Source organism: Eriocheir sinensis, chromosome 51 (genome assembly GCF_024679095.1).
Source record: "Eriocheir sinensis breed Jianghai 21 chromosome 51, ASM2467909v1, whole genome shotgun sequence".
NCBI lineage: Eukaryota > Metazoa > Arthropoda > Malacostraca > Decapoda > Varunidae > Eriocheir > Eriocheir sinensis.
The window spans coordinates 3600354-3742565 of NC_066559.1; the positions used below are offsets into that span (position 1 = coordinate 3600354).

Sequence of the window (142212 nt, forward strand, 5' to 3'; positions counted from 1 at the left end):
GACAAGCACTTATCTTTTTTTTTTTCATCTTTGACTTCCCGATGTTCACTTTGCTCTCTTTTATCATTCATCCTCTCTTTCTCCTTCTATTTTCCTTTCTTCCCCTTCCTCCTTCTCCTCATCATCATCATCATTATCAGTACCGTATACCCACCACCATCAACATTGTCTTAAGTCTCCACACTGGTATTACGGTTAACCTTTTTCTCTCTCCTTTTTCACACCCTCGGGGGCATCGGCGTTTAATTAAGGGGGGACTATCTCACCGCCCACGGCCTTCCTTCCCTCCCTCGGGCGGTTCCTCCCCTACGCCCTTGTACGCCCTAGTATCCATCGTTGTTCTCCTGCAGGCTTCCCACGCTGCCGCAAACCTTCCTTCCCTGTTTTTTGTATTATTCCAATTTTGTTGTTTTAATTAGTACATGACCTTATCTGGTGTTATTGTTCCTTCCCTACCCCCCCCCCCTTCCACCCATACACCCTTTTTTGTCCTCTCATTTTTCTCCTCCTTTGTCTTCCTGTTTTGTTCTATTCGTTAATCTATTTCCCTTCTTTTTTGTCCTCTCATTTTTCTCCTCCTTGTCTTTCTTCCTGTTTTGTTCTTTTCGTTAATCTATTTCCCTTCTTTTTTGTCATCTCATTTTTCCCCTTCTCTTTTTTCCTGTTTTGTTCTATTCGTTAATCTATTTCCCTTCTTTTTTGTCCTCTCATTTTTCTCCTCCTTGTCTTTCTTCCTGTTTTGTTCTATTCGTTAATCTATTTCCCTTCTTTTTTGTCTTCTCATTTTTCTCCTTCTTCTCTTTTTTCCTGTTTTGTTCTATTCGTTAATCTATTTCCCTTCTTTTTTGTCTTCTCATTTTTCTCCTCCTTTGTCTTCCTGTTTTGTTCTTTTCGTTAATCTATTTCCCTTCTTTTTTGTCCTCTCATTTTTCTCCTCCTTGTCTTTCTTCCTGTTTTGTTCTTTTCGTTAATCTATTTCCCTTCTTTTTTGTCTTCTCATTTTTCTCCTCCTTGTCTTTCTTCCTGTTTTGTTCTTTTCGTTAATCTATTTCCCTTCTTTTTTGTCTTCTCATTTTTCCCCTCCTCTTTTTTCCTCTTTTGTTCTATTCGTTAATCTATTTCCTTTCTTTTTTTCTTCTTCCTCCTTCGTCTAATTATGTTTTTTTTTTCATTCATCTTTTTTGGAGTTACCGTCTACCTCCCTTTTTTTCCCCTATTCATCTTTCTCTTCCTTCTTTTTGTTTTTACTTTATTTTTATTTATCTTATTTAGTGCTTCCATTCCCCCCTTTTCCTTCCTCACCTTTGTCTTTCTTTCCTTCATCCTTATTTTCATGTTTTTTTTTCTCTTTTAATTAATCAAGGTTCCATAATATTACGTGACCTTGTTAATTTTGATGTTACCCTTCACCATTTCCTTCCTCAACATTTGTCTTCCATTTCTTTTTCTCCTTTTTCATCAGGTTTGATAACGGCTTCATTATGCAGTCTTATTTAGTGTATATCTCCTCCTTTCTCCCTCTCTACACTTTTTCCTCACATTTTTTTCCTCTTCCTTCATCTGTCTTCCTTTCTTCCTCCTCCTTTCTCCCTCTCTACACTTTTCCCTCACATTTTTTTCCTCTTCCTTCATCTGTCTTCCTTTCTTCCTCCTCCTTTCTCCCTCTCTACACTTTTTCCTCACATTGTTTTCCTCTTGCTTCATTTGTTTTCGTTTCTTCCTCCTCCTTTCTCCCTCTACACTTTTTCCTCACATTATTTTTCCTCCTCCTTCATCTGTCTTCGTTTCTTCCTCCTCCTTTCTCCCTCTCTACACTTTTTACTCACATTGTTTTCCTGTTCCTTCATCTGTCTTCGTTTCTTCCTCCTCTTTTCTCCCTCTCTACACTTTTTCCTCATATTATTTTTCCTCTTCCTTCATCTATCTTCGTTTCTTCCTCCTCCCTCTCCTGACTTCTCTAGTTGTGACCTTGAATTGCCCCCACGGAGTGACGGGTGTTGAGGCCATTCGTCTGCCTTCAACTTGGCTTTGTTCTTTAATCATAATATAATCCTCTCGCGTCAGTCTCGCCCCGCATCTGTCCTACGCACACACACAACAACCGTGTAGAAGGTTAAATGGAGATCTGGTTCTTTTTTCCACTGTCGAACATCTCGGTTTTTTTTTCAATTTCACAGTTGAACGAGAAAATTGTTGTACGCTAAGTTTTTTTTTTTATTTCACCCACAGAGTGATACCCAATGTTACCCCAATGATACGGCAGTGATATCGTAATGAGTAATATGAGTTATACTTCTTTACATATTCACCTACCGACATGTCCTCACTAAACCAAGCAAAATTTATCTAAGTAATCATGAATACTTTATAAATCCGTTCCTTTTTTTATATTTTGCTCATTTATTTATTCTCATTCACCCATTATTTATTTCGTACACAGTTCCTTGTGCTTATTGGCGCCAACAGCCTAACGCACGGCAGGGAGCCCACAGGAAGCCACACTGCCTTGTACGGGGCCATAATTAAGCTGAGCCATTATCCCTACTCGCAACACTTCATTTTTTTCCCCTTTACCGACTACATAACTGCACCCCATAAAATTAAACCTATAAAAAGCCTCGTGCAAATCACCTGCGCTTCATCCGCTTCACCTTCGCTATAAATCATCCTTGCCTTGAGAGAGGAAAAATAAAACTTGCACTGATACGAACGCAATCTCGCACTAATTTCATTTTTACTGCCCGGGAGGAAGGCAGCTCAGGGCCAAAAAAAACGTAAAAACAACAAAATCCGCTAAGCACTTCTCCAGCAAAAGAAAAGGGAACGAGAGGCCGGATGCGAGGTCAATATCGGAAGAGGAGCGGCTAATTTTGGTTGGATAATAACACAAAATACTAATAAAACATAGTATCGATACGTGGAGAGAGATAAAGCTACCTTCCCCACAAGCACATTCCCCCACAACATCGCCAAGTGTACGGAACGAAGCTCAATGAGAGGAAATGGCCAATCTCACAGGAACCTGCCAGCTGGGGTGCGAGATTGGACTGGCTGTATACATCGTTAGCTTCTATAGATCAGCCAGTCCTTGCATGGCTCTCGAAATAGGAATGCAATTGAAACTACTTTTCTACTATTTTATATACGTGTTCTCTTTATCTATCTGCCTGTCTACGTATAGTTCACCGCCAAGGCCTGGTCACGAATAGGACTCGCAATCGCCACCAAGTACCCTCCCGAGAAGAGCAAGATCATTATAATCGGTCTCTGGGTATTGCCACGACCTTCACACACCACGACACTAACCAAGACTTACCAGCGGAAAAATCCCGGCCTGCGCGGGGCTCGAACCTCGGCCTGCCAGTTCGTGAAGCCTGGCAGCGCATTGTTATTAAACCACTGAGCTACGGAGCTGTGTGCATATATATGGGAGGGGGAATGTGTGTGTGTGTGTGTGTGTGTGTGTGTAGACAGAGATACAGATAGGTAGGTAGATAGATGAACAGATACATAAGATGACAAATAGAGATATTGGTAAATAGATAGATAGAGATAGATAGAGATAGATGCTGTCCAGATCTTCAATACTTAACTTCAGCGACTTCGGTCAAGAGCACTGTGGGGCAGCATTGGCCAAGCAAGTCATAATCACGGTAGCCACTACAAATAAAACTAGCCTGCGCCATTAACGGGCTGGAGCCGCCCAAAAGGCCTACTGGCGCTATACAGGCAGCACTTTAAGAAAAAAAAGATGGATAGATAGATCTCTACACACAGACAAAGAAACGGATCGAACGATAGATGAATAGACAGACTGACAGACAAAGATATGGAGAGACAGATAGATATAGATAAATAGATAGATGGATAGATAGATATACAGTTTTAGATAGGCAGATAGATAGATAGATAAAAAGATAGATAGATAAACCTACGTAGATAGATAGATTCAAAGATATACGGGCAGTTATAGATAGATAAATAGACAGATAAATAGATAGATAGATAGACAGATTGACAGATAAATAGATAAAGAGATAGAAAGATTGATAGATAAATAAATAGATATATGAATAAATAAATAAACAGGTAAATAGATAGACAGGCAAATATATAGATAGATAGATAGATCAATGGATAGAGATAGAAATATTGATAGATAAATAAATAGATATATGAATAAATAAATAAACAGGTAAATAGATAGACAGGCAAATAGACAAACAGATAGACACATAGCTGGATAGATAACAATGAACATTCCCATCATACAACCTTTGCCCTATTAATTACAGCCATGAAGGGCAAAGAGGGGACTAATAAGATCTCCCCTTGAAGACTACCGGATCCCCCTATCACCTTTAACCTTGTACTTATTACCAGTGCTTCTCAGTTCTTAAGCCCCACACCAGTAGCCTTGCATTCATGAGTATCTATCTGTCTGTCTATCTATATCTATCAGTCTGTCCGAAATTGATCTCTGTTCTGGCCACTCCTTCTGTTTGCTTTAGCGGGAATAGCGATCAGCTGCTGGGGGGTTTGTTGTTGTTGTTTTCTTTGTTTAATGCCCACGAGTTGTTTGCTTTCCCATAATCAACCAAGCAAACCAAAGGAAGCTATTGATCCTCCTCCCCTCTAACTCTACGTCATTCTCTCGCCCCAAAAAACAAGGAAAGCAAAAACTCTATCATACGTAAAGCTGAGAATATTGTGAACTATTTGGTGATTTGGTTTGAAGTTTGGATGATAGCTTTCTGATTAATATGTATTTTGGGTTTGTGTGTGAGGGGGTGGGGGGATTGAAGAGGGGGTTAGTGTGTGTGTGTGTGTGTGCGTGCGCGTGTGTGTGTGTTTGTCCAGATGTTAAATGACCGCCCGCTTAATCTGAAACGTTGGTCACGAATAATTACCACAACGTTTTTTTTATTTTATTTATCATTGTTTACCTTTATCATTATTATTAGAGAGAGAGAGAGAGAGAGAGAGAGAGAGAGCGCGCTAAACAGACACAGCAAAAGATAGAAAAATAGATTAATAGATAGACAAGCAGTTACTGATGTATAGATAGATAGATAGATAGAAATAAACAGGCAAATAAATAGATATAAATATAGATAGGCAGACAGATAGATAGAAAGCTAGGTAAAGAAATAGAGACAGGAAGATAGATAGATAGATAGATAGACAGGCAAACAAACCGATAGAGATAGACAGAGATAGCATAGATTTTACCCTGACGACCACAGAACCCTTCACCCTTTGCTAAGCCACAAAGGGCAAAGACCGGAACACAAGAAGCCTTCCCCTTGAAAATATACCCTCCACCCCTCTCACCCTTAACATATACCAATATTTATCAACTCTAAAAGTCCGTATCAGCAGTCTCGCATCCATTTCATACCCTACAGATCCTCTCACCAAACTTAAACGTCTTTCTCTAGTTCAAGGGGAAAAAACAGAGGGAAAAAGACTATGCGGTACGTACCTAATATATCAACCTTTTAGTGATATTGTTAAAGCTTGGATGATATCTTTCTGATTGATATGTATTTTTGGTTGGTGGGTGTGGGGAGGTGTGTGTGTGTGTGTGTGTGTGTGTGTGTGTGTTTTGAGCCCACCAGTACGACGAAAATATCTTTGTGTGTGTGTGTGTGTGTGTGTGTGTGTGTGTGTGTGTGTGTGTGTGTGTGTGTGTGTGTGTGTGTGTGTGTGTGTAAGTGTATATGTGTGTCAGTTAATGAGTACACAGGTGTGGTCCAACTCTCGCAGGTGTCTGAAAAGGCCCAGAACTAAACACACACACACACACACACACACACACACACATAACCCCTTCCCCCCACCCCCACACACTCCCTTTACCCCCACACTACCCACCTGCACCATAGACGCGACGATAATTCCCACGGCGAAGGAGATCTGGACGATGGTCGGCGGCTGAGTCTTGTCCCAGGTGATGCAGGAGCCACAGACGATCAGGGTGAGCAGCATCGTCCCTATCAACTCCGCCACCACGGCCTTCCAAGTCGACACCTTCGCCAGTTCCCCTGTGCCCATGTAGTCACGCATATCCTTAATCTTGCCCATGGTGCCTCTCTTTCAGTGCTAACGATGCGCTTTCTTCTCGTTCCAGGCGCCGGCAGGACTCGTGGCCGCGCGGGTAAGTTGGTCCTTTCGTCTCCGGAGCGTGATAAGGAGTGAGGGGCGGGGTGGTATGGGCGCTACGACTACTACTACTAAGGTTGCTGCAGTTGTTAACCTCGCCGGCACTGCTCCATACTGCTCCACTTTGCCCCGGCCGCTTCTTATATAGCCCTCTCATCTCATTCTCCCCCCTCCCCACTACCTTCGTCCGCCCTCTTTCAAGAATTTGGCCCCCTTACCCCGCCTCCCCTCACCACTACCCCTGCCCGATGCCCCAGCTCTATCTACCCCCCCACCTGCCCCCTTCTCCATTCTCTCCTCTCCTCCCCCCAGAACGCTCTCATCTCACGCCTCTCTCGGGTTATCTAGGTTATGCTTCCTTAAAGAAGAAGAGTCCATATCCTTGTCTCCACGCACACGCCCACGCCCTACTTTACCTAGGTTATGCATTGTTTGTCCCGTCACTCGCTTCTAACTCTCATTATACCTCCATTATATCTCATTGTTATACCTCCACTTCATGCCCGGTTACAGTAATCACATTTTTATTTATTTATTTAGTTCCCCCTCTCAAACGTTCGTTATTTCTTCGCTCCACATTTTCTTCGCCACGACTCTTCAACCTATGGTCACGCCTCTGTACTGTCACATCTTTTACTTAGTTCTCCCACATGCGCTAGATGATAGGCTACCCAGGCCTCTCCCACGTGTTATTTGCCACGGCTCTTTAAACTATATGGTCTCGCCTCTGTTTTTTTTTTTTTTTTTTTTTTTACGTCGTTGCCTGTTGCGCCGGTAGGCATCTTCCTGCTGGGGCCTGATGGTCGGCCCAAGGCTTCTTCCAGGTGGGGCCTGATGGTCGGCCCAGCCCGTTCTGGCGCAGGCGAGTGTTTATAGTGGCGCCATCTTCCATTGGCTCATGCTGCCCCTCGGAACTCGTTCTTGATTCGCTTGGACGGCTTCCTCTAGAGTCCGGGTTGATGGGTGGTCTTCAGGACAGCATGTGGGTAGTTTTAAGCCACTCGGCGGTGACTGAAAAATCTGAGTGGTAGCGTGGGGATTCGAACCCGCGTCGTCCATCACGCGGTGAATGTGGGCCCAGTACGCTACCAGTTCGGCCACCGCCTACCCACCGCTGTCACATATCCAGTTCTTCACAGCTAGAGAAGTAAGTAAAGACAGGTTGCACGCTCTTATAGTATCGCCAAATGGGTTCTGAATAGGTCGTAACGAGGAATGCTTGAAAATGAAACTCGAGTCCCATTATTAAGAGTTTGGTGGACCATTTTTACCCTATTTACATCATCACATTTTTTGACACGGGCCTTCAAACTTTGGTCACATCTCGGTGCTGTCACATTCACAACTAAAGACGTATCAAATGGCAAGATCCACGCTCTGCTCAGTATCTTCAAGTGGGATCTAAATAGGTCGCAACGGGAAATGCTTAAAACGAAAGTCGAGTCGCATTAGCAAGAGTTTGGGATAGGCTTTTGTTTATCTCCCATACCGTCACGCTAACCTTACATAGTTAATCACCACATCTTACTTATAGCTGTTCATTGACACTCCTGACATGACCTTTTGCACTTATTTATCCCCGTGTTGCTAAATGTTAACGTCATTTTCATCCGCACAGCGTCAGTTTGTCTAATTTCCCGATTAATGAGGATCCCTTGCGTAAGAATTTCAACACGTAATAAATTGTCAAGCACTGAAAGAAAAGATGAGACTGACGTATATATGTTGTCTTAGGCGTTATCTAAATTCAGGACATGATGTTTTTTTAAGATTTTTTTTTTTTTTTTTTTTTTGCATTACTCAGTTGTTGTTTTTGCGCACTATATGAAAATCAGTCTACTATAAAAAAAAATAGTCTGTTCACTTAAACTAGATTCGTGGCGCCTAGGCAGGTTGGTAAGCTTGCAGTTGATTGGCCGTTCCGCTCTCCCGCTAACACTCATGTCGAACCACGTCTTGCATGCTCAAGTGAGACATCTAAGACGTGGTCCCACATAAGAGTTAGCGGGAGGGCAGAGTAGCCAATCAGATGCAAGCTTACCAACCTGCCTAGGCGCCAAGAATCAAGCTTAAGTGAACAGACTATAGTTAATATACTAATGACTATCCATCCAGGTAGAGGGGAGTGTGTTGAGACAGGCTTAGGGGTTGGGTAGAAAAAACAGAGCGAGTACAATGGAATAACTTGCATTTTTGTCAACTATACGTAATCTAGAAAAAAAAATACCAGAATAAATTTATCAGATAAGCTTACATTCTCATTGTGTAGATTTGTGCTTGACGTGTTGGCCAAATTTCAAGGTCATATTTATTCGCTAAATGTATCTAAATGTTTTATGAAGCCATCTAATCCTTTCCTCTTATTTTGCAATTCCTCTTTCATTGCCAAGGAAATGATGGATCAGTGAACAGACAGACATGAAGGGAAACTTAATTGAGATATACTTTGTAATTGGTTCGAATTGACGGATTGAGTCCAAGAACCAAGAAGTTTGACTTAAAACACACAAATCCAACTTGAACGTGGAACAAAAGCGCTGGCACTTGGAGGGCTGTCCGCAGACTTTTATTTCCAAGGGATTGGGGCAAAGACGATATGATGTAGGTCCTAATGTTTTTTTTTGTTTTTTTTACGTCGCGGCCTATTGTGCCATTAGGCTTTTTCACTGGTGGGGGCCTGATGGTCGGCGCTGCCCGTTCTGGCACAGGCAAGTGTTTATAGTGGCGCCATCTTTGAGGCTCTCTTTGGAGTGGTAATCTAGATTCCGGATTGGTAGGTGATCTTCAGGGCAGCATGTGGGTAGTCTTAGGCCACTCGGCGGTGACTGAAAAACCCCAGGTGGCAGCGGGCGGATTCGAACCCGCGTCCCTCCTGGATCTCCCGGACGCGGCGCCGGCACGCTAACCCCTCGCCCACCGCCTCCCCTGAATGAGGGGAATAGGAAAATTAAATAAATGGAAGGAAGAATAAAGAGAGGAAATGGTAATAAAATGGAGGAAAAAAGAAGAAAGAGGGAAGAAGGAATAAAGGGAGGAAAAGGGAAGGTGACCAAGCGGGAGATGAAAAGTGCCAAGGAGGGATGGTCCGCTATCCCCCAGACCCATTACCAATCCTTCCCCTATCCACCAGTCCCATTACCAACCCTTCCCCTATCCCCCAGACCCATTACCAACCCTTCCCCTATCCCCCAGACCCATTACCAACCCTTCCCCTATCCACCAGACCCATTACCAACCCTTCCCCTATCCACCAGACCCATTACCAACCCTTCCCCTATCCACCAGTCCCATTACCAACCCTTCCCCTATCCCCCAGACCCATTACCAACCCTTCCCCTATCCCCCAGACCCATTACCAACCCTTCCCCTATCCACCAGACCCATTACCAACCCTTCCCCTATCCACCAGTCCCATTACCAACCCTTCCCCTATCCACCAGTCCCATTACCAACCCTTCCCCTATCCCCCAGGCCCATTACCAATCCTTCCCCTATCCACCAGTCCCATTACCAATCCTTCCCCTATCCACCAGTCCCATTAACAACCCTTCCCCTATCCACCAGTCCCATTACCAATCCTTCCCCTATCCACCAGTCCCATTACCAATCCTTCCCCTATCCACCAGTCCCATTAACAACCCTTCCCCTATCCACCAGTCCCATTACCAATCCTTCCCCTATCCACCAGTCCCATTACCAATCCTTCCCGTATCCCCAGTCCCATTACCAACCCTTCCCATATCCCCCAGTCCCATTACCAATCCTTCCCCTATCCACCAGTCCCATTACCAACCCTTCCCCTATCCACCAGTCCCATTACCAACCCTTCCCCTATCCACCAGTCCCTTTAACAACCCTTCCCCTATCCACCAGTCCCATTACCAACCCTTCCCCTATCCACCAGTCCCATTACCAATCCTTCCCCTTTCCACCCCCATGGTAACTGATAGGTCTCGAACCCACGCCCCAGCAACCCGCCGAAGCGCAAGGCAGACTACCACGGGACCACGGGAGCCCCCCTAGTAAAAAAAAAATATATATATATATATATATATATATATATATATATATATATATATATATATATATATATATATATATATATATATATATATATATATATATATATATATATATATATATATATATATATATATATATATATATATATATATATATATATATATATATATATATATATATATATATATATATATATATATAATCACTTAAATCATTTTAAATAGTATATTTAATTTTGATTTAAATCATGATTTTTTTAGTCAGATTAAATCACCTGATTTAAGTCATTTTATTTAAATCAAGCCAACCCTGCCTCCTGAGGTTTTGAAAATGTTAATTCCATAACTTGCAAATGAGTGGGAACAAGAATATAACATTTCCAAGAAAGGGGAACTACCCCTTCTTGTCCCCCCTTCAGACTCCCATGGGCTCTTGAACCATTTTTGCAATCTTGGTTCTGGCAAGTGCTATGATCCATACCCCTCCTCCACAGTCCCAGTCAAACTCATTTTATGTTTGTTGCTTCATTGTTCCGCATCACTCCATCAGTCCACTCCAGTCCACTTTCAGTCCCATTTGTCTTGACCCCTCACACCTGAGCAGCCCTACCATACTTGAACATCAGTCCCATGACTCCATACATTCATGGACGCAGTGAGCAGCACATGGCTCATTCCTATGGCTAGATCAAGGGCACCAAGGTCTGGGTTGATGCCAGGTGATACTGCATACCTTATCACCACCTCTTGCCACTGCTACAAGGACGGGAAAGTTATACATATATAGGAATAAAAGGCGGAAAAAGACAGGCTGAGGGAATGGGTAATGAAGAGGGCATATGGGAAGACATGGTGAAACGGAAGAGGAATACGGAAGAGATGTAAAAAAAGGGCGCTAATAGGGCATAAAGGGGAGTCAAGGGTAGAATAAATGATAATAAGAGGGACAAGGACAAGGGTGATAGGAAGGAAGATATGAGGGAGGTGAGAAGAGGGTGTGATAATGGAGGTCAGCTGAGGGAGAATATAGTAGTGAATGGGGAGAGGATGGAGAACAATGCAGGGAAGGGAAGTAGAGAGGGTGCTAAAGGGGGTCACTGAGGGGTGGAGGGACCAAGGACAGAGCCAGGGGTAAGAAGGGCGCAGTCTTGACCTGGACACGCCTTAAGAATGTTAAGAGCAAGTTAAGGAGGATGACTTAAATACTTGACATTTTTCCACATTCTTTCCTTGGGGCCATTTATTTTTATGAGATCATTCTTAAATAGTTGGTTATAAACATTCTTCACTGATAAAACTTTCACTTAGCCATTGAATACTGATTTTTTATGAGGTAGATTTCATACGTCATCAATTACTCAAAACCAATTAATGTTGATGGGACTAAATATGAATGTTCCTTCCTTGTGTCTGTACCTCGACTCCTGTTTTGAAGCCCTAGGGAAATCATATACAATAAATTAGGTATGGCGTGATTTATTCAGAGATGATACAAAATGTGATGGCAATGCTAATTCAGCGGATGTGTTATGTAGGGCCAGACTTATCTCCTCCATCTGAAACAAAGCAGGATAAAAAATCAGAACATATTTTAATTTTACTTATGATCAAGATTATGAAGTAATTTCTTAAACCCTAAATGCATTACTATTGCATGAAATTACTACTATTACCTAACCATTATCTAGTTATTATGTAATTACTGAGAAGGCCATTCACTTCCCACCACACACCTAATGTTTCTTAATGAACTTTTATGATATTGATGTACAGACAGAGGTTTAGCACTTCAACACCTTATATGATCAAATACACAGACTGTCCCTCAACACTTACATCTTGAGCACTTTGTCCTTCCCTCCGCTCACCACCCGCTGGCCGTCTGGTGACCAGTCGACAGTAAACACTTCATCTGCATGGCCAGGAAGGTCTATCTCCATCTTCTTAGTGGCCACTGACCACACTGGAGATACAAACAGGCCAAGGTGAAGACAGTGACCATGACAGCACATACATAATACACTAATATAATAATATGACTATATGATGTTGCATAATATACTCATGTTGCCAAAAATCCTATATCAAATAATAGATTTCCTATATTCCATGAGCCTCTGTATTTGTAAAACTTGATTTCAATGAATTTTGGCCATATTCAACCTTATAAGCTTTACATTTATACCACAATTCAAAAAATAAGAAAGCATAAACTCAATTCAGTTGTTGACAATACAACTCATAATTTCACATGAATTTTCCTCATGCAACTCCATGAGTGCAAATAACTTCTAAATGAAGAAAAGCCATGAACTGACCAAGAGCCGACTGCCCACTCAGAGGTTGGTATCAATTAAAGAAGAGCAATAGAAGGGCTGTGAGCCAACTCTTGATGCACAAATCAGTTCAAAGTGACGACTATGAAATGTTAATGAGCTGCCTGCCTGCCTCTTAACCCACACTCACCCTTCAAAGTAGAGTCCTTGCTGCCACTGACGAGGAGGCGTGAGTCTGCTGACCACGCCACCTGGTACACCCCCACCACGTGCCCGCGCAGCACCGCAAGGAACCTGGAATGGCACCACAACAAACAAGAAGCATTTATTCAAGACACGCATGGAGCTATTAAGACATTTCCTGAGATAGAAGAAGGTACAGAAGAAACTCATTACTAACTTGTCTTCATTAGAAATTTTCTTATATATACTCAGACAGATTATTCTGGTGCAATATCTTTGTCAAAAGTCAATTCTCAAAATTAATACTCAGTATACACTCAGGCAGAACTGTGACAAACTAAAAGGAAATTATATAGATCCAACTTTTTCACACACACACACCACTCACTCACTTTCCATTTAGTCCACTCCACAGGCGAATACTCTTGTCAAAGGAGGCGGAGGCAATGATGCGTGTGTCTGGGGAGAACTTGACATCGTTGACAAGCTGCTGATGGCCGGTGAGGCGGGCTGAGGGGAGGGAGGAAGGGGGGAGGGAAAGGTGTTCAGCTTGACTTGCTTCTTTGCTTCACGAGCCAAAGTGCTTATTTGTTCGTCTGGCATTCCTTTTTTTTTTTTTTTATACGTGTTTGTCTATAGCGCCAGTAGGCTTCCTTCAAGGGCCTGGTGGTCGGCCCAAGCCCATCATGGCGCTGGCAATTTTTATAGTAGCGCCATTTTATTCTTTAAATATATATAATGAATCACAGGTTCCCTCATTTATAATTAATAACAATGAAGTGCTGATTGAGACACCTCTTTTGCCATCCATTCTAGAGATACTCAGTTTGGTTATAACATTTCACTATAAATGACTAGCAATACTGAGTTGCTGATGATGACACTTATGACATCTTACTGAAACTCACCTACAGGCTTCTTGTCCCTGGATGGTTCCCAGAGGAATATGGTGAAGTCATCTGAGCCTGAGGCCAGCCTCTCCACACCTCCCGCAAAGCTCAGTACCTTCTTGTACTGTGCGAGAGCACGCTCCTGTCTCTCCTCAGCTGTTGAAAATAAACGTAAAATTTATAAAATACATATACAGCAGACTGGACAAAAGCCAGTTTATAAGGGAAAGGGCAGGAGAGGGGAGTGTGGGAACTATAGAGGTATAAGTCTGCTGAGTATACCAGGAAAGGTATATGGAAAAGTCATAATAGAGAAGGTGCAAAGACTTGCAGAAGAGAAAATCAGTGAAGAACGAGGAGGCTTAGGAGCAGGCGTCAATGAGATGATGATGATGATATACAGTAAGGTCTCAATGTTGGTGGTCCGTTCCAGGAATTCCCAGCTATTCAACAGGGTTGCATTGCAGAGGAAATGGTCAAACAGCGAATTGTCGAACAACGAAACTGTTTTTTTCCAGTAGATTTCTTTTTCCACCCCTGTACCCACTGTTCTGAATTCTGATGCCTAATCCTCCAAGTCTGCTGCCCAGTTACTCACTTCAAAGTTCAAACCATAAACTACTCACGTGATGGCAGCTCTGGCCTGGCCTTCATGAGTGCCTCTGGACTGCAGGCTCCTGTCCGCAGAACATAGTCAGTGTTGAGAGCCAGTGTGTTGACCCAATGTCCGTGGCCCTGCAGTGTGCGGCACATCACACCCTAGAAAGCATCAGATAAAGGTAAATTTCATATCCCATCCAGACATAAAATGAAAAACAAATACTGAAACAATGGATCAATGACTCAACCAATGCTTGAAAGGTAATAGTGATGTACTTCATGTAACTACATTCTAATCTTAAAGTATATACATCAGTCTTACTGTTTTATTTCAATGTCAAATATTTACATGTTATAATTGCATGAATTTTACATGCTGCTGAGAAAGCTGTTCAGCAGTGCACGAGCCACAACACATAACTGGCAGGTCCTCACATCACTTGCTCTCCACACTTTGATGGTCCTGTCCTGAGAGGCTGAGTAGAGGAGTCCCTCGCCACTCCACCGCAGGGCTGTCACACTTTGCAGGTGGTTGGTCAATACCTGGGGATGAACATCTTTGTAGAGGCAATGCAGGAGTGTTGCTTATATCTTTTTGCTTTCTTTTATGAAGTAGGGATCAAACTCTATCTTATTCCCTGAAAAATTATCCAATTATGGAAAAAATCAGAAAATCTAGATTATCAAAATTTATTATTTGATCCAATACTTAAGAAATACCCCAATATAAATAATACATCAAAATTCTAAATATTTAGGAAGTGTTTCTGTGTGAAATAACCTGCCACATATTTCTGTGGAATCTCCACTCAAAAAAGAGCATCCATTAATCGAAATAACTTGGCGACAATTCATACACTTCACCTTAACAGTTGACCTGCCGCTCCTCACCTTTTCACAAGAGCCCAAGCTGGTGTTCCAAATCCTTACGTCACCATCTTTGCCGGCAGAGGCCAGCCGCATGCACTTCCCACCTGCGGCAAGATGGAGCGGCTCCCAGCACAGTGAGGTGATCCACTGTTTGTGGCCTGTCAGTGCTCGCCCCATCTGAGGGAACCATAAATGAGATATAAGACAAATTTCAGACAACATTAAGGGATCTTTTAAACTAATAATTATCAGAGCTTTAAGCACCCAAACATGTGACCAACAGAAGAGCACAAGGCCACAACCTCACCTGCTTTCCAGTTTTAGGATCCCAAATAAAAATCTGTCCGGCCTTACATGCTGAGGCCAAGCGCTCCCCATCCGTTGACCACGCGGTAACCAGCACCCAATGTTTGTGGCCTAAAGGATCATAAGTACAACGATATGACAAATGCTGAATTTGTTACTAGGTATTCTCCCTCCTGTGAAAAGTACATGCCAGTTTTTACCTCTCCAATGAATAGCATTTGTGTATTATGTGTAGTGGTAAATTTAGTTAGGGAAAGTTGCATATTTCTGAACCAGTACGTTCTCTCAATCACAAACAACTCTGATCGTGGTATTGAGTTCCACTGCTTCCCAAAGTGACTAGTTTGATAAAAAGTATAATCAGTGTAGTTTTTAGTTAAAACAGACTTTGAAATCAGGCAGTATCATCGTCATCAGGGGTGTGGAATCGGAGCTAGAGTCGGAGTTGCCAGAGTCGGCTACTTTTGGACAGAGTCGATAAAAATATCTCCAACTCCAACTCCTTTATGAGAAATTTCAACAAGTTTGTGTGGAAGCTCTTGTGGGAAGACATTTCAGAAAATTCATTTAATATGGATTTTTTGGGTGGAAATGTGGATTATTAATCTGTAAAATAATGAGATAAATTACCAGATGATCTCATAGAAAACAAGTACCATACCGGGTGAATCTGATTCCAGTAATATAATCATATGCATCTCCACTCTCGTCTCAGCACTGAATCTGTACAGGGCTGCTCAGAACTCTGCATTGGGTTGCCAGGTCTGTCCTTTTGAGAAACAACCTGTCCTTTATGAGAGCCTGATGTCCTATTCATGCTAAACAAAGAAGGGCAGGCTGAATCTGTGGTCATAGTGTGAATCATAGTGTAGTGTGAACTTCCCGAGTGTAGCCAGTGTAGTGCATTGTGTGGACGGGTGTTATGCTGTATGCTGGCTGGGTAGTGTGTGGCTGGGTGTGATGTGTGGTGTGGTATGGTGTGTGGTGTGACTGGGTGTGATATGTGGTGTGGTGTGGCTGGGTATGGTGTGGTGTGGTGTGGCTGGATATGGTGTGGGGTGGTATGGCTGAGTGTGGTATGTTGTGTGATGTGATGTGTGGTGTGGCTGGGTGTGATGTGTTGTATGTTGTGAGTGGGTGTGATGTTGTGTGGTGTGGCTGGGCATGGTGTGAAGTGTAGTGTGAATGGATGTGATGTGTGGTGTGGTAGGAGGCATGATGTGGCTGGGTATGGTGAGGTATGGAGTGACTGGGTGTGATGTGGTGTGGCTATGTGTGGCATGTAATATGATGTGGCTGGCTGTGATGTGTGATGTGGTGAGGTTGGATTTTGTGTGAGGTATGGCATGGTGTGGTATTGCTTGGTGTGATGTGTGGTGTAGTGTGGCTGGGTGTGATGTGTAGTGGTAGGGATGTGTGGCTGGGAGTAATGTAAGGTTTGGTGTGACTGGGTGTGGTATGGTGTGGTGTGATTTGATGTGATGTGTGGTGTATTATGGCTGGGTGTGGTAAGAGGTGCAGTATGGCTGGATGTAATGTGTGGTGTGGTTCAACTGGATGTGATATGTGGTGTGGCGGGCTGTGATGCATTTCAGTCTGTTCATCACCTCTTAGGTGTGTCTCAGTCAAGCCTATCACATCAAACTTCCATTTATTTAATTCCTCACATAAGTTCTCTAATTTTAGCACACCCTAACCTCTTACATTCAAGCACCCAGTCTTCATGCATTCACCTGCCTCAATGGTGTCTTCACTCTTCCTTGCCAATTCATTCATGCCCATTCACACTGTGTCGACTGGACACAAGGACTTCATTTTCACCCACTCCCACAGGCACTGTCGGATGTGTTTGGCCCCGTGGTCACTCAGGTGCACGCCACACTGCATCATTGTCCAGGAATTCATCCATGTTGGATGGTCAGTTGTCCACCTTTCATTCTGGCAGCTCCTTATTCCATTTTTTCCTGATACTGGTGATCTGCACACCACTCATGCTGGTGCAGGCACTGCCCTTCATGCTGCACTTAACAGCCAGGTGGGCATTCTTCACCATGCTGTCTCCCGATGATGGTTAAGAACGGAGACAGCATGGTGAAGAATCCACACCTGTTGTTGTTTGGATGTTCATCTTGGTCTTGGTCTTACAGCAGCCACTGTCTTCACTCTTCTGGTGTTGATGCTGGTCTTGGTGTGGAGGTTACCATCTTCAAGGTGTCATTTGTTGATGTTGTGATGTTTGTTTTTTCATGATCATGGTGATGTGTAGTGTGGTGTGGCTGGGAGTAATGTGTGGTGTGGTCTAAGGTTTGGTGTGGCTGGGTGTGGTATAGTGTGGTGTGCCTTGATGTGATGTGTGGTGTAGTGTGGCTAGGTGTGGTGTGAGATGAAGTGTGGCTGGATGTGATGCATAGTGTGGTTCAGCTGGATGTCATATGTGGTGCAGCTGTTATTGTAGTGCGGTGTGGCGGGGTGTGATGCGGTATAGTGTGGCTAGATGTGATGTGTGGGTTGATGTGGTGTGGTGTGTCTGAGGGTGATAAAAGGTTTGGGGCTGATGGTTATGAAGTATGGAGTAGTGTGGCTAGGTGTGGTGTGATGTGGTGGATAGTGTGGCTGGGTGTGGTGTGTGTTGCTGGATATGATGTGTGGTATGGTGTGGTTAATTAAGCATGATTTGTGTTTTTTTGTGTGGGAACTGTAGTGTGGCTTTGTGTGGTGTAGTTGGGTGTGATGTTTGACATGGTGTGACTTGTTGTAATGTGTATGGTGTGGCTCGGTATGATGTGGAGAGTGGTGTGGTGTGTGATGGGGTGTGGCTGGGTGTCATGTGTGATGTGGTGTGACAGGTGTGGTATATATTGTGGTTTGATTTACCTTCCACAGTACTGCAGAAGAAGGAGAGGAGGAGGGGGGTGGAGTCAGAGTCGCAACCTTAAAATTTCCTGGAATCGGAGTCGGTGTCAGGATTTTTGATAACCGACTCCACGCCTCTGACTGTCATCATGAACTGCACCCCATTTCTGCAGATACTGTAATAAGCCAATATAGGCTCATTAACACAGTCTCCCCTAGTCACCCATCAAATACCTCCCCTATTCCAAGATGAAGCTGCAGTGATGGGCTTGGGACAGGACTAAAGACAGCAGGGTGGGGACCTTGGGATCACCTCCTCCCTCTCAGGCCACTGCTCCTGATTCAACATATATTGCTTGGACTTTCCCTTTTTGTATTTTTCCCCCTCTTTCCATTTGTCTCTCCTCCTTTGCCTTCCACTACCCCTCTTTTCTCCTGAGGCTTGAGAAGTGCTGAGGATGTAAGGTTATCCATGTGTTCAGCCATGAGTGGCCTGAGGGTGTCACTTCCATTCCCCTTATTACTCTTGTGGATCCTGAGGAGCAGACTGGTTACTTCCTCCACTTTCTCAAAGCATGACCATGGCCAACAATGACTTTAATCCCACAACTACTAAGGTGTTGGGGACAGCCCCTTCAATAAAATATTTATCCCCAGGAAGCTCAAGCCAAAGTGATGCTTTTGACCTCAGTGGGAAACCCTTCTATACATCACCTCATACTCATCTAAACACGCGTACTGGAACTGTCCTTATACCTATAGAAATATGCCTAATTGTGTTGTATCAATCATCTCTTCAAACTTTCAGCTCTTCTCCCCAATTCTGTATCATCCTTCCAAACACTGGCATGTCTCTGTCCTTTACCTTACCACTTACTTCCTCCTGACCAGAGCCAAATGATCTCTGATGTCTGCCGCATTTCATTTTCCCCTCACTCAACAATCATATATAAATCCTACTAGCCACTAATCAACAGAAAAAAATTAAGGGACTTTGCTTATCCCAGTAGAGAATGATGGATATTAGAAGGGAAAAAGGGAGAGGAATGAGAAATGTTAAGCCAGATTGTTATATTTTCTTATGAAACAAGTATGCGGATGAACCTGACATTCTTACCTTTACAAGTAAAATGTGGTGTCTCTGTGCTGACGTCCCAGAAGCGCACGGTGGTGTCGCCAGACCCTGAGGCCAGGTGCTGACCATCAGGACTGAAAGACGCTGAGAGGACAGCCTCAGCATGGCCAGGGAGGGTTGAGGTGCACCTGCAACCATTAAACAAAATAAAATATAGAGCATAGAGTGAAGATATATCATCATCATCATCAACAGTGACCTGAATTTGAACATGCTAACAAATGTTCTGAGCAAAAACAGTTGACTTAGGACCTAGTCTCTGACCCCAAACTTCTGCACCATAGAAGTTTAGAAGTTTAATCGCTTGTATGAAATTCAATAATACATCATGTGGGCAATTGTGCTTAATCTCCATGTCTTATGGATACAAATGAAATAATGAATAAATACAGGCAGTCATTACTAGACGACTGGTAAATGCAAGATTGATCTCTTTGCACTAGTAAGAAAAAAGCAATGTTTGGGGCAAATTTGAGTTAAGAATTGGATCTGGTGTGTAAAAATCTATATTAATGTTGCATTTGAAAATCACCTAGAAGTATTATACCTTGGATCAATAAATATAAAATTGTGTATATGATTTTTTGCCAATGTATATGAATAGTTATTGCAAATAAATGTTTTCAAATTAATTGGAGTGCTCTTTTATTCATTATTTATTATTATTCAATATTTTATTTATTATTTTTGATGGGTTAGGAATGTATTCCTATTAAACCCATGTTAGGATGTGATCAGTATACAGTCCATCACTTTATCATCCATGTTGAGGAACGTAACCCAATCCTATAGCGAGAAATACACATTTATACAAATTCAAAATGAAATTAAGAGTGACCCACAAGCTTAACTGAGGCCTCCAGGAAACCCCACCTTGACACAGCTCGCACTTTGAACACAGCCTGGGGTTGGTAGAGGATGGTGAGCACTTTCTCTTCACTGGCTGAGGCATCTAGTGCTGCTCCCAGTGTGCTGATCACCTCCTTCTCATTAACAAAGAAGCTGTAAGGGGTTTCCTCTTCCTGTGAATCAGAGAATACCTTGAGGAATGAGCAAGAATTTTCTTTATCATAGCAACTTCTTGGTTATATAAAAAATCATATTAAAAATATTACAAACTAGTCACAAACATGATCAACTATTAAAAACTATTAAAATGCAGAAAATTTACTGTTATAACTATTTGGCATTCAGTAAACTCAATGGTAACTATAAGAAAATATGGTGCATCCAGCTGACATTTATTTTTTCCCTACTGCAATGTCAGTAGTGACACACACACACACAAACCTGGTGCAGCAAAGCATTGAGTATCTGTTGTAGTTTTTCCCGTGGGAGGTTTAGAGGCAGCTCCACCGGGGGCCCGGCTGCCTCGCCAGACTCAGACTTAAACTGGGAAAGTGTGTTCACTTTGTTCTCAGGGCTGAAAAAGAGAGGAGGGAGTACAGTCATACCTCGATTTACGAGCTTCATTCGTTCCGGAAATTTGCTGACAAACCAAAATACTCGTAAACTAAAACGAACACAAACTGTAGTGCTGAAAACACAAAGATTGCACACTAGAGCACAAACGCAAGTGGACATGAGTGTGTGGGTGCTACCTCTGCAAGTCTATAATGCAGACTGAGACCCTATTCACATTGTTTTCTGCTCTGAGCACTCTCGTCTTGCGGTAAATAAAGGGAATCCGCCCTAGCAACTTCGACTTGCACAAACTGGATGCACACACACCAAGTCACTGCTCATGGAAGGCATTTTTATTACTTTTTTTTCTCATGAATCAAAACACTCGTAAAATAAGGCACTCGTAAACAAAAGTATTACTGTATTTTTAGAATCATATCTGCCATCACCGAAAACACACCTTCTTTCTCAGATTAAGACTATAAAAGGTAGCATATTGGGGAGGCAGTGACTGAGTGGCTAGCGTGCCAGCACGGCATCCAGGAGGACACAGGTTTGAATCCTGTCTGCCACCACAGCTGGGCTTTTTCAATCACCACCGAGTGGCCAAAGACTACCCATATGCTGTCCTGAAGACCACCTATCAACCTGGACTATAGATGCTCTCTCTAAAGGGAGGCTCAAAGTTGAGCTCCGCAGGGCACCATGAACCAAGCAAGATGGCACCACTAAAAACACTTGCCTGCACCATAATGGGCTGGGGCTGACCATCTGGCCCCATCAAGAAAGCTTACCAGCACCATAGGCCAAAACTTTAAAAAAAAAGCAAAAAAAAATGCCTTGGATGCTGAATGTTGCATTACCTGTACCAAACCTAGCCCTGTAGGGAGCATGCAGATTAGATGAGATACTGTTGTTTTTATTGTTGAAGGGCTGTGACCATCTAGCGGCTAGCAGACCCTATTTGTCTTGATAGTGTTGTGTGATGATGAGCATGGCAGCCATTGTTGATGTTGCTCTTGGTCTCACCGCAGCCACAAGCTCCATGCTCGGCTCATGATGTCCCATCACCAACAAAGGCATGCTCTACCGCCACTGAAGGTCCACTGAGCTACTCCATACTAAATGATTTTGTGCCAAGTCTTTTTGCTAAAATGCTATCCATTTGTGAAGAGATGGGGTACGAAAACAAATGGAATAGGTATCTCGATAAGTCATTTTACAGACTGCCAGCCGTGGACAAGAGATATGGAATAAAAAGAGAAAATTACATGAGAATGCCAAAGGCAGTGAGTGGCCAACCTCTCAAAAGCAACTTGTCTGAGGCAGGAAGGAGGCTTCTCGCAGTGGTCATTTCCTTAAGTGGCACAGCATTATTAATTCTTGAGGGCATAACCTTTGACTGCTCAATAAGCTAATCGAGAAACAAAGCAACACTCAGACCCACAACCCACCCCATGGTGCACAACTCCTTGGACTGCTGAAGAACTCTTTTTATTCTGAGCAATTACATTCTCTAAACCTGTTAACTGTATGTAACTTTTGTAAATAAACTAACCTTGCAAATTTAAACTCAAGCTAGTCTTTTCAAACAATCCTTACCCACCAAAATATTTTCACCCACTCCCACCGGCACTGTCGCATGTGTTTGGCCCCGTGGTCACTCAGGTGCACGCCACACTGCATCATTGTCCAGGAATTCATCCATGTTGGATGATCAGTTGTCCACCTTTCATTCTGGCAGCTCCTTATTCCATTTTTTCCTGATATTGGTGATCTGCACACCACTCATGCTGGTGCAGCCACTGCCCTTCATGCTGCAATTAACAGCCAGGTGGGCATTCTTCACCATGCTGTCTCCCGATGATGGTTAAGAACGGAGACAGCATGGTGAAGAATCCACACCTGCTGTTGTTTGGATGTTCATCCGGCAGCTTCTTCCACTTTCTTCCTGATATTGGGGATCTGCACACTACTCATGCTGCCCTTCATGCTGCACTTAACACCCAGGTGGGCATTCTTCACCATGCTGTCTCCCGGTGGTGGTTAAGAACGGAGACAGCATGGTGAAGAATCCACACCTGTTGTTGTTTGGATGTTCATCTTGGTCTTTCAGCAGCCATTGCCATTGTTCTGGTGTTGGTGTTGGTCTTGGTTTCAATACATATGCTCGCCTAACATACCTGTTTGTTTCTTTGATTTTACAACAAAGGAGGCAGCTTCTTCTTCCTTTTCCTTCCTGATATTGGTGATCTGCACAACACTCATGCTGCCCTTCATGCTGCAAGTAACAGCCAGGTGGGCATTCTTCACCATGCTGTCTCCCGATGATGGTTAAGAACGGAGACAGCATGGTGAAGAATCCACACCTGCTGTTGTTTGGATGTTCATCTTGGTCTTGGTCTTACAGCAGCCACTGTCTTCAATTTTCCGTGCCACTCCATTCATGTCCATTCAGTGTCCACACTCAAGCTTTTTCCTTTCACTGCCTTCACAGAACCAATGACTTCTTTCATGGTGTCCTCCTGACCAACATACTCCAGGCTGGTTACACTGCCCTGGATGATCAGCAGTCTGCTTGTGCTACTTCCAACTCTCTCGCTCCAATACTCACTCACCCAATTGATCCATTTCACAGGTGGTCTTCCCCTGACACCCCTTCCCTCAATCTTTCCCTCATACACTCTCTTCACAAATAAACTCTTCCCCATTCTCATCACGTGCCCAAAACATCTCAGCGCACCACATTCCACCACCTTCCAAGTCTTTCCTCCTATACATCTCCCTGTGGCCACTGTCATATAATTTCTTTTTGCTAGTTTCTTCCTAACCTTTTCCCTCCTCCCATTCCCCCTGAATTCCCATTTCTCTTTCATCCTGAAGATGCCCTTCATGTTGCACTTAACACCCAGGTGGGCATTCTTCACCATGCTGTCTCCCGATGATGGTTAAAAACGGAGACAGCATGGTGAAGAATCCACACCTGTTGTTGTTTGGATGTTCATGTTGGTCTTGGTCTTAAAGCAGCTATTGTCTTCACTCTTCTGTGCCATTTCATTCGTGCCCATTCATACAGGGTCTATTGGACACACAAACAAAGATTTCATTTTCACCCACTCCCAAAGGCGCTGTCACATCTGTTTGGTTTCATGGTCATTTAGGTGCACGTCATCTGCTTGATACACTGCATCATGTCCAGGAATTCATCCATGTCTATGAATCTGATGTCACCTTTCTTCTTGCACATCTACACCATCTTCAGCTTCATCATCTCTTCCTGGATCTTCCTGTTCGTTGCCCCTTCCCTTGGTCTTCTCATGATGCCACTAATGCCACACTCATGCTTATTCCAGTGAAGGCTGGACTTTTTTCCTTCTACAATCTACTACAAAGTGCTAGGCTACAGTCTACAGTGCCATTCATTAACTCATCTATTGTAAGGTTTCTTAGTATAGTCATAATGTGTAGTGATGCTACGTAGCCATAATAATATACACATTGGCGTACACCAAGATTCTTCTTGTCTCTTTCATCGTGCTATTAATATTAGTGAAATATATTTCCATTATTTGTGGGTAATAAATGGCTATAAGGAAATACGATTGTAAGAATAACTAATATTAAGATACCACCAGTGCTAATTTAAAGAAGTAGCAGAGAGCGAGAGATGTCACGGGAAACAGAATTTGCCTCAGGTTAGATATAGTTGACGACAGTCAATGAGCAGCAGAGACAGTCACCCAAGCAATGATGTCTGCAAGTCCATTCCTAAAAGATTTTCTGTGCCAGGTCACGTGACATCAACTACAGTACAAGATTATAAGATTTGGTGAAAACAGAGTATCCAGGTATGGAATGGAGAGGGAGGATGTGAGATGACTAATAACAACAGAGTAGAGGATAATCTACTAAAATGATACAAATTAATCAGTGTTATACCCTCTTCAACTTAAAAGGTACTGCCTCACCAAATCTTATAACATTAATGATAATTGTCAAACTGGTATTCAAAAAACTGTGACGACCTGTTTTTGTGTAATAGTCCATGTATTTTGTATTCTTCTTAAGTGCATTTCTTTCCAACTGCATATATTAATGTTATGTTTTTGTCTATCTTTCTCCCCATCATCTTAGCCATGATACTGTGGACAGAAAATTAGACACAGGCAGTACAACAGTGCGCCACATGAAAACATTCTTGGTTGAAGGCTGGAAACAAAGAGAAAAATAACTTTAAAGGCTACAAAGGAAGGAAGATCATGGAGTAACATCCTAAGAAACAATGGAAAGTGCCAGAGGTCTACAGAAGAAGAAAAAGAAAATGAAGTGAATTAAATCAATACGTACCCAATAACCCAAGGGAAAAATGATAAAGTGAAGTGATGCAATTGAAAAGCAAAGTGTGTGATTAAGTGAAGGAAGGAATTAGGAGGAGGTGGACTAACAAAGCGACTGAGAGCAATTTAGACCACAAGAAGAAGACGGAAAAAAAAATTAGTGAAGCCTCCCACCCATTCTTACCTGTCCTCCATCTCTGTGGCCTTCTTCTTGGTTGTTTTGTCTGGCAGCTGCGCCCCATCCTCCTCGTCGCTGTCCTCCTCCTCCAGGGTGCGCTTGCTGCCCTCCCTGGTGTGTGAAGAAGAAAGTGAATGATGGAGAACAGGACCTTGCATGCAGACCTCTCTTTTTGACCTCTCATTCTTTTCTCTTTACAGGATGCTAACCTTTAGTGATATTTAAGAGATTTAAAGGCTGCCTCTTCTGTCTCAGTCTCATACCAGTCATATATATTTTTAAACGTGTTAGCGGGCTTTTTGTTTTTTTACTTTTGTCTTTGCCCTTGAGCTGCTTCCTTTCGTGTAAAAAAAGACTCGCCTAAGACTAGCAAGATGTAAGATTAGGTTTAGATGTTTGGTTGCCTAGCTCTTGGGTTATTCGGTGGGGCAGTTTAACCTAAATATGGAGATTACTTTGATGTTTGGTGTGGTTCGGTTAATTATTGGAGCGTTAAAGTTTTGTATGCAATAAAATGTTAAGGTTTTGTATATAATAAATAGTTTTTGAGAAATATGCAGAGTACAAGAAAGTGCAGTATTTACCAAAACTTGACAATTGAGTAAAATTACCAACACCTTCAACAACCAGCGCCCTTAAAACACTGACAAAGAAAATGAAGTAGAACAAGAACTAGAAGACGAAGTAATGTGCGTTTTCATGTTATGGACAAATTAATCATCCCAATAACATATAAACATCCCTTAACTCTAACACATGACCTCAAATAACAACTCACTGCATGGTGTCTAACGGGAGCATCATTTTCCCTTTAGAGATGTCGGAGGAAGGCCAGCGGCACTTTTATCTCCTTCTTTCGACCTGTATCGCTTCGTAGGTCCTCCTCCTCCTCTTGATCCTCTCTCCTGCTTACTCACACACTTTGTTCATCAGTGGCGTGATTGAGGTAACATTTAATACTTCATCTTCGGCAGAGTGATTTCATGCACGTGGCCTTGTTTACATCTTGACCTTGATCTTGATGTCACAGGAGAGGAGATTCCCTTTATAACGGCAGCTTGATTTTATTCCAAATTTTCATAAACCTCTGCACCTTGAATCGTTCCCAATGAATCTTTCTGCCATTTAGTTGATGCATTGCTCCTACATTGAAGAATTCTTTGATTTGTCTTATATTTCACAAACACGTGTTGCTATACACTTTTTTGACCTGTAGACTTTTTCCAGTTTTGTGTGTCCCAGTCTTAGATGATTGATTGATTGATTGATTGTTTATTGTTGCAAGTAAACAACAAAGGAGAAGGGAGGAGCATGCCATCCCAACCCCCAGGCAGTACAGAGTGTAATTATACAACGAAGGATACATGTAGAAGTACCACCAGGAAACTAAAAAGATACAATGGTAGGGGACAAGTGCTAAAAAAATAAAGGCCTTAATTTAGTCAAGGGAGCAGACATAAACTGAAAATATGAACTACAATCAAGGAGCAAATGCAGGATACACACTGAGCACAGCTGAGAGAACGTTATTGTTAATGAACCGGCCCACCAGCAAGATTTCTTTATTTGATCATTCTTTATTGTGGCCATCAGGTAAACCCGGTAAACCTAAGCGCATTGTAATATATCCTTGGGTTCTATCAAGGATCCCTGGCGGCGCGTTGAGCCAATGTTCCCAGATTATCGTACTCAAGAGCCGCGTACTTACCGGTTTCTAGCCCATAACTGCAGCGAAGAAACACCAATAATTAACCATTTAAACGATAACCATATATGAATGCAGTTATTTGGGTGATGAAAGCAGTTTTTGGGTCGGATATCGGCAAACATAAGAGGCAGAGTACGACAATCTGGCAACGTTGGTGGAGCCGTGAGGGGTCGCGTGTGTAAGTTTGTTTTGACGAGCGGCGAGGAAGAGAAACATGTGGCCGCGGCGAGGCAAGGCGTGCGGGGGGCGGTGAAGACAGGGACGGGAAAGGAAAAGAAAGTGGAACGCAAAAGGGAAACAGTCCAGTTCAAGTTAAATGCTGTAAAAGTTAACTGTCATGTGTGTTGGGAGACCGACAGGACGTGAGTCTTGACACCGCCTTCACGATCGTTGAACCTTGTGACGGAGTCTGTAAAGGCGACAAACATGAGTGAAAAGCTGTCCGTGGACCTCCGCGTGAAGGCCCTGGTGGAGAGGAGCGTGCGGGCGCGGCACCGCGGCCTGCTGCTCCTGCTGGGGGGCAAGGCTAAGAAACAGGTGAGGCTCGGGAGGGGCTGGGGCAGTGGCTTGGTTCTATTGCAGTTTGTCACAATATACCCAAGCGCAATTTGTAGATCAACTCTCATAACTTTCAACACCCACATCCTTCTCCTCAAACCCTACATATGCACATAAAATATGGTGGGATGTCTCCCCCTAATAGTAAAAAGACATCTTTTTGCCCCAGTAAATCACACTGTACCCCATTGTTCATTGGAGTTCAGAGGTCGTTATCCCCACAAAATTTCGAGATAGCGAGTGGGGAAGAGTTGGTACTTCGGATTTATTGTCTACAATACTCTATACGGAGACTTGAAACGAGTTCGTATTGTTTATATATATATTTTCCTCTATTTTTATTTGCGCATGTTCTAGTACAAGTCTTTATGAAGCCAATGATACCAAATTTATTGGGGTACGATATATCTGTGAGGGTAAAATACGTCTGGGAATGTAGAGTATCGCCGCGGCAAAAAAAAGGGCCGGTCAGGTCCGAGAAATGCATGGTGAGTGAAACAGAAACTTATTGGAAACTTACAGTGCGCAAGAGGGTTAATCACATAAGAATAGTTTCATTATGTTCATTCTCAATATTATTTAACATTTGCTTTTGAGGGTTTTTTTTTATGTAGCTACAGCATCATTAAATATTCCTTTAATATTATTACACATGTAGCACATCCTCCCATGTTCATTAGGGATCAACAGGTTAAAAAACACTTCACATTCATCGGGGCATTATTCTGGTACACTGGGCTATCATTGTAGATCACTGGGATAAAATGACTTTTTCACCCCAATTAACATAAAAGTATCATTAGGTTTCATTGGAGTAAAAAGAAGATAGAAAGAACAGGAGGTCTATTTTATTTTATGCCTCAATCTCTGCCTTCATGCTCACAGACCACTTTACAAGAGAGCCAAAAGGTATCTACTAGATCCCCATTTACCTGGACTAACTTTACTCATGTTCATTTATAAGATATATACAGGATTGGGCCACAGTTGTCACATGTATCTTTGTGTCCGTAGGTGATGATCCTTCACCACCTGCTCAGCAAGGCATCAGGGGAGAGACCCTCGGTCCTTTGGTGCCACAAGAGGGACTCAGACATACCAAGGTAGGCACTCCATAGCTGCTATTTATCTGATTCTGTTAAATTTCCTTTTGACATAAGTGATAAGTTATAACTTGTAATGAAATCTTTTTTTTCCTTTAATTCATTATTGAAGCAAAGAAGACCGGAAATTTTAATTGATAATGTGTATGTAATATTTTTTTCTGTTAGACATAGTCAGAAGCACCTGAAGAAACTGGAAAAGAACATCCGTTCAGGGAAGTGTGATGTATCCAAGGAAAATGCTTTTGATCTCTTTCTCTTGTCAACACCCGTGAAATACTGTGCTTTCCACGACACCCACCGGCTGCTGGGAACAACCTTTGGCATGTGTGTTATACAGGTAAGCTGTCTGCTAAAATTATGTATTTGTAAGAAAAGTTCAGCCAATCTACACTTGTTGCACTGCACTTGACAGTAGTGAGCTGCATCTGCCATGCACCTGAGCAGTCCAGTAGTCTGTTAAAGTCTCCTTGTAAGACATCAGCATCTCCAATAACAGAAAGGAAAGTGTCCAGACTAATGAGACATTTTTCATAATAGTACTTAAATAATTTAGTTTATATTACTTTCTTGTAAAATTTACCAAATTAAAATCAACATTCTTTTTTTTTTTTTTCCAGGACTTTGAAGGGTTGACCCCAAACTGTTTGTGCCGTGTGGTGGAGACTGTATCTGGCGGCGGCTTAGTAATATTCCTGGCACCTGAGCTGCAGTCTCTACGTCAGCTGTTTACTATCACCATGGATGTCCACTCCAGGCTCAAGACCTACTCCCACTCCAAGGTGACTCCACTCTTCAATGAGAGGTAGGTGGAGGGCCATGTGAAGCTAGGGTAGTTGTATGCCACTATCCACAAGCAACAACATTCTTGTTCTTCACATCCAATTTACCAGAACTCGTTTGTATATATGATACCAATATCATTTTTGACTTCATGAGTAAGTGGCATTTAATAATTGATATTAGATATGTTAAAATTATTCATGCTAAAGAAGAAGCTAGAAAGAGATATCACATAACAGATTAATTTATTTTAGTCAAATGAATATGGAAATGAGGCTGATACCTCTCAAAAAATTATATGGTAATAAATCCTATTAGCAATGTGGAGTAGGTAGGAAGACACCTACCGAAATGGGCATAAGCCACTCCCGGTGAGGTATGTGTGGGAAGCGAGGAGGGTGCTGAAGCCCTCCAAAGACCCTTCCCATGACCTCAGCATGCTCTCTAAAGACAGATCCTCTCTCTTTCCACACCACACTACATTAACACAACATACACACCTTTTCCCAAAATATAAAATTAAAAATGGCACAATTACGCTCTGCCTCTAGAGTCCCCGCCTGGGAGGGGGACCACAAATTCCCCTAGGGAGGACTCCCCTTCTGGCTGCCGACTTGAGACGTGTCTTGATAACTCCTCGAACCTCTTTCTTATCAATTTATGCAACATTGGTGGTCTTCGCTCTAATTTTCATTCTGTGGAACACCATCTCTCCTCCTCTAAACCTCACCTTCTCTTCCTCACCAAAACACAGGTTTCTGAGGCTACTGACAGCAATCTCTACTCTGTTCCCTCCTCCTATCTCTATCCTAAATTTCAATCCAAAGCCGGATGTTGTGTCTATGTGCGCAACGATATCACTTGCTCTCGTGCCCATGACCTTGACTCTTCAGAATTTTCCACCATCTGGCTAAGACTTCATTGTCATTCTATTACTAAATACATCTCTGCTGTCTATCTCTCACCTAACTCTACTAACTATGTAAAATTCTTTGACTACTTGAACTCTAAAGTAGAGCACATCTTGACCCACTCTCCCTTCGCTGAAATCTCCAACCTGGTGAACAAACCTTCAACTTTGCTCTCCTCAACACTCTAGAGCAGTTGGTTCAGCACCCTACACGTATTCCTGACCGACTTGGAGATAGACCCAACATACTAAACCTCTTCCTTACCCCAAACCCTTCTACTTACTCTGTCAAACTGTTCTCTCAGTTGGGCTCCTCCGATCACAACCTCCTTTCCGTATCCTGTCCTATCGCTCCTGTACATTCTCTGGACCCACCAAAGAGGCAATGCTTCTGGCATTTTGCTTCAGCTCGGTGGGACGACCTGAGAATGTACTTTTCCGATTTCCCATGGAATGATTACTGCTTCCAGGAGAGAGACCACTCTGTGTGTGCCCAGCACATCACGAGGTGATTGTCTCTGGAATGGAGGCACACATTCCACATACTTTCTCTACTCCTCATGCCAAAAAGCCTTGGTTTAATCATGCTTGTTCTCATGCTATCAAAGATAGAGAGGCAGCTCACAAAAGGTACCAGAGCCTTCGCACTTCTGCTAACCATGATCTTTATATTTCTGCCCGGAATTGTGTTTTGTAAATAATTTGCACATCTCAGTTCTGGTATTTTTATCTTAGAGGCAGTGTGTGTGTGTGTGTGTTTATATATATATATATATATATATATATATATATATATATATATAGATATAGATATAGATATAGATATAGATAGATATATAGATATAGATATATATAGATATAGATATAGATATAGATATAGATAGATAGATAGATTTATATAGATTTACGTATATAGATAGATAGATATAGGTCATTATGTGCATGTGAATTGGTACCAAAATTGGTTATGTTGTTTGTAACGTCCTAACACATCTGTCAAAAAAATGTCTTCTGTGGCAGGTTTGTGCTTTCATTGGGCTGGTGCAAGGCTTGTCTTGTATTGAATGATGAGCTGCAAGTAATGGGTGAACTGCCAACCCTCAGTGGACCTGAGGCCTCAGCAGGCTCTTTCTCTGTGCATGCCTCAGAGGCCTCACAGACCAAGCTGGAGGAGCTGCAAGCCTCCCTGGAAGATGCTGACAAGCCCTTGCCCCAGCTGGTGGGTTGCTGCAAGACATTTGACCAGGTGAGTTGTTGGTGTTGGCACTTTGAAACAAAAACAGAAAATATAGCAATTATTTTTTCAGCAAGAAGGGACAGACCAACAACCAGAGAAGAAGCAAAAACAGTGCTCATACCATGTTGGTTAATATGACTGGGTGTGCATGGGAGGTAGTAGTTTTTCCATCATCATTACATACCAAGCAGTTAGGAGTCATAGATTCAGCAAACAAAAGGATTCGTGATCCTAGGAAGAAGGAATAGATAATTTCAGGAAAAACAACTCCCTGACTGCTACTTGTTTGTAAGGAATTATTAGGACTGTCTTGTTTAGTGTTGATAACAATGTTCTTCAGCTGCTGCTTCTCCTCAGGCCCAGGCACTGCTCAAGATGATTGACCTCATCACGGAGAGGAGCGTCCAGGGCACAGTGGCCATCACATCAGGCCGAGGGAGAGGCAAGTCAGCCTCTCTGGGTTTGGCAACAGCAGCAGCCATCCACGTTGGCCTCAATAACATCTTCGTCACCAGTCCAAGTCCAGAGAATCTCAGCACCTTCTTTGAATTTGTCTTTAAAGGTGGGGGTTGTTTGTGCATTCAGTATGAGGGTGGCGGCTGCATAGTGTTAAAGATTACACTTTGAAAATCTCTCAAGGAATAAAGTACGTATCTACCTTTAAGACCAACCACAAAACTTATCTATTTCAGGTTTTGATGCCCTCGAATATGAGGAACAGAGTGACTATGAGATCATTCAGTCCACCAATGTAGAGTTCAGTGGTGCTGTGGTACGCATCAACATGTTCAGGGACCATCGGCAGACCATACAGGTGAGAAACACTGCCCCCAGGGTGAGGTGGCCGAGCTGATGAGAGGATGGGGATGGTGGTGGACGGTGGTAGAAGTATCACCTAATGCGTGAGAAGATGCGATAGAAACCCTCACATATAAGAAATTTGTGTACAGTAGAATCTCACTAATAACAGTTTTCTTAACATTTCTGATAATAATGATATTTAAATTAGATTCAAGTTTTTACAGATGGAATTTTCAAGTAACTTTTTTTCTGGCATAAAGTCTCTAGGCACATCTTGGACAGCATTTGTTTGCTGATATCTTTACAAAGTTGTCAGCCTTGTACCCTGGCCATGGCCAAAGATACTCATATAATGGGATTATTCCTGCTGCCACCCTGGGACTCTCACTTTCCCCTTTGAACCCCTCCTGTCTTTTTTTTATTTAATTTATTTTTTTCCATTGAAGTTCTAGGAATCGATGTTGAATTGACACAAGTGATACAAAACTCGCCATAATACAACTGGTGAGGAGTTTGGTGCGATATTTGTTCCTTGGCTTGCACATGAAGGCTACTGTGGCCGTGGCTCCACTCACACCTCTCACACCAGGCTCACCCACTTGTCAACATCATCAAACCGTCAAAGCCAACCCTTAGAACTACTGGTGTTAGAGGCAAAAATATCACACAATAGCACCACACCACAGGGAGCAGCGAGTAGCGGGCTTTTTTTTTATTATTGTTTTCTTTTTTTGTGTGCCCTTGAGCTGCCTCCTTTGTTGTAAAAAAAAAAAAAAAAGGCTGTGAGAACTGGGTTACAGGTGACCCCGGTGTGAATAACGATAAAAACAATATCTTAGTAGTTTTTACCCACAATGCATTACATGTTATTTGTGACTCCTAATCAAAGTACTAGCACAGTATTGAGTGGTATCCTGACAGCTCACTGCACTAAATTGCATATTGTGACCATTTCTGCAGTGTTGACATCTTGCACCATACATTTTTGGCACCACTCCACCATTACATGTGGGTCAGGAATCACAAAGGACACTGCATTGTGTCATTGTTTCTTATCCTTCGTTGTTACTGGGTCACCCACTAGCTTAGTTCTCTCACTTCATGGTTTGAAGTAACTGACATACTGGTGTGGGATACCTCTGCTGCAATAACCAGTTGTTGTAAGGGTTGGGTTTGATGATGTGCTGTTTTGGCAACTGTAACTCTATCCTTGCACCTTCTGCCCCTCCACAGTACATAGAGCCAGGTGATGCCAGCAAGCTGAGCCACGCTGAGCTGGTGGTGGTGGACGAGGCCGCAGCCATCCCCCTGCCCCAGGTGAAGGCGCTCATCAGCTCATGCAATGCCTTCATGGCCTCCACTATCAACGGGTGAGTCAAACTTCATCAAAGTTTCAAGGAATGCTCCACGTGAAAGGTTTAAAAGATCATCACCAGCCATTATTAATACACTGCTGGGCAAAAGCATCTTGCAGTGTCCTCCACCTCTCTCTGATGCTTGTGTATTAATTAATACAAATTATGGGGAATGATATTTTGCATAGGTTGCTCATCACAAAATTTGTTGACAAGATTGTAATGAAAGTAATTACTCATAAAGGTAATTGATAGCCTTCATCACTTTCAAAGAGACAACCATTTCTGGTCCCATAGCCACCCTAACTGATCGTATACCTTCACCATATAATGCAAAGGGTGATGGTTGGAGCATTTTGAGGGGGAAGGCCTTGCTATACTCTGGGATATACACACAGATAAAATAGAAATACTTTAGACAGTAAAAGTTGGGTCAAGTATTAGGTATTTGGCATAAGCCCACCAAGCACAAGTGTAAGCATGGCGATTGGAAGCTTACCTTAACTGCCACTTGGACTGGCAACCCATGTGGTGATAAGCTTATGCGCTGTGTGAGGTGAAATGCACTTGAATGAACACACTTTTGCATCACGTTCCTGTAAACTGGGGACAAGTTTTCAGCTAAGATATTGTGCATTAAAGCAGGATTGAACAATATTAAAATACATAATACTGAGCATTTACTGTATATGTTTTGCTTCAAGTAGTTGCATAGTATATCAGTGAAATATCCATCCATCTTTGTTTTCATTGATATTCTTAGGGCATGAGAGTACATAATTGCATCACTTTTCCTCGGCACAGCTATGAGGGTACTGGACGTTCCCTCTCCCTCAAACTCCTGCAGCAGCTGCGGGTCCAGTCAGGGCAAGCAGGCTCTACCGTGGTGGCATCCAGCAGTGCTGAAGCTGCAACTCCATCTAGTAAGAAGAGTCAAAGCTGTGAACGTTTTTCATGAATTTTCACTCAGTTTAAATTTTGGCAACTTAATCACTCCTCACCAGAAATGATGATTTGCCAAGCTAAATATCACTTAAATTGAGATCCTACTGCATTTGTATTGTCTCTGTATGGTTGAATACAGATGTAAGTTGCTAATTATAAAACTTGTAGACTCTCAAAGTTATCAAACTGTAAGCAGTCCATGTATATTTATTTCTTTGGAGTAATGCAACATTTATGAAATATGGATTATGTTTATTACAATAACTATAAAGAGAAAGTGGAGTTGGTGGAACTTTGAAATGTCTATTTTCTTTGGCTGAGATTATCAAAGTTGCAGACTGATGAGTGAGGTAATTGTTAAGCTTGTTATAGTGCCTAACAATCCTCCTCCCTCAGGACGGCCACTGCATGAGATAACGCTGGAGGAGAGTGTGCGCTACAGCCCCAACGACCCCATCGAGGCTTGGCTTCACCAGCTACTCTGCCTTGATGCCACCTCAGCCCTGCCCCCCTCCACCACCTGCCCTCCACCCCATACCTGTCAGCTTTATTATGTTAACAGGTGAGCAAACAAGCTGATTAACATCTGGGTTTATTAAGTCTATCTATATCTGATTCCCTGTCCTCTCACTGGAAATTGCCTCAAATGGGTAGCTACAGCAAAAGTCTTAAATTTTTCACTGTTCCAGCACTCCCTCTCATAATATTCTCTTCCTAGCTTGCCAGTTCTCTCTCTCCAACACTCATTCACTCTATTGACCCATTTTCCTGGTTATCTTCCCCCTGATTCTCTCCCTCTCAACCCTGCTCTCATGCATGCTTTATAGTCATCTTCACTTATTCTAATTACATGTCCAAGCCATCTCAGAGCACCACATCTCACTCATTCAACCACTCCACAATTCCTTTGCTGTTACTCCTAGTATGCCAAAAATCTCACATATCTTCATTACTTTCTACATCTCATTATGACACACCACATGCACCTCGTATACCTTATATTCTGGCATATAAGGCAACCATTGTGTCTCAAAAACATAAGCCTGAGTTTGGGGTTGTCTTTAATGCCAATACAAAATAATTAGCCCTACATTTTGTGGTTCCGGGGTCCCTGAGAGGTGATGGAGAACATTGTCAAACACTCACCTTGTCTTTTTTTTATTATTATTATTTTTCGCACTGAAGGATAATAGGGGTTAATTATATCAATAGTAATGTTTTCTAATTTATTTGTTTCTTTTTTATTCAGCATTGTAATCAAAGTGTTGAACAAATGGATAATACCAATAACCCATTTTTCTGCTAGGGAGGTGCTGTTCAGCGGGCACAGCGAAAGTGAAGCCTTCCTGCAGCAGATGGTGGCGCTGCTGGTGGCCTCCCATTACCGTAACTCTCCCGACGACCTGCAGGTTCTGTGTGATGCACCGGCTCACCACCTGTTTGTGTTGCTGCCACCTCTTCCCAACAGCTCTTCAGCAACACTGCCCACCATTCTGGCAGTCCTACAGGTACCTTGAGTTATGCCTTTCCATTCCTTCTGTGGTATTTTTAGTGGCACCAAGTTTGTTGTTAAATGGGAGATCTTTCGTTATTTCCGTAGCATCCATTGTCACTAGGTTACAAGATGATAATGAAGAATTGTATTATCCTGATGAGATTTGGCAAGATTGGTTATTTTGTCGTTTATATCAATTAGATGCAATGAAAATTGATGATAGATAATAATGAAAATTTTTATGTCAATCATACAGGAGTAAGCAGAATTAGTTGTTTGACTGAATATGATGTGATGAAATTTATTGATACTCTAACTTTCAAGAGTTCATCAATTTATTTGTAAAGATATTGAAGGCCTCTGGACTCAACACGCACCACATGTTAAATGCATCTCATAAAAGTGAACCTGATTTCTGTAATTATATTATGCAAGTATTTTTACCCCAGTGGCATACCCATGAAGGCAGAACTTTTGACTTCATCATATACTTTCCATTTGATACAGGAGGTCCCTAGGTTATGCATTTACCTATTTGTAGTCTACTGGGCCCGAGTTAAGCTCTAATAGTTCCATCTCCATATCTACATTCATCCAGGCTCCATAAGAACAGAATTCATTTGTAATCCAGGGGCCTGCCTCCTCTTTTTCCTGCTTCTTGAGGCGTTCTTTTCATTATAACCTTGTTCTTTGATTGTTTTGTTTTCAGGTGTGTATGGAAGGGGATATCCCTCCATCTGTCTCAAAAGCCATCAAGAGTCGGGGTGAGCGCCCTTCAGGGGACTTGGTGCCTTGGCTGCTGTCTGCCCAGTTCCTCCAACCTGACCTAACCCAGATGAAGGGAGTGAGAGTGGTCAGAGTAGCAACACATCCCGACTATCAGGTATAGACATCTCATCTTACAGTGACCCTCATCTTATTTCCAAATTATAGTATTTATTGATGAATCTCTGAATGTAGAAATGAATATATGGCTAAAATAAGAAAGACATCTCTGAGTCACCTGATTGCATCTAAATTCAGATTGGGCGTACAAATGTGCATCAACAAGTTTCGTGTTACTAGAATCATTACAACTGAGGTATCTTCTTCCACAGTCAATGGGTTATGGGTCAAGAGCCATAAACCTCCTCAGTGACTACTACGGGGGTAAGCACCTCACCCTGGATGACCCTCCTGCTGCCCTCACACCTGCCACACAGGAGTCCACCCAGAATGATGACACCATCGGTAATGACTCGCACTCGCTCACTCTCTCTCTCTCTCTCTCTCTCTCTCTCTCTCTCTCTGATTAAATAGGCACCATATTTGATGGCTTATAAGACACACTTTAAAAAAAAAATCCAAAACAATCACCCTGCATTTTATAAGGTCACTGGTCTGCTTTGGGTTACTGGCTAGTGAAGTTTTGGTGGTGCAGTGGCACTTAAATTAAGCCGCAAACACCTCCACAAATGTAAACTAGATGGTGATTGCTTCTTTACCAACAACTGCAACTCTTTTCTAAAATAACTGTATAACAATAGTACTCACTGTTACTTCATATAGAATAACACCGGTCAGGAAGAAAATTAAATGACGACGCTTAACTATGCTTGTAACTAAACAAACTAGCAGACGGTACAAACTTTACACCCGCTACACTTCCGGCAATGTTGCTGTCTACACCATATTTGTTTACATTTCAAAGCAGGACTCGAGTCTCTAAGAAGGACCAGTTCTGGTAGCTCCCAGCAAATATTAAGGCTTTTAAATGTAAAAGAATAAGATTTAATTAGGATCTGAATACATATGAAATTTTAAAAATTGCCTGATAGAGGGAGGGCTGCAAATGTCAGGTGAAAACCCTTCACCTGACATATGTAGTTTATACTTATTTATTTATTTTTAAGTGCTTGCCCATTTTGAAGTGCGTCTTATAAGCCCATGCGTTTTTTAAGCCATCAAATATGGTAAATATTGATTCTATCCCCACAGTTCCAAAGCAGGGCAGTGAGCCGTTGCTGTCCACGCTGGGAGAGCGCTCACCCGAGGCAATAGATTACTTGGGTGTGTCGTACGGCATCACACTACCGCTTCTTAAGTTCTGGTGCAGGGCAGGCTATGTGCCCCTCTATATAAGGTAAGGAATATATCTCCTTGCTAAGTTATCATGTTAATTTCTCAGGTAAAGACAGCCTTCATTATTTGCCGTGTTAAAACTTCCTTACTGTGTCAGCATGTGAACATGATCACGCTTCTGCAATTGTTTGGAAAGGGAAACTCAAAACTCTTGTTCAGACTGTTAGGAAAGTGTCATCTCCATAAGTTTTACTCCACTCCACTTTGTTCAGTTTAGCAACCCTACCCTCCACTTATGCATGCCTTAATTCTTCATCACAGCCAGGTGGCCAACAAAGTAACAGGAGAACACAGCTGTGTGATGGTACGTGTGCTGCTTAATACAGAGGATACGGGTGACTCCAATTCCACCTTGCCGTGGCTGGAGGCTGCCTCAACAGAATTTTTGCGAAGATTCCTTACTCTACTTGGGGGACCACTTAGCGACCTGCACCCCATGCTTGCTCTCGGGGTGATTGAGGCCCATTCAAAGACTGTCCCATGGAATGGTTAGTGTTTGTCTGCAGCATTGTATTATTTTAGGGTAATTTTATATCTAGATTATATCTTAGGGATACCTACAGTCAACAAGCATAGTATTGCTGAGGAGTTATTTACACCATTACTCTTGTAAGTTCTTTATATAGATTATTGTTAGCTATATTCAATTGGCATATTTCTGCTACTTGACACCTTTGTGAAAGTCACATATCAATGATTTTGTGTCTAGGTGCAGAAGAAAACGTGTTTGATTAGTGGTTTTGTTTTCAGCTATAGAGTGGGAGGAACTGAAGACACTTGTGTCTGGACACGACTTGCTGCGCCTTGAAAAATATTCCAAGAACCTTGCTGATCGCCACCTCATAACAGACCTTCTGCCCCACATTGCATTCCTCTTCTTCTCCCACAGGTTCCAAAATCTCCACCTGTCTCCAGTGCAATCTGTAAGTTTAAAAATGTTCTCCATCAGGTTCTAGCTTAAAAGAGTGTAGTGCCATTGCTGCAGACCTCTGATCTGTCTTACTCACTCACACTCACTATGCAGAACCTTTACAATGCTTTATTTCTCATAAAACAATATCATTATCATATAGACTTTGTTAATGGTGCCTGTAGCTCATGACAATTCAATGATACCCTGTGTTCCTCACGGAATGAGCACTGCACTAGCTCTGCCAGCTGCTGACCCCTTAGGGCAGCAGTTCCCAAACTTTTCAGGCCACGCACCACCTCCCAGGCTGTGACAGAGTCCACGCACCCCCTCTAAGATTCGAGTAGTACTAAGGTCCCATTGATTTCCTGAAATTTTGTCCAGTTTTTACGAATTTTGTGCTCGCAAAGTATGAGGCTCTGGGCGATGGCTATCAAAACTGAACAAAATGTACCTGGGGGGTGGATGAATGTGCTCAGAGTCTGGGTAAGTTTCAAACAAAGAACAGACAACTCCGCTGAAGCGCACAGCTTACATTAGTTTTAAAACAATGGCAGTTAATGATGTCTGAAATTTTAATGAGACATAAAATCCGCCATTACATTATTTTTTTCTCCTTACGCACCCCTAGTGATCAGCTCACGCACCCTCAGGGGTGCGTGCACCACACTTTGGGAACCGCTGCCTTAGGGAAGAAGCTCCTTACGGTTGCATGTGTTGATTTCAATTGATGGAATGAATTGCAAACAAGTCTGTTCAGTGATTCAGAAACAGACAACATTGACACATACTAAGAGAAAGGAATTGTGAACTGGAGAGTACCGTCGTTTGCTGATAAAAGATGGACAACCAAAGCAACAGTAGTGGCAACCCAGGATTTGTACGTGAAATCAGGGCAGACTGAGGACCAGATGTTGAGATGAATTTTGAGCATTTTCCATTGCAGGATGGAGTACAAATATCAGACAGAGGAAGGTGTATCACATTGGGAAAGGCCTTTGTCCTACAGGGGATTAGCAATGATTGAAGATGATAACACAGCACCTTGATGTTTCTACAGTACTCCATCCTCTGCCTCCATGGTGCAGCGGTTAGCATGGCTAGCTATGACTCCACGGGCCCATATTCAAATCACAGTCTGAGCAGTCGGCGTGCAGCCCACCCAACTCTTCATCCTCCCTTTCAGGCTTGTTGATAAATGGGTACCTGGGGAAGGTAAACTGTGGTAACTCTGATGTCACACTAGCCCTGTGTAATGGGCTCCTATCCACCACAGTCTCAATGGCCAGTACGACGGGAATGAGCACCACAGCCACACACAGCAACGGCATATGCCCCCTACTTTACCTTTACCATTCTACTTGCAATGCTGTATATTTATATCAATGCTTTTCATACCATCGTGCCACCTTTCAGGGTCTCTTGGTTGGTCTGGGGCTCCAGTTGAAGACTTTTGAGCAGGTCAGTCAACAGCTTGATGTGCCCATTGAGTCAGTGCTGGGCCAGTTCAACAGGGCCATCCGCCGCATGCTGAAAGCCATGACAGCCCTTCAGGAAGCAGCCCTCACTAAGCACCTCCCCAAGAGCACCAAGATGCTTGCAGACTTTGTGCCTGTCTCCATATCCCTTGATGAGGACCTGGAGGAAGCTGCTGAGGTGGGCTGACACTTTGAATGCTTGTTGAAAATACTGTATTTTTCTGCATATAAAGCAAATGGCATACAAGACTTCCTTAAAAAATTACCACTCAAAATGTGAGCTTAGAATTGTTTGTTGTTTTATTTTCATTAGTTTCTTTTGTGGGTTTCACTGGGAGCAATTGTGTTGCCATCACTTGTTTCCTTTGCCTCATTGATTTCACATACTTCTCTAATTTTGCCAGAGCTTTATATGTATTACATCTGTAGACCAACCAGTCTAAAGTGGCAGCTGTAATGTAGCACCTCCCTACACCCTTCTCACATATTGCACACTCTTATACACACTTCTCTCTCTCTTTCACTTGTAAAAAAAGCTGTTTTTTTATGAATGATTCATATTTTGTTAGTGAGTACAAAGAACTTTGTACAACACTTAACAACATTACCTCTGTGACTTTGTCAGCTCAGCTGACCTCTATCCCAGCAGCACACCAAGGGTGTGCTGTCTGTCATAATTATGGCATTTCTGCCATATTATTTCAAGTGGCACACACATGCCTTAATTTTGATAAAATATGGGAACTTTACTGTATTTCATGCCAGTGGAATGACAAGACCTTCAAATAAGTTCTGGTGTTGGGTCATGCAAGTCATGTCAAGAATACATTGAGGTTGGGCCAGGGAGTGGTAAGTGTGGTACAGAGTTCTTTATACTCACTAACAAAATGTGAATCATTCATAAAAAAAATACAGCTTTTTTGCACAAGTGAAAGAGAGAAAGGTGTACAGGAGCACGTGATATGGGAAATCGATTTGAAATGTGGCAGAAAGGTGAAGGAGGAGGCTACATCTATTAAAGTAATGTTAAGTACAGAAGAAACATACTCATAATTACACCATGCAAAGCAGTATAGGTAATCATGATTTTAATTTACTTTTTTGTAATTATATTCCTGGTTCATTACTCAAATTTTAGTGTTTGTGATCATAATCTGAAGTTTGCAAAGTAATTGTATTAGTAATCATTTACTACACCCATCTAAGTGCCCTGTGCCTGTATGTTGATTGTTGCTGGCTGATTTATATACCTTGTAATCTTGGCTGTCAATGAGTACTCTTCCAAAATGTGTTTACAGTTAAACTAATATACGGTAATTTGAGTTATCAATATACATCATACAAAATTTTAATTTTACCTAAAATATGCACAGCCATGTACAATTATTCCCTTTATGAACAGGACTACCAACAAAAAGAGAAAAAGAAAGAGAAGATGTATCCTAATGCTCCTGAACTGCTTGGGGACATAAGCAAGTTTGCCATTCAAAACGATGATGCAGCATGGGAAGCAGCCTTGAAGGGGGCCCCAAGTGGTGTTGTCAGTGTGAAAAGGTGAGTCATGTGAATACATGTTCCTGCAAACCAGACCAATCTATGTATTGTGGATACATTGCTTAATGTTTTCCCTCTTTCATATCTTTTACTAGTTTGCCTCATTCTTTTACACCTGTAAAGTATTCTGTCTTTCATCTGCAAATTCACTTTTAAAACATGGGGAAGTGAGTGGAAAATCATCAATGATCAATTTATTAGTAATGTAAAGTTGTAATCAAATGCTATAGCTTACTGTGACCACAGTGCTCATCTCCTAATTGGCCCTTGAGCCTGTGGTGGGCAAGAATCCATTAGCTTGTGACACAGGGCAAGGGCAACATCTGCGCCATCACAGTTTACTTCCCCATGTACCCATTTATCAACCACTCTGAATGGGATGATAAACAGCTAGGTGGGCTGCACACTGTCTGCCCATGCCAGAATTCAAACCCGGGCCCACATGTACATAGCTAGGCGTGAATTATCATTTATCTGCCCTATTGGCTCTATACACTGGGTGGTGAGTCAAAATGGCTTCATTGTAGAGTAAATTAAAACAAAGGAATGCACTACGTCATGCTGTTTATGGCATGATTTTTTGTTGCCATTCCCTTGGCCTCCTCCACTTGAGATTCTCTTACAAAATCAACCCAGTGAGTCGGGTCAACTTCTGAATGGCGTGCCACATTATAGTCATGATGTACAACAGTGGACGTCAAACATTTGCTTCTTTGCCATTCACGGTTTTGCGTATTCACAGATTTTTGGGGAAAATTTGTTTAAATTATGGCTGGAGGATATTTCCTGCATTTTTTACAGCAGAGGCTGTTCCAAGAAATTTCTTTTGAAATATACTGTTTAATATGGTTGTGTTGTTAATTTCCTATAGCCTAATAGGTGGCCTGTGTGGCTCAGGAAACATGCTTTCTACCATGCATGAAAACAAATTACCACTTTTTCTATACATCTGAGATTGGTTCACACTGGGTTGGGGTAGGGATGACTTGCTCAGCATCCTGCACCACCCACTCTGTAGCTGGCAGAAGTAAACTTCATTCGTACATGTCCTCTGGTAGGCCATATATCCACATGTGTTATGTTTATTTTTATGGCTGTTAATGAAACCTGCCCTTTGCAACAACAGGTCATTGCCATTGCGTCAGTGAGTACTGTACACTTTACCTATTAAGGCATACTTTTTTATATCTGCATACTGAATAGACTGAACCTTCCCCCAAAACCACTGATTTTACTGTTTGTTATTATCACTGTGCTCACTTTTACCACTACAAAGGTTCTTATGAACAATTAATAGGAAATGTAGTGCAGTACATTTTAAGGACAAAATATCCTTCAGTCACCTAACAAACTCTTGCCTTTCAGTAACAAACGTCCAGCAACCATCACTGAGAAGGAGCTGGAAATGGAACTAGAAAACCCAAAGAAGAAAAAAGGTAAAAAAGAGAAGGAGCTCAAGAAAAGAAAAAAATAGTTGTTAGAGTAATTTTTTATATAATATTTTTACAAGAGAAAATAATGAGGATGTTAATGTACAGTTGCTAACAAGTTATTAATAACATTGATAACTATTGTCATGACTATGACTTTAATTCTGGATTTGTGTCTGAAAATTTGTGTGAATTTCAAGCCTATTACTCAATGAAAAAACATTTTATATGGTGTTCTTGGAAAGTATTGTATTCACCCCCTTGCAGCTCAATGAAAATTGCAGGCTTGGGAAGGGAAATATCGAGAGATGACTTATAGAAATTGTGAGCACATCAGTGGTCAGTACTTTGTCAGCAGCTCTGCCATTTTCCAAAAACGTATGAATATACTTTTCTAATTTTATTTATGTACTAAATTTCAGATAAAGTAAAGTTTTTATTAACACTTTTATTTATGGATAGACATAATCCTCAAACTGAAGCTCATTAGCTAATTTATGATAAAATTAGCAATAGCAAGATAAAACTGTACATAGGTGTAACTATAAAAGTTAAGTTGTGGACATAAGCTAAGCTGAGCTTGGCCTCAGTGCTCATCAGTCTCAGTGACCCTTGAGCCTGTGTTGGGTAAGAGCCCACTGCCCTGGGACACAGGATGTAGGTGAGGAACTCCTTAAAGCTGGCTGTGTATTGTGGAAAGTTGTTCAAGTGATCCATCATCACACCAAGAAGAGAAACTCCTCCATTTTACTTCAAACATCATGGAAAACACTGCCCAACACCAATCTTTTGAGTATACCACCCAAATATAAACCTAAACTCACTGTTTTATCATTAAAGAAGATGGAAAAAATCTAATAAAAGTGGTGAGTAGGAGAGGCAGTGGCTGGGAGGTCAGCATGCAGGCATGGCATCCAGGAGGACCTGGGTTTGCAGCCTGCCTGCCGCCACAAGCTGATAATTTGCAGTCATCGCTGAGGATAACTGTATGGTGGCTTGCTCGGAGGGATCATCGGGGTGGAGGCAACGGGTGAGTGAAACGACACGGCCCCGGGCGTATGCTCCCCGCTGTAGTAGGTGCATTCCCCACAACTAATCTCAGGATGCTTGTTCTCCTCATTGACTTCAACTTACTTTGTTAAGCTTCTCCAACAGATGTGAGTTGGTGATATACTCTAAGTCTTAGAATGTTTGAGGTGCCCAAGTGAAGAGTCTGCCTGAGGGTCACTTTAAGATGGGAATGGACAGTACCTGTATCACCCTCTCTCACTCTCTCATTCAGGAAGCAAGAGTTCCAAGGACTGAACCCTGCACCAAGATGCATGCACTCAACAGTCAGGTATTTCAACATCTCTGCTAATATTCCATTCACTTTTTCCCAACCTTCAGACGCTATCACTTGTTATTTTCTTCATTTTTTGTTTCACGAGTCATTGTAATGTTCTGTTCAATTTGCCCAGATATTTCTGGTTATATTATAGGTGGAGTGAAGTAGATCTATAGTTGCATGAAATGACACACCCAGAGCTCAAAGGGCATTGGTTAGCATTAGCATAGCTGACAGAATTAATACCCTTAATTTTGAATCTTTAGTATCCACTTTTGTATTTGAATACAAGTACAGCTTGTGTGGATGTAGTCATAATACAGTCATGATACAGTGATAAAACCAAAATAAGAAAGGAGTAAACTTTTACACCTTTAATGAAACAAGAGTCAAGGGTATGATGTCTGTGTGGCAATGCAAGATACGAGTACAACTTAAAAGATGTGGTGCGCAGCGATGGGACCCAGGCTTTATTGACTACATCATCATCATCATTTTGTTTAACGTCCGTTTTCACTCTTCCTGAGCAGTTGGACGCTTTTTGGCTCCTCCATTATATGAAATCGAGCCATTTTCAGTTTTTGGCGCAAGATTTTCCAGGTGCATGCCCTTGCTTACCCAACCACCTATTTTAAGTGGTGGCCCTAGCCTTTGCCTGAACAAAAAAGGCAAACCCTACAAGGCAGCAGGGGGCTATGAGATTTACCATTGACTCTGATAAACATGAGTTCATCTGCCCTTTGAATGGTCTTGTTTATAATTCACCTGGGGGTCCAGCACACCCTCCTCACTGGTCCAAGACAAAACCAGTGGGGTGCAGGTTATTTGAAATATTGAAAAGCAGGTGTAGGTTTGGAAATTTATTTAACTTGGGATAGTGTCAAAAGCAGTAATAATAAAATGTTGGAGTTATTCCTGGAACTTACAGCCTACAACCATTCAATCTTGCAAAACAAAAATATAGTGTTTCTCCTAAAAAATATCATACCTTAAAAGAAACTTGAATAATACTTGCAAAATTGTGATTATTTTTATTTACTCAAAGATGAAAACAGCCTGTATCCAACCAAGAACTTTCTGTTAAATTTATATGAACATGAGTGAATAAATACTGACATTGATGATCAGTATGTACACCAATGAGTTATGAATGTAGAGAGATATAAATGTAATGGTACACTTGTGCAAAATTTGTCATATAAAAGAGAATATTATGTACACCTGTTGCATACAGTACTATTTCTACACGCTCAGTATTTCATCAAATAGGTGCTACTTTTCTCATTGAATCTATAATGATCTAACACTGGACTCAATGCACAGTCATGATGAGTTCATTGATACAAAAATATGCATACAAAATCTCAATTTGAGAAAATGCCTAAGAAATAATTGCTATGCCATGCATATACAATATTACAATAACAAAATGTTACTTCCAGTCCACATACAGCATTTAAACAATATACCATTATTATCACTTTAATTGCTTCATACTCTAAATATATGTAATATTGAACATTAGTACCTTATTCCCAATGGGAGAAAGAATATAAATGACAAAATTAAAGGTACTGGAACAGTGGTGTAGTGAAGTGCTTATGGCTCATGGCATGAACATTTAAAACCAGCTTGGAGACTTACTAAATGTGTCTCCCTGAAAATACTAGGCAAAGTTAGGTCCTTTATCTCTTTAAGTATACCAAAACTTCAGGATTATGATATTTAATTCACACAAATTTCAAATTAGTAATACAGTATATTAGTACTCAGTTTATATGTATGTGATGTAAAATTTATTTCTTCGGGGGCATTTTCAGTGCTTATAGATAATATTCCCCCTCCTCAAACATCTTTTCAAACCACCTAACTTTTGGTGAAGCACATGGAGAGCAAACAAAAAATTATTGCAGCTCTATTGGACGCATAACATATATATATATATATATATATATATATATATATATATATATATATATATATATATATATATATATATATATATATATATATATATATAAATATATATATATATATATATATATATATATATATATATATATATATATATATATATATATATATATATATATATATATATATATATATATATATATATATATATATATATATATATATATATATATATATATATATATATATATATATATATATATATATATATATATATATATATATATATATATATATATATATAATTTGTAATGCTTGTAAACAATGCTGGTGAACATTCAAATCTAATTGTATTTAAAGTGCTACCATACACCTTTATTTTGGCACATTTTGAAGAAGTAGTGAGATTGCCACCAGCCCCACACTCCTCGCCCACTGGCTGCACAGAGGCCGGCTCCTCCATGCCTGTGTCAATTACTTCCTAAACTGTACACAGGTGAAACACATCATCCACAAGTTAAGCTTGCAGTTATTATGCCTCAAAATGGCTTCATAATTTTAGGTACTGTATCAAGGTATGAAAGTGATGACACAAAATTAACCCGGTAGCAGCGACGGGCCAAATTTGTGGCTTCACCGTGTAGCAGCAACGGGCCAAATTTGTGCCATAATATTTATCCCCAAAAATAGATGATACATAATCTGATCAGAAATGCTTTGATATATATTATGAAATGGTTTGTGTGAGGGGTGATTTTTTCTCATTTTTCTCGCTTGGAGGGACCATTAAGAAACATGATCCCCGCTGCTACCGGGTTAAGAATCTCTCTTAGAACTTAATCATTGTGGCTGTTGGCATACTGGATAAAGTGCCCATTGCTTCAAGGAAGGGAATATGAGGTTTGAATGATGTGCATGGAGAGAGAGAGAGAGAGAATATTTTAGGTAAAAGGTTTTCTTTGTTGTTATCTTGTTTGTTTGTTTTTCAATTCCTGGTGTTTCACTGTCACAAGTGAAGTTTGAAGCCACTTCCTGGTCTAGACAATCTTTGTTTGCTAGTTACAAAGAAAAGGGATCAACTTCATTCTATACCACCACACTGACTGCCATCCATAATAATAATAATGAGGATACATCTACTTCAACATCAATTTCTTGCATGTACATTTTGCAACAAAGTGTTGAACACCCACGGATCGACCGAATAGAATTTGAGCAAAATTTATAAAATCAGTGTTGTGTCTGCCCATTGATACCCGCCTAACCAACACAACAACAAGGCTATAGATTTCACTTAGATTATATTCAGTCAACCCATGTATGTTCAATAATTTTTTGCCAACTGTACACATGTATGTTAAGAAGCAAGCCACAATTTTGGCCTTTGCTGCAAAGTGTTTAAATATTTCTACCTGCCTCCCTCTCTTTTCCTTTATTCACATGAATATTTCATAATGTTTCTTTCCCAACTTAATTAGTCTTTATGGTATGGCACATTGCTTTGATTTCTTCAGTGAGCAGTGTGGGCTCCACAAAGGTATTGTCTTAATTTGTCCTATTGTTCCTAAATTCCATTGCAAGAGAGATCTAAGTCAATGAGAATAGAGTAGCCTGTACTTCATCACACGTATGATACCATAAAGAGGTAGATATGTCAATTTCAATGTAGTAGCATGGAGTGTCTAGGAGTGGCAGGTGGTGTTAGGTTAGGGGTCATGCTGTCAGGTGCTGATTGGCTTTGTAATTGTCTCATTCTCAACTGCTCACCAGTTTGCATCTAGTAATTTTGACTTTAAAGTTTTTTTTCAATTCATAGTGTGCTTCAAGTTTTTTCTGCTTGCCAATGATGTCACTCAGTGAGGATAACAGCAATTCAGCACCAGCTTGGTTCAGCTAAAGGTGACTGCTGCATGTTAAAATTGCATATAGCATTTATTATATTTATTTGTTATGATCATATGCATCAGAGACATGGACATGGAATGCAGCACAGTAATCGAGAATACGTGCAGTGGAAATGAGTTATATAAGAGGTGCATTTGGTGTTTCAGGATGGGATGGAGAAAGTAAGGAAAGCTTGTATGAGCAGTATGGTATGGGTGTGACAGTGAAAGGAGTGGATTGTGGAGTGGTGGAGTGGGTGAAGCGTGGTGCACTGAGATGGTCTGGACATGTGATGAGAATGGGGGAGAATGAATTCGTGAAGAGAGTGCATGAGGGAGTGGGTGTCAGGGGAAGACCACCTGTGAAGTGGATCAGTAGGGTGAGAGAGTTGGAAGTAGCAGGATTGAGTGTGCTGAGAGGGAGTGCCAGAACATGGAGAGATGGAGACACTTCTGCTGCGACCACTCCCTGGAGGGAAGTTGAAGTTCCCACAAGGGAGCAGGGCGTCTGAGATATAGATAGATGATTTTCCCATTTTGTTTTGCTCAAGCTCCTAACTCAGGTATTTATGAAATACCTTCATTAAATGCATCAGTTTAACCCCTTCACTACGGCCGGGCGAAAACAGCGCCCCGCGCTGTATCCGAGATCGCCGCGTGCACCAAATTTCAAATGTCGCTGTTGAATATAACAAGTTTTCAGCCATAAACTCAATACAATCATCATGTATTATATATAAAAACATGCAGAATTAAATGGTGCACATGAAACTTACTACGGCCAGGCCAAAACAGCACCCCACGCCGTATCCGAGATCGCTGTGCGCCAAATTTCAAATGTCGCTTTTTAATATAACAAGCTTTCAGCCATAAACTCAACTCAATCATCACGTATTATATATGAAAACATGCAGAATTAAATGGTGCACATAACGAAACTCACTACGGCCGGGCCAAAACAGCACCCTGCGCCGTATCCAGGATCACCGCGCGCGCCAAATTTCAAATAATGCTATTGAATATAACAAGTTTTCAGCCATAAACTCAACATAATCATCATCTATTATATATGAATACATGCAGAATTAAATGGTGCACATAAAGAAGCATAAATTAATTGATAATTTTGAGATGTAAGCATAAATATAAAGGTAAAATAACTCGTATATTGGCTAAAGTGCGCCAGGATGCAGTATGCGCATCCTCGGATATGGTATGGGGCAGGCAAGGATGCAGTATACGCGTCCTCGTGTTGAAGGGGCTAACGTGACCTCAGAGAGAAAGAGAGAGAGAGACTTCCTCATTTTGCACGTCTCGATTTTAACCCAGTAGCAGCGACGGGCCAAATTTGTGTCATGATATAAACCCCCAAAAATAGATGATACATAATCTGATCACAAATGCTTGGATATATATTATGAAATGGATTGTGTGAGGGGTGATTTTTTCTCGCTTGGGGGGACCCTTAAGAAACATGATCCCCGCTGTTACCGGGTTAACAAATACACAATTATTGTTGTTTTGTAAATTCTTTGGGTATACTGTAATAATCTTGTGATAATTTTCTTTTTTACAACAAAGGACTTTAGTAATATAGCCACTTGGTAATGCTTGTGAGACAATGGCACTGCTCATAGAAAGTATATTAGAATGAGTAATCCTTTCCTTAGCATGATACCAGAGGTATAATCACATAATACTGCTATACTGTCATCTCCAGAACCTTCTACAGTACCCCAAATGGAACTTACAAACCCAGTAATTACTATCAGGAACAGACATGCATTATTTGTGTCAAAGAACATGACAGTTCACTGCCCTATAACATAGCACCAACAAATAGATTTCTTTCCCATCAGCCATTCTACATGATCCTGCTAAAATACCCTCCTATGAGGCTGTATTCCATCCAGCTTTGTTTTCACAGTCTTTCCTAAAGGAATGTTGATTACTTATTCCCTCGAGAATTAGCAAGAACTAAAAGTGTCTGGAACTTGAGCAAGGAGGGAAAATAATGCACATGTACTTGCAGATAACCTGATTTTGATGATGCATATAAAAAGTTGCAATACCCAACCAACTGCTGGGATTATATTACTGAAAAGGCTGAGATACTGTTAATGCAAGCTAACTTAATAGCTGTATGCCATTGAAATTAATAATTATAAATTGCTTTCAAGCAAATCTTAAATAGCAAAGCTTCTACCAATTGACTCCCAGTACTTAATACATTTCCAAGAAATAGAAGCTAGGAGACTGGGAAACTTTCTTTATTTGCACAGATTAAAAAAAGGCTGTTTGAACACATTGGAACAAGTGTAAAATATCCTCCTTTTTAAGGAACCCTGTCCAAGGAAGAAATAAACAAATATGTAAAGGTTTACTGTAGACTGGCAATGAGAATTATTAACACCCAAAAATATCATGCTAAAATTCAGTTTTTTAGTCTCTATTCCTTCATTTTTACTTTGTACTTCCCTTTTAAACATTTTAATTAATATAACAAAACAGATCTTAGAAATTATTAAATATAACTCAACACTCAGAAAAAGTTACTTAAAAATTACTTCAGACTTTACACTGGTGATGCAACTTTTTTCCACTGAAAAATCACATGACTGCCAAATCATTCAGTGTGGGTTGACTGAGATGCTGAGTGCGACAAATCCAAATGGTTTTATCTTTCAACATGCTATCACTTTCCAACTCAGAGATATAAACTTCACCTAACCCCTAATGGGCGAGTGACTCACAGGCACAAATTTTGGTGGGTTCCGTTAAAAGAAGAGTGTCCCGCGTGTGGATGCATACGTTTTTTTTATATTTCTTTTGTTTCTTCATGCCCTTCACTATTGTTCTACATCTGAAATACATGAACTAACAACCTTAGGGCTAAATACACATACAAAGGCCTAGAGGTTCAATCACATGGCTAGTTGTGATAATTTTTTTTTTTTTCTTTTTTTTCTTTTTGGCTTCAGAATACAAGGAAATTTGAACATAAAGCCAAGTCCGATACCTCATGTGCACACAAAGACCTTACTTGTTTATTTCTGATTGTTATCATTAGTTATTTTACCATCATTTTCATTTATAATATCATAAGTATCACATGTGCTTTAACGAAAAATGTACTTGAAAAGCAAGTTTTTTTACGGTCCCCGGGGTCACCCCTTAGATTTTTTTAAAGTTCCTTAGGGGTTAAGTGATAAATAGTAGAACTAGAGAAGCTGCTGTTATTAATATTAATATAAAAAAATGTTGATGGAACACCTGTAGGAAGTGCTCTGCTTTGAAAGGTACAGTTTGCACTGAAGCAGTTATGTATGGTGAACACATGGTGAACACATCAGAAACAATAAATATAGTTTGCAATTAAGCAAAATATCAGTATTGATTTGGGCTGGGTCAAAATGTTTTATGTATTATTGGTCACAATCATTATTTTATTATTTCATATCAATGGCAAAATTACATTAAAAAAAATATAAGTAGAAAATAAATAAATATCTCATAGATATGGATGCATTTATATACTGACTAATAGAAGAATAGATGCAAATAGATAAAGACAGATAAAAGTGAAAGACAGAGAGCACCTCCTCCTTCCAATTACTCTGCGTACCAAGACAAGACTTGAACAGGCGGGCAGAAACATGGTGTCTACCACACACAATTCACTCTCCCCCTTACTTTATTTTTTCTACCAATTAAAAAATAATTAGAGGTTCAGGTTTTACCACACAGCATTTTTGTGGTGTAATAGAATAATGTAATGTAATAAAATAACGCAAGAGGCTGCTACTGAGTGAAGGCACTTCTCATTTAGTCAGCGTCCAGGAGAGCAAGTGCTGTAGAGATAATTTTACCTATACACACAAACATAACTGTCTTACAAACTGGGACAGATTGATTCCTGCAATTCAAGAAAAAGTGGCATCTGGCCCATTGTTGCACTCAGCACCTCAGGTAGACAATATTTCTTCACTTCCATAAATAGTTCATTTGGGTCCTTACAAAACCTGCTGGACATCAATAAATATGCATCAAACAATTACTTAATTGTTAGAGAATATATATATATATATATATATATATATATATATATATATATATATATATATATATATATATATATATATATATATATATATATATATATATATAGGTAGCTCAATTTACGCGAGTATTGTGTCCTTGAAGAGGTCGCGTAAATCAAAAACAATGTAAATCAAACAGAAGGTAAGTTTCTATCGAAATATAAATATTCACTTCATTCAGTGGAGAGAGAGAGAATATCCATATCACCGAGATATCCACTCAAGCACTCAGTCTCAGCCTCACTCGTGTGAGGAAGAAATGAGGGACACCATGAACGACTGGCTAGTATTGGTACCGGTATGTACCGTATAGCTGGTACCGTTAGTACCAGTACTGGTATTGGTACCTGCCCACCCCTATTGTTGAGTAACGTGGCAGCGTGAGTACTGTATTGTTGTTCAAGTGGCGCACGGGAAGAACTGAGCTCAGCTGTGTGGCCGCGGCGCCGTGTGAGTCCAGTTGCGTGAGACATCTAATGGCCACTCCATAAAATATCACGTATAAGTGAAAAAAACGTAAATTAAACATTTCTTTGGATTTTGGACAAACCAAACTATATATATATATATATATATATATATATATATATATATATATTATATATATATATATATATATATATATATATATATATATATATATATATATATATATATATATATATATATATATATATATATATATATATATATATATATATATATATATATATATATATATATATATATATATATATATATATATATATATATATATATATATATATATATATATATATATATATATATATATATATATATATATATATATATATATATATATCTATATATATATATTACAAAAATATTAGACAGAATTGCTCAGTTGTATAAACTGCAAACAATTACAAAGATATTAGACAGAATTGCTCAGTTTTATAAACTGCAAACAATTACAAAATATACTGAATTGTCAGTCACTGACAGGATAACATCAGTGACTTTTGCTTTTATAAGAAATTGGAAATTTGTCTACCACTGAAATTTCTGCCATGCCCCACTGCCACTAATCATAACTTAATTTATCACCACATTCAGTAATGCAATACATAACAAAATGATGAGGTGTTTAAGGTTTGAGAATTTAAGGACAAGGCAGTTCCAAACATCTCCCTAGATGGTACACCTATATATACCAATAATCCTCCTGGATATCAAACATTTTGCTTTCTTGCCCCAAGGTCCAAGAATCTGGCAAGCTGACCTGTGATCCAGGTACACTAGAATTATAGGAATGTTATTCTTTAACCCTTTCCCTGTGAGTGTCCCATATATGAGACACAGCTGCTGTATCTCAAAAACTATTCATCACATAAATTTAAAAAAAAAACACTGGAAAGAGGAGGCCCAGATCCATAAGATTCAGTTATGTTGGAACATGCTCATATGCGGGAAATTTAAGTGCGATTGGAGGTCGCAGCGAGTGTTTTTACCACCACCATCAAATGACGCTGCCGCTCACTGCAAGCATTTAGCAATGAAGGGGTTGTGTCTTAACAGCTTTACTTTTTGAGTCCTGAGCTCGTTCCCTCCCCGACTCCATGCATCTTTCTTGTTTTCCAATTTAATATGGTTGAAATGTTTGGAACTGTCCTGCATTTATAAATGCATCTAAAATGAGCATAAACAGCTAAGAAGAACACCACCAACACTGCAGAATATTGTATTTTCTCCACACACTGTGAACCTCCACAACCATATACTAGCAAACAATGTGTGTGTGTGTGTGTGCGCACAAATGCATGCATATGATTATAAATAGATGAGAATCTAGTTCACTGCTATGATAAAAGATCTTGGTCCATTGCTTTACAGCAAGAAATAATAAATGGGAAGCATAGAGTATATGACAGGAATGAAAAAGTGAGGAGGGAGCTGCATGGAGATTTACTTAAAACTTATATTTGACTGTGAAAGTGGGTAGATGGGATGATGATGCATGAAAATATGAAATGAATGATATTCATGCAATGAAAATCTGATATGTGATGAAGCTAACCAAAACCCTAACCCTCAACCTAAAGGCTGCTACACCCCAGCCACCACCAGAACAAACTAAAAAATAATGTCCCACACTATTCACATCACACCGGTATAAATACAAGATGGGCAGCCACGCTATCCCTCAAAACTACTAATCTAGTGGTGTTAGCTCCAGCTAGGGTTGTAACCTTTCCAGTTGTTGCCTGGAGACAGGAATATTCTGAGGCCTCTATAGAAAAAAGTTATGGTCCCCTTGTAGCCAGTTCTTGGAATACCAGCCTGAAAAATTAGAAATTGTTACTACAATACCACAAAATTTATACAAAATTTATATCATTATGAAATTATAAATTTATATATTTATATCTTGCTAGCTAAAAATATGAATAGACCATTATTAGATAATCTAGAAGACTTGAAGTCCAGAAAATGGAATACAATTGCTCTTTCATGTAGACCTACTGCGGTTACTCTAACTTACTTGAGGGAACACAATATATGTATATTGATACAGAGCTACCTTTGGCATATGCACATAAATCCCACACCTACAGTGCTCATTAAACAAGCAAACCTCAGTTTGCGAACAATTTAAGTTTCTGAAAAAAACAGCTCCTATGAGGGGACAGGGCATTAGATATTAATAATTGTCAAAACCATCAGAGTCTTTCCTTTCTGAGCACTGTTTCCAGGTCCTCTACTCCACATCTGTTAGCTACATCTGCACTGGACACCCTACCTTGCCACCTGATCACCGCTATATACAGTAAACCTTCGATATAACGGACCCGTTTACAGTACCCTCTCGAGTTTCGCGCTTGCTTCATTCCGCAGATATAGCACTAAACTCGAGGATCGCGAAACTTGAGGTATTGAAATACATGAAAAAGCGCTTATTGGTTCTGGCCCATGGAAAAAAATTACTTTTTTTTTCGACTTTACTCCCTTGATATCACAATTTTTTCGACTTTACTCTTGTCATCTCAAAATAGTAATAGGCAGAATATGGGAAGTGAGAAGAGGTCATTCTGAAGCCGCAGTTGAAGGCGGTTGCCTTACAACTGGCTGGCAGTTCTGAATATATGCTTGTGATCCACGTGGTGTCGTCTGCTAAAGTAAGGGCGGTTGCTCGCGGTCACCCATGGTACAGTTGGACAAACCTATAGCTTCTGGTAGTTTTCTGTGTGTTATGGTATAATCTGCTAACTTTTTCTGTTATAAATCATTAAATCACTAACATCATGATTGACTTTTCAATGCCTATTGAACGTAAACTGCCGCCGCAATCGCAAAATAGCTCGCAGAGAGGTTCAACTTGCTTACTGCTTCCATATTTCCCCCACCGCTCACAAAGACCACAAGCAGAGAAAAAAGAACAAATCTAGGCAAATTAACACTTTTAATGCTGTGTATTCCCACAGCGCGCATGCGTGGTGGACAGCAGAATGACTAGTTTCATCGGGGAGATATTTCTAGCAACACTGGCCAGTGTATAGTGGACCTTCTTCTTCTCTTGACCTGTAATGCTTTGTATTGCTTCTTAGGTCCTCCTTCACACTTTTATACTTCACAACATGCACTTAGGGCCACTTTCACAGTCATTTTGTTTGTTTTGATCGTTATCAGTCGCGGGGATTGCCACTCTAGTATTTCCACGTGAAACTGGCTGATGTGATGTGATGGTGTCGGAGGTGTTGCCTTTACAACGGCACCTTGTGGCGGCTGCGGGGTTAGCCTCGCCCCGCACCTTACCACACACTCTCAACACCTGTCGCTTTCTCTGCAGCCGCCACTACCCCATAGGCCAATTTCACGTGGGAAACTATAGCGTCGATTGCCGCCATTGGTAACGATCAAAACAGTGACTGTGAAAGCGGCCCTTATTTACTTCACAGTGCGCACTTATACACTTCACCCTGAACTTAGGTGTTTTTCTGTTCTTTTCTTTCCCTGATTTTGGTTTTCTATGCCCTTTTGCTATTTCCCACTGTTACTTTTCACTGTCGCTGCCATGCATTACAGGTCAAAAGAAGAAGAGGAAAACAACACCGGGAGATCTACAAAAAAGTTTTTTGGATTGTGGTTCCCCAGCACGGGGTTCTCTTATCTTGTTCATCAAGTAATAAGCAAAGCAGCTCTGCCAGTCCATTTTACGAGTCTCTTGGTGGGCCATCTTCCACTGCTCCTCAGCCACTGCCGTCGTCTGTTTGTTTACATGCAGCCAATAGGTACCCACGCTCATACTCACAACCGTTTTCCATTCATACGGACAACCAACAACTCGCTCCCGGTTGGGCATACAGGCAACCATGGTTGCCCATAGCCCCAATGGTTGGACACCGCCTTTTAAGGCAGCACGCATGAAGCCGACGGTAGGTAAACATGACCCGGATATGTCAAAGCACCGCGAAACTCGTGGCGGTAATGCGCGAAAGTCATGATGGTAAGAATTTAGGACCAAACGCTAAACTCAAGGATTGCGAAACCCGAGAGGGTACTGTATAACGGATTTCAGATATAACGGACAAGGTCAGACGGTCAGAAATCCACGGGGACCAACCGAGAATATTTTTCGAACCAACCGAGCCCAGTAACTACAATAACATCTGCTAGCCACCTGCCCCTCCTCCCTTTATTTCCTTGGGTTACTGTAGTCTTTTTTAGCCCTCCTGATGAAATGTTTTCCTCCTTGTGGTTCCCATTTAAATGAAGAAAGTATTAACACCAAAGTAAAATGTTATGCATCAATCCAAGACATAAATGCAATGGAAAACAGCCCCTCACTCCTTCACTTTTATATCTAATCACCTTTTTCTTTCTTAAACATAGTGTTTGCCACAACCAGTCCCCTGCCCGGACAAAACTCCAATGTTTTCTCCCCTTCTCTGTTTCTCTCTCCGTGACCATACACACCCATTACTTCCTCAAATCCATCTCATCTTTGCCCTATATGACCATTCAAATCTCCTCCAATGAACACCTCATTTCTTTGACCTGCCATCTCATCATCCAGCACTCCCCAAAACTACTACTCCTCCTCGTCTGTCCTCCCCACCTGAGGGGCATACAAAGAGAAAACATTGAATAGCTTATCTCCTATTACTATTCTTATTAGCATTATCCTTGATATTGTCCTCCTCACTTCTATTACATCCTCTATTAACTCCTCTCTCACCATCATCCCCACCATTCCGACTCTGCCCCTTCTACCACTCTCCCCTTTCCACCACATCTTGTACTTTTCTTCCCCATTTAATCCTTACATCCAACTAAATTATGTGCTCTCCCCAGACTTACTTTAAAGTCATCCATGAGACCCAGATACTTAGTGAACTTCTTAAAGTTGTCTTTGGTGTGGTAGATGAGACGGTAGCTGCCACCCTTCGCAAGACGGTCGCCCTTCACATCATTGATGGTCACCACCTGGCTGTCCTGCACCTGCTTGTCAAACACTGGGTCGTACAGGTCCTGAGGGAAGGGCAGAGGTTGCATAAGGATAAGTCTACATCTTAAATTATACCAAACAAGATATAAAATCACATCATTCATGACAAGGAAAGCTACTAGTGTTATACCTTGATCAAGTAGGTGAGGTTCATCTTTGTAAAGGATGTGTAGACTGCATTAAGGTGAATCTGTTTTAAATGCTTCTCAAAAAACAAGCCACTGAAAGAAAAGGCACCTGTGTTACTGCTTTTTGCATCACAATAAAGGAGACTCATTCAACATTATTTTTCAACCCATTCTTACAAATCCACCTAGAATTTATTTGAGAGATGAGGTAAGAGTAATGATATGACCAACAAGACTTAAGGTGAAATTCATTGAAACTAATAATAATATAGTGGAAATAATAGCTGTGGAGGAAATGGTAGACAAGGGAGAAAGAAAACAGGTATTGTGACAGTGTACATGCCTCCCCTCAGAAGACCATGAACAATCCTGGAACATGAAGTTTTCAAGAAAAATGTGATTCATGTTCTTGAAGGAAGTGTACAGTGCCAAAAGTTCCTATTGACAGATTTTAACTGGGGAAATTTAGACGCAGGAGAAAGTTAAGACTCTTTGGGCAATAATTTGGTTGAATTTGTGATAGATACTATTTTGGTGCAGTGGAGTGAAAGCATCAGAATATTAGAGGGAATGAGCTATCTAGATTGGGCTTGGTCATACAAAGAATCCCAATGTTGTGAGACGTGCCCTTACGTAAAAATATCACATAATCCCATTGCTGAAATGGAGACTGCAGGTAAGAGACGGGATAAAAGAAAAACACAAAGTAGACATATAACTAAAGGGAAAACTAATTTCAATGCTTTAAAGGAAAACTTTTACAATATTGACCAGAGTGAAATGCTAATAATTGAGATGTACATGATATATGAAAATTACCCTAATTTTTGCAAGGTTTGATTAAGAAGAAAGAATGGTTTATTGCTGGATGTGAAAGACCATGTCAAAGAAGGAATAACTTGGAAAAAAATAGACAAAGACATAGAATAAGGGCATGAGAAGATTTCAAGAAGTTAAGATATAAATACGATAAAATGTGTTGTGAGGAAGAAATTACATTTGAACAGAATATTGTGACTTTAGTGAAGAGGTGGACTGGAATTGTTTTATAGATAAATAACAGTAAATAAAAACAAAGGACCAAACACTCAAACTGAAAATGGGAGATGTATATGAAGCTATGAAGAATGAGCCAGTTGTGGCAACACAAATTTTTTTTATATAATTGATACCTGAATATTTATATTTGAACAAAAGCAAGTTTGGGAAAATGTTACATATACCCTAACACCTTCATATTAACATTTTCAGGCTTCTTTATGCATAGCTTTTTACTCTTCTCTAGTCATTTGCATTCACTACAGGTACCTTGGTTTTCTCTGCTTTGAATGACAGCATATGACCTAGAGAGCAATAATGATTAAGATTTGATCCCCCTTAACTTCATAAAACCAGACTGGAGCAGATCAGCCCTGCCTCATCTCCACAAAAAAAAAATTGAAACTTACTTGCTCACTCCCTTTTTACCAAAAGTGCGTGTTCTGGAGATCTCTGGCCTGATGCAAGCACGGCCAGACCGCTGCTCAGGGGCACGCACCCAGTCATCCCAATAAGAGCGTGGCCACTTGGGGCCCAGCTCCTCCCACAGCTCCCGGGTCAGCATCCAGCCCAGCCCTGGGAAGAAGTCTGTCCGGTACAGCAGCCCAGTGCCATTCTTCACATCCACCAGATCTGCCTTACCTGGAAATAAAGTCTAGTGAATATGGTTTGTAGGAAGGAATAAATTATGAGAAATTGATCTGAAAAGATGTAATAATATGAAAGTTGTTAAATATATGACAATGCAGCAACTTCCACCATTATCATAACAATTTCATGAAGTAGAAGTGAACGATATGATCATAAAATAAAAAGCTGTAACTTCCTTCAGTACTGACACAGCTATCAACAGTATCTTGAGTAAAGAGAAACCTGCTGGGACACTTGAAAGTCACATGAGATCTCATAGAGGAATCATTCTGTATTTATAATAAAATCAAAATAGTCAAACATCATTCCAGCATGGATACAATTTAATAAAAAATGTGATTCATAACATCAATTGTCATTATTTCAACCAATTGCTGCTTACATCATTCTATTTATTCCCATACATCCCCCCATTATTCCTTTATTATTTCACTTGCATTCCAAACAGCTCTTATCAAAGAGGGAAAATACTTGAATCTTTCTTCTTTGCAACCTCTAAAAATATCCATTTGAAGATACAACACCCATACTTCTTCAATCTCACCAATTTTTCACCACAAAGGAGAAAATAATGACACTCAATAGGTAGTATAGTATAAAAACTGGTATAATTCTGGTATAGCTGGCAAGCCAAAAATATATTCAGTACAGTGTAGGAAACACATCACTGAGTATTGCTACATTTTAGGAAACAAAAAAGGGCATACAGGGAAGGCATTTTGATTCCCCACTCGAGTGTAAAGAAAACAATGAGAAAGGTGATGATGATTATCACTGAAGGTTCAGATGATAAATTTTTAAGCAATTCTGCAAAACATCATCGTAACCTCTAGACAGGATTAACAGGGCCTCACCATTGTCGTTCCATGCCGAGACGCACCACAGAGTTGGGTCAGCACGTAAAATGGGATACGTTGCTGAGAAGTACTCATAGAAGTCTGGCGCAATATCCAAGTCATCTGGGGAAGAATGGGAGGAAGTTGCATCACCATTGGACAAATAATTGAGCAAGAAATGAGAAAGGAACTGCATCACTGCTGGACAGATGACTGGAGCAGATATGAAAAGATTACAAATCAATTAACTTACTAAATCTATTATATCTATTTTTTTGGTCTATATCTCCAATGCCCTGTTTTCTAATTGGAATTTCTGCCAAGGGGATGACCACAGCAGAACCATCTCTCTTTTGCAGTTTCAGCACTCCTTTATGGCACATCCATTCCCACACCTGCCAACTCTCTCCAATAATCATCCACTCTATTGCTCCATTTCACCTGTGGTCTCCTTCAGATACCCTTCCCCCCCAAACCTGCCCTCATACAATTTTTCACAAAATCCTTTCCATTCATTCTATTGGCATGTCCAAACCATTACTGGGTACCATGCTTGACCCATTCACCCACTTCATAATCCATTCCCTTTGCTATTATGCCTATACCAAAACTCTCATACATACAATATCATCATTACTTTCTCCATCCCATCTTGACACACCACATGCACCTCTTATAAAGCTCATTTCCAGAGCTAGCCACTTTCAAAAAACACAAACTCCACAACTGTGGGGGGGATTAGAATTAATTTGGGGATTAGCACTTTACCCCATTTAACCGCAAAAGTTTTCTCAGGAGATCCCCCCCATAACGCACAAGTCATCGAAAAATACACTTTGAAAATGAGAAAAAATCATAAAAGATGTTTTATAGAAAATTTTCTGGCGCACCCTGCTGTGAAATTCATTTCTTTCTAGGTTGTCACACTTGGCTGGAATTCCATGATTCCCAAAAAATTCCAACTTTTTACTGGTGCGATGTAAAGGAAAATTTATTGAAGAAAAGTTGCTCATTTTATCACGATGGAGTGTGAAAAATATAGTTTATAATCTTTGACCTGGAAATTTACTGCCTACAGAGAGCCAAAGTTGCAGTGAAACTTGAAAATTAATTTTTGTAGTTTTTTCCATTCTGGTATGAATCTCATTGAATAAAAGTTGTAGAAAATTATCTGTATAACTCAACTGTGAAATCAGATTATGATTTGGACTGACCGTTTGGCTGGAATTCCATGATTCCCCCAAAATTCCAACTTTTTACTGGTGCGACGTACAGGAAAATTTATTGAGGAGAAGTTGCTCATTTTATCACGATCATGAGAACATAAGAACATAAGAATGCAGGAGTCTACAAGAGACCGGTAGGCCTGTACGAGGCTGCTCCTTTAGGCCTGTACGAGGCAGCTCCGAGTCTGAAAAATATAGTTTATAATCTTTGGCCTTGAAATATACTGCCTACAGAGAGCCAAATTTGCAATGAAACTCAAAAAATAAGTTTTTTCATTCTGGAATGAATCTCACTGAATAAAAGTTGTAGAAAATCATCCGTATAACTCGACTGTGAGTTCCAAGATTCCCAAAAAATCTCAACTTCTGCTTCCCACTCCAAGATATTGGTTCATCTAGATTCTAGAACATCACGTATATAAGTGGAGGCGTCAAGACTACGTTCAGCACGCACACGAGCAGAAACTAAAGGAAGACCGCCGAAACAGATCGGCTGAGGGAACATAATTGCTCTGCCGACGCAATGATGCATAGGCAGGAACTGTAAACTATTTTTAGCATGGAGTGGTGTAAGGGACAAAAGAGGTGCCAGTTAGTCACTTAGCATTGATAGAGACATAGTTACGCACGCCCTTCAAATTCCAGATAGCTTCTCGCTCTCCGGCACTGGCTTCATGCTCGTTGCCCACGTCTGATAGAACTATATGACGGTAGTGGCATCAACATCATTAAGGGGTTAAGAAAACTACAAATTAATGGTTCTGTGTTTGAGTACTTCTGCAAACAAATTTGCCCACAAACTTCCATGAAGCCAGGCCAGGCCTGCATGAGTCATCAGTCAGTCCCCATGGATGACAACACCCAGCTCTGCAGCAGTGAAAGTTTAAAGATCTCAGTCATGCCTCAGAGAACTTTGAATGGCATTTTTTATGAAGAGCAACGAAGCAAACAAATTTGCCCAAGACCAACACTGCACCAGTTCAGCAATCTCAGTTGTTGGAGGAGTCTGACTCTGACACACATGCCACATATTTTAAGTTGAAACAGTTACTTTAGGTTCAATACTTAAATATCACAAGAAAATCTGAGTTATAATTCAAATCTTCCAAATGACATGGTCACATCTACCCTGGCTGCCGGCCAGACTCACCTTCCACGATGATGACGGCCTCATGTTCAAATTTCTGGAACACCTGGTTGAGGGCCCAGCGGTAGTGACGGGCAATCAGGAAGTAGCCTTTGAACTTTCTCTCTTTCAGAGGCACTTCGATGTCTGTCAGATCTGGGTGCTAAGTGGTAAGAGATTTATGTGATATGTTATATCTCAAAATATACACATTTAGTTTTAAAGCTTGTTTGTTTACTTTTAAAAAGAACAAAAACATGAAATCCTCCAAAGAAATCATTACCACTACAGGCAAAAGGTGTAACTGCATGCATGCATACACATGTATAAGAGTATTTGGGGTTTCTCAGGTTGATGTGAGATAGTTTGGGCAAGTTTACCAAAATAAATATCTAAGCCTGGGAAAGTCAGATGAAACTTGGTTCTTGTTTATATTTGTACATAAGAACAAAGTTATGTGATTGTTGATAAAGAGTATATCGTAAAATATAACTACATTTAATAACCTATACTATTCATGCTAAAAGAAATGGAAAGTTGATGAACGTGATAATCTGAAATTATTGAACTATGTCATTTTTATCCGGCCTGAAAAAATGATAAAGCTGAGCCTAAGGTACTAAAAAATTGATAGAAACTGAGTCATTCAACCTTTTTCAGTAACTAGGCTGGCTGCATCTCAGTAAGCACAACTGTCCAAAAGCTTTAGCTCTCCCATTTAAATTTAAAAGGTCATGGAGACAAATGATATGAATGAGGGCAAATCAGAACCTTACTGGAGTCTCCTAAATATGCATATATAATATCCAAACAAAAGAAGAAAGCATCAGGTGGGATGGTAGCCAATGACAGATTCAGTCATCGCAATCAGATGCTCAGCTGTTGTTGAACATATTACCAAACACTTAATTGTCTCAGCTTCCCATGAATGCTACCAGGCAGTTATTGTGTGATTTCCACTCCTTCCTGAATCCTCATGGTTACATACTTTCAGCCTCAGCTGCTAGAGGAGATAGTGGTGGTGAACTGTCATGATGCCAAGAAAAGCACAATACAAGAGAACAAATTTGGGAAGAAAAAAGGATTTAGTATACAAGAAAGTCATTCCAGATCTGCCCACTTGGTTTTCTTTAATCCCTTACCTCTTCAGGGATTACTTATTAAGGGTTTTAATTCTGATAGTCCTCTCCTCTAATTTCTTTTATACGGTAAGAAGCTCTCCCTTCAATACCTGAATTAAGGTCACTTTATCTCCATATGACTCGATGACCTCCCTGGTTGGCCGGTGCCCACAGTCCTGGGATACTATGATAGGGAAGCGCTCCTGACTGGGCCGGTGCTTGAGCAGAAGGTCAAGGGAGCGTCGCACGGCTGAATCTCTGTTGCAGGCAATCAGCAGCACTGGTAATACTGGCCCATCATACAGCAGCGATCCAACCAGGGACTCCTAAGGAGAGCACAACACTGGAGTTTTCCCATGTTTCAATAATGTGATCAAAATTCCTACAAAACTCCTAATATGAATGAATAAAACTAATGTATTTTTAGGAGGCAAAATCTAAAAAACCTAAGTACATCTACTCTTCTAATTCTTTAAAAGTTACACTGCTAGGAGATCATTACAATCCTTGCACTGCACAGTCATTGAGAGCCAGTTCCTGTAGAATGCATACCTTTAAGGGAAAACAATGTTACATGCTGCCTCCTGACTCACTCAGATTATACAACTACTTTATTTCAGGCAGCTTCTACATGGATGCTGACTGATACAGAATTGTAGAATAAGTGAACAAAGCTGGGATATTGTGTTCCATTCATCTACCACTACAAAGCTGACAGCAGGTTTTCACATATCCAATAAATGAAAAGCCTACCACAAACAAAGTAAAAAGTTATTTTCACAAATGGTCACATGCCAAAATTTTTAGTTCCAGTCAGTTTAAGTTATGGTTTAACTAAATTTCCCATTTAAGTAGTTCCTCAAATTAGGTTAAGTTTGATTAAGCACCAAATGCAGGTCCTGCAAAGCTTCCAGTGATCCTTAGCAACATTCAAACTCAGTGGGTTACCTGCTGCCCTGTCTCGCCTCCCACACTTTGCTGCTGTTGCTGCTGCTGCTGCTGCATTGTTCGAAGCTTGTTAAGCAGCACATTGTAGAATTGTGACTGTTTATTGAGCTCATCTTCAAGTTTATCCAGCTGCCCATTGATGTCATGAGGCTTCTGGGGATAAAGATAAACATGGAACATGTAAAAGAAAAATAAGTATAATAATAATAATAATAATAATAATAATAATAATAATAATAATAATAATAATAATAATAATAATAATAATAATAATAATAATAATAATGACAATGATAATAATAATAATATTTGTGGTAACAGCAAATATCCACTGCTCAATCATCTAATTTATAACATTTAATTTAGCGTTGAGGTCACTGTGCTGTGCTAAGTCCTGCATAGTAGTATTTCTGAATGGGTTGAATAAATTTAGTCCACTTGGAGGGAAAAGATAAGAGCATCATCTTCCTTGGAACTTATTGGTTGACAGAAATCCATGGAAAGAAAAATGGCAGGTCTTTCTAACATCAGCAATGATGTGAAAATATAAGCATTAGGCTTATAGGAAATATCAATTTTTATCATCTCTAAATATTTTGTGTGGTTGTGAAGTTCCTTGGACAAAATAAAAATGCATACATAAAGGAAGATAAAAATAATTAACTTGGGAAAAAAAGGCTTATAAAGAAACATCTGGTGGCAGGGAGGTCAGTTCCATAAGCTGGCAATTCATTTAAGGTTGGCATTTCCACCTATTTTTATAGTTTTGGGCAAATATATTCCGTTTTCTGTATTAGTGCTTTCTGAGGCCTTATGGCACACTATGGTAAACTAGATATTCTCATAACTTCATCGTATCTGTAAAAATTGACCATCCCCCCCCCCCATTATGTCCTGGACGTCCAAGCGCACCACCTTCACTCATATAGGTATCTTTCAAGCGTTTTTTCGAGCGTTTTCAAGAGCTTTTTCTAAGAAATATACGAGTTTCTATACCTGTGGGCAGAGCTTAGCAGGCCACACTGCAGCCAACTACTTGGTCTCTCTGGGGTTCAGGAATTCTCCCCACATCCTCAAAGCACTAGGAAGGAGGGACCAGAGAACTAAAAAGAAGATGGAAACACCTCCCAAGAAGCAGGCAAAGAAGAAAGCAAGAATAGATGACAGCCAGTACAAGTCAGGAGGATTTTAGACATCAGAGCACCAACCTAGCTGCGATGAGTGGGGTGGCACACCATGACACCCGAGTGCATAATATTCTCATTAGAGGAGGGGACCAAGTGCCAAAATGCTCTCAAATAGATGTACATGATTTTTTTCTTTTTTTCTTTTTTTAATAAAATTGATACACTCCAGGAAAACTAATGAACCTATTTCAATTTTATTTTTTGCACCCAAAACAACAATGAAAGGACTAAAATCGCATGAGAGTAAGTAATTCTAAGTAAAAAAATAACTATTACTCCAGCAAAAACATAGAAAAAACAAATTTATACCATACAATTTTTTTCTGTATATGTAAATTATGAAGCAATCTAAAAAAACTTGTGCAGATTTAGTAAAGGGATCAAGTTTGCTAGAGAAACCAAAAGATATATATGACTAAGAATAGTAGTGTCATCTCAAAAAAGTTACAAAAAATGGCGGATTTTTTAAAAATATATATATTATGCGAAAACTTCTGCTGCTATCACCTTCAAACTTGGCCACCAATATTATGATATTATCTAGCTTTTTAGATAAATGACTCAGTTTACTACAAAAATTTTGACCAAAAAATGGAAATGCCAGCCTTAAATGGGTAAGGCCTCTATCCTTATTGTGCTGATGGGGGGGATCAGTAACTCCAAAAGAGTCATGAAGTTAAACTCAAGAACCCTTGGTTACTTCTCAGCCAGCCAGCCAGAAAAGGGCCTCCAGGCTTGGTAGGTTTCTGATGTCACAGCCACTCTAGGCTAGTGCTGCCATCAACCTCTTTTTGAAGGACTAGAGCTCCAAATTTTACTTTACTGTGTCAAATAAGCTACAGTGGGGCCCCATGTCTAGCGATATTAAAAGATTGAAAAACCGTCACTAGTTCTGAAACCACTAATGTGTGGACAAACTTAGAATAGTAAAAACATGTATATATTTAGCCCTTAAGACACAATATTATTCCTGATAGCCTGTGATCTATTTTTATCTACTCCTAAAATACTATGAATTCAATACAAATTGAAACATTGGCAACCACTGTCTTGCATCCTGACCCACCTGTGAAGAGGTTGTGGTTGCTGGTTTGTGCAGGAAGAGGGCGTACACCACACAGACCCACACCACCACGCCAATCTTCAGCAGCAGGATTTGTTTCTTCCTCATTTTTGTCACATTGCTGCAAGACAAAATAATGTTTAAATACTCAATACCTTGTGTCCTTGGTGTACAGTCTTACACATGTACATCAAAGTAATTATATATTACAGCAATGCAGCCCAATCTACCCAATTTAAATACAACATTAAGTGTATAATGTTCTTTTATTTTCCTTGTCACGTACACATGCACACAGGCTTGCAGCTCCAGTAAAGAGTAAAACGTTCCATCATTTCAACTGCCTTAACACAGAAAAGTTTTGATCATTGAAGTCCTGACCCTTCAAAAGATAATCATAATTAGTTAACAAGACTGAGAGCACGCTGCTCCTGTACTCATAAAACAGTAAAACCTCTTAAAGTCAGCACAGCAAACTGGGGCAGAGGCCTTGCCAACTTAAACAAATTTAAGAATTTAATATAAAAATACAGAAAAAATTAAATATAAAAATATAAAATCACTTGCCATGTTTGCATGCAAGAATAGTCTGTAATCCATGCATAGAAAAAGGGCCTCTTGGTAGGATATAGAGGTGACAAAAGCCCAAGCAAATGGTCTCCCAACATTATATTCTAAAGGATGAGCCCACTTTCTGCCTGGCAATTTTTTTTTCTTATCTTTTTTTTCTTCTATTTATACAAATACTTACTACAAATACAAGTAACAAGTGTGTGTATCCATGACTACTACCCAGAGCCAAATGAAGGCAGCGAGACTGCTTCAGGTCGAAAAAAATTATCTACACAAGCTCCATGTATCAAAGCTCCTAAGTGTTTGAGTACTCACTGCTCAAAAGGAGCAAGAAACTTTGTGAGGTAGTCATCGAACATCTCAAGTTTTGTAAGTTCTCCTATATATTTTAACCTGGTAGCAGCGACGGGCCAAATCTGTGGCTCTACCATGTAGCAGCGACGGGCCAAATTTGTGGCTCTACCATGTAGCAGCGACGGGCCAAATTTGTGCCATGATATAACCCCCCCCCAAAAGATGATACATAAACTGATCACAAATGCTCTGATATATATTATGAAATGGTTTGTGTGGATGATGATGTTTTTCTCATTTTTCTCACTTAGAGGGACCATTAAGAAACATGATCCCTGCTGCTACCGGGTTAAGACCACTACTGGCACCTGAAACATAAAACAAGTCTCTCCCCCAAGTCTGTATCCAGCGTGGGTTAGTATTGGGCGCCCCTATCACTGTTAATTAACCCCTAAAGGATGGGCTAGAGGGCGATTCTCTGCATGCAGAGCGTGTGCCGAGTTACTAAATTTTGGCGAAATAGGTGTTCTTCATCAATGCCCTATGTGGTAATTTCAGACAAAAAACAAAATAGTATATAGTGCTTTTTTAATGCCAATCTTCCATTTACATGATGAAAGAAACTAAAAGTCCCTCGGTTGCAACACGGCTGAGACATGATGTTGGGATGTAAAAATTTTGGCAGGACAGCGGATGACGGGAATTCCCGCACCCTGCCTTTCTCCGCCCGAACGGGAATCCCCGCCAGCCGTCCTTTAGGGGTTAAAGCAGGTTTATTGTAATTTGAAAATTAATATCAGGCAGAGAATTTAAAAATTAATATCAAAATGGCAGGTACTGCATGTCATAACATCAAAATGGGCAGTTATTTGGAAATACAAAATTGAGAAATGTCAAATAATGAATGGTCAACTAACAGAAATTTTGTGTAGCCAGAAAAGGAACAGGAGCATGTGTAAGGGTATAATATGATTTCCATGAAATGTTCTCAGAACACATACACCCTCCCTGCCCCATCCCTGTGGCTCAGTGAGAGGGAGCTGCTGAGAGAAAATGAGTGTCAGTGACTGAGATGCAAGTGTTATTTCACAATTATTCGATCATATACTTTCTGGAACTGACTGCTAACTATCTAGAAATGGTTGATCTAGGCTGGATGCTGTTAGATCAGTACCGTAGGTAATAATAAGTCTGAGAAAAGACAGAGGTATGTATTTCTTTTATTGTTGCTTACCATTTTTGCTTTTTTATCTTCCATTTGACAGTCTTTACTTCTTCATTCAAGTGTTTAAAGCTTTATTTGTTGTGCATATGAATAATAACTACTATAACCATGACAATTGGGTAAAGATTGGTATTATTAACACAGCGGTATCTTGTTTCCTACTTACCAACTGCTCTACTGTTGCCATACTTATATATTCTCTATTAGCCTACAAATATCCTGGAAAACACAGGAAAGGGTGTAGAGATAAATAAATGTGAAAAATAACCATGAAAGTGTGTGGGATCCCACACGCCCACAGGAGGCAGAATAGCTCATGGTATCCAAAACCCACAGCTCCTCACACATGAAATCCTAAGAGTTGATGCTCTTCCCTATGGAGGGGGTTGCCCCCCTTTCCCCATAAGGGTCATAATTGACAGGTGAATATATACGTAATCTCTCATCAGAGCTCCATCCCCCTTGGCCCGTCTATGTTTCCACATGTTCATTACATTGGGGATATTACTTATTTGCACAGCAAAGGAGGACTCAAGGCACTCAAATTAACTGAGAAGTAACAGATACAATATTAAAAAGCATCAATATTGAAAGAGGTAATAAAATAAACATATACTGTCAAAGGTGAGGAATTGTTTCAAATGATGCAGTCTTATTACGAGAGCTATCCAGAATGACCACAATTTGCACCCAAAGGATAAAGTCACAAAATTGAGTGAGGTGACAAGAAAATAAAACTGATTACACCCTTAATAACATCACAATTCTAACACATTCACTATAATTTTAACCCTCCTTCACTGAGACACTGCACCCCTGCCCCCTCCCTCGGCCTGGGCGGGGAGGTCCTTGTCTCCACGGCAGGGTGATGGCACCCGGCCTGCCGCCACCACCACGCCCACGCCCACGACTCATCACTACAGGGAACAACACGAGGGAAGTCTAAACCAACGCCACACACGAAACCACGGGGTAAAAATATGGCTACATGGTGTTGAGACAATACAGCTGTGTCTCTGACCACGGCTTGCAATGCTCTTTTCACCCCCTGTGAGGGCTGATTTATCTCGTGCCAGGCTGCTACTCACGGGGCAGGCGTGGAGTCACATCCCAGGGGCGGCCGGGGGGGCGCGGGGTGCTAGCGGTGCCTGTGGGTGCCGTGGGTGCCAGCGCCAGGCAGTGTTGTCAGCGAGCCTCGCCGCGGCCCCGCCAGGTGCCTCCCTCACCCTGCCGGACCGACCGACGCGAAATTACTCCCAGCGTTACCAGATATCCTAGCACGGCGTATTTTCTGTTTGAGACTCATAACTATATAAAAAAAAATCGATACTTTACGGTTTTGACCACTAACTTTAATTGGATATTGTTATTCAGCTGGTAGCTAGGGCCGTACCCATGGGGGGGGTGGGGGGGTCCGGGGGGTCGGACGACCCCCCCCCCTTTTGCTAAGAGCTACAGGTCCACTTTTTGAGAAAGTCAAAACGAAAAACTGGGAAGAAAAGTCCCAGTTTTCTTGTTTTGACAGCAGGAATATACACCCAGAAATGTCAATTTTTCAAAACCCCAGCTGATTTGGTTTGTTAATTCGATCGCTTCGCTCGGCACGCGCCCTCCAACAAGTGTCTTCAAAGGTCCACATTTAGAGAAGAAAAAGACCCCCTATTACAGCACTGGGTACGGCCCTGTCATAGGTGTGGGTGAAGACAGTTTTTGCTTTGGTATTCTCTGACGCTTCCGCCTCTCATATCAACTATATCCAAAGGCCAAAAAGGAGCCCGATCGGGTTCTCATTTGTGTTTTCTTAGGTTCATTGTACAGAGGCAGGGTCAAGCTACCACCAGGGCTTTAAAATACCCCTGCAAATGTCCAAAACCACTACGAAAACCGTGTCAAATATATATATATATATATATATATATATATATATATATATATATATATATATATATATATATATATATATATATATATCGAAATACGAAATAGGCTACTCGTCCCGTCGCTCCCACGCCCACATTGCACGCGAATTATGGCTAGCCGCCGGTTTGCCCATTTGTGCTCCTTGTAAGTGATTATCTGGACATTGTGGTATGCGTTTTGGGATAAATTATCAATTAACACTAACATGGATTGAAATGTACGTAGACCAGAAGTAGATAAGGATTGAGTGGAAAAACACATCAACATGGAAGTTCTTTCTAAAATTTGCCATATTTATGTTACAATGCCGGTGTATTGCGTTCTGTTGACTGAAACTCCTTATTTGATGTATGGGCCATGCTTTTAGAGTCAAAACAGACCACGCAAACAATGACAGTGAGTGATAAATCAGGGTCGTAATTTCTGGGGGTGGGGGGCACAGAGTCTATATAACTCTGGAGGGCGGCGATACCCCCTCCAGTGTTTTCTATATATCAAATATTTTTTTTAATTTCCCCCAGCTGCGCATGCTCGTTTCGCTCGCCACCCCCCTTTCCCCCACTCATGAACCTATGATGCCCTTTAGCCCCCCAAAAAAATCTGCCAAAATTATGGGTCTGTACCTATCTAGAAAAAGTAGACAAGCTGAATTTTTCTCTGCGAGCTATTTTTCAACTGCGAGCACACATGAAAATAATAATGTTCGTCCACCTTTCACTCCTACTACTTTTTACCGCTATTTGACATACTCTATGCATGGTCCCATTTTCTTGCTCTTATAAGAAGCAAGAGACTCTTGATACAGCAACATGCTTACACTCTCGTTATTTCATTCACAATTCAACATTTATGCATATATGTTCGTCTGCTGGGTTGTATAAAAGGAGACTATTTCATTTGGTAGTCTCCTTGATTTTTTACAAGGTTGCCCACATACATAGTTATATATTTTTAATAATGCACTATGTTCTCTTCATATTTTATTTTTCATAATTCGGGTCTTTTTCTGGCTATCCGTTCGGCTGCTGGAAAGCTATATACTACTTTGTTATATGATTGTCCATGCACATGATTATAAAGCGCTTGATAAAACAGTATGTTCTCTTTCTGTTTCATTCTTAAACCGATATTACAGATCAACCTAACAAAAAATTCAGTCTGCTAAGCGCTGGCCTGTGTCCTGCGACGGAAATGAGCACCGAGGACACGCGCAGCTATGCCGTGTGCCCCCAACTTTAACACTACCTTATTCATAGGTACTGTCCACGTGCACGATTATCACTGAACCACACAGACTAAAGTAATAGCAGCTGCTCTCTATATACGTCCTCCAGCAGGAACGCACCCCTCCCTCCCTCTCTCACGTTACAGGTATCGCGTTGGCATCAGTTACACGTACGCCACATAGCTGCATAAGTACCGTGTTATGCCCTGAGCGTAACTGTACATGAGAGCCCCGTAAACTTATACCTTGTAGACAGCTGAATATCTTAAGTGCGTACTTTCCAAATAGAACCCACGCCCCTACCCTATCAGTTTCCACCCAGCAGCTGACTCAAACAGAATAAAAATAAAAATAAAAAGTCGCGCAAGAACTGCATCCTCTGACCTTTGAAGTAAGGCTCCACCAGGTTTGTCGGCTGTACGGAGCATGTATGTAATAAAGGTGAGGGGATTTAAGGCATGTCCACCCTTCCTTCCCCGGCCTGCCACAGCCCTCAAAGGTTGGCGCACGTGGGACGCGGCCAGGTGCTGCCTATCGATAATGGCTATCTCTGTGTGTGTGTGTGTGTGTGTGTGTGTGTGTGTGTGTGTGTATATATATATATATATATATATATATATATATATATATATATATATATATATATATATATATATATATATATATATATATATTTTCCATGGTCGTAATAATAATAATAATAATAATAATAATAATAATAATAATAATAATAATAATAATAATAATAATAATAATAATAATAATAATAATAATAATAATAATAATAATAATAATAATAATAATAATAATAATAATAATAATAATAATGTTAATAATAATTATAATAATAATAATAATAATAATAATAATAATAATAATAATAATAATAATAATAATAATAATAATAATAATAAAGATGATGCTGATGATGATAATAATAACAGTAATAATAATAATAATAACAATAATAATAATAATAATAATAATAATAATAATAATAATAATAATAATAATAATAATAATAATAATAATAATAATAATAATGACATTATTCTCTCTCTCTCTCTCTCTCTCTCTCTCTCTCTCCGCCCCCCCTGGTGCCACGTTTATCCTCGTGTCCTGGAGGAGTAAAAGGAGCGATGCTGTGCCGTCCGCCGCGACTCTGCCAGTGTCAACACGGCCAGTGGTTTCTCCAGGAAAGGTCAAGGTGTGTGTGTGTATGTGTGTGTGTGTGTGTGTGTGTGTGTGTGTGTGTGTGTGTGTGTGTTTTGCAAAGGTATCTGAGTTTGATAAGATTTAAGACCCCATGAAATCCGTTGATGATAAGAGATTAAGACAGTATTATAGGTCAGTGTCTTGGGTACGTTTTCTTTCCTGAATTTTGGTAATTTTTACTTGAGTTTTGAAAATAAGTCATTTTCTGTAATTATTTAAGAGTTGCTCCTCGTTTGATATTTAGTCCCTGTTTTTACCCTCGTGGACTTTTTTTCCCTGTGATTCACAATCTTAGACAAATATTCAACTTTTCTTTACACTTTCCCGTTTATGTTTTCTTGCGGACTCCCTTTATACAATTAGAATGCTACAATTACCCTGCGGGATTTAACTATTTAGCTACATTGTTCTAAAACATCTGTCTTTCTTTGGGTTCATAATGACCTAAATATCCGAGTGTATAATACATTTGTCATCTCGGGTTTCCCTCCTTTATTATTTCATGTATACGGACTATTCCTTCTGTTCATTACGAGGTTATACGATTATTATTTTGAGACTAATCGAAACTTCAAGGGATAACAAACGCATACTCTTATTAACCTGTACGCCACTCTGTGTGTGTGGTGTGTGTGTGTGTGTGTGTCCAGGAACATATAAGTAGGTCGGGCATACAGGTTGCGGAAGTGTGAGTTGGTGGTCTTGGCAAGGCAGACTAATTCATTTATTCTCCTTCTTGTTGTGCTGAAACCCGAAACGCTGTGATATGCGTGTTTCTGTGTGTGTCTGTGTGTGTGTGTGTGTGTGTGTCCTACTAGGCGGGGGAGAACTTGCATATTTTAGTAACTGGTTCTGGGCCAAGGCAGTGCACTCGAAGACATCCTGGTGTCCTACGTGGTCTAAGAATGGACAGTGGAACTCATAAAAGGAAAGATATGAATCCGTCCACAATCCGGCATCTCGTCCACCCTCCACCACTGATCGAGCACCCAGCCTCCCACCGCGCTCCACGACGGGTACCATACTGGTCTTAGATAAAAACAAAACAAAACACATTGAGGTATTTCTGTATCAATATCTCCAAGGGTTCAACTGCCGCGGGAGGAAGGAGTGCATTAAGGATACAGTTAGGGATGTGGCCCCCGGATGTCTGATAATGTTTCTTCCGTAATTTCATGGCGGGGCTGAGACGTGACATTGCTGGCTTGTAGTATGTGAAAACCCGAACTATCAGACAGCAGGACTCGTATATACTCAAACGCTGAAGACTCTTGTTACGATCATGTTTGAAGGCCACAGTAACCATCCCTTGGGTTCTCATGAGTGTTTTCCTGCTCACGGCTTAGAGACCTTTCAAATCTACCCCCAGAGATATGAGTCCACCTATGTGTGAATCCTTACAACTTCTACGAGAGCTAAATAAATGTACTGAGGCGTCGAAACGTTTAAGAATATGGGCCCTAGAGATTGTGGAGCCGAAAACCCACGTGCCAGGCTGGTCGTGGACTCGTGGTCGTCCTCAAATTTTGGTCGTCCTATGGTCAAGCTACGGCAGTGGAGCGCGACGCAGTTCATTAGGGTTGATACGCACCAGAGAGAGAGAGGAGAGGGGGAGGGAGATGGAGTTATTGGGGTGTGAGATCGCTGCCGTTGTTGTCCTTGGCGATATACAAGCATGAGCGGCCGACGCCTCCACTGCTGCGTCACACCTCACTTTCTCTCTTCTCCTACCGCCTGCCCTGCCCTGTCATGCCTTGCCTTGTCCTGTCCTTCCCAACCCCCCTCCACACACACACAAACACACATATTTTAGGCGATCTAGCAAACATTTTCACTGCTCTCTATGGTATACCATTAAGTCCGTATTTCCATGTGGAGTCATTGGGTGTTACAAGACAAACTCTACTCCACACAGAGCTCCCCCGCGACACACAATCCACGTTGACGGTACTCTTGACCTCCACAGGGAGTGCCAGAATGCCTCCGTCCTTTACTTGCCCGGAGAATTTATATTTTTAGACGCTTCGGGCTTTTGTTATGATAATTTTTTTTTAGGCCATGGACAGGAAAGATGCGTCGGGTCCATGGCGCAGATATTTTGCAAAACTATCACCAGAGAGATGAAACAACCCATGGAAATCCCTACAACTTTTACGGGAGCCTCTTGAAATGTAGATATAGCCAAGATCTAAGTGGATAAACACACCGGATAAACGTTTTGAGAATATGGGCGTCGGGTTCTCAAGGGTGGTTTACTTGTTCAAGGCGTATAGATGTTGCAACACTACCGCCAGGAATATGAAGCCACCCATAAAAATCCCTACAACTTCTACGAGAGCCTCTTCCGATATAGATACTGTATGCTAAGGCGTCGAAACGTTTGTAAATATGGATCCCCCCGGTTCGCAAGGTTGCTGAGTCCAGGCGTCATGGTAAAACTGGAGACGCATGTAAGAGTGGCATATATACACAGGTTCAGTGCGTCTTGCAAGGGTGGGGTTTTTTTTTTCTAAACTCGAGGCGCCAAACAAAAGCTGACTTAAGCCCTATCTCGTGGAGTCGAACCTAGACCACATATGTATATAATTGTCGGCGCATTGGTAATAATAAGAGCTCAGCGTCACTCACTCATGATTGAACAGGCGACGTATTCATCCCGAGTTATATATAGCATCGCCTTGGAGGTATTAAACAAGCCTCCGAAGATAGTACTAGCGAAAAACTTGTATCCCGAAAAAAAATCATGATATACAACACAGCGGCAACGCATAAGCCTATTTATTGATTGATTAATTGATAGTTTATTGTTGCAAATAAACAACAAATGAGAAGGGAGGAACATGCCATCTCAACCCCCAGGCAGTACATAGTGTGATTATACAACTAAGGATACATGTAGAAGTAGCACCATGAAACTAAAAAGATACACTGGTAGGGGACTAGTGCGTATTTATAGTTAAGAGATAAAATAAGATTCCAAAGAAGAAAGTTCCATTCGTTGTGTGAAGAGAAAGATAAACTAAATATAGCAAGCAAAGCGGCAGCACGCAGAGACGTATAAAGCAATTTTGAAAGGCAATGAGTCATCCGTTGTTCACGATTGCTCAAAAATCCTTTCCCTAATACATTTCGCAACAGCAAACGATTACCCGCCCGCCCGCCCGCCCCATGCATGCAAACAGTTAGTTAATCGTCCAAGTCAAAGTTCGCAAAAGGTTAAGAATCTCGTCCCTCGCGTGTGTAGGGCGAGATAAGTTTGCACCTGGAGATATTACCTTTCTCTGCCCTGCTTTTGGGTGTCAGCATGAGCAAACAGGACTAAGGCTGTATTGAATGCTCGGGTTCTGTTCTTTCCCTGTTCTGCTGTAGGGGAACCGAGGAAAGCAAACCGAACGTGGCGAAGAAATGAATGAGATGCTTGTTCTTGCCTTCACGTCAGGGAGGCACACCGATAAACAACAACCGGATGCGAAAAAAAGACTACCAACAGCTTCACTCTGGAATTCTGGAACGCTTGCATGCAGGTACTGTTGAGCAATTCAGCATCTCCAGTACATGGCAAACATCTCTACACTCCACAATAGCTGCTTATAACCATGAATTCCAAAGAACTATTAGAAAGACACATCGATCAGCAGAAACGGTGATGGTCGCGGCTTCCAGAGAACGCACATTGGGGATGACGTCACGCCATTGAGGTTAACTTTCACTCTCAGACCATTTTCTTTCACCCTCCTCGCTCCCTGCCCCTCGCCACCCATTCATGCGCCGCCCTCTCACCTGTGTGCACGTGTACGAGTGTGTGTCTGTGTCCTGGTACCCCAGCAACCCTCCTTGTCTTGTCCTTCCAACCCTCCCGTGTCCCGACCCCCAGTCAGTGCGTGGAGTGAGCCCCGACAGAACACAGTGAGTGGCCCTACACGACGCATCACCTTCAGCCTGTCTCGTCCCCCTCTGCATCGCCACCTCCCTCACCACATTCCGCGCGACCAACGAAATGAAAGCCTGGGTGAGTAGCGCTGGCCTTTGTTGAAAGTGAAATTGTAACTTAACAGGACACGCATTAACTACGAATCAATTTATATCAAGACTTGGTTCTGTATTATTATCGGCGGTAAAACATAATGATGAAGGCGTATTAAGAAGCGACCCAGTAAGCAGTCTCGCAGTCTAATAAGAGGTCATGTGAGTGGTATTCGGGTTTCGTTTTGTTTTTTACGGATGCCACCTGACGACGCGAGTTGAGATTGGGTTCTAATCAGGGCCATATTCTTAGTTAAATATTTCAGCGCCCAAACACACACATTTGCTAAGGCTTTCGTAAGAGTAGAAGCACTTACACTTGAGACTTTCGTAAGGGTTGTGGGCATGTTCATGGATAGTTTTTTGTCCCTGGTTGATGGTAGTTTGACAAAGCTTCTGTTGCACTGTGAACGTAAAAATAATGCACTCAGGGGAACCCGATTACTCTCCTTACGGGCCTTTGAAAATAGTTGATGTGAGAGGCTTAACGTACGTGGCTTGGTGTGGCGGGTCGCGGTCGAGGCTGGCTGCGGGTTGCTATATAAAAAAGCAGGATCCTGATAAAAAGTTTGGTCTTGACTCTGCGTCCTGTCTGAGAAGGCGAGACATTGCCAAACCCGATTACCCCGAAAGCTTGGAGGTTACGAGTCGGCTGGGAAGGGTCAGGCCTCAATTGGGTCGTATGATAAGACATTTCGCCTCAAAAAAACACATAGTTGACTAGGCTTTCGTAGGAGTTGAGGGCATTTCCAGGAGTAGTTTTATGACCCTGGTGGTAGTTTGACCCTTCTTTTGTATCGTGAACCTCAAGAAGCACTCATTAGAACCCGACTGACCCCCTCTTTGACCTTTAGAAATAGATGATGTGAGAAGCGAAAGTGTCTTGAAATACTGACCAATATGACTTCCGGATGTGATTACGTGGGACTTGATATTCAGTTCCACACGCGTTCAGGGGAAGTCCTTTTAATACCGCGTTATTCATAATGAGGAGATAAGTACCACACGGAGCAGAAGTTTGAAATATGGCTAAATGGAAACGAATATAAAAGAAAAGAAAAGAAAAGAGAAATCGTTCACTTTCCTCGGCGACGTAACACCAGCGTAACACACACACACACACACACACTCGCCTCTGCCCACACTGACCCTGGACACTTACTTTTCTATTTTTTTACGTCTACTCGTGCGCGACATTTAGCTGCTGAGAACCGAGTCGATACAGAGGAGTTCCGGGAATCTTCGCAGCATCTGACGGTGACCCCAAAAAGTGAATAGGAAAACAATCCCTCTCTCTCTCTCTCTCTCAAAACAAAAATAAACATGAAAGAAGTAAAAAAAGTAAATGCTCTTTGCCCTTAACTTCTTACCGGGGTCTTGGGATGCATACTTATAACTTTACAGACAGACTAGTTAGGATGTGGTGCATGTGGGTTGCTCTTCATAAGTCAGGATAAAGTTGGAAGGGTTAGGATAAGGTTGAGAAGGTCAGGAAAAAAGTTGGGGAGGTCTGGATAAAATTGGAAGGGTCGGGATAAAGTTGAGAAGGTCAGGATAATGTTGGGAAGGTCAGGATAAAGTAGGAAAGGTCAGGATAAAGTTAGGAAGGTCAGGATAATGTTGGGAGGGTCAGGATAAAATTGGGAAGGTCAGGACAAATTTGGGAAGGTCAGGATAATGTTGGGAGGGTCAGGATAAAGTTGAAAAGGTCAGGATAAAGTTTAAAAGGTCAGGATAAAGTTGAAAAGGTCGGGATAAAGTTAGGAAGGTCAGGATAATGTTGGAAAGGTCAGGATAAAGTTGGGAAGGTCAGAATAATGTTGAGAAGGTCAGGCTAAAGTTGAAAAGGTCATGATAAAGTTAGGAAGGTCAGGATAATGTTGGGAGGGTCAGGATAAAGTTGGGAAGGTCAGAATAAAGTTGGGAAGGTCAGGATAAAGTTGGGAAGGTCAGGATAAAGTTGGGAAGGTCAGGATAAAGTTGGGAAGGTCAGGATAATGTTGGGAAGGTCAGGCTAAAGTTGAAAAGGTCAGGATAAAGTTAGGAAGGTCAGGATAAAGTTGAAAAGGTCAGGATAAAGTTGAAAAGGTCAGGGTAAAGTTGAAAAGGTCGGGATAAAGTTAGGAAGGTCAGGATAATGTAGGGAGGGTCAGGATAAAGTTGGGAAGGTCAGAATAAAGTTAGAATGATCAAGGAAAGTTTGGGTGGCTCAAGCTTCCTCACATCCTGCTCTTATTCTGCTATCATCTATCGCGGCTCCGTGGTGAAGTGGTTAGCATGCCTCGCTACGAATCCGCTAGCAAAGGTTCGAATCCCAACTTGGGCATTTGGCAATTCATCCTCTCTTTCGGGCTGGTCGATAAATGGGTACCTGGGGAAACCTGGGAAAGGTAAACTGTGGTAACCCGGATGTCACACTGGCCCTGTCTCTCTCGGTCCCCCCACAGGCTCAAGGACCAATGTGACGGAGATGAGCACCGAGGTCAGGCGCAACTATAGCGTATATCCCCAAATTTACATTTACCTGTTATCTATCTGTCTATCTGTCTATATGTATGTATCTATCCATCTATCTATCTGTCTGTCTGTCTATCTATCTATCTATCTCTATCTGTTCATCTATCTATCTATGTCTGTCTATTCATCCATCAATCTATCAATTTATCCGTCTTTCGTTTGCTGCATGTCCATAGCTTAGCGACAAGTCAAGAGCTCGCCTAAGGAAATAAGGAATCGGCAGCATCTTGCGGATGGACTGTGGTTTATACAAACGCCATCCAGTCAATTTCAGAGGAAGGGAGGGAGTCAGGGAGGAAGTCAAGGCCACCGTCGTAGGCGAAAGTATTTACCTGGAGGAGAGTTCACTTCCTGGAAGGGCGGCGGGGAAACGCATAAAAAAGTTAAAAAATAATACATGAAAAAATCCCACTGATATCATCGCTCTCCGGAACACCTCGACAGTCGCCCGTCTCTGCGCACGCCCCCCCCGACGAGCTGCCTTTCCCTCCCTCGTGCAATACGTCACGTTGATCGTGACTGGGCGCTGCCGGGATACGAGGTTTGGTCGTTGCCGTCACCCTTCCTTGTTGCGTTCCGGGAGGAGGAAGCGAAGGAGAAGAACGAGGAGGAGGGGGTGGGGGACGAGGAGGAGGTGAGGGACGAGGAGGAGGAGGAGGAGGAGAAGGAGAAGGACGAGGAGGAGGAGGAGGAGGAGGACGAGAACGAGGAGGAGAAAGGAGGTAGAGGTAGAGTAGAAGCAGGAGGAAAAGCAGGATGAAAATCAAATAGAGGAGAAAGAAAAGGAGGAGGAGGAGGAAGAGAAGGAGGAAAAGAATAAAGAATAAAAAGAAGGAGGATGAAAAAGAAAAAAAATGAGAAGATGAAGATGATAATGAAAAAAATCAGAAGTTAAAGGAGGATGACGAGAGGAAAAAAAGAAAGAGGAGAAAGAGGACGAGGAGAGAGGAGAAAGAGGAAGAGAAAAGCGCAGGACAAGTTAGGCCACACTCTCAGCTCCTACGACCCTCCCCTCCCTTCCTCTACCCCTACCCTAACCTAATCTAATCTACCCTAATCTAACCTAACCTAACCTACCCTCCCTATTCTAACCTAAGCTACACTATACCCTCATCCACCCTACCCTAACCTAACCTAATCTAACCTAACCTAACCTAACCTACCCTACCCTAACCTAACCTAACCTACCCTCCCTATTCTAACCTAACCTACCCTATACCCTCATCTACCCTACCCTAACCTAACCTACCCTAATCTAACCTAACCTACCCTATACCCTAATCCACCCTACCCTAACCTAACCTACCCTAATCTAACCTAACCTAACCTTCCTTACCCTAATCTAACCTAACCTACCGTATACCCTAATCTAACTTAATCAGTCTTTGTCTGGAACACTCTAGGGAGCTTCGGCGGGACCCTTTGCATGCGTCTCCGTACCTAAAGCTTTCCCGCTGCTCGGTGCAAGAAGGGCGCAGCAGCAGCGGGTCCAGCAGCAAGGTGTGTTTCGCTGGGAGGGGGGGGGGGGGGGGCGGCAGAGGGTCACCTTGAAGGAGTCACCTTGGACGGAGGTCACCTTAGGCCCAACTGTTTACGTAAGGGAGACTGCATTTTTTTTTTTCTTTCTCTTTTCATTTCGACACTGAAGGTGACTTTGAACCTTTTTTTTTTTTTTAATTCAACGAGAAATTGTGGTTTTAGATTTGTTAATTATTATTTTTCAAGATTAATTCTCTATCTATCTGTCTATCTACCCATCTGTCTATCCCGTCTTGTCTCAAGCGGGAGGTGCCTGACGGGCGATCCAAGACTATGTTTTTAGTTGTGTTAATTCTTCTTCTTAAACATTCTCTCTTTATCTGTCTATCTCTTTGTATCTATCTATATCTATCCATCTCGTCTCGTCTCTAGGGGGGTTACCTGACGTGCGGGCCAAGGCTGTGGTGGTGTGTGGAGAGGAGAGGAGAGGGACTACAGGTGGCCGGGGTGGGGTGGCCCAGAGGCTGTCCCTTCACCATTTTCCCACGACCCCCGTGACACACACACACACACACACACACACACACACAAACACACACACACACACACACACTTACACACACACACCATCTCGTTGCAAAACCATTTTCCCTTTTCGTTCCGGTTCTAACTAGTAATGTTGCCAAATTTCCTCGTCTTCTGTTTCATGAACATTTCTCACCACCGACAGCACTGAACCTTTTAGTTTTTCCTTTTCTGTCCGCCTTTTATTGCTACTTTTGACTCCCTGTAATAAAAAGATCAGTACTTGATCTCAATGCATCGACAACTGAACATGTTATGAAGCTTTATCTATTTTTTTTATCTATTTCATAAATGCTTTACTCTTCACACCACTGACAGCTACTGATCTTTTTTTTGTTATCGCTTTAGCTCAGTCTTATATTCCTGCTTTGCTGTCTCTCCTCTTGGCCGTTATTCCTATACGCGCCGTACTCCTTACTCCACCGGTGGCTCCTGAATATCTACCGTATAGATACTTTCAAGAACTTTGGTATAGACTCTCTGTACCAAAGTTCTTCAAAGTAGGGATCATAGCAAAGCTTTACTTCCTATAAATAAATAAATAAATACCGCATAAGTAGTAGTGCTGTTAACGCTTGCGACATGATCGTAATATATAAACCCAGAGCGTGGCATCAAGAAACGTTTGAGGATCATTGACACAACAAGGGTTTTAGGATAGCAAGCTGGTTGGAACATCGACCAGGAACTAAGTACTGATGCTGAGGTGGCCGACGAAGCACTGTTATAACGTACAGAATGCACGTAATAGCGGTGACGTGGCTGGAATGACTGAGGGTGGCCCGGGGGGAAGATTAAACCCACCTATTTCAACAATCGCTCACTGCTCAACACCTTCCGTATTCACCACTTCCTTGAGTTGAGTTGCTTTTCAGTTTATATTTTTTCAACCATGAACGTATCGCGTAGTTTATGAGTAAATGGTGATACGAATATAGTTTTTCCCTTCAATAAGCCGTTCAATTCACTCCGAACCACTCTCCTGTTCCTATGCAAGTTAGTTATGCATAAGAGAAGGGAATTTTGAAAGGCCTGAGAGAGAGAGAGAGAGAGAGAGAGAGAGAGAGAGAGAGAGAGAGAGAGAGAGAGAGAGTGGACGGGATGACATACTCCATTCGCCGCTATCTCACACACAAGCTGGTCATTTACAAGACAAAGAAAAAAAATGTAGTCTAGACATGTATATTTAGAAGGCATGCACAGGGTTGGCGCTGTCTTGCTCTCGGTGTGAATGAGCACTTGAGAACACTCCGGGACCGTGGCGGGTGACGTGACGGGAAGGGAAGAGTGATTGGTGGTCTGCGTTTTACTGTTACTTCAAGGCTGCGGAGGGAGTGACATGCGCCCGTTTGCTGGTGGGCTGAGGGAAAGCTGTACGTGTGTTTGTTTGAAGGTGGGGGGGGGGGTAAGCAAGTGTCATATTACTCGCGCGCACGCACACACACACACACACACACACACACACACACACACACACACACACACCTGATAAATAAACCTACATAAATGAATAAGTAACCCAATAAATGAGTGACTGATAGAAAATAAGTAGGCGTGCGTATTATTATTCTAGTAAGCCGTGTTACTACTACTACTACTACTACAAATAATAATAATAATAATAATAATAATAATAATAATAATAATAATAATAATAATAATAATAATAATCATATTAATAATAATAATAGTAACAGTAACGAAAGGGAAAGCAGGCCAGAAGGTGAGCTCGTTTTAACAGGTGAACACGCAGCCAGCCCGCCACCGTTGCCCGGAAGGCGTGTCAGTATGTTCTCGGCCGTGTGCCAGTCGTAACCGGCTGGAAACTCGGCCACACATACACAGTCCAGCGAGTCTGTAGGCTGTCTGCCGGCTGGTGGTGGTGTGAGGGACGCGCGGTCACTCACCCGACCTGCCTGCCTGCCTGCCACTTTCACTCTCTAGTCTCTCCTTCGCCGGGCATTACAGGTGTTGCTGGCTCAGGTGCAATTTCGTTCCTCGTCTAGTGAAGTTTTCCGGTACCTGTTTTTTTTTTTGTTTTTTTTATCTTTACTTTCAAGACGGTAAAATACCTGACGAGAACTTTATTTCAAATTCATTTCCTTGTCAAGTCACGCTTTTATTTTTTCTTTACTTTCTAGAGTCTAGACTACATACAAAATAACTGACTAAAATTTAGCATTGTAATACATCAAATGTCCGAAAAATTAAATACGAATACGTATCAATATAGCTAAAGTAGTGCCCAAAATTTCGCCTTGGAAAATATATTTTCATAAATGTGAAAATATATTTTAACAGTCTTGCGCAGTAAAGTGACAAATCTTAGGCTTCTTGTATAACCGCATAAACAATTTTCGAGGTGTGAGTGGCGTCCTGTTGCTTACTTGGCCGCTGAAAGAGCAAAGCATCATGACTTACGTAACTTATTGCATTCAGATAGTGATTCAGACAGCGACTTCACCAAGACTCTGCTTGTGCATGCATGGTGACGTGAGGGTGACCTGACTCCTCTGTCTTTCCTCAGCTAAGACTGCTGGTGCTGGCGGCGGCGGGGCTCGCCCTCTGCTCGGCCTTCCCGGAGAAGCTGGACGCCCTCGATGACCACCTGGATGACGACGAGTACGAGGAGGAGGACAAGAGGCCGTACAGCTTCTCGTGGGCCGCCTCCCGCCACTACAACGGCGCCCCCGACCGGGAACACCAGGAGCAGCGGGGCGAAGACGGCATCACCCGCGGAGTGTACAGGTGGGTGGCGGGGCAGGGGCGGGGGGGCGCGGGTGGTGGGGCGAGGGGGGGCAGGGCGCGGGTGCATGGCAGGAGTGAATGGCAGAGACCCCAGCAGGCCGAGGGTAAACAAATTAGGTCCCCGATAAACAACAACTATAAATTAATGAACCTACACCAAAGAACTGTACACTCCTGCTGTCTGTCCTCTTCCCCTCCTGTACCATCTCCACTAACCCCCATCTTCTCGACTAACCCACTTCCTCCTCTCACTACATCAGAACAATATTTGCCTATTAAGGAACCTACACTCCTACTGTCTTCCTCTTCCCTTAAATGTATCTTTTCCACTAACCCACCTCTTCTTGCTATACCCCTGGTCAAAAGAAATATATTGTAGCGCTATTGATGGGCTAATAAGTCACTAATTACTTGTGTTGTAGCAAAGTGTACACCAAGGGAGGGCGGAGGAGCTTGCCATTCCAGCCCCAAGACAACATAAAAGTTACTGGGATTGCTGTCGTCTGCGGCCTCGTGATGAGAAGTTGACAGAATAAAATGAAATTGACGTAGCTATTCCGTTTACGATTTGTATTTTTTTTTATTTTTACACCGGAGGAAGCAGCTCAGGGTGAAAACAGGAAAAACGAAAAAAAAGTCCGCTGTGCATTGCTCCCGTGAAGAAAGTAGAATGAGAGGCGAAAAAGGGAGGGTCAATTTCGAATGGAGATATGTTTTGATACTTCTAAAAATACACTAAAGAAGCTGACCTACAGTAACTGCTCGCCGGTTCACTTCGTTTTTTTCCGTTTTTTGTTTTCCTTTTTTTACCTTCGGGTTTGTACGGGTCAGGCGCATTGCCGTCCACACGTCTGCCTTCCTGATGGACAAGTAAACACGCATGCAAACAAAAAACAGCTTTATTCAGGCACGACAATAAAGTAAAGCGATTTGACATAACGAAGCGATATATTCAGTTTGTGTATATCGTAACACCTCTCGAGCTACGGAAAAGCGATTCGATATACTCTACGAAAGTAAAATGTCGTAAGACCAATGAAGCTCTGTAATAGCATAAGTTTGTCCATTTGTACGCATGCAGCTCTTCAATTAGTGTTCATAATAGGGGAAAAATATCATGAAAAAATGTTCTGCGGTACGAAAATAAACTGTCAAAATACAGATGGATAAGTATTTTTCACGGTACTTGTTTTTCATACCCCAGCTTGTTTTTCTGATAAAGGAACTAATTGTAAGTGTTTGTACGAATCAGCGAACATAGCCTGAGTGAACTTGTTGAGAGTTAACTAGACACAACAGAACGTGCAGAGCAGGTGTGTCGGACTTGGCATTGATGACTGACTGGCCAGATTCAAGCCCGTATTCTCAAACATTTCAGGGTTTACAACTTTACAAATCCACAGTTGATGTCCGTTGTAGAGTTTGTGAGTATTTCCTTGGGTAGTATTATGAGCCTAGTGATAGTTCGACAAGGCTTCTGCACCATGAATGTGAAAAAATACACTCATGGGAGCCCGACTTGCCTCCTTTTGTGACCTTTGGAAGTAATTATTGTGAGAGCCAAAAGCGACTGAGAATGGGCCACAGGGCGACACAGCTGTAAAAGGAAGGAGAGGCAGGGCAAGCCGACATAATCGTGCACACAAAAATAAAATAGAAATATAACCGATCAGGTGGAATAGATAAATAAAGTCAGGTAAAATAAGATTACTAAACAGGTAAATCACATCGTCGAGTCGTTATTCGATCAGGTGGGATAGATAAACAACGTCGGGTAGAATAAGATCACTAAACAGGTAAATGACACCGTCGCCTCGTTGCAGGTACGTGGACCCTCGCTTCAAGGTGCAGGAGATCGTCTACTACTCCGACGGCGAGGGCTTCCACGTGCAAGCCTCCAACCTGCCCAAGGACACGCTGGCGGTGCAGAAGGCCAGGAACCGCCATCAGGACCTCTTCGAGAAAATCCGACAGGAACACGCTCGTATCGCAGCGGAGAGGGCCTTGCTGGAGTCCGGGGAGCACCAATACACGAACTGAGCGACACCCGGCGACGCAAGTCACACCCGAGGTCTGTGTCTGTCACCGTAGACTTTATAGGAACACAGACCTTGGCCGCGACGAGGACGCCAAGATGTGGACCCAAAACACACATCTTCTCGTGTGAAGGATAAACATCTTAACTATTTGTAATGTTACACTCTCTTTGGGGACGAACGTGAATTGAGTCGTGTGTACATGCAGCGAGGAAGGATTGAAAATTCTGTGACTGGTGATTAAAGTAAGTTAAAATTATTTACAAAGAAGAGTTCAATAAAAACGAGTAAGATTTTGATAACGCCTCCGTCCCACTAAAATGAAACACACACACACACACATATACACACACACTTGTTTACTGGACGCGTCACAAGCTAAACAAACCGAAAAGTCTCGGTTCTCAAGAGCATGTGTTCGCCTTTTCTGCCTAACTTCATTCTTTCCTTTTTTGTTACGTATCTTTCTACATCACCCCCTTCACATTGAACTAAGACACACTTATTTATGTGAGCTTGTTTTCGGTTATCTAATGGTTAGTGAGAGGACAGAGTGAACAGAGGCATGTATCTATCAGTGACGGCAGGGTTGTGTGCGAGGGGCGGGAGGCCGACCTTCAGAACAACACAAACAATGAACAACTACACTAAACAACACGACTCAAGCTTCCGCCACGCCAGTCACTAATTAGAACATTCTCGCGAACGTGATAACCACCCATAAAAATCACTTAATATTTATGTTATTTATTACTTAATGCTATCGTGATAAACAAATCCACCAAGAAAACACCTGTGAACGTAATAAAAATATACTCTCGCATTGATCAAATACACAGGTAAAGCAATTACTAACATAAAGGTGAATCACTGGTCTATTTAACTTTAATTTCCTCTCATTCTTACGTTTGTCCTCCGTAGTGCAATAAGACATCCATTAAGACGAATTCACAGCCATTTCAACTCATCAGACATCAGCGTTAGGCACCTTTTCTTTCATTCCTTGGTGACGGAAGCGACGGGGTGAGAACAAACAAGTTATTCGCATCTCACTCACCCCCACGCGTTGCCTCATGACATTATAATCTTATTTAACATCATCGAGTTACGCTTTCAGCACCACGCTCACCCATCGCCACCATTCGCCTCTATTATCCCCCAGTCATCTAGTGGAAATTCAGAGCATCTTTCAGAATTCACTTCCGGTTCCCATTCCCGCCCACTCATCCACGGTCTGTAGCTCTTCATATATTGTTCATGTCAGTGTACGCTGTGTAATCTATATATACGTCTTAATAGTAGGTACTGTTTATAGCCTCATATATTGACATGCATTATGTATTCTGTATCACTGCGTTGTCTCTAAGTCTCTCCGGGGACGCAAGGTTCCAGTGCCCGGGCAGGTGAAGAGATGCGTGAGTGACCATTCTGTAGCATCATTAAAATATATACAAAATCATTATTGCGTTGTTTCGTTTATGCATCCAGAAAAAACAGAAATTATAATCGTTTACCATCCTTCATGTTTATAACTCTACTCTTCTGATGTTCCTGTATAAGCAACCATTCCACTGCCCTCCCTAAGTATTTACGGGATTCTGATAAGGTGGGTTTAAGAATACCTTCTTTTCGTGCATCCGCCATGCATACCATTGACCATTCCCCTTCATCCTTCGTATATATCTATATTCCCCTATTTTTTTCTATATAATACATTTTTCCCCACTTCCTGTCGTATTCTCATTATATTGCTTTAGAGTGGGAACTATCTTACACAACATGATGATTTCAGGATCGTTAGATCCTGAGGTCTCAGAATAGTCAGATCATCAGGATCTCAGACCTAACGATACCTAGAGAACAAAAATAAAATATAAACTTTTATATCTGCATCAATTTAAATTTCGCGTTGCTCTTTTGGTAACATCAAGGTGCCTGCGATGAAGCTGGCCAAACTCTCCTATTCTGTGGCTCCGATTTGAGCAAACTACTAAAAAATTCTAGTTGTATCAGGAGGCGAAGTGCAGGAGTAGCGACGCCAGGCTTTGGATGTCGAGGTGGCTCCGAGTTCGCCTTGTCAGTCTCGCCTCAAGAGGTTTGCGTCGCCTTATCTGAGTCGCAGCGCCCCAGACTCCCGGAGCATTCTGCGGCAAGAGATTACACCCTCAGCACGCCAATTCGTACGCACCAATCCAATTAGTACGCAAATCAGCACAAAGATTCTGGAAAACTGAGCTAAGATCTGAAAAATATATGCATATGTTCAAAAAAAAATATTATTATTACGTCAGCTACAGTTTGACAATAATTCAGCTTTATTTTTCAGTTCAATTTTCCAGAGATGATTTTCCCTTGATATGAGTGATACTAATCCTACTATCCTCTTTGCGATCCTCTCTCCCCTACTACCCTCTTTTTTTTCATTTCTTACCCTTGAACTGCCTACATAATGCAAAAAAAAAAATTTGGGTGATGCGTATAGTTTGGCGGACACCCTACATTCTCTGCAGAAGATTCCACCTGACATAAACACCTCAAAAACCTTACGAAACAAAACGCACGCAAATCCATCCAGAGAGAAAGAGAGAAAGAGAGAGAAAGATAAACCCCGACCCCTTATATAAAGAAGCGTGGGTTATGAGAGGAAACTACACATATTCCCTTTATAAGATAGTGCACGTCGCAGCGGTGGCGAGGGGAAAAACGTCAGAGAACACTTGACTGCCAGACCATGGAACAGGAAATAACTGCTTGCGTGACTCTACGGTCCGATGGCTTCCAATAGCTCCATGCCTCAATGCTGGAAGGAAGGCCGCCTCTCGCCATGGGGCAGCATATAAGTCTGTATTATTCTATCTTTCATAATGCCCCAAAGACTGATAAAGCTATTTCTACATCTCATAATGCATTTTGAGAACATATCATTGCATTATTTTACGTTACAGATTTTGAAGGCATAGAGCGCCATATTCTTAAAAACAATTCCATGTACAAGCCACACATTTCGTAGGAGTTGTGGGCCTCTCCCTGGGCCGTATTATGACCCTGGTGGTAGTCTGACAATCATTCTGTACCGTGAGCATGAAAAAAACACCCATGGGAACGCGATTAATCCCTTTGTCGGTCTTCATAAATAGTTGATGTAAGAAGTGGAAGCGTCTGAGAATAAGGACCAAATAAATATGCAGGAGAGGACAACAGATGGATCAGAGGAGTGATAAACTGGTAAGTAATCGATATATAAGGATCCAAAGGGAGGCCATTCAATAGGCGATGGGATGAAATTAAGAAGTTTACGAAACGTTTACATTGAAATTGGAAGCTAGCGGGACAGGAAATAAATATCTGGAAACGTCTGGGAGAGCCTTACGTCCGGCAGTGGAATGATACAGGCTGATGATGATGATGGTGGTGGTGGTGGTGGTGGGAGGAGGAAAGAACGGGAATATCAGTTAGTAAAGTATGTTATCTATCTCGAGAAGCAAAATTGTTAAAAAAAATACGTATCAATCAAGAGTCATGGTGGGCAGTGCACTGTTTATCTTTACGAGTACGCGAGGAATCTAAATAGAACACTCATTTCATCATACTCGGGGAAAAAATAGAACACTCATTTCATCATACTCGGGGAAAAAATAGAACACTCATTTCATCATACTCGGGGAAAAAATAGAACACTCATTTCATCATACTCGGGGAAAAAATAGAACACTCATTTCATCATACTCGGGGAAAAAATAGAACACTCATTTCATCATACTCGGGGAAAAAATAGAACACTCATTTCATCATACTCGGGGAAAAAATAGAATACTCATTTCATCAAACTTGGGGAAAAAATCTGAATCTGTAAAGAGTTCATATGTTCAACGTACTGGAGTCGACCTTATATTATCCCTTATTATGTTCTTAGTATTGGTCGACTGTGAGAATCAACAAGGTGCGGGGAAGCTAAGGTCTCATGACGATAACAAACACATGAGTGAGGGTGCTGGTGTGGCGTCCGTGACAGAACAAACTAACAAACAAAAAAGTCAACTGGGGCCAAAGTAGATGCTGGGATGAAAGGTTCCCCACAAAAAAAGAGTAAATTCGTACAAAAAACACACTCATACAAGGTTTTGAGTGTCATTTAAATAGTTTCGTCAGCATTACAATAATTACTGACATAACAGAAATTTCCTCTTAGTAACCTGTTTCATTATCATTGCAATACCCTGGGCGATAGGAAGAGGATATTTGTTTTATATCACTATTGCAATACCACATTATATCAACATAGGAAACACAGTTGATATCAAGTTTATCGCCTGCTACTACGTCATTGCATTATCAGGGTTCATTTTGATACCATACCTTGAAAACACTTCTTTACTGTTACTGGTATAAGTATCGTGTAACATTACTACTACTACTATTATTACTACTACTACTACTACTACTGCTGCTGCTGCTGCTGCTGCTGCTACTACTACAACTACAGCCACATCAGTCACTACTACAATCACTTAAAAGCCTTTCGAGTTACTTGCCTTTCGTTTGTTAATTGCACCAAAGATAAAAAAAAGTACAATAGGTGTGAAAATATACTTAAATCCTCAGCAATCATCACATTAACGAACTTATACTATGGCTGATTTCATAAACAACTACTCACGAATTGGAGTGTGGAAGTCAACAGAATCCGACGCAACAATATAGTTCACTCGAGAAGGAGTTATAAACAAGCAAATGATCCTCTACAACGACACGCGGTTAGCTGCAGGATGCGTGGCGCCAGGCGTGCACCTCGTCACATCACACATCCGTCTTGGGCCTCACAACGCCTCTTATCAAATGTCGAGGATAACGTTAACGTTCGCGCGACTGTTCACAACATGGTTACACATGATTCACACAATTGATTCGAACGTAAGAACAACTAAGGAGAACACTGACTAATAATCAACTAAAGTTTGAGTCTTACCTTAATTCACACATGAGTTTCATACTCTGAAAAGGCGAGGCAAGCGACAGGAATAGGATAGTACAACCCTGAGTCACCACCGTCGCTCACTGACACACAAACTGACGGCAACTGGCTGAATGATGGCTAGCGACACTGCTCCGCGGGTCGGCCTGGGATAGTGACGTCATTTGGCGCGGACTCAAACACTGATCCTGCATGACGCCACCTTCACTAATATAAATCTCTCCTGCCCTGCCTGGATGCTGTTCATTTGCGAATATAGGACCCTTGCATTACTATAATAGGTCTCTGTTGCAGTACTGGAACCTTCCCAAAGGCTAAAATGTCACGATTACAAAACTGCCTTTGATTTCAATTACAGAAACATAACTTCAGCCTTTGTCCTGCAGTAGACTAGTAATGGCTGATGATGGTAATGAGGAAGGACCGTCCGTCTCACCTTTGGGCCGTGGTACCAGGTGTCTGCCCCTCCCCAGGCCGCCACCACCTCCTGGCCGCCACTTCGCCTCCCAGCGCCACCACGGACGCCGACAAGCCCAGGGTCAACAAGAAGAACGCGGCCTATGGGAGGGAGTTAGATGCAATGACGGGAAGAACAGTGACGGCCATCAAAAATATTGCGTGAACGTGATATGGAAAATAATGGATCGTGAACGTAAGATAAGGAAAATAATGGATCGTGAACGTGAGATAAGGAAAATAATGGATCGTAAACGTGAGATAAGGAAAATAATGGATCGTGAACGTGAGATAGGGAATATAATGGATCGTGAACGTGAGATAAGGAAAATAATGGATCGTGAACGTGAGATAAGGAAAATAATGGATCGTGAACGTGAGATAAGGAAAATAATGGGTCGTGAACGTGAGATAAGGAAAATAAAGAGACGTAAAGATAGGAAAAAGAAAACAACGAGCCGTGAACGTGGCAAAAATAGGAAAATAAGGAGCAGTGAAGAAAGGAAAAGGAAAACAACAAACCGTGCACGTGGCAAAAATAGGAAAATAACGACCCGTGCACGTGGCAAAAATAGGAAAATAACGACCCGTGCACGTGAGATAAAGAAAATAATGACCCTCGCACGTGGGAAATAATAACAAATCAACAAGCACGTGAAAAAAAAACTCTTGAAAAAAAGCGACATAAAATAGAATGTGAGAGGAGAAATTAGAAACATTACACGTAAACAGAAAATGTAAAAATCTCAAGTACCAGTTATTTCCTTAATTATTCTTGTATTAATTCATTTATTTTAACTATTTTTTTATGTATTTACTTTTACTTTCCTACCTGCAGGTGCTGGAGGGTGATGGACGGCGGCCCCGAGGTCTTGGCGGCTGACTGGCTGGAGGCGCCGCCCGACACCTCGTCCCCCGCCCACTTGTACACGAGGCCGCCCTCTATCAGGCGCAGCAACCTGGGGGCGGACACCACACCACATATACACTTACGAAACACGCAATACATCATTATCCGCCGGAATTATTCACTGGCAGTTACACGCGTGATGGTGTAATGTGAACCAAGCCAAGGTTAGCTCGCCCTCACCCTGGCTCGGGCCTAGAGAGCATGTCATTGGCGGGTCACGTTACAAAACATTTCCGTCCTCTCCTTCCCCAGTGATTCTCCCTTCCCTCCTCTTCTCCTCTATGGTTGGTATTCTCAGACGCTTCTGCCTCTCACATCAGCTCTTTCCAAAGGCCAAAAAGATCAATCGGGTTCTCATGTTTTTTTTTTTATGTTCAGGGTAATGAAGGGTCAAACTATCACCAGGGTCATTAAAACACCCCTGGAAATCACCAAAACTCCTACGAAAACCGTGTCAAATATGTGTGTTTGGGCTCCGAAACGTTTAAAGCAAACTATCTGCCACAAGACGAGCTATGCAAGCCTTCCAGAGGCCATGACACGACAGGGTCATATTTCACAACCTTTCACAATTGCGTTTGAAACATTTCCTGCCTTGCTGTGCTCCCTCACTCGCATATGCTGACCACTTCTCACTCTCTCCCTTTTTCGTATCTTTTCCATCTTCGTCGTCTACTATTTCTTCCCTCCTGCCCCTGCTCCTCCTCCACCTCCTCCCTTCCCCCTTCAATTTCACCACACTCTATAGAAGGCCTGACACAAACTGCTGTATACTAACACGCTGCTGAAGGCGTCCCGTAGGGGTGAGCCGGTGTTGCAGGCGATGCCGTAGCTCTGCGGCAGGAAGGTCTGGCGGCCGATGTGGAACTGGTGCCTGCCCAGCTGCGTGGCCTTCATGATGGAGTTGAGCTGCGCGTTGATGAACACGAAGTACTTCCGCTTCAGGATCTGGCGGGGCGGCGGGAACGAGGAAACTTAGGGATAAGATTATTTTAGTAATAGCAAATTTACTACGATTTCTATTACTACTACTGTTACTACTACTACTACTACTACTACTACTTCTACTACTACTCATAATAATAATAAAAATAACAATAATAATAATAATAATAATAATAATAATAATAATAATAATAATAATAATAATAATAATAATAATAATAATAATTTCATTATTATCATTATCAACATCATTAATGTTATCATTATTATTATTATTATTATTATTATTATTATTATTATTATTATTATTATTATTATTACTAATATTACTATCTTATTCCAGAAAAGGAGACAAAACAAGGAAAACAAAAAAAGTAACAATAAAATGCCCGCAACACGGTGCTTTCACAGACAGTCATACAGACAGGTAATTAGAATACACGCTGTTACAATTTCGATGCATCCAGATTAGTGTAGGTTTACGTATGCAAGTGGAGGGCTCGTCAGTGTGTGTGTGTGTGTGTGTGTGTGTATATATACTGACCATTTGGATGCCATGTCCGGGTGTGGCCAGAAAGCTCTGGCTGGGGTCCTCGTGGTTCATGAGCAGCCACACCTCGCGGTAGATGCCGGACACAGCGCTCTGACGCACGGGCCGACCCACCGCCGGCGACAAGTGATCGGGAGAGGAAAATGGAACATTTGTCATATAAAGTTTTAAATTCAAACAAATACAAAGTTTCAACAGCACACACACACACACACACACACACACACACACACACACGCGCACCTCTCTCTCTCTCTCCGCTGTACCTTGAGTGTGTCCTCGAAGCTGGAGTCCCTGGTGGTACCGATGGTGTAGCCTCGTTGGTGAGCGCTCGCCAGCTGCTCCAGGGAGTCAATAGGCTTCTCGAAGGCAGGGATGGCGAGCACTGCCGTCAGGGTCCCGGAATACAAGGCTGAAAGTGGAGCTAGGTTAAACAACTAGGTCTGTCTATCATACATCACTTCTCATGTATCTATAACAATTTAACGCAGACAGTGTGATGGGAGTACGATCGGCACACTCTAAGGTGACCTAACATCAGCATAGCTCAATGGCATTTCTGGATAGATTCACATTCTTAGACATAAAAAAACAGACGACCTGAACGAAATGTCAAATACCGAACGGTCAAATAACGGGGAATGCCTGTATATATTTTCCGGGGAAGGGAGGGATAAAGGAGACAGACCAGCGGCATAATAGGAATAGAAAAAATGTCCACATTCACTGTTCCCCTCAAAAATCAGAATAATATCATGAGGAAAGATATGTTGTAAAAAAATACGATATTTCTGGGTGGGTAAAGATGGTGACCCGATAAACGAAGGAAGAAAAAAAAAAAAAAAAAAAAAGAGAAGAAGAAGAAGAAAAAGAAAAAGAAGAACAGCAAGAACAAGGACAAAAACAAGGACAAGAACAAGAAAAAAACAAGGAAAAGGAAAAACAGAAAAATAAATGGAGTACAGGACTGAATGAAAAGAATATAAAAGACTGCTACGTAGGAGAACCCATCAACCCATCACGACGTTCCTGCACGGGCGGCGAAGGTGACTCACCGTTGATGTAGAAGGAGAAGAGGTACCAGCTGAAGAACATGATCTTGAGCACCCAGCTGGAGGTTCTGATGAGGTTGCTCTGGACCATGAAGTTGCGATACATGTTGAAGCCGAGTTCCTGCGGCGTGTATTGGGGCTGGTCGCTGTGGTCCAACACGAGCACCAGAGGGCGGGTCAGGAGGTACAGGAACGGCCCCATCGCTGCCACCACCACCACGATGCACAGCCACACCTATCGTGCATAAGGCTGGTATTACAAGCCACTTTGCCATATCACATCGGCTATTTCTAAAGGTCAAAGAGGGGATCAATCGGGTTCTAATGAGTGGTTCTTTAGGTTCATGGTACAGAAGAAGGGTCAGACTACCACCAGGGTCATAAAACTACCCCTGGAAATGCCCACAACTCCTACGAAAGCCTTGTCAAATATGTGTTCTTGGGCGGCGAAATGTCTCATAATGCGACCCTAAGTGTCCCCTAATGAACGTCAGCTACCGCGTGAGTGACAAACGATGGAATGAGCCCACCAAAATAGAAAGGGAAGATTATTATTATTATTATTTATTTTTTTTACAGAAAGGGAAGCAGCTCAAAGGGAAAAAAACTAAAACATCAACAAGAAAACCCCTCTATACGCGCCTTCGACAAGAGAAAAAAGAACGAGAGGTCAAATGAGGTCAGTTTCGGGTGGAGAGGTGCACGCTACTGCCTGCAAATGATGTATGTATAGGAGTGGCACACACTGTTGCCAATCGTCGAGCCAAATTTTTCAGGTAAAACAGTAATATATATAATTTTAGAATGGGTCGTAGTCTTGCCGATTCTGAATAAAAAATTACAAAAAAATGATTGGAGAATTACACAGCGAGTTTGAAAGTACACCTGAGGCTTAATTACGAGGAAAACTAATGTATAATGACAACAAATATTAATCGGCCACGAACATCTAAGATAGAGAAATGCACCTATCGAAGACAATTAGTGCAAACTCAGACCTCGAGAAAGAAATCAGATGAAAAATAGGATTGCAATTCAGAAAACATGTTGTAACGTCATGAATAATAACTGTCAACTCTCCTAGGAGGGAAAGATCAGGTGCAATCAAGTGCATTCTGTCAGGCCTAAAATACGGCCCAAAATTTAGTGCCCTGCGAAAGATACAAGGAAGAAAAGCTAAAATGTGTAAAGGTAAATGGAGATTATATTGCTGGGTAGGATATGGAGGCAAGGGAAGCGAGCATCGTGACTTGGCCGTATCACGCGAAGACCTGACATTAAAACAACCAAAGTAACAGAGTGGTGACCTAAGACTTGCATAAACGTCAGGAGTAACAGACAAGAGGGTCAGTTTCCTTGTGAGGTTTCAATAATGAGCCAACTATTAACTAATGATAATATATACGTCTAAGAGGCACTACATCCACTACCAGTTCTACTAGAAATAGATTTTTTACATACACAGAAAACACTCATGAAAATAATAACTGTTTAAAGGAAATTTGGAAACAAAAGTCTCATATAGTAAAAGAAACAAAACCACAGCTACATTCACAGTCATCGTGGTAATAAACGCTCTTTGGAATCCGTTTCAAGTACATAAACAAACACTTCATTTGATCCGACCCACCTCCAACGTGAAGGGGGAAAAGACAGCAAAGGTGCGGCTCTTCTCCTTGGGCGCGCCGGACACCAGCGTGGTGGACTCCAGGAAGTAGGGGAAAGTGAAGTCCACCACGGTCTCCCGGCTACCTGGTGTCTCGAAGGGCGGCAGGAAGAAGGGGAAGGGAATGAAAGAAACATCAAGATAATACATCATCATCACATCAAGATGATACTTTGCTCGTCATTGTAAGATCTATAACCCCTATTCTAGACGAGATCTAAATTTAACTAGTTACTGGTGACCCCAACAGCAAGAGAGTGAGAGCCTCTGAGGCCAGTCAAGGACCGAATAATATATGTAGACTATTATGCAATCACTGTCCCTGAAAAGCGGAAAAGCTACAGCTGATCACAACCAAGTAATGTGTGACCAAGAAACATTTATATCTATCTTTCTATCTTTCCTTCTGTTGTGTATCTTTCTATCTTTCCTTCTGTTGTGTATCTACTTCAGGACTGCCCCGTGGCTTAGTTCCTTCCCGCCTTAACCAGAACATACTTGTGACGGAGAGTTCACAGAGCGTGGCGTGGGCCTCGTGCCTGGCCACCTGCCCGATCAGGCCCGTCACGGTGCCGTCCGGCTGAGGCCCGCCCCACTTGCCGTCTGGCGGCCGGATGAGGTGGTACCTGGAGGAGTCCATGCGACGCCATCACTCTCTAGAGGCCGCTATGTACCGGGCTACAGAAATGTCTCGACCCCGCGCAGGGATTGCCTCCACTTGCCAATATCAGGCTTGCCAGATTTTTTTTTCATGGAAACCCGATTCGTGATTAAAATAGGTACAAAATATCTATAGCGTTCATACAATATATACATAATTGATGACCACGAAAAGTACGGTTCATAAAATAAAAAATCATCGAAAATGACGCCCCTTCCCAACCTGTTATAAAAAGTTCAGTGTTTATGCTACATCAGCAAGCAGACTTTTTTTTTTTTTTTTTTTTGGCAACACATTCCAAATTTTAAGACTATTCATTTATTCGATGATATAGAAAAAATGAAAGATAAAATCATCGGTTAAAATCTGGTGGTCAGACTACTTACTGCTCCTCACTCCTTAACGTTGAGATAACAAATAAGGGAAGAAACACAACGCTCTCCAGACCAGTCATTCCGCCTTTATCCAGACCGTGCTTGTGATGGACTCTGAACAAACACCACATGCAGGAGGCGGGCCTCTGGGACTCACGTGAAGTTGAGCGCCTCGCTGAGGGTCGTGATCACCTTGAGGTCGACGCCCGAGACTGGGATGACGGTGCCGTTGTCGAGCGTGATGATCTTGAAGAAGGGCCAGTTGTTGTTCGTGGTGACCACCAGGTGGCGGCCCTGCAGGTCCGAGTACAGCTCCGGCACGTCGGGCAGCAGGCGACCCCTCAGGCGTGCCGCCCCCGCCGCCCCCGACCCCGCCGACCACTCACCCACGAACGAGAACCTGGAAGGTTATGACGATGATGATGATGATGATGATGAAGGGGAGGACAAGGAGGAGGATAATGATGAAGATAAAAACAAACAAAAAAAAAATAATAATAATAATAATCCCTAAAATTAAATGAGTGTGTGTGTGTGTGTGTGTGTGTGTGTGTGTGTGTGTGTGTGTGTGTGTGTGTGTGTGTGTGTGTGTGTGTGTGTGTGTAAACGACCCACGCACCCCCTCACCTGATCTCCCCGTCGGCCTGGACGCTGGAGGAGTAGAGCTGCGCGGCGCGGGTCCTTTCACGCTGCACCAGCGCCACCTGCAGGCCCGGACACGAGAGGTTCAGTCACTCGCCAGATTTTTCAAACGTGGTTGCTTACAGTTATGTGGCTAGTCTGTCTTTCTAATTCCATTTCTGGGACAAAGTTAGCAAGACGTGATAGATATTCAGAGTTAAGTCGACATATTACAAACTCAGTCGTAAAAAGTTATAAAAAAATAACAAAACCATCTAACCATAAAGTTGAAAAACGGATAAAAAAAGACAAATCAGCCATATTGTTGTTGATGAACACATATGACGTTTAAAAAATCAATCAACTGAGGCTTCAGCCCCAGTTGCCAGATTAACCTGCAGTGTTATGCATCAACGTCACTACAAAATATTGACCTTTGATTTAATATTCGATGTGAGCTTCCATATAAAGTCCCTTCAAAACACAAACCTTTTTTTTGCACGTGTCTGAGAGATACAGTGAGTGGCATTGCATCGGAAGTTGTTAATTACTTGGTCTGCTTATAATATGACTGTGAGCGGTAGATATACTTATCATTGATGAAGAAATTTTGTTTCATAGGGACATGAAATGAAACGAAGTTCATCTCAGAATTGAACACTCCCACGACTCAGCTGATTCTTCTCGATTGAATCATTCTAATGTGTCGATAAAGGAGGTGTGGATAATTCAGTCAGTTATATGAGGGTTCTGAAGGTCGAGAGGAAGGGAAAGGCTAAAAAATACCTAATTCGTAATGAAAACAATCCAACAAAATCGGCATCAATATCAAAATTCATCCCACACCACCACTGGGCAGGGGCCGACCGCCAGTTCCCCTTGAATACGATAAACTGCCGGAGCAATGATCCTCCACAGCGAAGTCATATCAAGAGAGAAAACAAGATGCACAACAGAGCTCAACCGACTCTCTCCCAAAGAACACAATTCCTCACTTGCGTCCCCTCGCGCAGTTCCTTTGGCAGCGTCTGCGTCAGGTCCGCGGTGGTGACAACGATCCACTGCGTCGAGCGGGACTCCAGCACATTTTTCCTCACCTGCCAGAGAAGAAGGGTCGTTCATCCTCTCCTGCTCAAGTGAGTCAAAGCCACGAGGGGCCGATGAGAGCCACCGCCGCGTCCACGGAATGGATGGCTGGGAGGTTATCTGCCCAGACTTTTTTTTTTTTTTTTTTTTTTAGCCCAACACTGTTGGCATGAAAAATTAAAGTTGAATAAAAGATAAAGAAAATGTCAGTCACCTGTCCGTACACACACACACACACACACACACACACACACACACACACACACACACACACACACACACACACACATATATATATATATATATATATATATGTATATATATATATATATATATATATATATATATATATATATATATATATATATATATATATATATATATATATATGAAAGGAAACTGGAGATAAAGGAACAGAGAGAGGGATAGAATCCTTAAACAGTGATTAAACCAAGGCTTTTTAGCATGAGGAGTAGAGAAAGTCCGTGGAATGTATGCCTTCATTCCAGAGACAATCACCTCTGTGATGTGCTGGCCACACACAGAGGGGTCTCGCTCCTGGAAGCTCCTGGAAGATAGATATGGTGTTGATTGTCAGAAGAGTAGCATTCCGAGTGTAGGAGGAAATTTCCCGTTAAATAATTACTCTATAAATTACACTCCCTAAAAAGGTTTAGCTGTGAGAGGTTCAGCCGTCTTAGTGAGCTCGTATGACCGCCGCTTAAGAGTCACACCTGGTTTTATTTCAAGGAAAGTGTAGTAGACGTGCCGAAGTCATCGCCAGGCTTTATTTAGCCTTTGTTAGGCCTCATATCGATTATATAGTAAAGTTCATGTCTCATTGTAGAATAGATATCAATCAATCAATCAATGGGGGCATACGCCGGGAGGCACGTCGCCTCGCCCACCCTACGACGACAAGTCCCGGGGTCGCTCCGGGCGAGTCTCCGTGCAGATCCCTTTCCCATCATGAGGAACTCCTGGCAGGATCTATCGACTTGCTCAAGCCACGAACTCTGTGGGCGTCCCCTTGGCCCCTTCCACTCAGGACTCTGTTACAGAGAAATTTGCATTCTTTACAAGGACGAAGGGTGCGAGGTGACGTGATTGAAGTTTATTAAAGGGTGATGGAAATTGATAAAGGTGACTTGTAGAGTTGGCAGTCATGTGGTGGGTACCAGTGAGACAGGTATGTTACCTTTAAGGAAATGTTATTTAAATTTATGGATAGGGAGGAGAGGGAGGGAGTTAGGTTTATATGAGCTCTCCAGTGTGGGCCGACTGGCTTCTTGCAGAATCCTTAATATGTTCTTACAGTCTCAAATAACAACTCTTAAGAGATAAATATTTCCCAGGCCTTACTGAATGCCTACAAGGGTTTTACTGCCATCCCCGGCTTAATAATGAAACGCTCCTCCGCCTCGCGTGTCGCCGCCTCCATCTCGGGTCGATCAGTGTGGACTGATGGCAGCGCCTGTTCGTGAAAACCACAGGATACGTCTTCCGATATCAATGAGTGTTCTGCTCTTCCTCCCGCGCCTTTCATGCACACCATTACTGCCTTCACTGGGTGGCCTCGAGCACGGCCCACTTTCCTTTTGTTCGGTCCCGACGAGCCTGATTTACTTTACTGCGTGTCTCGTGGCGGTGCTTCCTCGTTCAATGCCTGTCGTAATGGCACCAGCGATTGTCCTGTTCGAGGCGGCGTCATACACGGATAACAACCCGGCCAGCCTCAAGAAGTAATCAGCGAAGGGCACCCTCTTAGCGCGTTCCTTAAAGGGCCTTCATCAATAACTCATTCCTCTCACTCTCTCCCTCGCGCTCGTTGCTCTGAAAAATGTATCAGGCCCTGAAAAGAAAACCGTTGGAGGAGGAGATGATGAGAAGCCTTCCAAAATAAGCTGTACCTAAGGACACTTTGCCACCTCCCGGACGCCCCCAAGCGAGTGGTCTTCCATTGTCCGTGAGCCAAAGCACCATTAGTTACCTCAATCAGGGCTCGGAGACACGAACGGAAAAAATACGGCGATTGAACTACTCAGTGGCATTAGCCCGGATACACGAGTTTAACAAAAAATAAACAAATATAAGAGAGAAGTAAATTGGAATACTGCCACTCTGGGTAACATCTTGGAAAACGACGCCTACCAAGTAAGTCATGCCATGGTTAGCAAACCGATACTAATCACGTAGCTCATACCAGTTCAGTGTTGCTCAAGGCGTTATAATGCGTGTAATATAGCGGCGACTCATTCCTCCCCCTCCCCTGACACCCACCGCCAGGCGAATGTTTTTTCCTGACGCAGCAGAATGATTCCTACAAACGTGTTGATCGTAATAAAGATAATATTGTATGTAATGCTCAAAATATCTAAAACAGAACCAGCATTTAAGTCAAAACGTAAGCTACTTTTACAATCGCTCTGTGATCCATGCCTCCTACTAAGCTAGGAAAAAAAAATTACAGCAAATATAAATGAGCCTCTTATGCTTGTGTTTCAGTACATTAATATAAGATAATTTTCCAACAGTTTTTAAAAGGAAATGAAGACTTACTATAAAATGATAACTGGACGAGACAGTCTATCACAAGCCTCCCTTCCTGTAAAGTGTTTGCATACCTACTATTTTTTTCATGCGAGGTGAACGCAAGTGTAAGGGATGGCCGCTGTCTTCACACTGGTATCACACTGGGCTATTTTTCCTCCGACATCCTTCCTCCACCCTCCGATTTCAGCCGGTACCGCCGACACCTCCAAGCACACACGTTACGTTTATCTCCAGCTCCAGCCACAATGGCCAACCTCTTCAGGACGACGGGCTTTATTCGAGAAGAACTGTCGCCGCAGCACTGTTACTTCTTCACTGCAATGAGCTTAAAGCCAAGAAAGAGGCGTGTGTGGAGGCGGCAGTGGTTAGCAAGGAGAGAACAGTTTGGGGGTGTTTATGTTAAGAGGTCAACTAAAAGGTGCTGGAGGTGGGCGGTACTGCCGATTAATCAGAGGCTGGAGGAAAAATAGCCCAGTGTGATACCCCATCCGTGTTACTCACCAGCCCCGTGAGTCTGACAGGCATTGGTTAGCTTCTTCTTAGTAAGCATATATTCCTGAGGCAATTTAAACTCTCATCAGCAGGGGAGGATTGAGTTACTTGGTGAATTTATTTGACATATTTCATTCGTCAACGTGATTTCGAAAACTCTTTATTTACCATTTGTCTGGAGATGTCGCGACATTTTTTAACACACACACACACACACACACACACACACACACACCTGTCGGAAGAGCGCGGCCACGTGTTGGGGGGAGCAGAGCACCAACACGTTCCTCATGGGCAGCACGTGGTGGCGCGGGTCGTTCTTCAGCACCGCCGTCAGCAGCCGCGCCTCGGGCTCGTAGGGCAGGAGCGTGAGTGTACGCCCCCCTCGCCGCCACGCACGCTCCGCCGCCGCCAGTTCTGAACACACAATAGCAGTCTCATTACACCTTTGCTATCATCACGACTAAACAAGGACCGTATTCTCAAACATATCGGGGCTTACACACCTACAGTTGATCAGGCTTTCGTAGAGGTTGTGGGTTTTTCCATGGGTAGTTTTATGAGCGTAGTAATAGCTTAATAAGGCTTCTGCACCATGAACGTGAAATAAACTCATGAGAACCTGACTAATTTCCGTTGTAGCCCTTGGAAATACTTGTGGTGAGAGCAGAAATCGTCTGGGAATACTGGCCCAGCAAGTTCTTCCATATAATTAGGGAGGGAAAAGTAGACTGTTATAACTTCGAGGATATTATTCAACCGTATTTCAGATTAACATTAAACTAAGAGACCAAGCAGTACCCAGACCTCTGAAGAAAGTAAACCAATAATAAAACTGTGTATATGGGATAATTTTCAGCATTATTTCAGAATTACATTTAGGAAATCGGAGACCAGGTAGTCGCGGCGCCCGAGGCTGAGGTGTGCATTATCGAGCTCAGGCAACTTACTGTCTCACTAACTAACTAATGGGGAGCTTACCCCGGGGATGCATTACTTCACTCACTCGCCGTCTATACACCAGACGGTCCCCCCGGGCAAGCTCCCACGCAGCCACCCTACCCATCTTGAGTCCTTCCAGGCAAGATCGATCGACTTTGCCCCATCCATGAGTTACCTGGTCGTCCCCTTGGTCTCCTACAATCAGACACAACCCCGTGAGCAGGCTCGACGTCCGGGAGGCGAGTAAGACAGAGAGCACAAGTGACTTGAAAATTCGAATTAATATTAATCTGCCTGCATAGATATTAACGCCATACACTCTTGTTAAGCGAGTCCATAACACCGAGGGCCAGGCCAATCCGTCGAGTCAATATCAGCTGACCGACGAAAGGTATTAATAAGTTAGCTACCACTGCCGCTCTCTCAAATCCTATAAAACACTTCAGGAAAGCTACAACCTTACCTAGACTATAACAATTTCGTAAACAACAACAGGTCTAAGAAAGAAAAGTTCAAAAATATTGCACCCGGTTCTCCAAACCAAGCCTTCCTCTGTGAGTAGCCTGGAAGTACATCACCATCACCACCACCACCACCACTCCTTAAACCTCCTTCACCACCATCCCTTAAACCTAAATCACCATTACCACCACTATCATCATCACCACCACCACCACCACCACCACCCTTTAAACATCTTTCACCACCACCACACCACAACTCATTAAACCTACTTTACCCCCACCACCCCCACCACCCCCACCCACCTTCACTGTTGTCGTCGTCGTGCACCAAATAGAGTTGTCCTTCGGCGGTGAGGTTCAGCAGGAAGGCCATCAGCTGCTTCAGGTCCTCCGTTCCCTCCTGCTGGCTGCGAGATACACCACCACCACCATAAACAACAACAACAATAACAACAACAACAAACACAAAGCGAGACACACGTTATTCCATGAGTTTAACGCCCCACCTGAACTCACCTGGCCAAGGAAAAGAGAGAAGGAATATTGCCTTCCGCCATACCTGTACCACGCGGCGGCCCTCTCACTATTCTGTAGGGGGGGGGGGGTGAGAGAGAGAGAGAGAGAGAGAGAGAGAGAGAAACTTAATTAAAAAAAATATCAACACCACAACTCTAACCAAAAGTGACAAGACAACTCATTAAAATATCAGCTTAATCATGTCTATTCTCTATCTTCGTTAACTTCACTAATAATCCCTCCCTCTTCCCCATCAAGTGCATGTCATTAGCCAATCCACAAGTAAGCCAAACCTCCTCTAAAAATAAGGCTACACACAATGACTGGATGCTGGGAAGACGGAGGGCCATATTTTTAAACATTTCTGCGCCCAGGACACATAATTTACTATAGTCTTTCGTGGGAGTTTAGGGCATTTCCAGGGGTACTTTTATGACCCTGGTGGTAGTCTGAGCCTTCTTCTGTACCGTGAACCTAAAAGAACACTCAATAGAACTCGATTAACCTCCTTTTTAGCCTTTGGAAATAGTTGGTATGAGGGGTGGGAGCATCTGACAATACCAACCTGAGTTCTTATCGGTGGTAGTTGGGCTGACGTGGGTGGGGGCTCAACGTTGCCAGATTATCGTACTCAGCCATTTATGTTTGCCGATTTCCGACCCAAAAACTGTCTCCTCTACCTCTGTAACTGGCTTCCTATATAGTTATTGTAAGATGGTTAATTACTGGTGTTTCTTAGCAATAGTTATAAGTCAGAAACCGGTCAATACGATGCTCTGGGTACGACAATCTGGCAACGGAGGTGGGGCTTATTATGTGTGTTAGCGGAAATACAGATTAGAGATGGCGCTACCCTAACCTGCATATGACGGGCAATACGTTAGCTCGTTAGGTCATTAGAAAAAAAGTTATAAGTAGACCGGACAAAAGGGAGAAGCTGAAAGAAGACATAAGGAAGGAAGGAAAAAAAATAACAAAAGTAAAGAGGGAGGAAAAGAAGGAAGGGTCAAAAGTTGTATATAAAAAAAGAGAAAGGGCAAGAAGGATGGAGGAAGAAGAGTATTCATCTAGATTGGTATTTGTGTCTCCGCCGCCTGCCTCACGTGCAAGTCTTCCTCTAGGTCTTACGTCTTCCCTACCTGCGGAGTGTTGTGGGCAAGGTGGAGGGAGGCGAAGGTGGCGTTGGGGGCCCCGTTCCTGCCCTCGGTGCTCCGGTACAGTCACGTGCTGTGGTTACGGAGCGGAGCATTAATGAACCTTCCTACACACGACATCGACGGCAAGGTATTAAAGTATATATGAATGTGCTGGTGCTACACAGTGTTTATTGTTATGTATGAAACACAAGCTTTGAAAAGGTAACAAATAAAAAAAAAAGAACATTATTTAAGTTATTACATGGTCGCTTGTATATAATGTGTAATATATATAATTAATTCCTTACCAGCAGGTAACCCTTCCTCCCCCACACCTCTAAAAATAATAAACAAATAAAACCAGCAAGCTTTACCAGCAACAAAATTCAAAAGAAGGAAATATTTCGCACAAAATATAATTAACTTCCTATTAGTGGATAACCTTCCACACACCACACCCAAAAACAAAACAAAAAATATATGTTACATACCTATAGCAATAAAAGTAATTCAAAATACAAGGAAATAGTTCACACAGCAGGTAACTCCCACACACACACACACACAAAAAAAACATACCTAACGGGCATCACCAACAGTAGGAGTAATTCATGAGCGAAAAAAAACTAGTTGATATAGAATATACGAAGTCAACAACCTAAGCAACCCTAAAACACATCATTAGAATCAGTAGCAGCAGAAGTAATATAACACAAGTGAAGAAACACACAAAGCAAAAGTAACTTTCTGCCAACAACTAGCCCCAAAGACTCACCCAGCATCATCGGCAGCAGGAGGAGTGTGGAGGCCCTCATCCTGCTACGCTGACGCTGCACCCGCACACCGCCAGCCCCAAGCCCTGCCATTGTTATATACTTCATGAATGGTTTGGGTTTGAAGTGACATCATAACGCAGGGACATAATCCGCAACTGCCTACTGAAATTCGTGTGGCTGATTGTTAAGGGACACAACATCTCAGGTCATCTGTTACGGATCCATGGCACAGCAATTAGCGTGTCCGTATGCTGACCAAGATTACCCGCAAATCAACCCCGCCCACCTCCGTCTGAACCAAACGTCAATTTTTCATCAAGCATATCCCTTCCAACATGAACACTTCAAGTTGCCCGTGCACCCAGGAATATATGACACGAATTTTTGGCAACTTAGCACTTGAGTAGCCTTCGTTAAGCACGGGAAATAAGTCAAGCACGGGAAATAAGTCAAGCACGGGAAATAAGTCAAGCACGGGAAATAAGTCAAGCACGGGAAATAAGTCAAGCACGGGAAATAAGTCAAGCACGGGAAATAAGTCAAGCACGGGAAATAAGTCAAGCACGGGAAATAAGTCAAGCACGGGAAATAAGTCTACGTGTGCCATTCATTGACAACAGCTCACTTTTTCTGAGTCTCCCTCGTATTTCGTAAATGCCGAAAAAAATAGTTTCAATGAACAGCTGGGCATGTAGGGACAGCCGTCTGACATTGCCAATAATAGGATTTTGAACAACAGATCAGTAGTTAAACCCTGATTTTTTTTATACAAGCAGTTAGTGAGGTCAGGAAAATTTCAAATTCTCTCCTGGAAATAAAAGGAAATAAAAGTATTGCAGACTAAAATGTGTGGTTATGTTACAGCAATAACAGTTTGAGTACAGAGTGAACATCCTCATTGCTCGCACCTCCACAGTGTTCATTCTCTTTTAGCGAGTTAAGGTAATTATGAAATGCTTACACACTGATAAAGCGCAGGTGATGGTGATGCATTAATTTTGGATGATACTGAAATCTGTCAACGGCAACTACAAACTCTAACTGTGTTTGTGGAAAAGAACAGGAATATTACTTAGCGGCGAAAAAATAACTCATAGTCAGTAATGTTTTAGGATGACTCAGCTTGATACTGCAATTGAAGAAAGATTTGCAAAACCAAAACATTATTTTATGATATTAAATACTTCCCAGTATGAGCAATGCTTCTGAAGGATCACTGTTTAGCGTAGCGGTGCAAGTAACGCGGTGGCAGCGGCGTCCAGCGGGCCCGGCGGCAGACGGCCTGGAAATGACAATCTGCTGAACGATTAGCCACCGACGGGGCACACAGGCGCGGCCAGCGAGCGGGGCTGACGGGCACCTGATGCGAGGAGCGGGTCGCTTCACTGTAACTCACATATATAATTGAAAGCGTCAGGGAAAATGAACCATTGTACTGGTGAAATTAAAAAATATATATATATTCTGAGTCATTTTTCTCGTCTCCTCATTTTTATTTGTCAATAACAAATGTCAACAATATTAAATAAACAAAAACAACAAGTGGTGGTGATGGTGGTGGTGGTGGTGGTAGTAGTAGTAGTAGTAGTAGTAGTAGTAGTAGTAGTAGTAGTAGTAGTAGTAGTAGTAGCAGTAGTAGTACTAGTAGTAGTAATAGCAATAGTAGTGGAGTAGTTTTAATAGTAATAATAATAATAATAAAATTATTATCATCATTATTATTATTATTATTATTATTATTATTATTATGATGATGATGATGATGATGATAATAATTAGAGACCGGAAGTTTAGGCACTAAAAAGCATTAAAATAGGCTGGCTAAAAGGCGTTTATAAACAACAAAAAAAGGGTAAAAAAAGACATACATTGATGAAAAAGACATTAAAAAGGCATTTATTCTTTGTATTAAAAAATGGTTGAAACGCTAAAATTATTCTATAATCACTAAAGTAACATGTTCATTGATGCTCGTTCTACATTTTCCCGTGATTGCACATATTTACTAGTATTATCTTTAAATTGTCAGTCGCTGAATTGTGCCGTCTGTGGGAGAGTACATACTTTTTCAGTTGAGAAAATGTTCTTTCTCCCCCAACTGAGGTTACTGGTGCATACTTGAAACACATAACGTCCTCTAATTTCATGTCCACCAATTCTGCTTTGCGAGTGCCTTCCAGAACCTGAGCTATGTTTTTCATTTGTCCAAGATCTTTGTTAACAGAAATCACGCGCTCACATTTTAACCTTCATGTCTTCATCTACATCTCCTGGAGCTTTGCTAATACTTTTTGTTACTTTCTGGAAGACATTCAAGTTATTCACTAATGTTTCGCCGTTTCTCAAGCGAAGTGATCGCCTGTGTATTATTATTAGAATTATTATTATTATTATTATTATTATTATTATTATTATTATTATTATTATTATTATTATTATACTAGTAATGATATTTCATTCCTTCAATATGCTACATACACTTTCTTTTTACAATTCTAAAAGGATGAAATTGCCAGTTTATTATTTATAATGATAATTTTCATCCAAATATACAGTTGCCACATTTAATTATTTTATCCACGTGAAAGCACCTCCCAAATGTACTCATCGACCACTCTGAGCCATTCTTATTGTGATCGATCAATTCACCGCGACAAGAAGCCTCGAGGACGTAGCTATTGTTGCCGGCACTCAGGGTTGTCTCTTACAGGGGCAGTGAGCAGGATGAACCTTTGGGGAAGCGTGTCAGACGACCATCTGCGTCTCCAAAGGTAGCATCCACGGTCAACCTTTCATTAACATTTAAAATGCCATTGCGTTCTTGGCATTCTACCCTTGAGAAAAGACGAGGAATGAGCTATGGCACAGTATTTTGATTATTCATGTGTTAAAGCAATCATTATATGGCTTCTCTGTGATGCATACCTGTTGACGGTGACACGCCTAACCACGAAGCTTCGAGCACTGTAAGCCAAGCCAAGGCGTCTCGCGCCCCCTGCGCCCGATTGTTCTTTCCCCTGCCACGGGAGGCACGGACAGGCAGCATATTTCTGAAGCGTCTCTGTGATTGACACCTCCAGAACAGTTTAGCCGTAGGTGATACGCGGGTCAACTACGTAAACTTATTCCGAGTATTCTCAGTATATTTTGGGACAAAAAGTCCCATCGAGCGTGCAAACCTAACCTAACCAATTACCTAACCTAAATCGGGCCGGGTGATGAACACTGCTGCAGTTCAAGAATAAGCGGACGGGGAGGCTGCCAGAACACCTCTATCTCTACCTTCTTGAAACGCGGACGCTCGGATATTACTAATGCTTAGGACTTAGTATATAAACCAGTCCATGTACAGTGTTACAGAAGAGGGAACACATCGTAAGGCGAACAGTGTGCCTTTGGGAGAATGTCACAGTGCCTCTTATAATGCCACAGTGCCTCTTATTATAATAACGTTAATTAACAGACAAAACCAAGGAACACTACGGCACTGATTACAAGTTCAAACAGTCAGGTTTTAGAGATGGAGTGCTCGTGATCACCTTATTTTTTGTCAACTAATTCCTCAGATTGCACATGTCAGTAAAATTGTAAACAGTACAGAATGTACAGTAATCCTACTCTTGGTTAAAATTTTGAAGCAATTCGCGCATAACGTCACATGGTTCCGCTGCAAGGAGGATTTTAACTCCAGCAGATGTAAAACAGGGTCTAAAGTACAAGCTCACGTTTCTTTCCTTCTGTGAGACATTGAGGCATAATAGTATCGTTAAGCATTAAGTAACTATGCATTTTCTCATCCATCATTAGTACACCGCAAGAAAGAGATCCATAAAACTGTTCTCCACCTTTTTTTTTCTTATATCAGTGGACCCTATCACTCATCTCCGCTTGGTTCTATATCTTTCCTTGCTTCTACAATTTCTAGGTTGCCGCTCCGTTGTTTTAACTGTTGTCTGGATAAATTCAGGTTTAGGAGAGAGGTAAAAACTGATTAGCGAATAGGGTAATGGATGAGTGGAACAAATTAAGCAAATGTGAAGTTGAGACAAACACGACTGAAAGTTTCAAATAGAGGTTAAATATATTTATGAATGGAAAGGAGAGTTGGTGTGTGTGTGTGTGTGTGTGTGTGTGTGTGTGTGTGTTACCAAAAGCGTTTCATGACATTCCTATGCCTCTCCGATTTATAACTCGTGGGTTGGGTTTGTAATGATTGTTTGACCTATTCGCCTATATGTATCATCTACTCTCAAATGTTTCGTTTCCGATTATGATTGTTTTGTTTCCTGCCAACACTACCTTCGATCTCTTCTTATGCTTCAAACTCTCTGTATAGCTTTTCCATCATTCTTAGCAAGTTTTCCTCAATGTCACTTGGTGAAAATGTGCTATTTGAGAATTTCATCACATTAACATTGTTTGAACAGAAAATTACTACATAATGTAAGATGAACAAGGCATCTTACAGTATTGAATTTATGGTGAAATTTTGTAAGCTAACGATTCTAGTTTTTACTGTGTCCGTCCTTCTTCTGGCTAAAAACATTACGCTATTGACAGTCACGTGGTCAGTGACAACCTTCGTGACACTCATGGTCCAGAGAGTGCTCCACGGCTGAGACATAACCACTACATAGTGACACGACGAGGTGAGCTGATGCCTTTGTGAAAGAGTGCCTTTAAGTCATCAAGAACTGAGAATGGTGAGAATGAACTAAACAATGATGAAACCATTTTTACCGTGAAATTCAAGTTACATGGTGTACCAGTTTAGGTATGGTGTTACCGCGAGGACGAGACAACTTTATCTCTAAAGTAATGACGTAAAATATTTATAGCGTTAATCATGACGGCAGTGAATCTCAGGCCCTGAAAGGAACAATCTTTAAATTGTCGCAGTATACAGATAAAGATAATAAATACCACATGCAGCACATCCAGCACCCTTCGGGAGAATCGACCCCAGTGCGCTATCATTACGTGGGGAGGATGAAGGCTCCGCCGCGTGGTGGTGTCATCTTGATGGTGTAGGGCCACGGTGTGTCGGGGTGTAGGTCCCGACACTCCACACTCACGCACGCACGCCGCCTGGCAGTGCCCCGCAGCGCCTCACCCCAACCATGGCATGGAAGACCTTTAATGCCACGGCGTTCTCGAGAAACGGGCACCATTCGTCTTATACACACACACACACACACACACTTTTGCATGCTATACGACCATGCTGTGCCTTTGATTTGAGGGGTGAGTTCAGACCATGTATAGTCTCCTAGGTTCAGACGGACCACCTACCCACACACCGCCTCGGAAAACACCTCTAATGATACCGATAATACAGAATTCTCTTTGAGTCACGCGAACAGTCTGCCGTCGATTCCTGTGCGGCCGAACTCTCCTCCTCAGCTATTTGTGGTGTGTTTTTATAGTTGTTGTTTTCATTTCCTTTTCGATTCTCTCAAAAACAAAACAAAAAAAATGAGTAAAATGATAAAACAGTTTCAACCCCTTCTACGTTTTCTTTTCTTGCTGCTTTTTTTTGAGGGGGGGGCGTTCAATATACAAGGGGGACGCGGCATAGCAGTGTGTGTGTGTGTGTGTGTGTGTATGGGAGTGGGGGGGAACTATTAACATTAATGCTTTGGTTCTGGCCTCCACTAACCAATTAAGTCGGATACAAGCTTGTCTGACAATTATCTTTAATGCCACCCTTGGAAATAATCGTTCTGCTTCCGAGGGGCGTAATAAACCAAAAAGAAAACTCATTAACTATTCTGTGTGTGTGTGTGTGTGTGTGTGTGTGTGTGTGTGTGTGTGTCGGTCTGTTCACCCACGTTGTCACCTAAAAGTTGGCCTCAATAATAATTCTAATTAAAACACCTCAATCCTCACCCTCCCCCCTTTTCTTCTTCTTCTCCGTCTTCTTCTTCTTTTTCTTCTTCATCTTCATTTTCATCTTATTATTATTTTTTTTTCTTTCTCTTTTTTTTTTCTTTTTTTTTCTTTCTTCTTTCTCCTCCTCCTCCTCCTCATCATCATCATCATCACCTTTATTTTCTTTCTTTCTTCAACTTCTCTTCCTGCTTCTTCTCTTCCTCCTCCCTTCATTTTCTTTCTCCTCCTCCTCCACCTCCTCCTCCTCTTAAAATGTAATGAGAATCCCCGGACCATATATCACAAGACCGCGTGTCGTGACTGGAGCTCCATTGTCCTCCTATGCTGTGCCAAGACGCCTATCTGTCCTCGGCCATCGACAAAAGGCACGCACGGAGAAGTAATGCAGACGAAGGATGGATAGTCAATGGCCCGGTGGCAGCCTGATTAGCTAGCCCTACCCCGAGCACCATGAGATCGTCACACGTTACTGGTGGGGGTAGTGGTGGGTCGTGATGGTGGTAGTGGTGGAAGGGGAGTGAGGTGTGGTGGTGGTGTATTGTGGTGATGGGAATGGCGATAAGGGAGGGAGGGGGACCGTGATGGGGATGGTGGTGTTGGGGGGTCGTGGTGGGGGCTAGTAGGCGTGTGTATTGCGATAGTGTGGAAATCTTTGTGCCTTTCAGGAGGGGTGAAAACAAGGAGCAAACACACGAACGGTAAAACGAAGAAGTAAAGAAGGTAACGAAAAAGATGATTAGTTATGGATGGAAAATGAATGAGAGATGGAAATGCGAGAAGGAAATGTATAGACTTGAACTTTATGATGAGCATGTAAATGGCCAAACAAGGACAAACGAACGGAAGGCCGATTAAAAGGAGGGACGAAGGGGAGAAGGTAATATATGGATGAAAGAATGATGGGAGCAAAAATACCGTAGTTACAAAAGTCTGCATAACCCGACACATCCCCCTCCTCAAAAAAAATAAAAGTCTGGCACAAATCTAAGCTTTCTAAATCTGAAAGAACTTATACTCAGTTTGCTGCAAATATACACAAGCTCCCTCAGACACAGGGCAGCATGGGTCTGGCGGTGTTGCTGGTGTTGATGCCCGTAGTGGCGGTGACCAGCGCAGCACAGGAGCCTCCTCTGTCCGGTGTGTGACGATGAGCAGAGATTTTAACGTCACCAGGAGATCAACAAGTGTTGTTGTGTAGTCCATCAAGACAAGTTTATCTTTCTTGACACAGCGATTTAAGTCGCAGCCATTCATTATGGATTTCTTTAAGACAAAGATCTGCCCGTATGACCTGAGTCAGAAAAGACTACATATAGTCAACCCTAACCAGTAAGAATTTGGGCATTTTTGACAGATGCAATGGCTTCATCGGGATGGTTTACCTGCTGCCTTCCAGTCTTGTAGAGGCAAAGTTTAGCAAAAACCTCCTTTAATTCTGGTGTGATTTAATGGAGTAAATCATTCACATGAGTTGTTGACTCCTAACAGATATCTCAGGGTGCCTTTATGACTGGTTCTTAATCTGGGTTCAACCGAACCCCAGGGGTTCGGTGAGACAGTATCAGGGGTTCGGCGAAAGCTCTCCGGAACACACGGCAATTTTGCAATTGAATTTTAAGCCAGTTTTTCTTTCATTTTGCCATTAAGAAATGATTTATTTTTTGTATTATCTACATATACTCGAATTTTAGAGCCATTTTTCTTCTTTTTTTCATACCGGAGGGGTTCGCCTACTGTGCGGAGGTTTTCGGTAGGGTTCGACGCCTCTAAAAAGGTTAAGAATCACTGCTTGAAGTTTAACAAAACTGAGCCCTTCCTTGGAAGCTTGCTAAACTCTGTGTTTTTCCAAACTTATCTTATCGTGACCTAGTTTTATTTTAAGGATTCCTGACGACCCATTCTGAAGACTTTAGCAGCAATGCGAAAAGCTGTGTGCCTCCGGCTCGTTGGTGTTCATTGTTTGTTTGTAAAGAAGTGGCGACCCAGTGAGTGGTCTCTCGCGACCCAGCACTGGGAAGAACCCTAGACTATCCTCTCTTTAAAAAAAAAAAAAAAATTCACTGCGCACTGTAGAAGACACGTAAGTGTGACACTCGTATGCACCTTGCAGGAAGGGAGTGGATGTCGGTCAGCTCGGCCCAACCCCCGCTGGCACCAGGGGAAGAACGCGTGCTCGTCCTACAGGAGTCCGGCACGCCGTCTGACCTCAGCTACGCCCGCCTCGCCACGCCGCCCTTCCCCGAGGTCTCCTCCTTCACCGCCTGCTACTGGCTGCGACTCTCCAGATTCCGCGAGGAGTCTACGTATTTCTACATATTTTTTTTTATGGCGGCAATATTCTACTACTATTTGGCGATTATTTGACCACAGAAAACAATATTATTTGACGACCAAAATTTTACATTTGACCAATGTTTCCACCTTTAAAAAGTATCTTTGTTCTAGCTTTACTAGTTTACAAGCTTTACTTTCCTGTCTTTCTAAAGCTTTTGAATCAATCTTTAACTGCAAAATTGTTAAGCATCTATAAATTTCTGACTTCTAGGTATAGGATAATGCAAGCAAAATTGGAATTCCTACTTTATGTATGAAAATGCACCTATTCATTTTATTTCTGGTGGGATTATCTGTCAATATCAAATTTAAATTTAGATAAATTTACATTACATGACCTTTCCACAAAAAAAAATATGCAATAAAACAACAGGTCACTTGAACTCTCCATGCAGGCTAAAGGAAAGGGGTAACTGATAATGAGGATGAACTTAGTCTTAATACTCACCTAACACAATATAAGAAATAATATGAGTAGCCTCAATGAACTTATATAATTCAATAAGCCATAGGTATTGGACTTGGGCCTCAACTAAAAGAAGTCTGATCAGTATTAACCCAGAAGTTGCAGGGATCATGTTTCTTAAAGGCCCCTCTAAGCAATTTAATGAGAAAAAATCATCACTCATGCAAAACATTATATAATATATATAAACACATTTGTGATCAGTTTATGCATCCTCTATTTTGGGGGGTTTATTTCAAAGCAAAAATCTGGCCCATCACTGCTACCGGGTTAAGAAGTTCAGAGGGATAAGTACACCTCAGGGACTATGATGAAAACAAATAAGAAAAATTTACCGCAACATTCATTGCTGCTGCATTCATACACACCAACTAACTCACCTGATTTGCAGTGAACATCTTCTCTGGTGTGGACAACAGCATGGAGATAAGTCAGCTGTACACCTTAACCTACACCTGCGACTTTGACCTCATTATGTTCCCTTTCGATGCTCAGGTCAGTCACAGGCACCTGGTGCACACACAGTCGAGGGTTCTTAATTATAAATTATCAACAACTGGCTAATTATCATATTAAATAACATGACAGATTACTACATTATCTTTAAAATCTCAAAACTGACTAAATTCCTTTATTTCTAATACCTCTGCTTGATGTCCTTATGATATATCACTACATGACTCCTGCCCCAATTTTACACTTTTTTCCCCTTTGAGTCAAAACTTTTCATCATAATGTACAGTGCTTTGCAATATGTTCTACAGATCATTCACATTCTATGTCATACGTTTATCTACAAATTTAGCAAAATGAATACCTTTGTAATTCCAAAGTCTGAGGCTTTAAGAATCAATCAGAATATGAGTTTCTAGCACTGGGAATGTAGCGGCTGGGAATGGTCGATGTGCTTAGCTGATCTTATGTTCCATCACCAAGTCACTGGTTTTTGGTTCTCACTTCTCCAACCTCTTCTCTATTCTGCTGAGTGTGGGATATTGGAAACTGATGATGATATAATGTTAAGAATTATTATGTCAAATAAACCAAGCCCATACCATTTAATGATGATGATGTGTCATGATATCATAATGCCTTCTCTGAACTGGTGAGGTTCCTACTGCTGCTGCACTTCTGTTTCTTGCCTATTCCACTCATTGTGGGGAAAATAATAATATTGATTGATATTTAGAAACAACAGACTTGATGACATGTAAATCTTTATATCTGTAGGAATCTATAAATATAAAAAAATATAAAAATATTCATTCATTTTCAGCTATTTATTTATCTTCCTTCATCTACGAGAACTCAGCTGCAATTTGGTTTTCAGCTTCCTCCTGCATCTAAACACCCTGACCTCCAATCTTATGTCTCACTATGAAATCATGGCCATAATCACTAATTCTTTCCCAACAAAACTGCGCCTGCCATTACTACCAAATTATTTTTCTCTCCCAACACCCTGCAATCTTTAGTCCCAATGTGACATCATGGACAATCAGGCAGTGCCTTCCAAACCCCAAAGTCTTGAGACCATATGCAAATATTCACCTCTGATGCCATTGCCAGAGTTAGTCTGAAAGGTTTTGTCTGGGCCTTGCAGGTATGTTTTCTACGCTTCACACTAGTGTCCACAGCACCAACTTACATGGTCCTGCTGCCTGCTGTTGCCAACTACTCAGGGCCTCCTGCTCTCATTGAGTACACTATTGGTGAGTAGCTGCTCCTACCACACTTACTTATTCCTGAAAGTGTAATATTAAAAAAGAATGTGTAATAAGCTCTTACATATACGTAGTAGCTATAAATTTCCATCTCCAAAACAATTACAGAAAAAAATACAAAATGACAGTGCAGTGTACACATAACTCCTACACAAAATATTATTATGGCAACATTACTATTGTTCCATGTTTGCTTTGCCTGATAAAAGTATCATGATAATTAATACAATTTATGCCCCAAGACACTGGCATGTAGTTGGTGTTAAGTTTCCTCTACAAATACATATCAATGCTCTTTTTATGCCAATTACATTTGTAAAAACAACTTAACTTGTATGAAAGACTTCTATCTTATAACCTCCCATAATTTCTTCCAGGAGCAAAGCTATCATAAAAACCCCGAACTGTTCCCTCTAAAGACTCCTTTCTCATTTTCAACAGTTCTTTCATCACTTGTGCATCTCGCTTCTTTTCTCAGGTCGGCTGGCCATGGAGGAGTACTCTGATGGGGAATTTTCGACAGTGCAGGTGAATGTGAGGTTTGTGAGGCGCTATGGCTTCTACCTCCTCACCCTGTACATCCCCACCACCCTGCTCATGGTCATCGCCTATGCAACGTTCTTCTTCAACGTTGACGACTTCAACTCCCGTATTGTAGTCGCACTGACAGCCCTGTTTGTCCTCTCCTCGCTCTTCACTCAGGTTGTTGCGTTGCCTTGTCATGAACACTAGAAGTTTACTTTCTGCATCTGTTGCTTGTCTGAACCAATTCATGTATTAACCACTTCTTTCTTCTCATATTCCTCTTTCTACCCATGTTCCTCAGCTCCCTGTGTGCCTTAGAGCCATATTATTAAACATTTTGGCACCCAAGCACACATTTGACAAGACTCTCATAGGAGTTTGGGGCATTATCAGGGGCAGTTTTATGACCCAGTGGCAGTTTGATCCCTCTTCTGTACCAGGAACCTAAAGAACACTAATTATAACCAGAATAATCTTCTTTTTGGCCTTTGAAAATAGTTGATGTGAGAGGTGGAAGTATCAAGGAATAACAATGTTACTCTCAATCTTTGCTGCAGACCTCCAACTCACTGCCCAAGACTTCATACTTCAAGCTGGTTGATATTTGGCTCTTCTTCTCCATCGTTATCATCTTTCTGGTGTCATGCTGCAGACACTCATTGACTACGCACTTGGCAACACCTGGCTCACAAAATGCCTCTCTAGCTCCTCATCATCAAGAACAACAGTGGTGCAAGTCAGTTTTTATTTCTGTTTAATGTCATCAAAACTTCCCTTCCCATCCTGCCAGGAGGTACTCAGGATGGGAAAGGGGCCTGCATGGAGACTCGCCCGGAAGGACCCTTGGATTTGGCGTCATAGGGTAGGCAAGGCGACACGCCTCCTGGCGTATGCCTTCATTGATTGACTGATCAAAAACTTTTTTGCTACTTGTCATCTCAGCTTGCTATCTAAGCAGTCACAGGCAACCTCTAATATCTAATTCCATTACTTATGGGTATTGCTTTCCTTGTCTCAATAATATAACAATAATGGTTTAGGCACAATACTATTTTTGTGAGATGCATACCACCCAGACTAATAACAACCTTGTGATTATGAACTAAGTGTATCAACCATCACACTATCAGCCTTCTAGTATTGATCTTTTTTTTCAAGTACTGTTTTGTATGCTTCAGAAAGGTACTTTGTTTCAACACCCCCACCTGATGTATACTAAATATTAATGCTAGTGTTGCACTGTAAAAAGATAGACACAGTACGTTTCAGCCTATGCATCAGTAGGCATTCTTGGTGGGGCCTGATGATTGAACCCAGCCCATTGTAGATCAGGCAAGTGTTTATGGTGGCGCCATCTTGATTGGCTCATGTTGCCCGTCAGAGCTCATCTTTGAGCCTCTCTTTAGAGAGAGAGAATCTGGAGTCAGGATTCAAAGGTGGTCTTCAGGACAGAATGTGGGTAGTCTTAGGCCACTCAGCAGTGACTGAAAAATCCCAGCTGTGGCAGCGTGCAGGATTCAAACAAGTGTCCATTTGGATGTAGCTACCCATTCATCCACCACCTCCCCATGGAGGTGCTGCAGACATTGCACCACTAAACTTACAGCAATTAAAGCAGTTGAAGACTGATGATTTTTCAGATTATGCAGTGAGCCAGTTCATAAAGCAGTTCAATACACAGTATTTATAGGTGTTAGAAAAGAACCCATACTTACTAACATCGTCATATGCTCATGATTTACGTGTGCAATGTCTCCCATTACCACAACAAATTACTGTCCCACCCCATTTTGAATTGCAAGATGAACCTCTGCCTGCAAGATGTGCAATGTGAGAAGTCTAAGATGAGCCTCTGCTTTATGTACGTTTACGTCACAGTTCGCAGACCCACTTGTCTTGCAGCACCCTTTGGGTAGAGGTATACATCAATCTTGGATTAGAAGGTAACAGCCTTACTAAGTGATCCTCAGGAAAACATGTAAAGAATGATTATGGAACTCCAGAAAGAATCTGAGGGTAAGTCCGAAGATGAATATAAAGAAAATTAAAGTAATTTTTCATAATCAGTTGGCAGGACAACAAATAATGATTAGGAATGAAATACTTAATAGATTAAAGGAAAAAATATGTATACATCAAGGATAAACAACCAGAGCAAAACCAGCCATGAAAAAGAAATCAGAAAGAAAAAAAAAAAATTGGATGGAGTGCTTTCGGTAAGCATAGTACTATCATGAATAGCTACTTGTCACTCTCTCTTTGAAGGGAAAAGTGTAGTCAGCATATCTTGTCAGACCTGACATAAAGTTCAGAAACTTGGCTCCTCACAAGATTTAGTAGGAGGCTACGAAGTGCACAAAGGAATGGAGAGGAATAGGCTGGGTATAACATGGAGAAACAGGAAGCAAATGTAATCAATTAAAGAACAGACAAAGGTTGAAGATATATAAGGACTATTAAGAATAAGAAATAGACTTGAGCAGGTCGTATCATACGTAGATCCGATAACAGATAGAAAACCAAAGTAACAGAGTGGCAACCAAGGAATTGTAGAAATCAGGGCAGACAGAGAACCAGGTGGAAAAATAAGATTAGAGCATTTGCTGAAGCAGAATGGTATATGCCAACATCAGACAGAGAGGTGGAGAATGTTGGGAAGGGCCTTTGTATTGCAGGGGACTTTTAATAGCTAAAGATGATGATGATGATGGTGGAAGATATGCCATTAACAAAATCAGTCTTCTTTTAGCACTTTTGATGCTGGTGTTCTGGTGCTGAGGAAGGATCCAGTGGTGCAGAGGGAGTTTTCTGGCCTTGCTGCACCCAGGTCACCAAGGAAAAGCAACATGGTCATGATGAAGCTGGGCCGCATCATAGTTCCTGTCATTTTCTTCATCTTCAACCTGGCCTACTGGGGTTCAGCCCTTTCGTAAGTCTGCTGCTTAGGTGGTAACCATGACAGTTGTATATACAGACTGAATGGTATGGTGAACGAGTCGAAGCATGAAAGTGATTGTAGGTGAGTGTGGATGGGTAAATGACATATTAAATGGTTTGGATATTGAAATGAATGAATTATTATATTGCTTTTGTAGTAACAAACTTCCTACCCTTTACAGGCACTTGGCCAACCTGGATACATAAACATTGCAAGAAAGGACATATCCACAAAAAAATATATATATAAAAAAATCAGTAACAAGCTACTATTTGTTAACTCCTGCAGGTCAAGTGCATTGAATCTTAATCACCTGTAATAGGAACTGTATCTCATTTAGTTGCCTCTTACATCATAAACTGGAAGATGGGAACATACTACTCGTATGTTTTAATCCACGTCTTAGGGATGAACTGTTTTTCTGTATCACAGTCACTGATTAACAAACATCAACTGCTGACATTAGTCAGTGTACATATATGAAGGGTCAACATACAATAATGAATATGCTGTTTATTTACATTTACATCAACAGTCCCCTTTATGCGCTTAAATTATATACATTAATACAATATCGTATCTAGTGATATTTACACTGCTTGCTCTAATACAAAAATAATATTATTGTACAGTCTTCTATTATATATATTCCCCTTTACCTGTAAAGGTAAGGCTCTAGCACTATAGTTTATGGTCCAGTGCAGCTCTATCATGTTGCACACCACAAACCAAAATGAACAAAACATTTTAAAATGCAATTCTTCTAGAATAAAAAATTATTATTACACAATTACACAACTAAGGAACTGTTCCTTCATTTTTTAAGAATTGTTAAGAATGGTAATATATCATATATAAGGGAAATGTGGTTTCCTCAGTTACTTACTCAGTATATGAGTAGTGAAAGAGTAATACTTGAGAACAGCATTTGAAGGAGATGCAAACATATAGTCTCTACTAAATTCTGCTATAAAAATAAAATTTCATAAAATTCGGTAATCTAATAAACTAGTGTTGAGAAGAAAAATGCACCCAATGTAACAAAACTATCTGCAACACATCAGCACAGTAGCTGCCAGGATCTCGGAACACCTGCCAGAACCACTCACATTTCTGAATATTTTACTTTGTGTGTGGTTGGTCCAATGGATTCCTATTACTTTTATATTATTATCATGTGATCTACAACCTTTATGTTCACTCTGCTCACAATTAAGAGTAGTGTAAGCTGCATGTATGAAAGACTACAATTTGCCATATTCCACTGTCTGATCTACTGATCTTACTGTTACTAAAGAGCTAACTCTTCTAGCACTCATCATGATGAAAATACTTAGTGAATGAATCTACCTCCTGAACAAGTTTCTCTTTCTAACCAGTTTTGCAGTCTCTTCAAAACTTTGTTTTTTAGGCTACAAAATACTACTTGAAAAGTAGGATGCCAATACTATTATATAAACAGTCTGTTAGAAAATTGATTTAAATCATCACTGACTACTCATAATTAAGTATTGTGCTAAAGTTGGTGCTCCAGATTTTGAGTTTTGACTGTAATGTTCATAATACTGATTTTTTTTATTCAAGTTCTTGAAAAAAAAAAAGAACCGCCATCACCAATCAACATGAAAAACCTATTTAAGACATCACGACATCAAGGTATGACAATGTTGTGACAACAATTTGGGAAGGCTCACAACTTAAACTATGTATCACAAATTTGTCAAAAAAGTAATCACAATTTGCATAACTAACTATTTCACCAAGTGTTTGTCAACTTTTCCCAGGTAACAAGCTAGACTTACTTGAACAGAATTAAGACAACTTTTCTAATAAATAGTTTAATGAATGAGTTCACTCTATTTGGATCATTTATGTCACAACAATAAAATTTACACCAGAAGGAAGCTCCCTCAACATAGGAGCACAACCAAGTGCACGTACTCCCTTATGTTCAGGATTTGACTTTTTTCTTCCATCCATCATGATGGCGAGTAGTGCACACAAAATTGTGGTGAGTGTTTCACTGAGTCTCTTCAGTCACTCAAAATATACCCGAGGCTTACCAAACAGAGGCAAGTTTTCTTTTCTTTTTTAGTGAATAAAGCCAAAATTTTACTGGTAAGACAACATAGATTAACCTATGATTCTTTCTTGACTAATGGGAAATACTCCTCTCTCCACCAATGCAATCAAAAGGAATACAGACAAAGAATATCACATGCTACGCTACGGCAACACCTCTAATACCTGTTTAGGATCCTGATTGCAACAAAAGTCCCATGTCTCAACACCCATTGGGGCAGCAGCACACTGACTAATTACCTGTACTCTGCGTTGAGGGCTCGACCAATTACCAGGCGCCTGATTTCACTGGTGCCAGCCCCAATCTCGTAGAGCTTGGCATCCCTGAGGAAGCGGCCGGTTGGGTAGTCGTTGATGTAGCCATTACCTCCTGGAGAGGGAACCACGAGTTATTGACATACACTGATACCTTAACTACATACATCCTCGCATAATTATCTACTCTAACTGATGTGCACTGCTATTAGTATATAACTATGTGTATCCTCTTTTATCCCACTAATTTAATGCAATCTAACTATCAATGAGTAATTCACATACACTGCTGTTTTTAAATATGTTTCCTCCTCTATCTACTTTACCTGATGTGCCCCTACATATTTCTTTTCATGACAAAGGCAAGCAGGAAAAGGGCAAATCAGGAATAAGAAATACTGCTCCTATAAAAAGCATAAGAAATTCTGTAGGAATGATTCATTCTAGTCAGAGTGGTGTCTTGATACTCTCTTGAAAAAGTTTAAATCATAATAGAGAAATACAGATAAAGGAATGCTCTTCCAGTTTACCAGTAATAGGGGAGAAAAGAAAGATACTGAAATCTTGTAGTGTGTCTCCATCCATGAACAATCATCTAAGTAATCCTCTAGGCAAACACAGAATGATCTCTGAACTGGATGTAGTATCATCCCATGGGAAATCAGAAAACTACATCATCAGGTCTTCCCACTTAGATGAAGCAATGCCTTCTCAGAGGCTCCAGAAGCTGCACAAGAGCAACAGGACAGACTAAGGAAATCACTTAAGGCTGAGACTGGAGGAGCCCAATGGAGAGTGTACTTGTTAAAAAGAATGAGCTGAAGGTTAGAAAGAGGTCTAAAATACTGGGCATACTGTATCTAAGGCATCCAGGAATATATGTAGGGTGCTGACGGCCGTACCATAAGGCAGCCTCCTCGACTATAGAAGCTCTTCAGCCAATTTCTCATACCATAATCTTCAAGGGGCCCTCTCCATAAGCGAAGGAAAGGTGTTGAGGGGCGAAATTGTTGGAATCTGGCAAGGGGTCGAGATAGGCACATCTTCGTCAGCCCCTTCGCATATTTTAAGCGTCAATTCTGCATTTCTCTCATTAATATAGTAATAAATGATCCAGGAATTATAATAAAACGTATTTGATCTAATATGAATCTGTAAAAGTTTTTAAATAAATGATTTAAAATTTTGTTTAAGACTTCAGGGTCGTATCATGATTTTTAACCCTTGCCGAGTTGCTGTGTCAACACGCCTCCTTGGTCAACTCAAGGAGCTAGGTAGTCTTTTCCTATAGCTCCGATGGGGCTCGAGCACTTTTCTAACGGCCCCTTGCTTGATGGGATGGTAGCGAGGGGCAGAGAAGTGATAGCACCGGGCACATGTGGACTCCCTGGCTGTGTGCGTGGAGAGAGGTGGAAACCATGAGGTGCTGACGTCACTCCCCACCCCCTATAGGCCTCCCCTCTCGTAGGCCTTGTGGAAACACGGGCCGCGCAGGAATACCAACCCTATCACTCACGCTATGTTCCCAATTATACCTATATTTGAATTTCAATCAACCATTTTCTTTGTGATTATACATTGAAAAATATGTATGATTACACTAATATATGTAAAATGCTTCAATTATCAATATTTCCGTGTAGAGATGTTTACAGAGGCTACCAACCCAACTCAGAAGGAGCTCTAGCGGAGGAAGGGACTGAGATCACCTTATAGTATCCCGCAGAAAGGGGACACCGTTTAAGGGAAGAGGAGGAGGAGGTTTAGAGGCTGCCTAATGATACGGCCGTGAGTCAACTGCTCTAGATCATTAAAGACAGCAAAGTTGTAGGCTTGTTCATCATGGTTGGTTAGCAAAGAAGAATGAAAGCCAAAGCTGCTTATGAATACTGAAATCTCTTCAGATAGAGATTTCAGTAAAAGAAGAATGTCAGAATATGCTCTATTTTGGAATTTTTCAGTCAGTAAAGTTAGGCAAGATATATCACACAGACATATTACATGATAGAATGAGTTAAATTGTAACTAAATATATCCTCTCTTATCTACTGACCTAACCCAACCACAAGTAACTGATGTGCACTATTGTTGTTTTTTACAATGTGTATCCTCTTATATTTACTTTAACTGATGTGCACTGTTGCTTATAAATATGTGTATTATCCCCCATCAACTAATCTGTGTGCTCCTTAGAACACACAAAAGGTAACCATAGCAACAGATGTTTGCCTCAGTTTGCAAATTGAATCCAATTAAGGATGACGCTTTTAAAGGAATTCTTATGAATAGACAAGAGAGTGAAGCAAGACAGATTTTAGTGAATTGTTAAGAAATGGTAAGAACAAGTAATAGGTAGATAATAAATTGATTATCTAATGTTCATCACTCAAAGAAAAACTCACCCAAACACTGGATGGCCTCCAGACAAACTTGTGTTGCCTTCTCAGCAGCATACAGAATGACCCCAGCACAGTCTTTCCTGTTGACGTGCCCCAGGTCACAGGCTCGTGCCACTGAGTACAAGTAGGAGCGGCAAACACTCAGGGTGGTGTACATATCAGCAATCTTGCCCTGAGGATATACCATAAATTCAACCATCACATGTATTTTAAAGGGGAATTTGTATTGTTTTTCAGGGCAAAAGGCCTGATAAACTATTCTTTAGCTTTGACTGTAACTGGAATACTTCCTGTACAAAAATTAAAGAATTTATTAACATCTAATCAAGTGTGATGATATAAGGAGACTACAGGAGGCCAGTCTGCCTAATCATGCTCAGTTTTGTTTATAACTTAACTGATTTTACTTAATGACTTTTCCATTAGTGGCCCATTAGCTTAAGTAAATTCAGCTTCATAAACCAAAAAATAAATCAAAATCTTTAACCAAATTTCTCAATCCTATGGATGGCAGTATGTGTGCAATTCACCACAGTCTGATTATGTGCTGGACTTAAGATCACTAGCCAGTACCCTCCATGAATGAGCTTGGACCTCAGGTGGCGGATCTCTGGGTACTGCTAGAATCTCACATCACACTCACACACACCCAGGAGGTAGAACACAACATTCAACTAAGACCCAGTACCAATTCACTACTGTGTGGACAAGGGGTACAGATTAAAGGAGATTGCCCATCTGTCCTCACTCTGCCAGGGAATCAGACTCAGGATATCTTGGTTGTAAAGCAGTCACTGCACCACACACTTGCAAGTGTATGCACATGTGCTTACATATGTATGTGCACTATTAGTACTCCTCTATAAGGTGGTACCATGCACACTATAGCAGAATTAGTTACTTATCTTTTAGGGCTATAATATAATATTTTTTATGATACACTGTGCAGAATAAACAAAATCGTGACTTTGACACAAAAAAGAAAGAATGAAGACTGTAAGGATTCTGGAATGCACCTCAGTGACATATTGCTATCAGTGAGGACACCAAATGTGACTTTTTTAACTCTGTTCATATTCAAGTCCACAAACCTGCATCAGCTGAAACTCCCCGATTCTGGTGTTGAACTGCTTCCGCATGTGAACATATTCAAAGGCAACGTCACAGGCAGCCTGCATCAGGCTGGGAATAAAATATGCAAGGTTAAACTACACATGGGGAAATACTCTCAAAAAACAAAATATATATGTTTCATTACCTGAAGTAGTCTTACAGAAATTTTACATAGTATCATAGAATAACCACTTCTCAAGTAAGTCTGGTGATCAAATAAATTAATTAAGTTCAAATTATGAAAACTGCCTTTTATCTCTTACAAGAGCATAGCTAAGACTAATCAACAAGGTACAAGCCACAGCATACTCACCCAACAGGCTGAGAGGCAAGCAGCAGCCTCTCCAGGTCAAGACCGGAGAACAACACATAGATTCCACCATTCTCCTTCCCAAGCATGTTCTTTGCTGAAAAAGAAAAATGGAATACACTTCACAACAAACACCAGTCATCTAAAGAATGTCTTTGTGAAATATATGACACATAGTACTAAATAAGAGACTTTAAGAATCGAATATACGTATGTATGAAGTATATAAAGTACTGATCAGATGAGATGTTGTTAAGGAGCTATGATGGTGTAGCAGACCCTCCTTCCCTGCCAATGTCCTGTGAAGATGAGGAAACACTTGTGGCAGTCTGCTTTAGCGTTGTTCTTGGTCAACACCAACCCCAGGGTGTTGTTTGTATATGCACCTTTCGGTTCAGTTGTTGGAGTGATGTTTGGTTCATCGTGTTTGTGTGGCAATAACTAAAAGTTGTAGTAAAGCTGAAAATCCTTACAGCATATTATAATGGTAGTATGAGGATTAGCTACACCCGACCCACTACCAAGTCTTGGTCTTGGTTATTGGGAAGCAATCACAAGTCATGACAATCAAGACTAGTCAAGACGAACTTGACAAAGACTAACCAGAGGTAAACAAATCCCCAGAGCAAGGAGATCAACTCCCACTGGTGATCTTGTTACAGTATGGTCTATGTGTATGTATTTTATGGTATATATAGTGTAATATATACAAGACCAAGAACAACACTAAAACTGGCAGGGCAAGTAGGGTCTGCTAGACCATTATAGCCCCTCAACAACATCTTATCTGATTAGTACATCCTATTGCCCTAAGTTAGACTTACAGGTAATGCAACATTTGGTATCCAAGATGCATGCGAAGTTTTTTGTATTATTTTGAGGAAAAAGTGTCTTCAACACCAACTTATATGGTAAGTTTCAAGAAAACTCCATTTCTAAATGTGTAACCCTGCACCAGGGCCAGAGCCAGATTTGACTTGCCTTCTTTACCTGCTCTTTTCACTAACAGAGACAAACTCACCATCTCTTGACATAGAAGAAAGAAGCATGCTTATGGTGGTACATAAAATCCTGTTTTCTTTCAGTGGCAAGTTTGCCCCTTCTACTTTGAGTACCTCATATCATAAATATGCACCACTTGGGTTTCCATACCAACAGTTTTGATAGTGGCATAATAACATGCCATTATTAATCCTATTTGAGCCTCACTCCCAGCATACCTTTGACTAACAGAATAGCACAGCAGTGGGAAGAGAAGATCAAGCATTGAAATCATTCAATCCACCTAATTACCTATATATTTTGATACCCATTGAACAGAAACCTCTCAAGATGGTGGCCACAGCAAAAGAAGTCCCAATTCTCCCCATGTCCACAGTATACTCTAACATTTCTTACTTCAGTTCTTTTCCCTCCTACCCTCACACTAGGCACCACATTAGACAATGGTAATCTCGGGTGTTCCTTGACTTAAGAGAAATATATTATGCGGAGAAATTACACTTCCTTCATTTCTCCATCCAAAATGTCACAGATTCAGTGGCTTTATAAATACCTGGGACTTTGCAATCTTCAAAGATGAGTTCACCAGTGTTGGAGCCTCTGATACCCAGCTTATCCAGCTTCTGGCCAGTGCTGAAGCCTTCAAAAGTCTTCTCAATGAGGAAGGCTGACACTCCATGCTGGGGCTTGGCTGTGGTCATGTCTGTCTTGGCATACACCTACATATGCCACTCACAGTTAGTTTGCTAATATAACCACAGTGGTTAATAAAGCTTTGGAAATAAATGTTAAAATGAAAATTAGATAATCTTGCAATATATTTACATATTTGATGTGGTAGAGGAGAAAGATACAGAAAATAAAATTAAAATTAAATTGCCTCGCACAATGAAATTAATACAGTAGAACCTCAATGTAACAAGCAAAGGTGGGCATTCCGCAATTTAAGTCCGCTAATCGCTAATCTGCTACTAATTGTGGAATAGCATTAGTGAAAAATTTGAAAAATGAGCAGATTTGCAGTTAGCGGAATGCCAAAATTATAGTAGTCTCATCAGCTCTCCTCCTCTCTACCTCTTAAATTTTGCCGCCATGTTGCCTCTCTTGCTATCTTCTATCGATATCGATAGCAGCCTGTCTGCACAGCATGCAGGCGGCAGGCTGCCCAGACTGCGTGGGTGGGAATATTCAAGAACTGTCTGTTGCGCAGCCGGCCTGTCCTGGCAGTCTGCATGTTTTTAACTCGCTGTATTTACATTATGTTTTTGACTGCCAATATAGGGTTAGCGGACTAAAAAATGTTTATCGGACTGTTGTGGACTTCATTAGTGGACTAAAAAAAATTTATTAGCCTTAGCATTAGCAGATTTGCGATAGCAGACCAGTAAAGCCGGAAAATTTGCAGATTAGTGATTAGCAGAATGCCCAACAAAGTTAGCGGAACTGCGAATTGCGGACTAACAAGAAATTAGCAGGTGCCCACCTCTGGTAATAAGAGATAAAAAAAATATAGAAAAATCAATTTTGTGCTGAATTTAGATGTTATTCCGATGGATTCGGATGGAATTTCTCAATTTGGACCCGAGGTGAATTACATATTACTAATACTAATTTTACACTTGCTGACATACAGAGTTGAGCAATGGCCATCATGGATGAAAAAGAGGTGGGAATGATGGAGCATGGATTTTCTGAAGACAAGATATGGTATTTATATATTAAAACTCCTGTTGCACTCTGGTGTATTGCTGAATATTTACCAAAGGCACTCATTCACCTACAGTTCAACATTACACATGAGTGACAGTGCTGCTATTGCCCTCAGCCAATGAGAGGCAGAAGATGTCAGAAGCTGACATAACCTTGCACTTAATCAGGGACTGGGACTGAAGCACGATTATTGGTGTCACTCAACATGTCTTTGGGCTTATCTTAAATTTTCAACATTTATTTTCTATTTTTTTGTTTGATTAGCTTGCCTCACTGCCACAGTTTTTTTTTATTAAGCCCAAACTTTGATTTGTACGAAATAATGTTTAATTGTCTTATCAAACAGTGTCCCAAATTTAGGTCTCTTACTAAATAAAAATTCTTAAACAGATTTGTGTTTAAATTGAGGTTTAACAATAAAACAATCAACATACACTACAGAAAATATGATCAACAGTGCAACAGTGTAAGCAACAGCTTTTCACTCACCACAAGGACATCAGCATCCGGTCCATTGGTGATCCAGAACTTGTTACCATTGAGGACATAATAATCACCCTTCTTCTCCGCCTTCAACTTCATACTGACCACATCACTGCCTGACCCCGGCTCTGACATGGCTAGGGCCCCCATGTGTTCACCTGAGCAAAGCTGTTGGGGATAAGCATGAAAGTAATTACAGATGCTACTCCTACAATGAGGCAACTGCAGGTATCTCATTTTGAGTTTAAATTTTGTTTTTTGAAGAATGCTATGTAAAAAAGTCCACTATTTCCTTATTGTTTTACATGTCTGGTTTAATTAGCCCTTGAAATACCAGAGAATATCAGATCTTGTGTCATCCCCAGTGCCAGGCTTTTTCTTAAACCATAACTAGTTTAGCTCTAGACCTCCAAATTAACTAGTTTATTGCATGCTTTCCTTTAATCCTTGGCAAATTTTTTCACACTATCAAACTTTTAACTGCCATTAACAACCCAATCAAATTAGGTAACAATCCATTTCCAGTTTAAGTAAATCCCCCGTTTTCCTTCACGCCACCCCCTAGAACTCATTTTTGCTCCACTGTAGTTTCACTAGAGTCCGGGTTGATAGGTGGTCTTTAGGACAGCATGTAGGTAGTTTTAAGCCACTCGGCAATGACTGAAAATTCTTAATCCCTCACAACTGCAACAATCACACCTCCATACCTAAGGACCAAGTAAAGGAAATACATTTACCTTTGGCATGTATTTTTCTTTCTGCTCAACTGTGCCGTTCAAGTTGATCTGGTTGACACAGAGGTTGGAGTGGGCGCCATAGGACAGTGCAATGCCGGCTGAAACACGGCTCATCTCCTCAGACACAATGATGTGGTCAAGGTAGCCCATGCCTGCGCCACCATACTCTGGGCTGGCAGTGACACCCAGCAGACCCATGGCACCCAACTTAAGCCAAAACTCCTGCAGGCCAAGGAGAATGCAATCTGTCAGTCTTTGAACATTCTGCATGTATCCAAAAAATTAGGAAATAAAAGTCTGCAAATTAGACACTAATACATTTATTCTAAAATTAGTTTCCAAATTGTAAAAGCTCTTATTCATTATGCAACTAGTCGGTATGGTGATTGAGGCTTGATTCATTAAATAAATAAGGGCCTTGTAGGAAATATATATTTCCATAGTCAGCTGGTCTATCATTAATATGTCATTTTAAAGGTATATATTAAACCCAATCATATATCTATCTACATATCTGACATCTGACACTTGCATGGCACATCTACAAGTACCTCAACCACACACACCCTTTTTTTTAGACATGTACTTATTGTATACAAATTCCTCTCCCATCATATTACATAAAATTCTGGTACCATACACCAGTCAATAAATTTAATCTTGATCCATTCCTTACTTACTGCCAAGAGGAATAAACTTACTCTTAGCTCTGGGAAGTTATTATCCTTGTCAATCTGGGCAGCTTTGGGTGCAAGCTCCTTTTGAAAGAAGTCAAATACACTCTTCCTCAGCTGCAATGGAAAAGTAGTAATGTGAATTATGTATCAAGTACCTGTTTGTCATCCACGAACAATTACAAATTATTCTATTTCTCTACTGCTTAGTTACCATGCTCTACTATGGAAAGAGCGACATTAAAAAACTGTATGGAGAGATAGCTCTTTCCCTCACATATGCATGCATGCACAAAAAAGGGATATAAAGAATAAAAAATAAAATTCCATGGATGATAAGTAAATGATAAAATTAGAAATGAAGATATGATAACCAAGTAAGCATGATTTAAGTCAAGCATCCTCTATAATCTAAAGAAAAGTAAAAGACACAAAGAATGAAATTTGTTATATTAGATAACACACAAGTTTTGACTATAAAGGGAAAGAAAATTTTTGGGTGAAATTATGAATGCAGTGTGACTAATATGCCTCAACCAATCTTTCAATAAAATATAATTTGTGCCATGATTTAAACTCCCCAAAATAGATGATACATAAACTGACCACAAATACTTTGACATAGATTTTGAAATGGTTTGTGTGAGTGATGACTTTTTCTCATTTTTCTCGCTGAGAGGGACCATTAAGAAACATGATCCCCGCTGCTACCGGGTTAATTAATTGCTGTTCCGGACAATACAAGACGTGCAGTTTCATGGTGACAAAGCATTATACTTGAAGTTGGGATATTGAGTTGGATACCAGTACACACCCCAAAGTTGGTGTACGTGTTACCTGCTGCTGCTCCTCCGTCAGGCCGAACACCACGTCGTCTATGGGGTAGTGGGAGCCGTGGTGCCGCACCTGGCTGGCGGCACCCGCCACCTGGGGGCACCGCCTCAGGAACCTGCCCACTTGTCTGGTCAGCCCCGTCGCCATCATCTTGGAAGCCACGCACTTGTATAATTATAGTCGGTGAGACGGGTGAGTGCTTGCTGGCTTATCGGCACGAGGGGCGGGGGCAGGCAGCGATCGGCAGGCACAGCAGGCACAGGCGGCGGCAGGTAAACACTGGGCCGTCGTCTGCTGGGCTGGCGCCTGCTGCAGCTGTTTTAGATTATTGTTAGGTTATGAAACTCAAGGAACAAAAATTATCTATATAAAAGTCGCTGAAAAGTAATTAGTTACCATATTTAAGACAGCTACATACTTTCAGACATTCAAAGCGTTTAATTGGACTCGCCTGTAGGTCTAATATGCCCGTTACCCCAAGGCCACCAGTATCATAAGTTTACTAGGGCAGCGAGTTCTTCACAAAAGAAAGCTTGTTATCTTGCAAGTTGTAATAGTTACTTAAAATTTGAAAGCACAGACCGAAACGAGAACTCATTATCACATGTTATGAAAAATGAATTAAGCGCGGGCCAAGTGCCAAACACGTCCACCCACCGGCTGCCGCCCCATGCATCCCACGGAGGTGCAGGAGGTGCAGGATACATATATATATATATATATATATATATATATATATATATATATATATATATATATATATATATATATATATATATATATATATATATATATATATGTATTATAAGTGTTTCCCTGCCTTTGGTGCCCTCCGTGGGATGACAATAACAATGATTATAATAATAATAATAATAATAATAATAATAATAATAATAATAATAATAATAATAATAATAATAATAATAACGATAATAATAATAATAATAATAATAATAATAATAATAATAATAATAATAATAATAATAATAATAATAATAATAATAACAATGATAATAATAATAATAATAATAATAATAATAATAATAATAATAATTATATTACTTATAATAATAATGGCAAAAAATAATAAGTAATATTAATAATAATAATAATGGTAATAATAATAATAATAATAATAATAATAATAATAATAATAATAATAACAATGATAATAATAATGATGAGGTGTGGGTGCAGTAAGGTGACAGGGTACTGGTGCGTTAATAATAATAATAATAATAATAATAATAATAATAATAATAATAATAATAATAATAACAACAATTATAAACCCCATTTAAGGAAAAATGCAAACAATATAATTTTGACGAAAATGCACGTCTTTACACAATAACAGCATATAATTATGAAGATGACATTACACTGAAAAACTTCGTGATTTTTTTTCATATATCTCAACAAAAATAAAATGCCATTAAAACACTGACCAAACAAAAATAAAATCTCTCTCTTAGATAGATAGATTGATAGATAGATAGGTTCATAGATAAGTAGGTAGATATAGATAGATAGATAAACAGAATTATAGATGGACAGATATGTAAATAGACAGAATTATAATAGACATAAATAGTTAGATATAGATAGATAGATGTGTGTGTGTGTGTGTGTGTGTGTGTGTGTGTGTGTGTGTGTGTGTGTGTGTGTTGTGTTCCGCTTCCTAGGTGTGTAGGTGTGGTTTGAGTTTCCAGCCGTACCCAAAGATCCATCACCCTGAGCTCCAAGAGGATACTGGCAGGCGATCGGGAGTCCGCCGCGTGATCAGATCATGGTGATGACACACACACACACACACACACAGACACACACAAGGATGTAAGGAGTGGACGAGAGTGAAAGGATTGTGTATGTGTGGGAAGCTGTGTGTGTGGCTGTGTGGCCAACTACAAATATAAAGGATACAGAATGATTATTATTGAACAAATCCAGTGGGAGAGAGGTAGCGAAGGAGTGGTCTAGGTGGGACTGGAGTGGGAGCGGTGAGGGACAGATTAACAGTGACCTCATACTGGATTAGATGACCTTGCTTTCCTTAATCCACTGACCTTACTTCCCTTAATCCATTGACCTTACTTTCTTTAATCCATTCCAGGACGTTAGTGCCCATTTTATGAATTTGCTTTATAGCACTACGTTAAACCTAGTATCATTAGTTCTCTACATTCCTCTTTTGAGAATGATTGTCATATTAACCATTTAAAAACTATTAAAATTTACCATTTCACACAAAAAAGTTGAATAGGAAAGTGCTTGTGTGTGTGTGTGTGTGTGTGTGTGTGTGTGTGTGTGTGTGTGTGTGTGTGTGTGTGTGTGTGTTCCTTAGACTTTTTTCTTGTGACTAATAAGTATCCTTTTTTCCTGTTATTTTGTCCTACATTCGTATATTTACTCATATTCATAGCAGCACCTATTTTTATCCTTCTCGGTAAGCCTCCACTATAAATTAATTACCAAGAGAATTCAACTTTCTCAAACATTTACGTCCAAGTAGGCTGCACACATTTGGCAAGGCTTTCGTATAGTGTTTGGAGCATTTCCTTTGGTAGTTTCATGACTCTGGTGATAGTTTGACCATTCTTTTGTACCATGAACGTGAAAAAACACTTATGAGAGCCGATTAATCTCTTTTTCGGCCTTGGAATTATGTTAACATGAGAAATGGAAGCGTCTGAGGATATCGACCTTAAAATATATATCTGAATGTTGTGTAAAGGCAGAGACAGACGGAAGTGCAGTAAAATTGCTTCCAATGCAACATTTACGCAATAAGTATTTGGCATGGTGTTGAGAGAGAGAGAGAGAGAGAGAGAGAGAGAGAGAGAGAGAGAGAGAGATGACGAGGATTAGGGAAGGAGGGGTAATATGACGTGTACACCCCCCGCCTGCCTGCCTTTTTTGTTTTGGCAATACTACACAGCGGTAAAGAGTTTCTCCCTTCACTTCCTGACCCTACCCTCCCGTCCTTCCTCCTCCGCCACTCCCTCTTCCCTTCACATCATGTTCACGACTCCCAAAAGGAAGGTAAGCTTCCGGGGAAAGCTGGACGATGCCTCACCCACCGTCTGTTGGGTTTCCTTGAGGCGCACACATGGAGACAAAATCATAAAACGCAAGGGAATGAAAAGCTTTTGCATGCCACACAACCTAAGAAACAAAACAATAAATAGGAGACAAGTGTGAAGCTTGACTATTCTAGCTCATGAATAATATGTTTAAGGTAGCCTAAGTATCGCCAACACAGCAAAATATAAAAATAAGAGAGAGAGAGAGAGAGAGAGAGAGAGAGAGAGAGAGAGATTTTCTTTCTTCAACATCATGTCTAATCAGAAATGTGAATTTCTTCACTACAATCATAAGCAACTCTGTCGATGTATCTATCTATCTATCTATCTATATGTCTAACACTTTTGACCCCTCGATTAGGTTTGTGCATATACTATCGAAGCTATTAAAGCAAACACCCCCACAACATATCGCCTACTCTCTGGTTCCACAGGGATGATGTCGGTTAGGTGCAACGTACAAGAATAAAAATAGAATGTAGAGGTAGGAAGGTATGTAGGGGCGAGTTGGCACACTTCACCGTAGGTAAAAATCAATCACATGGCTTCCGTGAACAAAATTTGACCTCCTACATATAGCCCCTTGCAGTAAGTGCGTAATAACAGGTTTAAGCATTAGTAGTGAACGAAAGTAAGAGTGAATCCATTCATCCGCGCCCACGACCTCGGGGCGGCAGGATGCATGGGCGGACGTTGCGAGGAGGGTGCTGGCTGGCTGTGGGGCTCCTTGGTGCGGTGACCATGTAAGGGCCTGCCACCACCAACACAAGCTCACAGGGTCGCGGCCAACCTTTACTTTTTATAATAAAGACAGATACCATAAAGAGCTGAAATTAGGTTAAGTAAACACACCCAGCAGGAGTAGGAAAGTGTGGGCATAAAAAAAAAGGTGATGGATTATGGTGGCTTTTTTTTATTTGTTGAATTGTTTATGTATTCATTGGTCCAATCATGTATTTTACTTATATATTATTTACTTTATAGACTACAATATATACCGCACGGGGGGAGGGAAGGCCACGATTAAAGTTCAGTCTACCTAGTGAGATAATAGTCTGATTACGAACATTGCTAGATTGTGGACATTAGAATATAAATTTAATATGACCCAACTCAGAAAGATATCACACACACACACACACACACACACACACACACACACACACAATAAATATACGCCCTGTTGAGTAAACAATCTGGACAAGAAGCGATAACTCACCACAACGAGTTTCAGAGTTTAAATGAAGCTGTGGTAGTAGCTATAAAAATAACAACTTAATGGGCGTTACTATTTTTAGCAGTGTGAAATGATAATCATATATGCTCAGACCATAACCGTTCGCCTGTTTGAAAAGATTCTCGTAGAAGCTGCTGAAATAGTGATGGACTGTTTTGTGATGCTAGTGATAATTTTACACGACTTCTGCATCTTGAACAGAGAAATGAAAACCCAGTTAATCTTCTCTATGGCCTTGGGATATAGTCGTAATGATAAGAGTATGGACCCACCGTAAGATCCACAGAAGCCTATGCGTATATTAGGTAGGTCGGGGTGAATGCCTAATTTGTAAAGGCAAGCAAGCGGTAACCTTCATGATGTGGGAGCATTTAAAGCGGCATTTTTTTATTATAACTTTGTATGCCATTACCTGCCTATACTTTGATGTAAAAAGGATAATACAGAGGGTGCTGAAGAGGAAAGGGATGAAGATGAGTCAAGAAGCAAGTGAGGAGTGTCCATATATTACACGGGTAAGGATGAGGAGAAATTTCGAGTGTGCGGATGTGTAGAGTTCTAAGAATGATACGTATCCATTTTTTTTCTAATCTTTATTTATATGCCTCTCTCTCTCTCTCTCTCTCTCTCTCTCTCTCTCAAAAAAAAATATTACCCGATGACTTGAAGGAAATTAATTTTATCATGCAAAGAGGAAAGGAACTCTCATTGGCGTTGCTCTCCTCTCTCTCTCTCTCTCTCTCTCTCTCTCTCTCTCTCTCTCTCTCTCTGTTGTGGCAATCGTTTAAGCACCGCTTTTCTTTCCGACTCAAAACGTTTATTCTGTGGGAAAAACTCGGTCAAAATAACAGGAGGTGGTGGTGGTGATAAGAGGAGGGATGGCGGAGAGGGGAGGGTGGTGGCAACACTGACGTCATCTCCAGATTATTTTCATGTCTTCTTTTTTTTCCTTCCTTCCTTTCTTTCTTTCAACCTTAACTCTTTCTTCTTTTTTTCCTTCCTTTCTTTCTTTCTTTCTTTCAACTTTAAGGCATAACTATTTATTGTTACTGAAAAACCAAGACGTTAGGAAAAGTGCGATGATTTCAACTGAATGCAATGACGTGGAAGTAGTAGTAAAAAATAACAAGAATAATGAGATTAGGTATAAGAAAAATATGAAGAGGAAGGATAATTTTGCTTCCTCTACAAATGACATCTTGTGACGTGAAAAAGTATATAGTTTGTCAGAAGGGACACGGGCCCATCATGTCAGGTAAAAATTAAGATGGATGTCATAGGGGGAGTTGGATGCCAGTGTGGGATGGATGAAATAAATTAATAGGGTGTGAAGGGAGGACAAGGGACGTGGAGGCTGGTGAGTGTAGGTGTGGTTGATTTTGCCTAGTCACATAATCCCTGTCCCCTTCCTCTCTCTCCCTCTTATACGTTACTACCTACACCTTTCTACAGCCATGTATTGAAGTCTGACGATATTACAGAAAGATCCCACAACCTACTACACGTGTTGCATCAGTCAAGGAACGAATTAGTGCTGAGTGGGAAGGGCAAGGCAACCAGACATGATGGGGAGGCAGAAGAGCGGCAGGCGGTGTACGTCCGTGTCCGTGTGTAGATAGGATGGACTGTTCAAGGTCACGATCAATTTTCTTTGTTATGAATGAATGTAGTGTTCTTTAGGCTCGTATTATTAAAATATTTCGTCGCCCAAGCACACACATTTGACAAGCCTTTAGTACATAGTATATATGTTACCGCCATTCAGAGAGACAACAATTCTTGACACCGTCTGCTACCTTTTCTCCCTTGTAGCTCACCCTCAGGGCCTCTGACGCCCCTTACGTGAGTCACCCTCAGGACCTTATGTAAGCATTCATTACATTAACCCTATGCGATAAGACCGGCGAACGCGTAGACATCAACCAATGACCTCTGACCCGACACTCCCTCACTCCGTCTCTTTCTCTCTCTGTCTCTTTCACCCTCTCGATCTTTGTCTCTCTGAATGGCGGTAACAAAAGATGCGGGCCTTTCCATGGGTACATAAGAACATAGAACACAGGGAGACTGGCAGAGGCCGAGTGGCCTACACAGGGCAGCCTCAGAATTCCCTCCACTACTCACGATGGGTGAGATGGAGTTTCAGGGGTTACAGGTAGAGGCTTGATCCTCGTTTACCTTGGGTACGGGCGTACACTCCAGTACCCTGTTACCTTACTGTACGCACACCTCACTCATCAGTCATCTTCTCCAATGAATAAACAAACCAACCTATATCCTGTCTTCAATTTTTAAAAAAAGGGGTCTTTTCCTCTTGTCTATCAACCATACCAATTCGAATACATTTTTTTTTAGTTGAGGCTTTTTCTTTTCTTTTAATCTTCCCTTATTTTTTACCACCCCCTTATCTAAGTTACCGTGTTTACTACATTGATAATGTTTAACATGTTGCAATAGTCATTTCTTCCTGTTTGCATATACGTATCTACTGATAAAAAAAAATCGTAGTCGTGAATCTCAAGGAACTTCTATTTTTAGCTAGAGAAAGATATTGCGGTGGAAGTCACATCAGCGGATGTTTCCAACGAATCGAGTCTTCTAGAACGTAATTTTTCATGGTGTTGGTATTACTCTGGATCGTGTACACATACCAGCAAACAAAGCACGCTTACTGCACTGCTCAGTTTACAAGGCGGCTCCTGGGAACCTAATCCCACTTATCCTCACTATCCATCACGTCATTTTTTTTTCAATAGTTTCAGCATATTGTAAAGCCAGGGTCTCTTATCATCCTTATCGATATCAAGGGCATACATTAGATTAAAGCCGAGGTGTCGCAAGCTATAGAAACCGCGGAATACATCAGTCCTGAGCCTCTGATTCAGCACTACGTGAACTCGTGAAGTGCTTCTACCACGTTTCATCGTTCCCCAATATAATGTGCATCATGAAGTGAAACTACCATCGGCAAATAAATAAAAACATCCTCAGACAGATGTCTATATTAAAGGCAGCTGTTGCCGTTTTTACAGACGGCACATAATATATATATATATATATATATATATATATATATATATATATATATATATATATATATATATATATATTCACCTTGAGGTGAACGCAGCTTACAGGGCTATCGGCCGTCAAGGAGGACAGAGAGAGCTGCGAGGCAGCAAGGAACAAGGATGCAAGACTGGGACGGATGTTTAATTAAATGGTTTCCAATGAACGGAGATAAATCCCCACCATTTGGCGGGAACTGGGCTCCGGTGCCGTGGCTGGTGTGGTGAGGACGCAGCCCCGCGGCCCGCAGCCTGCCGCTGCACCAGCTGGTGGCGGGAACACCGGCTGCCAAGCAACACTGGCGGGACGGCCAAGGATGTTGCCTACACATGATGTTAGGGAAAGTTACGCACCAGAAGGGAAATCTACCTTGAAAATGTAACAATAGGACAAATTTTACTCAGAAGAATGTAATAAGAACACTGTAAAAATAAATGCAAAATTAGTGAAGGTGCATGGTTGCCAGGACTACCAACCCTTCCATGCAGCACGGCTGGCGGGCGAGCGTCACCCCACGTGATGGACTGATGGCATCGGCTTTGTGGCGCCCTCGTGGTCCATCCATGACTGCCTATGTAACAGCCCTTGCTAACATAATATCTATAGTCAGCTAGACACTATCATTATGTTAGTAATTTTGTGTACTATACAGAATAGGGATGGTGCTTTAAAAGATCATCTTATTAACTACTTCCAGCTCAACAGTCTTGGTTATATTAATGCAGACGGCAATTAGTGTTTCTAATGACAACTCCTCGGTAAAAACTAAGGGTTATCATGTATTGGCTCAGCACCAGACACGTGCAGGCGCTGCAGTGGATGGGTTATGGAATCGATGAAGCTTCCATGACCTTGGGGTGTGAGGGTGGTCAACTCTTGAGGGATAACTATAACAACTTCATTACATAAACGCGGCATGTATCGTATTCTTAGTGTTATACATACGTCCTACATATGTCGGCGCCTTTCGTAAGCATCATATTCGTCTGTCATACTTGGTTTGCGTTATCATGGTTACCAGTGGGTTGTGAGGTCGATGACTCACTTATTAATAAAACTGATTACTGTGACTTGGGCAGGGATGTGGAAAGGGAAAAATACTGATTGAAAGAACTGCGGGGAATCAGCAATTATCAGCATTATCAAAGGTTAAAAAAGTTGTAGAATAACTGGGTAAACTCAAACGTATAGGGAGTATGCTAGCTAATGGTATGGAATCGTAGTACTGTACGTGCTCTTGTGTGCCTTGGTTAGTTAGATAAAGCACTATTTTCCTTTGTTGTGCTTTGTTTTGAATTTCCGTGCTCTTTCCTTGTGGATAGTAATGTTAATGCTTTACTGGATAGTTGGCTGATAAGAACAATGGGAATGCCAGGGTAAAGTCACATAAATAAAGGATAAATAAGCTAATAAAATCTAGGCGTTAAATGTCAGCATTATCAGTGGGAAGGAAAAAAAAAACATTCTAGAATATCCTGCATCCTGCCATGTCATGATTCACTGCAGGCTAGAAACTTTAACCGCATAATGAAGTTAAAAGAAAAAAAAAAACTAACATGCGTATTATAACATTACATTAAGCGTTTTGAGTATATTTCCCTTTAAATCTACGTGGCAGGGTTCTTGATTAAGTTTGAGTCACGATTTATTCCAGGCAATAAATCTACACCACAGACATAATAATTATACGCGTATCCTACGTATGGAGACA

The 142212-nt window shown here is 41.3% G+C and overlaps 7 protein-coding genes and 1 long non-coding RNA gene across 15 annotated transcripts in view; 3 read left to right on the forward strand and 5 right to left on the reverse strand.

Moving 5' to 3' along the window:
• The window catches only part of LOC126982554 (aquaporin AQPAn.G-like), a 47501-nt gene extending 41216 nt beyond the window's left edge, over positions 1 to 6285 (reverse strand). For both annotated transcript variants that reach the window (XM_050834702.1, XM_050834703.1), the window contains exon 1: positions 5878 to 6285. In XM_050834702.1, coding sequence (XP_050690659.1) covers positions 5878 to 6087 — 210 coding nt within the window. In that variant the 5' untranslated portion in view covers positions 6088 to 6285. The remainder of the gene's footprint in view (positions 1 to 5877) is intronic.
• Positions 6286 to 11647: 5362 nt separating this feature from the next.
• LOC126982559 (notchless protein homolog 1-like) lies at positions 11648 to 26255 on the reverse strand. The gene is made up of 14 exons (XM_050834705.1): positions 25998 to 26255; positions 25226 to 25330; positions 20591 to 20723; positions 20174 to 20322; positions 19283 to 19428; positions 15314 to 15423; positions 15028 to 15183; positions 14572 to 14679; positions 14163 to 14295; positions 13555 to 13692; positions 13039 to 13156; positions 12654 to 12757; positions 12024 to 12150; positions 11648 to 11743 (listed from the first exon to the last, which is right to left on the reverse strand). Exons 1-14 carry the CDS (start codon positions 26021 to 26023, stop codon positions 11731 to 11733), a joined length of 1566 nt encoding a protein of 521 aa, XP_050690662.1. The 5' UTR covers positions 26024 to 26255; the 3' UTR covers positions 11648 to 11730.
• An 853-nt stretch (positions 26256 to 27108) lies between these two features.
• On the forward strand, positions 27109 to 44052 carry LOC126982558 (RNA cytidine acetyltransferase-like). The gene is made up of 19 exons (XM_050834704.1): positions 27109 to 27464; positions 28500 to 28588; positions 28757 to 28928; positions 29209 to 29393; positions 31302 to 31527; positions 31876 to 32080; positions 32211 to 32332; positions 33553 to 33689; positions 34479 to 34597; positions 35016 to 35181; positions 35926 to 36127; positions 36824 to 36997; positions 37212 to 37344; positions 38092 to 38236; positions 38497 to 38723; positions 38986 to 39158; positions 40562 to 40801; positions 42026 to 42177; positions 43543 to 44052. The coding sequence occupies exons 1-19, from the start codon at positions 27354 to 27356 to the stop codon at positions 43649 to 43651; spliced, it is 3087 nt and encodes a 1028-aa protein (XP_050690661.1). The 5' UTR covers positions 27109 to 27353; the 3' UTR covers positions 43652 to 44052.
• Positions 44053 to 53663: 9611 nt separating this feature from the next.
• LOC126982561 (alpha-1,3-mannosyl-glycoprotein 2-beta-N-acetylglucosaminyltransferase-like) lies at positions 53664 to 92812 on the reverse strand. Of its 7 annotated transcripts, none has more exons than XM_050834713.1 (11): positions 73244 to 73373; positions 67626 to 67743; positions 66369 to 66453; positions 65373 to 65525; positions 64535 to 64750; positions 63328 to 63466; positions 60970 to 61074; positions 59875 to 60106; positions 58429 to 58519; positions 58151 to 58321; positions 53664 to 55132 (listed from the first exon to the last, which is right to left on the reverse strand). In XM_050834713.1, exons 4-11 carry the CDS (start codon positions 65427 to 65429, stop codon positions 55019 to 55021), a joined length of 1125 nt encoding a protein of 374 aa, XP_050690670.1. In that variant the 5' UTR covers positions 65430 to 65525; positions 66369 to 66453; positions 67626 to 67743; positions 73244 to 73373; the 3' UTR covers positions 53664 to 55018. The 7 variants fall into 7 exon arrangements, with proteins under 7 accessions (XP_050690670.1, XP_050690669.1, XP_050690668.1 ...); XM_050834712.1 differs by lacking the exon at positions 66369 to 66453 and adding an exon at positions 70803 to 70941 and having other exon boundaries at positions 65373 to 65522; positions 73244 to 73324; XM_050834711.1 differs by lacking the exon at positions 66369 to 66453 and adding an exon at positions 70803 to 70941 and having other exon boundaries at positions 73244 to 73321.
• Positions 77821 to 88921, forward strand: LOC126982562 (larval cuticle protein 16/17-like). The gene is made up of 3 exons (XM_050834715.1): positions 77821 to 78083; positions 85206 to 85426; positions 87250 to 88921. The coding sequence occupies exons 1-3, from the start codon at positions 78072 to 78074 to the stop codon at positions 87464 to 87466; spliced, it is 450 nt and encodes a 149-aa protein (XP_050690672.1). The 5' UTR covers positions 77821 to 78071; the 3' UTR covers positions 87467 to 88921.
• LOC126982560 (glutamate receptor ionotropic, delta-1-like) lies at positions 88922 to 107737 on the reverse strand. The gene is made up of 17 exons (XM_050834707.1): positions 107634 to 107737; positions 106862 to 106949; positions 105723 to 105794; positions 105510 to 105613; positions 104036 to 104217; positions 100665 to 100766; positions 99676 to 99752; positions 99206 to 99448; positions 98512 to 98639; positions 97978 to 98099; positions 96351 to 96582; positions 95562 to 95707; positions 95290 to 95388; positions 94579 to 94748; positions 93723 to 93849; positions 92871 to 92992; positions 88922 to 89606 (listed from the first exon to the last, which is right to left on the reverse strand). Exons 1-17 carry the CDS (start codon positions 107722 to 107724, stop codon positions 89570 to 89572), a joined length of 2142 nt encoding a protein of 713 aa, XP_050690664.1. The 5' UTR covers positions 107725 to 107737; the 3' UTR covers positions 88922 to 89569.
• Positions 107738 to 118461: 10724 nt separating this feature from the next.
• Positions 118462 to 123117, forward strand: LOC126982564 (uncharacterized). The gene is made up of 2 exons (XR_007735248.1): positions 118462 to 118752; positions 119133 to 123117. It is a non-coding gene; the product is annotated as an uncharacterized LOC126982564 (long non-coding RNA).
• On the reverse strand, positions 122014 to 133427 carry LOC126982563 (isovaleryl-CoA dehydrogenase, mitochondrial-like). The gene is made up of 9 exons (XM_050834716.1): positions 133116 to 133427; positions 132306 to 132395; positions 131605 to 131826; positions 130874 to 131035; positions 129228 to 129393; positions 127676 to 127769; positions 127341 to 127431; positions 126253 to 126421; positions 122014 to 123965 (listed from the first exon to the last, which is right to left on the reverse strand). Exons 1-9 carry the CDS (start codon positions 133260 to 133262, stop codon positions 123832 to 123834), a joined length of 1275 nt encoding a protein of 424 aa, XP_050690673.1. The 5' UTR covers positions 133263 to 133427; the 3' UTR covers positions 122014 to 123831.
• Positions 133428 to 142212: the final 8785 nt, after the last annotated feature.

Coding starts and splice junctions, on each gene's coding strand:
- LOC126982558 (XM_050834704.1), top strand. CDS start 27,354: ATGAGTGAAAAGCTGTCCGTGGACCTCCGCGTGAAGGCCCTGGTGGAG. Junction 40,802..42,025: donor ACCTGGAGGAAGCTGCTGAG/GTGGGCTGACAC, acceptor CTTTATGAACAG/GACTACCAACAAAAAGAGAA. Junction 42,178..43,542: donor GGTGTTGTCAGTGTGAAAAG/GTGAGTCATGTG, acceptor CTTGCCTTTCAG/TAACAAACGTCCAGCAACCA.
- LOC126982561 (XM_050834708.1), bottom strand. CDS start 73,287: ATGCTCCGTACAGCCGACAAACCTGGTGGAGCCTTACTTCAAAG. Junction 65,526..67,625: donor CAACCACAACCTCTTCACAG/GTGGGTCAGGAT, acceptor CTTTATCCCCAG/AAGCCTCATGACATCAATGG. Junction 55,133..58,150: donor GTCTCATGGATGACTTTAAA/GTAAGTCTGGGG, acceptor CTAATTTTTCAG/GCTGGTATTCCAAGAACTGG.
- LOC126982559 (XM_050834705.1), bottom strand. CDS start 26,023: ATGATGCTCCCGTTAGACACCATGCA. Junction 25,331..25,997: donor CTCCCGTTAGACACCATGCA/GTGAGTTGTTAT, acceptor TTCACACACCAG/GGAGGGCAGCAAGCGCACCC. Junction 13,157..13,554: donor CAGGGACAAGAAGCCTGTAG/GTGAGTTTCAGT, acceptor CCCTCCCCTCAG/CCCGCCTCACCGGCCATCAG.
- LOC126982563 (XM_050834716.1), bottom strand. CDS start 133,262: ATGATGGCGACGGGGCTGACCAGACAAGTGGGCAGGTTCCTGAGGCGG. Junction 129,394..130,873: donor CGGATGCTGATGTCCTTGTG/GTGAGTGAAAAG, acceptor TGGCATATGTAG/GTGTATGCCAAGACAGACAT. Junction 126,422..127,340: donor GGGAGTTTCAGCTGATGCAG/GTTTGTGGACTT, acceptor GTATATCCTCAG/GGCAAGATTGCTGATATGTA.
- LOC126982562 (XM_050834715.1), top strand. Junction 85,427..87,249: donor ATCACCCGCGGAGTGTACAG/GTGGGTGGCGGG, acceptor GCCTCGTTGCAG/GTACGTGGACCCTCGCTTCA.
- LOC126982560 (XM_050834707.1), bottom strand. CDS start 107,724: ATGGCAGGGCTTGGGGCTGGCGGTGTGCGGGTGCAGCGTCAGCGTAGC. Junction 100,767..104,035: donor TGGCCGCGCTCTTCCGACAG/GTGTGTGTGTGT, acceptor CTTCTCTGGCAG/GTGAGGAAAAATGTGCTGGA. Junction 93,850..94,578: donor CGGGACGCCTTCAGCAGCGT/GTTAGTATACAG, acceptor GTCCGCCCCCAG/GTTGCTGCGCCTGATAGAGG.